Raw genomic sequence first — 144179 nt, forward strand, 5'->3', positions numbered from 1 at the left:
GGGCGGCTTGGATTCCGGCAGTACCTGCCCAGTAAAAGGTCCAGGTACGGGATCAAGCTGTATAAACTTTGTGAGAGTACCTCAGGGTACACTCACAAGTTTAGAGTTTATGAAGGGAAGGACTCCCGGATTGAACCCCCTGAATGCCCCCCTGTTCTGGGAGTGAGTGGGAAAATTGTGTGGGACTTGGTGCACCCACTGCTGGATAAAGGTTATCACCTGTACGTGGATAACTTTTCTACAAGTATCCCGCTCTTCAAGTCCCTCTCTGCGCGACATACCGCAGCTTGCGGTACTGTCCGCAAAAATCAGAAAGGACTCCCAAAGACGCTAATTGGGCAGCTGCTCAGAAGGGGTGAGAGCAGAGCCCAATGTAGCGACCACCTGTTGGTGGTCAAGTACAAGGACAAGAGGGATGTCCTTCTCTTGACCACCATACATGGTGATGGCAGCACCCTCAGCACTGTAAGAGGTTCCACTACACAGGTCGCCAAACCAGACTGTGTAGTGGGGTACAACAAGTACATGGGGGGAGTTGATCTCTCCGATCAAGTCCTCCAGCCGTACAGTGCTTTGAGAAAGGCCAAGGTATGGTATAAGAAGCTGGCCGTGCACATTGTTCAGATGGCAATGCACAACGCTTTCCTTCTGTCAAAATGTGCAGGCCAGACTTCTGTGTCATACCTTCACTTCCAGGAGACAGTTATCAAGGCCCTGATATTTGGCAGTGGTGGCGGAGCGGGCCCCACTACTTCTGGAACTGAAGGACCTCGAATTGTACCGGGCCAGCATTTCCCGGGGCAGATGCCTCACAGTGGAAAAAAAGGTAAGTCACAAAAGAAGTGCCGAGTGTGTTACCGAAGGGGAATACGCAAGGACACCATTTACCAATGTGACACCTGCCCCGACAAACCTGGCCTCTGCATGAAAGACTGCTTCAAAAGGTACCATACTTCCATGGACTATTGAATTAATTTCTGACGTATGACAACCTGACGAACACTACACAGCTGACGTAGTGTTCGTCAGGTTGTCATACTTCAGTTGTGTAGTGTTTCTCAGGTTGTCCTACACAACTGGCGTATAACACTACATTATAAAATTGACAAATCAGGTATCCGTTCCAAAAAGGGGGCACTTGTTGGGCATTTCCACTGTTTAGGCACATCAGGGGCTCTGAGAACGTGACATGACGCCAGCAGACCATTCCATCAAAGTCTGCTTTCCAAAGCGTCACTCCTTCCCTTCCGAGCCCTGACATGCGCCCAAACAGTAGTTTTCTCCAACACATGGGGTATCAGCGTACTCAGGAGAAATTGCACAACAACTTTTGGGGTCCAATTTCTCCTAGTACCCTCGTGAAAATAAAAATATTGCGGCTAAAAGAGCGTTTTTGTGGAAAAAAAATGATTTTTTTTTTTTCACGGCTCTACGTCATAAACCTTTGTAAAACACTTGAGGGTTCAAAGTGCTCACCACACATCTAGATAAGTTCCCTGAGGGGTTTAGTTTCCAAAATGGGGTCACTTATGGGGGAGCTCCAATGTTTAGGCACACAGGGGCTCTCCAAACGTGACATGGTGTCCGCTAACAAATTGGAACCATGTCGCGTTTGGAGAGCCCCTGTGTGCCTAAACATTGGAGCTCCCCCACAAGTGACCCCATTTTGGAAACTAGACCCCCCAAGGCACCTATCTAGATGCATAGTGAGCACTTGGAACCCCCCCAGGTGCTTCACAAATTAATCCGTAAAAATAAGTGTTTTTTTTTTCCACTTTTTCATTTTTACAAATCAATTTGTGAAGCACCTGGGGGTTCCAAGTGCTCACTATGCATCTAGATAGGTGCCTTGGGGGGTCTAGTTTCTAAAATGGGGTCACTTGTGGGGGAGCTCCAATGTTTGGGCACACAGGGGCTCTCCAAACGCAACATGGCGTCCGCTAATTATTCAAGCAAATTTTACAATCAAAAAGTCAAATGGCGCTCCTTCACTTCCGAGCCCTGCCGTGCGCCCAAACAGTGGTTTTTCCCCACATATGGGGTATCTACGTGCCCAGGGGAAATTGCACAACAAATTTTGGGGTCTATTTTTTCTTGTTACCCCTGCGAAAATAAAAAAAATTTGGTCTAAAGTAACATTTTTGTGAAAAAAGTTAAATGTTCATTTTTTTCTTCCACATTCCAAAAATTCCTGTGAAGCACTTGAAGGGTTAATAAAGTTCTTGAATGTGGTTTTGAGCACCTTGAGGGGTTCAGTTTTTAGAATGGTGTCACTTTTGGGTATTTTCTGTCATAAAGACCTCTCAAAGTGACTTCAAATGTGATGTGGTCCCTAAAAAAATGGTTTTGTAAATTTTGTTGGAAAAATGAGAAATCGCTGGTCAACTTTTTTAAGCTCCCGAACAAAAAAAAATTTTGGTTCCAAAATTGTGCTGATGTAAAGTAGACATGTGGGAAATGTTATTTATTAACGCTTTTGTGTGACATATCTCTCTGATTTAAGGGCATAAAAATTCAAATTTTTAAAATTGCTAAATTTTCTAAATTTTCGCCAAATTTCCTTTTTTTTCACAAATAAACGCAAGTGATATATATTAGAAATTTTACCACAATCATGAAGTACAATGTCACGAAAAAACAGTCTCAGAATTAGGGGGATCAGTTGAAGCGTTCCAGAGTAATTACCTCATAAAGTGACAGTGGTCAGAATTGTAAAAATTGGCCTGGTCATTAACGTGCAAACCACCCTCGGGGGTAAAGGGGTTAAAGGCATAGTAATCTTAGTATGTGTAAACTTTTGACTATGCAGTAAGTAATAAAAATGCCTTAAAACATTCTCTCTCTCTCATTATTCTGGCATTTGGCAAATATTAAAAATGATGGTAATCCTAGTTGACCTAAAACAGGAAAGGTTTATTCTGATTTTCATGTCAGATATTGAGAAAAACATGTATATGTGTCTTTTTATATAGTGTATGTAAACTTCTGGTTTCAACTGTATGTCGAGATTTATGGTATAAAAAAATAAAATAGTGCTTTTATTTTACTTCTGGAAGTGCCGCTCTTTTCACTTTTCCATTGTTGCTGAGCCATACCAGCTGGAGTCATGGCGCCTACTGGTTTTCCTCCCATGGATTACCAATTCACAAAGCGTGGTAAGCACTGATTTCTTTTTTATACTTTTTCACTGTGTAATTTCTCATTACTACACACAATTTATGGTTTGATTTCTTTGCCTGTGTGGATTGGATGGGTTGTTACCGACATCTTTTGAGAATTTCATGCCAATAGCACCTCTCAATATATATTTACATAAAAAATTGGTGATGTGTTCAGTACTTATTTCACCTGCTGTAGCTGAATCAAGAATTGTATGGTGTTCTGGATTAAATTATGATATTCAAGAGAACAGTTTCCTTTATATCCTTAAAATCTAGATATTTCTGATAGAGATCAATGTAGATCCATTCAAGAAATTCACAACTTGCATTGATAGATACTCCTGCATCAGCTGAAAACATAGGTCCTGATTAATCATGGTCTTGGCGCCTTTTTTTCTGGCATAAAAGGTGTTATAAGGCTCACTCATACATCAGTGATTTTTCTCACAAACAAAAACACTGATTTTCATCAGTGTTTCCTTAGTGTTCGTTTTTACTGGCAACTTCATCATCAGTTTTTTTTCCTATGCAAAAAAAAAAAACTGATCAAATAGAAAAATACAGCACATACAGTGCTCAGCATAAATAAGCTGGCTTTCTTGCGACCTGTGGGTAAGCTCCGACCCTTTCTTTTTTTTTCTGGGCACTGCCCTCTTTGCCCTGCATGAACTTTTGCAATGAGCAGTGCTCTTGTGGACACTCAGGCTGATTCCCCTAACGCCTGGCCTCATTCTAAGGTTCAACCTCGAAACACACCACTGTTTGTCCTCACCTCGTGACCTCACTGCACGCCACTGCCCCACCATTGGCCTCCCTCAGCTGAGCAAAGTCACCCTACAGGACTAGGTAGGATGTTTGTCTGCCAAGGGACCGACACTAGTGGTGCCACAGCAGCAGCTGTCTCTCATTCATGGCACTGGCTATTTATTTTGTCTTTATCACCCTGCCTTCTGTCTCCCATCATGTCTGAACTCGGGGATCGTGCTCACCACCCTGCCCTTGTTACCCATTACACCTGTGCCTCATGTAAGAGCAAATCCATTGGGCCAATCCGTAGAAAGCTGTAATGCTTGTACCCAGCCGCTTCCTCCAGCGACGCTCATTTAGGAACTCCCTGCGGCCTGCATCGAGAGCTTACCCCCTTCCTGAATGTGCTGTAGCTCTGTCTGTCGCAGGGTGTGTAACCTAGTTGTCAATGTCTTTGGTTTCTATCATGGAGCATCTAACGATTTCCTCAGCCACCCCTGGTACTCTGACCTCTTCCTAGGGTGAGTTATACCCATCAACAGAGTCATTACAGCCAGCAGCCCACAGGTGAACCTTCAATCCAGATGCTTCTCTGACCACTTTCCAGAGTGAGTCAGATCCACCAGCTGAGGCCTCACAGTCAGAGCGAACCTCCCTGCAGCCCAAATGTTACTCTGATCACCTCCCAGTGTGAGTCAGAACCACCAGATGAAACCTCACAGCTGGATGAATCCTGCAGGTGCCCTGCAACTCAGATGCTACTCTGACCACCTCCCAGAGTGAGTCAGACCTTCCAAATAAGACCCCGCATATTCCACCGGTGACCCCTCAACTCAGAGGCTATTTTGACCACCTCAAATAGCAGGTAGGTGGTGCATCGCAGAATTGATCCACATGGCATTGACCTCTTCCCTGGATGAGTCATACACACTGAGAGTTCTATCAAGACTGCACAATCTAATTGCACTCTGACCACTTCCCTCACCTCAGTAAGTCAAACCACCAACAGAGGCCTCGCTAAAGGTCATGTCGTGCAGGTGATCCAGACAGTGCAAGGTGGTACCTTATTGCGCTCTGACCAAATTCCACAATGGGTCAGACCAGTAATCGAAGTTTGCTCAGTAGAGTGTATCATTTAAATGAAACACCGTACCCGACCATTCTCGTGAGTCAGAACTAGCAGTCCTCTCAGCAGTGCATATTTTGAGAGCAGCCATGTCTGTGCCCTCTCTGTAGGGTAGGATTGTTGTAACGGTCAAGACAATATTCTGACCAATTCTCAAGGGGTCGGATCATCAAGTTTCTTTCTCAGTGTGACTGATACTTCGTGGTGCTCTGCCCACTCTCTCCCAGAGGGGTCGTATTATCAGGCAAAGTTCTTTCCAAGGACAAATCTTTGCAAGTGAAACTAACTGTGCTCAAGCATAGGCGAGCTACATGGTACTCTGACCTCTTCCCAGGGTATTTCAGATTGAGCAGAGACCTTCCAGCCTCGTGTATCACTCAAGTGAACAAGTCTGTACACTAACCACTCCTTGGGTCAGTCAGACCACCAGGCTGAAACTACTCAGTAGGAGGTAGCAGGTAACCAATGCTGATCAGACTTTGACCACCTTCCAGGACTGGTGGCTCTTCACAGGTGAGTGTGTCAAGCTGACGCCTTCAGTATTTAATATTTCACAGGTGACCTAGGCAGTAACTCTGATAATTTTTCTCAGTGAGTTGGTACAAAAAGCGAGGCCTTAGTAGGGCTTTATCCAAAAAAAAAAAGAAAAGCCTTCGTCACAAAATAAGGAACAGTTCTTGATACGTGTGTATTTATTAAACCGACCAGTGAATGACAGACAATATGCCCAAAGTTTTGGCCTATACGGACTTAATCAAGGATATCTATCTGCATCTGTCGGTACTCAGGTGAGAATGGCATGTATAGACGCACTGTGCAGTCTATCTATATAAACCATTCCACCTGAGTACTGACAGATACTGATATCCTTGATAAAAGCCGGATAGGCCGAAATGTTAAACATATTGTCTGTCATTCACTTGTCATTTTAATAAATTTACGCTTATGAAGAATTTTTCCTTATTTTCTGCCAAAGGTATTTCTTTATTGGATGCATACTATTTTTCCTTTTGAGCACTACAACTGTTGACAAACGGCTGTGCGGGTTTCCTTGCATATATTTTCATACCTTAGTAGGGCTGATCACGCATCAATTCAGCCAGTACTGTGACCACTGTCCAGGGTCAGTGAGAACATCTAGCAGAGACCACTTTGTAGGTCATTTTGCACACTTAGACCAGATGCAACTCTGGCCTCTTCCTAGGTAAGTCAGACCAACTCAGACCCCTCAGTAGGGCTTATTTCACAGGCAAATCAGACAGGTATCTGACCACTTGTTTGAGTGAGTCAGGCCTACCAACACAGACCTCTGTTTAACGAAGTTGTAAGAATTCTGAAGTCCTTCCAGCCAGAAACGTTTCCTTTGTAAGAGTCCTGTCCGCTTATCCCTCAAGCAGTTCAGGTACCTTTCTCCGGGGTGGGTGCACACCGTGGATGTAGCAAGTTATCTGTACCATAAGCTCAGGTGTATATTTCATTATACTTTCATCTAATTCGCATATATTATGTACCTGCGTCTACAATCTTTCTTGCATTCATTGCAGGTTCCCTCCCTACATAGGGATTATAGTTAGATATAATTAGTTACTATTTCTTGTTGGCACTTGCACTTTCATCATGTGTGGACAGAGTTTGGTCCCTTATTGCTAATCATATTCCTTAGACAAGGTGTTAAATATTAATTATGGATATTCATTTTATTCTTAATTCTGAGTTCTGTACTATACATAAGATTGCATCAGCCATGCGCTATTTGTGTGTGTATTTTTAGTTCACTACCATATGCGGAATGACAGGTGCTATAAAAGCCCATGTTAGAGACAGGGGGTGCTCTTGCCATTCCACAGGACACAGGACGAGGGTCTGTGTGTAAACCAGCTGCTGATGTAGGCCCAGGAAACACGTTCTTTACCCGGACACATGGTGTCATCCGGACACACGTGCTGGACACAGACAGACGCAATCTACCATCCAGAACCCCAGGAAAAGATGGGTGAATCTCAACAATTAAGCTAATTATGGACAAATGGACAATCACTTTGTAACTAATTATTGTATGTACCTTCTGCAATAATTCTTTTCAATGGACAACCCGAGAATAAAGATACATTTTTTTTATAAGAATATCTTGATATTGATACTTTGAGAAGTCCTCGATAGATAGAAAATTATACAGAAAGAAGTATTATTTTACACAAGGGTTAATTCTTTGTTACTCTCACTTTGCGATATTTAGTGTTTACATGAGACTTTATTGTCCATCTCTGTAATTAATTATTCAGGACACTTCTAAAATAATAATTTTTATTTCTATAGCGCCAACATAATCTGCAGCACTTTACATTTTAGAGGGGACTTGTACAGACAATAAAAGACATTACAGAATAACAATAATCACATAAATCAACAGATACCAGGAGAGAGGGCCCTGCTCGCAAGCTTATAATATATCCGAGATCCTATCCCAATATGTAGTAGGTAGCTTACAATCTATGACAGTATTATCTTGCTTATTTTTTTGCATTAGCACTTTAAGATCTATCTGGCCATTTCTCCTATAAAGCCATATTTTGATGATAATTCTTTTTACATAGGTACTTCTGTATATGCCATTTTTTATTGCATTATTTTTAGATTTGTTATGTATTACTTTTTCATGGTGTGCGCCCCATGTAACTCGTTTGCATGTCCATTGCTGGCAATATTTATTGACTAATAAAATCAAATGTTTTTTTAAAAAAATATCAATATGACCACATCTCTGCTTTGTTCTCTCTGTGTTCCCTAATCAAAACTTTTTACCGAGGGTCTTGTCATTACTTCTAGTCCAACACATACGCACTAATAGATTTATCTTTTCACTGCAAATATGCATATACCCATGGGTAGAAGTTATCTATATGTGTATAAGAGCATATATGTGTGTGTGTTTGTCTTTAAATATCCTTTCTAATCATTCAACCATTTGAGGTGCAGACGTGCCAGCGCATGAGAGTGGCGTCAGCTGCCAGCTCCTGATTGACTGGCAGCTCCTATTGCAGTGCAGGAAGTGGGTCCTGCATGGCAATAGATTTCAACTAAATGTGCGTCCACGTTCAGTTACTGACCCGGCAGAATCCTGCTTCTGGGGCCTGGTGAGCAGAAGCAAAAAGAGGGGGCCCTCCTCCTTGTTTCTGTTCGCTGGGCCCCATATGCCAGTAAGGGCAATACGTCTGACGCTGGCCCTGGGCGTATACTCCCGAAAATGATGCATGACAGAGTACATGTTTGCTCTGCTGGCTCCATTATAGTCTATAGCCCAGTCAGTGCATACTTCCGAATCTCGTTTTGCGGGTAGGGAGGGGGGTCCGGCCGCAAGCCCCGATGGGACCCATGACAGAAAAGCATAATGTGAAAGCACCCTAGGGCGCTTTGTCTCTCATCTCCTATAAAGGTTCTTATATGATCTGACATGGTAAGAGCTGAGCTGCTCTCACAGCTCTGTTCAGACGTTCAAATGCATTTTTTGTTGTCCCTGTATTCCCCTGCTGAGGTCTGACCACCTTCAGAGCAGCCATTGCTAAATTGCTAACTGGTTTTGATTTGATATTGCAGAAGATCGGCAAAGCAGGGCGTCACTAGCTGGGCTCAGCTCACTCCACCTGAGCCGTAGAAGCCTCCTGGGAAGTATGCCTCCTGGTTCTTCTACTCTTAGTCGTCTGTCTCATCTTTGCATAGTTCTTACCTTTGTGTCTTCACAAGCCTTGTCAGAAGGGTACTGCAAGTGACTGTAGCTCGGGTAGTAACTTGATTGGTTGCTATTCTTTCTTTTGCAATGTTATTCGTTTTTCCACCCCAAAATTACTTTGTCCCATGGTTCCCTGTATCCTCCAAGGAGGTATCCTATTTTTGTTACCATAAAATCTCTTTCTCATAGCCTTCATTGGGGGACGCATCACTCTCCTTTGTTTGGGTAGTCTTTGTTTTGCTTCTCCTACTACTTTTGCAGTAACAGAATAGCTAGAAAACGGCAAGTGTTGCCTGTTATGAAGGAGCCCATTTTTTTCTCAAGATGTATTTTTAGTGTCAGCCTCCAGTTGGCAGCAGACTTTACTCATGGCTTCCTGTGTATCCCAATGAAGGCTGCAAGAATGAGATTTTATGGTGAGTACCAAAAATACTGTTATTTTTCTAAACGTCTTTGCTACAGAAATTGACATGCTGCAGGTGAGTTTGGGTAAGTGGCCATGATCAGGAGCCGCTGCGGGTTTGCTTGTTTATGCAGCATCAAACTCGCAGCATCCAGATGTTACAGCGTAGTGGATGGCATTTCTAGAAATCCCATGTCCACTATGCGTGCACCTGAGGCTGCGGATCACCCGCGGACACTGACATGCAGCGCGTCGTTCAGGACCGCAGCATGTCAAATTCACTTGCAGAGTCGCTAGTCTCTGCAACAGAAATTTGACCACTAGAATGTATTGAATGCGGTAAATCCGCATGGTTCAGTGAACACATGCGGATTTACCTGCATTCAATAGAACGCAGCGTTTTGGACACAGAAAAAATAAGCTGCGTCCAAAGCACTGCTACGTCTGGATTGTGGGCACTTAGCCTAAAATTTATAAAAAAAAATAGTGTGGGCTCCCCATCATTTTCATAACCAGCAGAGGGAAAGCCAACCACTTGGGGCTGATATTACTAGCCGGGAAAGGGGCCATTAGCCAAAACTGTTGCCTGGCTATTAATAACAGCCCACAGCTGTTTGCTTAGCCTTTACTGGCTAGATTACAGGGGGACCCCAGAAAAAAATTAACATAGGGTCCCCCTATAAATTTTAACAAGCAAAGACTAAACACACAGCTGCGGGCTGATATTAGTAGCCAGGGAAGGGGCCATGGATCCTGGTCCCCTCCAAGGCTAATAGTATCAACCCTCAGCGGCGCTTAGCCTCCTCTCTTCCCACTTGCCCTGGTGCTGTGGCAAGTGGGATAATAGGGTTCATGTCAGCCTTGGATTGGCAGCTGACATGAAGCCCAGGTTAGTAATGGAGGGTGTCTATAAGACACCCCCATTACTAACCCTGTAGTAAGGTTTTTGAAATAAATACAGGCCAGAATAAAGCCTTTTATTTAAATAAAATTCCACACAGTTTTAGTAATTTTTAAAAAAATAAACAATGTATACTCACCTAACGCCTAATCCCCAAAGCCCTAGTCTCCTGCAAGAAGCCAAAAATAAAAAACAACAATATCCCTCATCTGTCCGCTGTCATGACGTAATCTACAGTGTCCCATGACGATCCGGGTCACTTCTACAGCAGCCACATCAGCAATCATTGATGTGACTGTTGTAGAAGACAGCACTGTATACACTGACAGGAGTATAATCACCCCTGTCAGTGTAAATCACTGAGCTGCAGGACTGAGGTCAGTTGAGTTCAAACCGCTGAAGATCAGCTGAGAGCTCCAGTGCCCTAACTTACTGCATCAGTGTTACGTGGGAAAATGCTCAAGCAGCACCGAAACCGTAAATGAGGGCATCGGAGCTCTCAGCTGATTTTCCGCTGATGAACTCCAGTGACCTCAGTGCCGGCAACGCAGCACTATACACTGCCGGGAGCGATCGTTCTCCTGTCAGTGTATTGCCGGCTGCTGGGTGATGGGATCGCTGTGAGACACTTGGAGTACGGCAGACAGGTGAATATAAGGCGTTCTTTATTTTATTTTAACTTTTTTCTTTTTTTTTTTTTACACTGCGCACAGGCACCGGCTGAAGAGACTACTTCTCCCCTCAGCCGCGCCTGCTCTCGCTATTGTCAGCGGGAGCGGCAATCGGATGATGGAAGGAGTAGTCTCCTGCGGAAAATTCTCTGTGCGTTTTTGCCGCGTTTTTGACTCATTGACGTGAATTGAGTCAGTCAAATACGAAGCAAATCAGCAAATATTTTTATACCTGCGGATTTGACTGACTCAATTAAAGTCAATGGGTGAAAAACACTGCAGAAACGCACAAAGAATTGACATGCTGCACATTTAAACTCAATGACAATCCTGACCGGAAAATTCCTGATCATTTGCACAGCACTTCAGGATTGTCATTGCATTCGCTGTCAAAAGGATTGCCTAGCAAGTTTGGCCCATTAACATACGGAAAAAACGCAGCGAAAATGCACCAAAAACATACAGTGTGCACACAGCTTAAAAAATCTGAATTTTTTTTTTTTCAACAGTTGAACTGTAGTGTACGACTTTTTGCTCTAAAAAGGACAAAATACAAGAAAAGAATTGTTTGATTTCATACAAAATATATCAAACTGCATGCGTATTTTTAAGTATTTGGCACAAAACTGAGAAAAGAATACCACAAAGCAAAGAAAGAAGTCTCTTAAAAAAAATTGACTCCTTAATCTTGAAAATCCAAAAGCTAGTATTCCAAATGCAAAATAGGTCAAAAATGAAAACCACTAAAAACACGGATACAGTTTAGCTTTAACTGTAAGCTGTATTCATGGTTTTTGTGCTCCATCTGGGATGTCAACAGTAAATGTGCAGAAGAATCAACAATGGAAAAAAGTGATGCTTATGTTTTGATCAATGCATGTATTTGGAGTTTTAAAAATAATCAATTTACTTGTATAAGATTGTTAGCATCAATTAGCCTCTGTCTCATCAGGTTTTCATATTTTGTCAGGAATAAAAGCTTTGCCTCCTACGGGAATCTACTTAGTCAGGGAACGAAATGTAATGCCATCCAGTAAGTTAAGCTACTGATTTCTGCTCTTTACACTCTACTGAAACTGTCCTCACTAAAGTCTCTAATGATCTACTAACAGCTAAATCTAATGGTCACTACTCCTGCTGATTCTCCTGGATCCTTCCAGGATTTGACACTGTGGATCACCAGCTCCTCCTCACTATGCTCTGCTCCATCGGGCTCAAGGACACCATTCTCTGTTGGTTCTCCTCCTACCTCTCTGACCACTCCTTCATTTTATTTTTTCCTGGCTCCTCTTCCTCTCCTTTTCCCCTTACTGCTGGGGTTCCTCAAGGTTCAGTCCTAGGTCCCCTACTCTTCTCCTTGTATACTGCCCCTATTGGACAAACAATTAGTATATTCGGTTTTCAGTACCATCTCTATGCCGATGACACCCAATTATACACTTCTTCTCCTGACATCACGTCTGCATTATTACAAAATACCAGCGATTGTCTTTTCGCAGCCTCTAATATCATGTCTTCCCTCTATCTTAAACTGAACATGTCAAAAACTGAACTTCTTGTGTTTCTTCCCTCCACTAACCTACCTATGCCTGATATTTCCATTTCCGTGTGTGGCTCCACCATTACTCCCCAGCAACAAGCCCGCTGTCTTGAGGTCATACTTGATTCAGAGCTTTCATTCACTCCCTACTTCCGATCACTCGCTAACTCATGCCATCTACAGCTCAAAAACATCTCTATAATTCGACCTTTTCTTACCTTTGACTCTGCAAACACTCTCACTGTTGCTCTTATTCATTCTCGTCTGAACTATTGCAACTCTCTACTAAACGGTCTCCCTGTTACCAAGCTCTCCCCTGTCCAATCCTGAATGCAGCAGCCAGGAACATATCCCTCGCCAACCGCTACACCGACGCCTCTACCCATCTGCTACAGAGTTCAATATAAATTCATCACTCTCACCCACAAAGCGCTCTATGGTTCAGCATCCCCCTACATCTCCTCCCTAGTCTCAGTCTACCACCCTACCCATGCCCTCCGTTCTGCTAATGACCTAAGATTAACATCCTCAATAATCCAAACCTCCCACTCCCATCTCCAAGACTTCTCGCGTGTTGCGCCAATATCCACAGTTTTAAGCGTGGATTAAAAACACATTTCTTTAGATTGGCCTATCGCCTCACCACACTTATCTAATTATCCCTGTTTTTCCCATTCAAAATTTACTTCCAAATTAGGACCCTCGTATCATCTGTTCACACACCCCCATGCACTTAGTAGCCCCCTGTGTCTGTACTTGTACACATACTGGTTGGCGACTGGTTCATTCAGCATTATGTGAATACCCTATTTATTACATTGATGGTTGACCACACAATACAAGCCATTGTTACCATCCACCTTTTGTGTCTTCCCTATTTGCTCATAGATTGTAAGCTTGCGAGCAGGGCCCTCACTCCTCTTGCTATGTATTGATCTATGTGATTATTGTTATTCTGTAATGTCTTTTATTGTCTGTACAATTCCCCTCTTAAATGTAAAGTGCTGCGGAATTTGTTGGCGCTATAGAAATAAAAATTATTATTATTACCAAATATCGGAATAATTTTGGATAGCGCCAAAATAAAGTTGCCCGAACTTCTAATTTACACTTGAAAACTTGGTCAGCGTATAGAAAAAATGTGTGAAACCTTCAAAGTTATTAATGGCATCCTTCTAATTATTTCTTTCCATTCCTCTTCTGGAATCGCTCCAACTCCCTGAACCTTGTGTCCTTACACTTTAACTTAAAGCGAATTTGTCTACTATGCAAGAAGATTATGCCCGATGAGCGTTTCGCCTAAGCTTTTCTCTTGTCAAAGCTTAGGGAAACGCGCATTGGGCACAACGTTCCAACATAGGGGTTTGTACATATCATGATGCACTGAATCTACTTTATGTCTGGACTTCTGGATATATTTCTCCATCATTAGCTTAACTCTACCTTATACACAATAGGTAATGTCTCTTTATGAATGACCTATTATTCTGTACTTTACTTTATATAACATATAGGGGCATGAGTACTTAACCATTATTAGTCAGATTACTACATATAATTTAATACATTTGTATTTATAATTGTTTATTTTGTATTTTTATTTATTTATACTTACCTATTTATTTTCGTACCACCCACTTTAACAATTTGTTTACATATCCAGATCCATTTTTATGTAATTAAATTGGCATCTTATAAGGTTATTTTATCAGAACTTGATTGCTTAATTTTGATATGATACTTGATACATTCATATTTATGGTAACCCCTATATCATGCAGTTTAATCTTGGAGTAATCCCATTCCCTTAAATTATTTTATCAGTTCCTTTGATTGTGAAAATAAAAGAGAGAGAGAGAGAGAGAGAGAGAGAGAATACTTTATTGCATGTCATATATATATATATATATAGGTTTCCAGAACCATGGATATGCAACGTTGGTGTCCTCAATGGATCTATTAGCGGCAGGCTCCCCTCTGCTGCCGATAGCTCTATCCCTAAACTCTGCATAGGGAGAAAGTTGTCAAACCATGGATGGGTGAGGAGGCCGGCACTAATAAATACTGGGGACTCTATAGGGCATGCACATTATTAAGGGAACTCCAGTATTTCATCTGATAAAGATTTCTACTACTGGTAGAAAGCATGTAACAAGGATCTGTCACCAGCCTCACGTACAGCAACATAAAACATGGTGACCGATCGGTTCATGTTAAGGTTTATGTGTCTGCTGCATAATAATGATCTACACTTCCTAGATTCACATTTCTACTTTAGTCCTAATTAGAGTTGAGCGAGTATGTTCTATTAACCCTTTCGCTGAGTATGCTCGGGCCGAGCTCCGAGTATTTATAGCTGCTCGGTGATATGGTTAAATCGCTCCCGTGTGCATGATTTGCGACTGTTTGACAGTTTTAATACATGTGAGGAATGTCTATTTCTTACACATTCCTCACATGTAATAAAGCTGCCAAACAGTTGCAAATCATGCACACGGGAGCGATTTAACCATATCACCGAGCAGCTATAAATACTCGGAGCTCGGCCCAAGCATACTCAGCGAAAGGGTTAATAGAACATACTCGCTCAACACTAGTCCTAATCTTTCCCCATCCATCCTTCTGAAATCAAAACAAACCTTATGGCTTTAAAGATGCTTTGAAAACCATTTTTTATGGAAAATGTTATGTCTTATCCTGCTTTGGAGACTGGTGTCTTCAGCTTTATTTCCCTCATTTTACATACAAGTTGCTTTTCCAAAATCTGCACCCAATACTACTTATTATGTAAAGTGTATAGAAAATACCTCATATGCAAAATCGCTAATATCAGAATATTTTATTATATTATCTCCTTGTTCCTGTTTTTCGACATCTAATATATAAAATGATATTTATCTACCAAAGCATCTTGTAAGTATTCAGTAGATACAGTTATTTATGTACAATAGTAGCTATAAAATAGATGTATGCTTATGATATGTAAGGGATGTAGACCAGACCAACATCCCGAATACATCTTGTTATGTCTGTATTAGGCAAGAAGAGACATACTGTGATTCATGTATTGGTATTCTAACATATTGTCTTCATGGAGTAATATCCTGCATCTCCAGATATCTGTATCCACTTGATTTTAAGAGGCCAAAGACACTGGATAACTTGTGAGTCTGGTGACCAAAAGACTGGGCCAAGGTTCCAATCCAGTTTCCACTATTGTCATGTCAACTCAATGATTCAATCTATCTTGAAACCCAAAGAAGAGCTAAACAATTACGGTAACCTTTTCAGACATGGACACTTGGTGTACGAGCAGTAAGGGTGCATCCAGTGCCGGCTCTCTGATGATCGTCTGAACATGATGGAGTTAGAAGGTGAGGTCGTATGGGTCATTAAGCTCTGCTGCTGGATTTGGCTTTCGGACGGTAGCTGAAACTGACATTAAATCGCATATTTGCAAAGACTTATAGGCATTCAGTCTCCCAGTAGCTTGCTGGAGATCCATGTGCTTTGGATTCGCCATTTTTATTCTGTTGAAAGAAACAGATTTTCATTAAAAAAAGAAAACTTGCCCAGAAACCAACAGTGAGCCATGTGGATGTGGTATAGCTCGTTAACATATGTAGCCAGTGCTGTCTTTCACTTTATTATTCAGACAGACCTGTAGATTAATTAAGATATTTTTTTTTTTTACCAAAGGTGGTCGACCTTTGGTGTGAAAAGAAATGTAAATACATGCATTGGGGCTAAAATTCATCTTTGCAATTGTGTTTCATTAAAAATCTTGTACCGCTTGCCCTCTACAACCTCTGTGCTGTACTGTGTATTGCTGGCTGCAGAATGGGATAACAGGGTCGGCCATATTATCTTTACTTTAACAGGTGTGTTGAAGACATGATTTTGTGGCACATACTATAATATAGATATGACAGGTTCTCCTCCTGCTCTTATTAGTGCAGCTTTCCTCACGGATGGCACAGCCCTCCTGTCCATACAATGGCAGCTGGTGGAGGAGCAGTGACCAGACCTGTCCATCATCCTCCTGCAATTGTAAAACACCTCACAGGGCAAAACTGCTTTTCTATTGAAGGAGGCTGAGGGACAGGTCTGGTCAGGTTCTCCTCCACCAGCTGCCATTGTATGGACAAGAGAGCTGTGTCGTCTGTGAGGAAAGCTGCATTATAAAGAGCAGAAGAGAACCTGTCGTATTTATATTATAGTAAGTGCCACAAAATCATATCCCAGATACATTGGTTAAAGTAAAGATAAAGTGACCAACCCCTTTAATGTGTACACAGACCTCTCCTGTAAATCTGAAAATCCACCTAAAGCCCATAGACCTGTCAAGGAGTCTATAAGCCTGCAACTCTGCTGAGACATAACATTACGCTTCACCCAAAGCCAGATATCAATCAGAGAATCCAAATATTACATTATACCCACTGACAAATTTACCTCTGCTTCTATAAAATAATAAACTGGGAAGTTTGGTGAATGACTAATGAGACGCTGCCATTGTCTGTACATAAAGAGTTAAGTATATTGGCCAACTACTGCTCATATTGTGGGATGGGGAGCCCCACTCCTGCATAGTGGCCTACCGGGGGATGCACCTCTTCTCCTATCGGCTAGTCCAAGTCTGAGCGTGGTCATCTGAACTCATAGACTGCACTGACTTTTGTGTTAGAAGATATCAATGTCAGAAGATTCATTTTTGACAAATTTTCCATCGCCATTGCTTAAGCCAATGACCAGTTAGATATGTTACACTTTACCTGTTTTTGGAGTTGATGGAAATTCTTTCTTTTAGCTCCTCTGCTATATCTGTATCACATATCAGAATAGAATAGGCCTCCACCTAGAAGACAAACACCTATGACCAAGACCGCTTCTTCTGTCACCTGCTTTCCTGCTTGCTACTTTAGCCTGTTCTTATCATTTAAATGAGGAATGACCCCTTAAAAACAATCTACCGTCTCTGGGAGCCATGCACAGGGATTACTGGTTACCAGAGCATCCATGTGAATCCTGAACATATGAAGATAGTGAGATCAGTGCCACAGTCATGCGACAATATATATATACTTTCTATATCACTTATTAGCCAATTAGATAGGCCTTAGTGCCCAATCTTGCCACAGCTCCCACAGCATCTACCATGTGCCCTCTGTAATACTGGTTTGGCAGACAAGCCTTAGGACAAACATTGTGTTGGTCCCATAGAAACCTATGTTTATTTGGGGCACGATAAAGAAAGAGAAAACAGAGGGAAATGTGGTATAAGCAGGAATCATGCACCGGGGCATAGGCACAGGTGGAATACATTGTAGTATGGGGATATCACACTGTTCTGTAAGTAACGAGGATATTGTTAGTTCAGGTTCCTTAGAGAAGTAAAACAGGAGAGGAAAAAAGTTCAAAAACATTTTTGAGGAAAAGTAAAATAACAACTACCACTTCTTACCATAAAATAGATATTTTCATGGTAAACATTAAACTGTACTGTAAACGGTAACAAAAAAGCAAAGTATCAAAAGGTTTTTTTATTGCCTCCTTCCCTAGTAAAAATGTTACCAATATGTAATATGTACTGGCCACTTTTTCGGGTCCATAATCAAGAGTACAAAATCAAGACTACACAACTCTATTTATGAAAAATACGCTATGACCTTGCAAGGCTGCTATGCATTCTAAGGGGTTAAAATTTTGACAAATGGACCCCACAGAGCAAAGAGCTGCTCATGTGAAGATGGTCTCACTCAGGTCGGACCTGGCCTTCTTCAAGTATCTGCTGTGGTGAGATGCACTGACCTCCGGGATCTTGTCTGCCGGTTTCTTTTCTTCCTCTGCAGCCTGGCTACATCCGCACACATCTTGTGATGGTTGTTTATTGACCCCGGATTCTTCTTTCTTTGATTCAATCTTGCTGAGACCCAAGGGTTTACTTTGTCCAAATGTTCCTAGAAATACACTCCATTATCTAGTTTATGAAATCAACTCCCATATATTCAAAAGCTCCAAAAACATTGGGATGTTTATCTAGATAAATTTGCCATATTTCTGGTCTAATTTGCTCCAAAACCTGTCTTTCATGACATTTATTATTTGTTTTAGACAATTTTTATGACTTGTCTGACAAGGGGGCGTATCCTCACTGAAAAAGGTCATAGCCTAATACGCGACACTGTGCAGCAACATTGAGGATGCAGAAATCTGGAGCGAACTAAGCCAACTAACAGATGGTGTAAACGTAGAGAATAAACTACAGCATTTTAAGACAGTCTAGTCTAAGTTTGCACAGTCTAAGAAAAATATATTTTTGACAGATGTTTTGCAATGTTTTCAGGGCAATTTTCTGTCATTTCTAAATTCACGAAAAGCAGAGATAAAATTGTCACTTGAACATGACATAAAAGTTTACGATCTGTTTCTAAGAAAATAACTTATAAAGAACGACCACTGTGACCTCACTCTCTGTTGTCACTTGCATTAATGTCCCCCACAAGAAAGCAGGAAAATGGAAATATCTCAGTAATTAATCATTGCCAATCGTTGGCTACTTCCCTAACTTCTGATATACAAACGTATGCAGTAGTGACACAGACAGAAGAGGGCCCCATTGCAAGGACAGTATATGGGCCCTTTACAGTCCAATAGCTCAATCATTATGCCAAATTCCACCTGCTTTGGAGGTAGCAGTGGGCCCCCTTACCTCCCAGGCCCCTGTATGTAACGTACGGCCAATTTTACAGTTTTGTTAGGAACATATATTTCCAATCTGTATATACATGCATGCAGTCATCAAATACCTAGTAATTCCCCCTGTATAGTCCATAGCTTCACCGTGCCGTCCTGGGATGACGTCACAATCACTTTGTGCTTCTCCACAGGGATCACTCTGTTCACATCATATAAATACAGTTAAGCTTTCGAATTAATATTAATATGTTAGCCTTTTATACCATACATTGAACTACAGGCAGATAAAACAGGTCTCTACCTTGTAATATCGCTCATATGCGCTTTCCAGCAGTGCAGTACTGTTGGGACAAATGCCGGCATATTACAGTAAAAACCTGATAATATATGTGATTACATTTATTAATTTATACATTAAGTTGCAATAAGACCACTCACGGACAGGTGTCTGCTCCTCTGGTGTACCCAGTGCATACTGGGATATATTCCAGACATAGACGTAGAATAGCTGGTCAGCTGCACATAGTAGGGAGCCATCTTCACTGACAGCCATGGCATTTACCATACACTGGTATTGTGACTGCAATGGCAAAATCATCAGCTCATATTTAGTTATTTAGAAGCAGTAGCGCTAAAAGACTCATGTCATTGTATATACCGTATAATGTATTATGTTGTAAGTCCTACCAGCATAGCTTATACAGTATCAGTAAATTAGAGTGCGCACGTATTAAAGGGTTTGTCCAGGTTTATCATGAAAGTCTGCGGTCACTCTGTGACTGTGGACTTGTTAGGTCTCACATCACACTCACTGTTCGCTGTGAGGATTCTCCGGTGCAGCGAGACTGAGCGGTCATGTGACCTCAAGTATGAGATATGCATATTCCCGGCCACATTCCAACTAGACGTGCGCAGCCTCAATCAATTCAATTGTATTTAGCAAGGACACACGTCTAGTAGGAATGTGGCCAGAAGTATGCATGTCACATACTTGTGGTCACATCACCGCTCAGTCTCGCCACTGGCACCAGAGAATCCTCACACCGCGCTGAGTTATGTGAGGATTTATATAGAATGACTGCAGACTTTTGCGAAAAACCTGGACAATCCCTTTAATGGTGCAACTGTAATTGTGAGCAATTTAAAGAATAATCAAAGAATTGCTTCCCTCATCAAATACAATAAATGAATGCCACATGGAGCCATTACCTGCATGTAATTGTTTAACAAGCTGTTCCCTTGCTGAAGTAAGTTATAGCTTAAAAGGAATCTGTTATCCGAAAATGAATTAGTCTACAAATCAGTTTTATATATATCTTTTTTTAAATCACTATTATTCCATCTAATCTACAGAAACGTGTCATGGACTATGCTCTACTGATTACATGCAAGCATTCCTCAGATTCAATTTATTACCCCAGGCGGACCCTCCAAGTTTCATTTTTTTCAGTGCAGGTTAGATAATAATGTTATCATTACCAATTATGCACAGTACTGTGGAAAAAATTCTGCAAAGCAAGAACACTTTAAAAAAATAGAAGTGTTAATAGCAAAATGAATGAACAAAAGAGAAATCTACATAATACAAATAAATGAAATCAATATCTGGTTTGACCACAATTTGCCTTCATAACCGAATCAATTCACACTTGAATTCAATTTTTGAAGGAACTCAGCAGATAGTTCTCCAAGATGTTAGGTTGTTCCAATCTACAGATTTGTGGATGTGCAAATCCTTTTGCCTCTTCAAGTATCCCACATAGACTCGATGTTGAGATCAGGACTCTGTGGAGGCCATATGATCACTTCCAGGACTCCTTGTTGTTCTTTACTCTTAAGATAGTTCTTAATAATATTGGCTTTATGTTTGCAGTCGTTGTCCTGCTGCAGAATACATTCGAAGCCAATCAGACGTCTGCATGATGGATATGTATCTGCCTGTATTTATCAGTATTGAGGACACAATTATTCCTAACAAAATCCCCAACACCATTTGCTGAAGTGCAGTCGCAAAGTTTCAATGAACCTCCAACATGCTTCACTGCTGCCTGAAGACACTCATTGTACCGCTCTCCAGGCCTTCAGAGAATAATGTGCCTTCTCTTACAGCTAAATAGTTCACATTTGGATTCATCTTTCTAGAGCACCTGTTGCCATTTTTCTGCACCTCAGTTCCTATGATTTTTGCATTGTTGAGACGCTTGGCCTTGTGTTCATGTTGAAGGTAGTGACTGCCATTCTTCCATGAAAAAACACTTCTGGCCAGATTTCTCTGAACATTTAATGGGTGTAACTGGGTCCCACTTGTTGCTGGCCAGTTCAGCCTCAGTGTTGCCCATTTCTTGGTGTCCTCAATGCTGAGAAATACAGGCAGATACTTATCCATCATGCAATACCATCAGGGAGGTGGCTGGCTCCAAATTTACTCTGCAGCAGGACAAGACTCCAAACATCCAGCCAATGTCATTGAGAACTATCTTCAGCATAAAGTAAAATAAGGAGCCCTGAAAATTTATTTAGCTCCCATAGACCCTGATCTCAACATCACCGAGGCTGTCTGTTATTACATGACGGTACAAAAGGTGTTGCGTGAGTATACATTCACAGAAGATCTGTGGTTAGTTTTCCAAGATGTTTGGAATAATCTCACTACCAAGTTCGTTCAAAAACTGTGGGCAAGTGTACCTGGAAAAATTGCTGCTTTGATGATGTTTTAAAGGCAGTCACTTTGCATTTTGTTAATTGATAAGCTATTAACACTTTTATTTTGAAAGCATTCTAACAGTGCAGCATTTTTTCACATTTGCCTAAAATATTTGAATAGTACTGTAGTTATTGGTAACTCCTGTGCTTCTTTAGTCCCTGTTCAGATTCCATTTATGAAGAATATCCAGGGAGTTTGTTTTTTGGGCACTCAGAACCCCAGATGGAGCCATAGATTGCAGTGACACAAGTAGAGTTCCAATAGACTGTTTTTTTTTGAGGCAACATCTGTGTCTTCCGGCAAGTACACAAATGGCACACAATCAGAAAAAAGGCATTTGAACTCCATTGGCTCCCCTCCGAAACCAGTTTTTTTGGAAAGCAGGTAGAATCCCCCCAGCCACGATGCACTGCATAAGGGCAGTGTGAATAGAGCCTTAGGCTGCACATATATAAGCCCACATTTTGTTATGTGAATATTGGAATATTCCCTCCCCTTGTGAAGTTTACATTCAGATTTGGAAATGGATATGGATATGTATATGTACATGCTGCTATTATTATCATCCATTATTATCCCCCCCCCCCCCTTATATTGTAAAAAAAATCCCTCAATAAAAAGAATTTAAATAGAAAAAAAATAAATATATATAATATAGTACAGACCAAAAGTTTGGACACATCTTCTCATTTAAAGATTTTTCTGTATTTTCATGACTATGAAAATTGTACATTCACACTGAAGGCATCAAAACTATGAATTAACACGTGGAATTATATACTTAACAAAAAAGTGTGAAACAACTGAAAATATGTCTTATATTCTAGGTTCTTCAAAGTAGCCACCTTTTGCTTTGATGACTGCTTTGCACACTCTTGGCATTCTCTTGATGAGCTTCAAGAGGTAGTCACCGGAAATGGTTTTCACTTCACAGGTGTGCCCTGTCAGGTTTAATAAGTGGGATTTCTTGCCTTATAAATGGGGTTGGGTCCATCAGTTGTGTTGTGCAAAAGTCTGGTGGATACACAGCTGATAGTCCTACTGAATAGACTGTTAGCTGATTTTTTCTTGCCATAATACAAATTCTAAGTAAAGAAAATCGAGTGGCCATCATTACTTTAAGAAATGAAGGTCAGTCAGTGCGAAAAATTGGGCAAACTTTGAAAGTGTCCCCAACTGCAGTTGCAAAAACCATCAAGCGCTACAAAGAAACTGGCTCACATGAGGACCGCCCCAGGAAAGGAAGACCAAGAGTCACCTCTGCTTCTGAGGATAAGTTTATCCGAGTCACCGGCCTCAGAAATCGCAGGTTAACAGCAGCTCAGATTAGAGACCAGGTCAATGCCACACAGAGTTCTAGTAGCAGACACATCTCTACAACAACTGTTAAGAGGAGACTTTGTGCAGCTGGCCTTCATGGTAAAATAGCTTCTAGGAAACTACTGCTAAGGACATGCAACAAGCAGAAGAGACTTGTTTGGGCTAAAGAACACAAGGCATGGACATTAGACCAGTGGAAATCTGTGCTTTGGTCTGATGAGTCCAAATTTGAGATCTTTGGTTCCAACCACCGTGTCTTTGTGCGACGCAGAAAAGGTGAACGGATGGACTCTACATGCCTGGTTCCCACCGTGAAGCATGGAGGAGGAGGTGTGATGGTGTGGGGGTGCTTTGCTGGTGACACTGTTGGGAATTTATTCAAAATTGAAGGCATACTGAACCAGCATGGCTACCACAGCATCTTGCAGTGGCATGCTATTCCATCCGGTTTGCGTTTAGTTGGACCATCATTTATTTTTCAACAGGACAATGACCCCAAACACACCTCCAGGCTGTGTAAGGGCTATTTGACCAAGGAGGAGAGTGTTTGGGTGCTACGCCAGATGACCTGGCCTCCACAGTCACCAGACCTGAACCCAATCGAGATGGTTTGGGGTGAGCTGGACCGCAGAGTGAAGGCAAAAGGGCCAACAAGTGCTAAGCATCTCTGGGAACGCCTTCAAGATTGTTGGAAGACCATTTCCGGTGACTACCTCTTGAAGCTCATCAAGAGAATGCCAAGAGTGTGCAAAGCAGTCATCAAAGAAAAAGGTGGCTACTTTGAAGAACCTAGAATAGAAGACATATTTTCAGTTGTTTCACACTTTTTTGCTAAGTATATAATTCCACATGTGTTAATTCATAGTTTTGATGCCTTCAGTGTGAATGTACAATTTTCATAGTCATGAAAATACAGAAAAATCTTTAAATGAGAAAGTGTGTCCAAACTTTTGGTCTGTACTATATATATATATATATATATATATATATATATATATAATATATAGGAATATTAGGCATGTGAACTGAAGAGTTTAAATATTTCATTTATTTTTTCATTTTTTGAACTATAAACTTTATATAATGAGCAGTAACTTTACTTCTCTTCATACTCATACTTAAAGTAGAAATGTAATGTATAACAAGTGATGACAGTGTAAACCACCTCAGCTACAATACTCACACCTTCAAACTTTGCAAACACTTTGCCTCCACCAACAATATTCCAGAAAGTAATGTAGCCTAAAAATTAGGATGAAATATAGATATTGGGAATAATTATTATTTAGATTGACATTTTTGAGTCTCATGCCCATGAATAGTCTTGGTGATGTAGCACAGCTACAACTTACCTCTAGGTCCACTTGTTATTAAAACCGCAGAATCTTTTTTTCGATCAAACCTTGAGCAAATAAAAACTGCTTTATTTATGGCTGAATTACCTAAAAAAAAGAAAGTAAATACATTTATGTAAAATATTATTTTATAAACTGTTTAAAGGTTATGGAAGGTAAATATATGTTCTTACTAGAAATTTTCTTGTTGTTTAAAAAAAGAAAGTAAAGTAGGTAAAAAGGCCCAAAACATCATAATTCTGTATTCAGTATTCTGCTATGGAGATACCTATTTCAATGTCCACTTCTTCTCCAAAAGAGGGGTTAAGGTGACAGAGGGGCTCCCCAGCTTCAAGGCTCCACACAAAAACTTCACCATTGCAATTGGACAGAGCAACTATATTAGAAAATGAAGTGAGACAGCCACCATTTTCTTTATGTTCATTTATCTTTAAATAAAAGAAAAAAATGATATGAATATATAATTATTTTGTACTATAGTGGTGGCAAAAAGATTGTGATCTACTAGTAGATCTTAAAATTGGGATAATTAGATATAGATGGTAGACTATCCGGAAAAAGAAAAACATTCCGACAATTTGAAGATGTGCAAAATCTTCATAATTATTAGTATTTGTAAGGGGGAAAACCGGTGTGTAAGTACTTTCAGAGCACGGGATCCGGAACTGCCGGGGGCCGTGCCTCTGTTTGCAGGGGGAAGACAGACTGCGAGCACAGGAGTCAGGTGACTGGGAAGCTGGGGGCGTGTCCAGAGTGAGAGCTGGGAGGTCAGGTGACCGAGAGACTGGTGACGTGGGTAGAGAGAGGGAGAGACTAAGACATTTGCGTGGGAAAGCGGAGCTGGGTCCTGCTGAGCAGAGCAGTGTGAGAGGGTCCAGGCTCCTGGCTCCAGGACTGGGAGCAAGAGCCGAGTGCAGTGGACCGGAGGAGTCAAGCCGACTAGAGAAGAGACGCAGGGTCGGTGGAGCCGGGCACGTGAGGTGCCGTGTTATGGACTAGGGGCTCAGCGGGTAAAACCGGAGACCGCCCACTGCCGCCAGAAGACGGAGAATTGTTTGGGCGGGGAAGCCTGAAGAAATCAACACCCACCCCAGCTGACAACTGCCTTGTGGAGGAAAAGAGTCAGCTGAGTGTAAAAACTGTCGTTTACAACCGTTTCGACTCTGCTATATCTAGTTAAACTGTGAACTGTCAGTTAAAGACTGTTACCTGCTACTTTCCTCATTTTCCCCTGATACTCCCTGCGTGGAGATTTACCCTATTATAAACTTCCCCTGTTTATTAACCCTGTATTGGCTGCTCTGTGTTTCTGTGTCGCTGCATCTAAAGAACCCGTGTTACATTTAGCGTAGTTGGCAGGATGCAGTCGTTAGACACAGACACTGCAGAGCAGTCCCTCCTGGGAGCCCCTAAATCTAGCTTGCCGCTGGGGGCCATGCTCAGCAATCTCCCAAAGTTCACCGGGGACAATATGATGCTGTGGGACTAGATTGAGAGAGTTAGGAGTATGTTACATATGCATCCGATGACCCCAGCTATGCAAGCCAAAATAGCCTTACTGGCCCTGGACGGCGAGGCACGACAATCCGTGATGTACCGCCCTCCCCATGACTGGGATACTGTAGAAAAAGTGGTGCGGATACTGGAGGAGATGCATGGGGATCCCACCAATGTAGGAGAGCTGAGGATACGGCTGTTTCACCAAGTGCAGCAGGAGGGGGAGACTGTGACGCAGTATGTTAATGCCTTACAGAGGGTGCATGCCTATATCACTAGAAAAGACGACATGGGGAATTTGGGAATGAGCCCCCCTGACGTGATCTTAAGGGACCAGTTTGTGGCAGGCCTCAGGGATGTGCAGCTGAAGCAGACCTTGCGGGAGCGCCTACGCGCCAACCCACGTATGACTTTTCTAGAAGTGGGGGAGGAGGCACGTGTGAGAGAGCAGGAGATGGGGGTGATGGCCCTGGCAGGGATGGTCCGGAGTAACGAGGTAACCACCCCGCCTGCAGCTGAACCGGAATGGGCTCGAGAGATGCGAAAGGAGATACAGGAGATGCGGGATGAATGGTCCAGTCTCAAGAAGACCCCTGCCCCGACACCAGAGATACCCAGATTGATTGCTCCAGTTATGGAAAGAATTGAATTCAGGACCCCCCCTGCAGGAGAGTTCCGTAGGGGAGTGAGGCAACCCTACACAGACAGAGACACGACCTGCTGGAAGTGTAGAGGCGCAGAACATTACTCCAGGGGCTGTGATAGCCGAGGGTGGCCCCTGTCGCGGCAGCCATTAAACTAGCGGGCTCCGTGTTTGGGGGACACAGCCCGGAGCCCGAGGAAGGGGAAAGAAAAAGAGGAAGTCCCAAGGACCTGGTTTCCACAGGCCCGACTGTCTGGGCCGAAATAAGCGGTCGGGCTGTTCACTGCCTGATTGACACGGGATCCCAGGTGACTACGATGACAGAAGCCTACTTCCAACAGCGATTTCTAGAGATAGCGTGGCCTGAATGGGGACCAGTAATTAGACTCACGGCAGCTAATCAGTTACCCATCCCGGTCGCAGGGGTGGTGTGGATGAAGATCCGAGTGTATGGAAAAGATGTGGGGAAAAAAAGTAGTCGTCCTGGTCGCAGGGGGAACCGGAAGTGGACCCCCGGTGACCCTCGGAATGAATGTGCTGAAAGAGATCGGGCAAATCCTGATTAGTGAGCCGAAGGAGATTCCTCTAGACCAGTGGGACCCGCGAACCCCCCAAAGGAGGGTCTTTCAACAACTAATCCGAGCTGCCCAGGCTCAGGAGACATCGAGTGAAGGGAAGATCCTGGGGAAAATAATAGTACCAGCAGCTACGGTGATCACCTTACCGCCCGGACAAACTGTACTCACGTTATCCGCACGGGCCTGCACACCTCTTGAGGGGTCAAAGTTCAGATAAAACCAACATCGATGGACAAAGTACCCCCCCGGACTCTTGGTGGCTCGGACACTGGCCACCGTTCGGGGTGGCAATGTTATAGTGCGGTGTGTTAATCTGGGCGAAGATGATCTCACACTCCCTCCCAGGGCGGAAATAGCCCAGATTCTGGGAATGCCAGAGAAGTTGGTGCGACCTGATATGGTACAGCTGTCTGCTGTACGAGGAGACCCCTGGACTCTGGCGGTCACCGTGCCGCCGGAATTCCACCGGGCTAGTGCGAAGGGGGGATGAAGAATCCTAGAACGAATGCGGGCTGAATTGACGGGACTTAAACCTCGACAGGTGCAGCAGTTTGAAGAGGTGCTGGAGCGGTACCAGTAAGTCTTTGCTCGCCATGAGGATGATTTTGGTTGCACCGAAGCCAGTACCCACGAGATTCCCATGGGGAGCGCTGCCCCAGTGCGGGAGAGATACCGGCAGATACCTCCCCAGATGTATAAAGAGGTTAAGGAGATGCTAGCCCATATGTTACAGAATTGTGTGAGACGGGAGAGTCAGAGTCCGTGGGCAACCCCGATTGTCCTGGTCCGGAACAAAGATGGGACCCTGCGGTTCTGTGTGGACTATAGACGACTGAATGCCTGTACAGTACGGCACTCTTACCCACTACCCCGAATCGAAGAGTCCCTGTCGGCCTTAGGGAAGGCAAGATACTTCTCCTCCTTGGATCTGGCCAGTGGGTACTGGCAGGTGCCCGTGGCCGAACATGACCGTGCGAAGACGGCGTTCATATTACCCATGGGACTGTTCGATTTCAATCGGATGCCCTTCGGCCTGACTAACACCCCCGGGACGTTCCAGCGTCTGATGGAGAGGTGCGTGGGCGATTTAAACTTCGAGGCGACACTGATTTACCTTGATGACATAATTGTCTATGCCGCCACCTTCGAGGAGCACCTCCAGCGACTGGAGCAAGTACTGAGTCGCCTACAGAGTCATGGCCTAAAGGTAAAGCCCCAGAGATGCCACCTGTTTCGCAAACAGATCAAATATCTCGGTCATACTGTGTCCGGTGAAGGAGTCAGGCCCACCCAGGAAAAGGTGGCCGCCGTACAGGAGTGGTTTACCCCGAAGACAGTGAAGGACGTTCGGGCCTTCCTGGGACTTGCCGGGTACTACCGAAGATTCGTGAAGAGCTTCACCCGCATAGCCAACCCATTGCTGGAGCTACTTAAGGGAGTGCCGGCGGGCTCCAAGAATCAGGCGATTCGGTGGGGAAGCAGCCAGGAAAAGGCCTTCCGTGCCCTAAAAATGGCCCTGACCGTGGCCCCAATACTTGCCTATGCGGATTTCTCTCAACCCTTCATACTCCACACTGTCCACACTGATGGGAGCCTACATGGTCTGGGAGCCGTGTTATCCCAAGTACAGGAGGGGAAAGAGCGCGTGATTGCGTACGCCAGCCGCTCCCTTCATGACTAGGAGAGGAACCCGGATAATTATAGCTCTTTCAAATTAGAGTTGCTGGCTCTGGTTTGGGCAATGACCGAGAAGTTTGCAGAGTATTTGTCCCGCTCCGAAGTACTGGTGAGAACAGATAACAACCCGCTGGCCCACCTGGAGAATGCGAAATTGGGGGCCCTGGAGCAGCGGTGGGTGGCCCCCATGGCCAGGTACCGGTATAAGATCGCCTACCGGCCTAAGGCAGAGAATACTCACGCTGACGCCCTCTCCAGAGTGACATATGAACGGCCTGATCATGACTGCGATGAAGATTTGGAGGCGGATGAGACCCCTAGCTTCCGAAGTTTTGTGGGACCGCTGGCCGCGGCGCAAGGACAGATCGGAGAGACGTCGGAAGAACAAGTGCTAGGGCGGCCAAGAGATGACTGGATCCGACTTCAACAGACTGACAGAGAAGTTGCTCAATTACGTCAACGGGTGGCTTTGCGGCAAGTCCCTAGTCGAGAAGAGAGGAGTACCCTGTCCCCGGGAGCACTGAAGATGCTGGGACAATAGGAGAGACTGTGTTTGCGAGATGGGCTGCTGTACTGACGGGTGCAGCTACTGCGAGAGTTCGGGACCACCTGGCAAGTGGTGATCCCAGAGAAGTTGGTCGGAGTAGTGGCTAAGGAGGCTCTTGAACGAGGGGCTCACTTCGGACCACAGAAGACGTTTCAGTGGTTGCAGAGGCTGGTGTATCATCCCCGACTGCGAGCAACAATAGAAGACACTTGTCGAAGATGTCGGAGCTGTGAGCTGGTTAAGCCCCCGGAGCAGCGGGTCCCCATACAAACTATTGTGACTTCTGCCCCCTTAGAGGTGTTGATGATCGACTATTTGACTGTTGGATCGGCGCATCTCGGGTATGAACATTGCCTGGTAATGACAGACCACTTCACAAAGTTTGCGGTAGTGACCCCGACCAGAGACCAGACCGCCGAGTCCGCTGCGCAGGCCATCTGCCAAGACTTCATTCGGGTGTACGGCTGCCCAAAGAGGATTCATTCCAATCAAGGCGCCTGCTTCCAAGGCCGGGTGATGGAAGAGCTGCACCTGTTGTACAAGATTGAGAAGTCACAGACTACTCCTTACCACCCTCAAGGAAATGGGGCCTGTGAACACTTTAATCGGACACTGATCCAAATGCTCCGCACATTGGAGGAAGATCGGAAGGTACGGTGGCCTGAGTTTGTGGCCGAGCTGGTGTGGGTCTACAACAACCGAGTGAATAGTACGACGGGGTTCACTCCTTATACCTTGCTGTTCGGGCGAAAGGGGCAAGAGATTACCGAGTTAGAGCTGGACCCCGAGGAGGACTACCCACGGATGGGGGTGTCTTCCTGGGTCCGGGAACATCGGCATCAACTGCAGACCCTCCGACGGTTTCTACAACAAAAGTTTCAGGAGCTCAAACATCATGAGACATTGCCTCTTCGAGGGACAGCTCTGAGGCCCGGGGAGCAGGTGATGGGTCGGGACAGGCGGCCCCGGGGCGGTGGGAATGGACCCCGCACCGAGTGAAGTGCAGGATTGGCGCTGGAGGACCTGTGTATGAAGTTCAACCCGAGGGGGCTGAAGGAGCCCCTACCAGAGTGGTTCATCGTAGTATGCTGCGACCCTGTCTGTCTAAAGATGACGAGGATGGAGAAGAATCACCTACTTCTAGAGAGGGTCCTGTCACAGTTGCCCCAAGCCACGATGTGGACGAAGAAGAGCTGTTGATTCTACTTCCGAGCCCCAGCACTCGATTACCTGCAGTCCCCAGTGCAGGCAGCGAGGGAACAATATCGGATGAAGCCACCGGGCAGGCGGAGATTGGAAATCCGAGTGACCCAGCACCCCCCATCGGTCAGACTGAGTTACTCCGGTCAGAACGGACATCAGCAGGAGTGCCTCCTCAACGTTACGAACCAGATCAATTCATATGGTACCTTATCGTCCAGGAAGTCCAAGAATGTGAACGTTTGATGAAGGAACTCTCGCCCGTGGAATGGCGAGTTAAAGGAGAGCGGGAGTATAAGGGGGAAGACCGGGGTGTAAGTACTTTCAGAGCACGGGATCCGGAACTGCCAGGGGCGTGCCTCTGGTTGCAGGGGGAAGACAGACTGCAAGCACAGGAGTCAGGTGACTGGGAAGCTGGGGGCGTGTCCAGAGTGAGAGCTGGGAGGTCAGGTGACCGAGAGACTGGTGACGTGGGTAGAGAGAGGGAGAGACTAAGACATTTGCGCGGGAAAGCGGAGCTGGGTCCTGCTGAGCAGAGCAGTGTGAGAGGGTCCAGGCTCCTGGCTCCAGGACTGGGAGCAAGAGCCAAGTGCAGTGGACCGGAGGAGTCAAGCCGACTAGAGAAGAGATGCAGGGTCGGAGGAGCCGGGCACGTGAGGTGCCGTGTTATGGACTAGGGGCTCAGCGGGTAAAACCGGAGACCGCCCGCTGCCGCCAGAAGATGGAGCATTGTTTGGGCGGGGAAGCCTGAAGAAATCAACACCGGTCCCAGCTGGCAACTGCCTTGTGGAGGAAAAGAGTCAGCTGAGTGTAAAAACTGTCGTTTACAACCGGTTCGACTCTGCTATATCTAGTTAAACTGTGAACTGTCAGTTAGACTTTTACCTGCTACTTTCCTCGTTTTCCCCCATATTTTCCCCTGATACTCCCAGCGTGGAGATTTACCCTGTTATTATAAACTTCCCCTGTTTATTAACCCTGTATTGGCTGCTCTGTGTTTGTGTCGCTGCATCTAAAGTACCCGTGTTACATATTAGTAATGGATAACAGTCCCAAATTATAGGTGCTATCTTGGGGGGGGGGGGTTATTAATACAGTAACTACAAATAAAGCGTTATAATCTTTTTTAACATCTTCGGAGTGCCGGATTCTTTTTTTTACCTTTGATTTATGGAGTGGTATCCTATCCAGGCACCCACTCACACGGAGTGACGTAATACCAATCTGCCAGTGAAATATGGCAGATGTTCATCAGAAAGGTGTTGGGTTGGAGAGAAGGGGAAAGCGGGAGCTCCAGTGTCTCCACCAGGAAAGTAGTGGATCGATCCTGGTGTGTCACGCACTCTTTGAGAGAAATCCAGCAAGGAAAGTGTGTGTGCCACAGTGTGTGATTGTATGTGTGTGTGTGCATGTATATCACAGTATATATGTGTTTTTCTATGCACAAATGCATGTACTCTACAAAATCCTGCATGCATACGCTCCTGTATGCAGCAGAGCCCTATGTGTGCCTGTCTGTAATTATCTGGTGGAATACATGTAGATTCCATAAAAATGGGTTCCATAATGAAATGAAAAGTCTGAAATTCCTGCTGTAACATAAATATATCATTGCAGCCATTTGGTAAATTCTAAAAAGTTCATTTTTTTTCTCATTAAAGTACACTCTGCTCCCCATCTTGACTGAAAAAAAAACAGAAATGTAGAAATTTTTGCAAATTTATTAAAAAAGAAAAACTGAAATATCACATGGTCATAAGTATTCAGACCCTTTGCTCAGACACTTATATTTAAGTTACATGCTGTCCATTTCCTTGTGATCCTCCTTGAGATGGTTCTAATCCTTCATTGGAGTCCAGCTGTGTTTAATTAAACTGATAGGACTTGATTTGGAAAGGCACACACCTGTCTATATAAGACCTCACAGCTCACAGTGCATGTCAGACCAAATGAGAATCATTAGCTCAAAGGAACTTCCCAAGGAGCTCAGAGACAGAATTGTGGCAAGGCACAGATCTGGCCAAGGTTATAAAAGAATTTCTGCATTACTCAAGGTTCTTAAGAGCACAGTGGCCTCCATAATCCTTAAATGGAAGAAGTTTGGGACCATCAGAAGTCTTCCTAGACCTGACCGTCCAGCCAAACTGAGTAATCGTGGGAAAAGAGCCTTGATGAGAGAGGTAAAGAAGAACCCCAAGATCAAAGTGGCTGAGCTCCAGAGATGCAGTAGGGAGGTGGGAGAAAGTTCCACAAAGTCAACTATCACTGCAGCCCTCCACCAGTAGGGCCTTTATGGCAGAGTGGCCCGACGGAAGCCTCTCCTCAGTACAAGACATATGAAAGACTGCATAGAGTTTGCTCAAAAACACATGAAGGACTGCCAAACTATGAGATATAAGATTCTCTGGTCTGATGAGACGAAAATAGAACTTTTTGGTGATAATTCTAAGCCATATGTGTGGAGAAAACCAGGCACTGGTCATAACCTGCCCAATACATTACCAACAGTGAAACATGGTGGTGGCAGCATCATGCTATGGGGGTGTTTCTACAGCTGCAGGGACAGGACGACTGGTTGCAATTGAAGGAAACATGAATGTGGCCAAGTACAGAGATATCCTGGATGATAATCTCTTCCAGAGTGCTCTGGACCTCAGACTTGGCCGAAGGTTCACCTTCCAACAAGACAATGACACTAAGCACACAGCTAAAATAACAAAGGAGTGGCTTCAGAACAACTCTGTGACCATTCTTGACTGGCCTAACCAGAGCCCTGACCTCAACCCAATTGAGCATCTCTGGAGTGACCTGAAAATGGCAGTCCACCAACATTCACCATCCAACCTGACGGAACTGGAGAGGATCTGCAATGAAGAATGGCAGAGGATCCCTAAATCCAGGTGTGAAAACCTTGTTGCATTATTCCCAAGAAGACTCATGGCTGTACTAGCTCAAAAGGGTGCTTCTACTCAATACCGAGCAAAGGGTCTGAATACTTATGACCATGTGATATTTCAGTTTTTTCTTTTTTAATAAATTTGCAAAAATTTCTATATTTCTGTTTTTGTTCAGTCAAGATGGGGTGCAGAGTGTACTTTAATGAGAAAAAAAATTAACTTTTTAGAATTTACCAAATGGCTGCAATAAAACAAAGAGTGAAAAGTTTAAAGGGGTCTGAATACTTTCCGTACCTAATGTAAGTGTGACTTAATATGATGGTTTTCCAATGTGGATCTTCAACACCCTATTTTCCAAATGTAGCAAAAAAAAACACAATTCACATGGAATTCAGGGTGGGCTGTGTATCTGGAAATTTTCATTTCAGTGGGATTTTTATTATGGATTTCTCCCTTTGCAATACATACGCAAAAGTCACAGTAAATCCGCTGCAAAATCCATGACAAAATCTACATGTATGCAGTTTGTGTCTCACATTCATCTTTGATCCACTGTGGAAACTTATAGCCAAAAATGGCCTTGGCGCTAACTCTCCGGTTGTAAAGAAAACTTGCAACTTACCATATTATTGCTCCAGGCCACCTGTGGCAGCGCATGGTCGGCATCATCCTGCTTTTGGCATAAAAAAAATAGAAATATAAGATACATCTAGCAGATAGGATTCAGAGCAGAGTCCCTGCCAAGTAAATGTTCAAATGTCACAACACTGATCCAAAAGGTACAAGGCGTAGAAAAGTGCGATGAACAGAACTGGCTGGTAATATCATCATGAACAAACATGAACATAAAAGATTCTGAAGTTTCTCTGTATTGGAAACATCTCAGATGAAGCGATAAAGCAGGGAGCTTATCCACTTTAGGCAATCATGGTTTATTAGGGTTTGTGCGCGCAACATCTTTTTCATGTGGGTCTACTCCGAAACCCGCCTAAAAAAGTGCTTAAACAAATGCTAAAAAAATATGAACATATGCACAGCAAGGTCAAAACTACTTGCTGTGCACATGTTCAGTCTTTTTGAGCTTTTTTCAACCAGTTCAGGCTTCAAAGCCACAAATTGGTCAAAGGAGGTGACCTGGTCATTCTTCAAGGGGCTTATGCTTGGAAACTGCTAACTACTGTATTCACAATGTAAAAACAAAACAAAACGCAGACTTGGAAAAAAAGATGGCAAAAAAAATGATTCAGGAAAAACACCTCTGGTGTTTTTCTAAAGTGTCTTCTGCATCTAAAACTCAGCAGGTAAATCAGCATCTAAAAGACATCGTGTGCACATACCCTTACGCTGGTTTCCTGACGATAAACTCAGTTTCTCACTCTCTATAATCTGTTGAGAAGGGTTCAATTACCGTGCAGCACCCCAGGAGGGGAGAGTAAGCATTTCTCCAGTCCATGTAAGGGCAGTTCATGTAATATATTTTACTATTGGGGAAATATGGCTACCTTCTTCCAAAAACCGTGCCACACCTGTCCCCATTATGTGTGTTGTATTTTAGCTTAGTTCTTCTCACTTCAGTGAATACAAGACACAACCTATAAACAGGTGGCTCTGTGGAAGAACCTAAATATGCTTTGTTATTAATTTATTTATGTTTTTAATTATGGCCAAACCCTTACTACCATTCTGTAGAAAAATACATTGCACAATATATGTACCGTATGGTAAAAATGACTTTATTGTCTCTTTAATTTCAGCTGATGCATGCTGCCCGATGTGTAGGCAGCATGTCTCAGGCACTGGCTGCATGATTTCAGCCATATATGTTCAACTTTGAAACCCTGCGGCATTTAAGAGAAAAACATAGTTTAATATACGTCAGGGACCAAACTGCATGGGGGACTAGTCAGACAGGTGGGTCCCCGGCGACTTCTTCCCTCCTGCTGGCCTGAGTGACAGTCTCTCCCTACAAACGTGTATAGGATTTCAGAGTTGAACCTATTGAAATCCTGCAGCCAGTGCCTGATATCTGCTGCCTGTAGATTGGGTACCATGTATCAGCGTCAGGTTCCCTTTAAAGTCAACTACATCAGTTCTACGATGATGCAAATAATATATCTGATCTATATTCTCAGAATGAGTAATTTGTAAACTTCAATGTTTCTTCTAACTTACCGGAAAAATTCTGATCTGCCCACTATAAGAGACGGATACTATATACCTTTAAACATAATAAAATGTGATGGTTAGTTCATTTCTACAATGGACAGAGACTCCACACCAATGCAAACAATACGTACTGATCAGTGTTATATTCTGCATAGGTGACGTCACTGATTCCATCTCTTGAGCCTGTAATAAATACAAAGCAATCACTGGGAAGTATGTTGTTAGATACCTATGACATCAAGGTGGAAATAAATTTTCCCTTCAGCAACCAACCTGCACTGCCCTGCATAAGGGTCCTTATAGGGGTGAGAGCATTTGAGGTGTAGTCCCACAGCTTTAAACTTCCATCTTTACCACCCGATACCAATCTGTAAAACACATAGACGTTATCAGATGTACAGTGGTGTGAAAAAGTGTTTACCCCCTTCCTGATTTCTTATTCTTTTGCATGTCTGTCACACTTAAATGTTTCAGATCACAACACAAATTTAAATATTAGACAAAGATAACACAAATAAACACAACATGCAGTTTTCAAATGAAGGTCTTTATTATTAAGGGAAAAAGAAATCCAAACCTAAAGGGTTGTGTGAAAAAGTAACTGCACCCCCCTCCTCCCATAAAACATAAATTAACTGTGGTTTATTACTTTTTTGGGAAGCTGAGTTATATTTCCCTAGTCACACATGGGCCTGATTACTGCCACACCTATTCTCAATCAAGAAATCACTTAAATAGGACATGGCTAACAAAGTGAAGTAGACCAAAAGATCTTCAAAACCAAGACATCATGGTGTGATCCAAAGAAATTCAGGAACAAATGAGAAATAAAGTAATTGAGATCTATCTGTCTGGAAAAGGGTATAAAGCCATTTCTAAAGCTTTGGGACTCCAGCGAACCACAGTCAGAGCCATTATCCACAAATGGCGAAAACATGGAACAGTGGTGAACCTTTCCAGGAGTGGCCGGACAACCAAAATTACCCCGACGACTCATTCAAGAAGTCACAAAAGACCCCACAACAACATCTAAACAACTGCAGGCCTCACTTGTCTCCGTTAAGGTCAGTGTTCATGACTCCACCATAAGAAAGAGACTGGGCAAAAATGGCATGCATGGCAGAGTATCAAGATGAAAACCACTGCTGAGCAAAAAGAATATAAAGGTTTGTCTCAGAATTGCCAGAAAACATCTTGATGATCACCAAGATTTTTGGGAGAATACTCTGAGGACTGACGAGACAAAAGTTTAACTTTTTGTAAGGTGTATGTCCCTTTACATCTGGTGCAGAAGTAACACAGCATTTTAGAAAAGGAACATCATACCAACAGTAAAATATGGTGGTGGTAGAGTGGTGGTCTGGGGCGGTTTTGCTACTTCAGGACCTGGAAGACTTGCTGTGGTAAATGGAATCATGAATTCTGTGTCTACCAAAAAATCCTGAAGGAGAGTGTTGGGCTATCTGTTTGACCTCAAGCTAAAGCGCACTTGGGTTATGCAGCAGGACAATGATCCAAAACACATCAAGAAGTCCACCTCTGAATGCCTTAAGAAAAACAAAATTAAGAATTTGGAGTGACCTAGTCAAAGTCCTGACCTTAATCCAATTGAGATGCTGTGGAATGATCTTAAAAAGGCGGTTCATTCTTGGAAACCCTCCAATGTGGCTGAATTACAACAATTTTGCAAACATGAGTGGGCCAAAATTCCTCCAGAGCATTATAAAAGACTCATTGCCAGTTATCGCAAACACTTGATTGCAGTTGTTGTTGCTAAGGGTGGACCAACCAGTTATTAGGTTCAGGGGGCAATCACTTTTTCACACAGGGCCCTGTAGGTTTGGAAATCTTTTCCCTTTAATAATAAAAACCTTCATTTAAAAACTGCATTTTTGTTTTTAGTTGTGTTATTTTTGTCTAATATTTAAATTTGTTTTGTGATCTGAGACATTTAAGTGTGACAAACATGCAAAAGAATAAGAAATCAGGAAGGGGGCAAACACTTTTTCACACCACTGTATAAGACACGTAGTAAATACTGAAAAATAATCACATAAAAGATGAGTACTGTAAATTCTGTACATCTGTAGAGACTGTAGTTAGAGAGAAAACATTATTATATTGTATTATATTGCCATAAACTGTAACTGTGGTTTCAGGAGATCTTGCAGCAGAATCTCTGTGTGTGTTCCTTCTCCATAGAATCTTGGGAGCACCAACTGTCTTCTATCTTAGTAATGGGAAAAATATGTCTTTACTGTTTACATATTTTATCCATGAATTGAAAGAGATGGATGAATCAGTCTTTGGTAATAAAACAAGTCCGGAGTAGGGTCCATAATTTGTGATATCCATATGCAATGATAAGGTATATGGAAAGGGTCTTGTCCTGGTGACACAAATCCTTTAAAGTAACTCCTCAAATACTTTTCTCTAAAGTCGAAACAGGTGATTTCCACTGAGCAGATGACTTCTAATGATTGTCCTATCATAATTACAGATTTACCCGACGATTTGTTGTAAATTAAGAATACAAATTAGAATTAGGTCGGTGTAATTAGAATAATGCGACAGCAGGGAAATTATTACTAAAGTCTTCAGGTCTGGGACATTGGAAAATGCTGTTGGGTGTTAGGGGTCAATTAGATCTTGGGTAAAGTGGTTAAATCCTATGTGGCTCAGTGAGCGTCATGGGATAACAATTCACTTGTCACAGATTAATGTATTATTGGTAGAAGGCTTTGCTTTGTGCGAAAATAAACCCACTTGTGGCCAATTTGATCTCTTCTCATATCACCTCCATAGTATAAACATGATCAGCCATCAATGCAAAGAGAACGACTATTTGGACTAACTTGCCTAGTGAGCAGTGTCTTTACCACACTGATATTACCGCCACACACCGTCGTTCCCATGGGCATAAATAGTTCTTATTTTAAAAAGCCAATAGCTGTAATATAATAGCATTATATTTCTTTGTTTCTTCATCTCTGGAGAAAAATTTAACTGAAGATTCTCTGATGATACAAACTCCTATTTATCTCAGTGAGGGATTAAAAGCTTAGGAGTGACGGTTAGCTGCTCTGCGGAGGATATCCACTAATTAACCCAGCAAGCGAGCATGTGTATAATTACAGGTTGCAGGTTACATAACATGCCAACGGACAAAGGGGATGTTGCCATGCAAGCACCTAGATGATTGCCAACCATTATGTATCACAAAGACAAACTGTGTGCATCCAAACACATTGGGAAATCATTATATAAAAAATGGGCAAGCTTGTCACGTATAATTAACACTTTAATTTATAGCATATTACTCTGAAGATGGCTAGACAGTCAAAACATTAATTTAGCCAATCTTATGATTGCACAAAAAGAAAATGGTCATTATTAATATTCCATGTCTGAGCGGTCACACTGACTCTTCACTCTATTGATGATGTGTGGATTTAGTAGAAAGGAGAATTTACCCATGGAGAGAATGTGCACCCAATATATACACCTAAACATTTAAATTGCAACACCAAGAAAAGGAAAAGTAGCAGAATTGTGAAGATGACATGATCGATAGACATGTTAATGATATGCAAATTATGAAAAAATGGAAACTACATTTTTATTTGGTCTCTAACTATCACTGTATCCAAAACAAAAGAGATTATCACTGAAGAGGATAGACCTCCATCCCAGCATCCAGTCTGCATCTGGTGACCTCATGGGCAACACCATGAGGAGACCATCATTAGGGAACATCACACCGTTCCTACTCCCGGCATTAAGGTGTGGGATGGTATAATGTACGGTAGCTGGACCCCTCTAGTTTTCACTGCAGGTACACTAACAGCTCAGCATTACATTGATTGGTTGTTGAACCAGTGGTACAGCCATTTGTCAAAGTGTCCCAGGAGCTCTCTTTCAACACGACAACCAGACCACATGTAGCTCATGCTACTGTGAGCAGCCTGCTTTGTCTAATCATGCTACCATGGCCTGCAGTATGTCCTGACTTGTCTCCCATTGAGCACATCTGTGATGTCATTGGTTGGAAATTACAGGGAGCTGCCAGCAGCGGATCTTGATGATTAGCATGTCCAAGTGCATTCAGTGTGATAGAACTTTCCACAGATGACTATTAATATGCTAAGGTGTGTAATTTTGTGTATTTCTGTGTATGGCGCTCATAATCAATGCTGAATAAACCAAGATGTGTTGAAAATGTTGTTTCCATTTCTTCATAATTTTCATATTATTAACATGTCTATCAATCCTCTGATTTCTAGAATTCCATGAATTTTGCTTCTTAGTATTCACAGCAGACAGCGTACAAATTCCAAGCAATGATTTTAAAACGTAGCTTATTCTGCCACATACATAAGCAACAATGTTTTGACTTGTAATAGGTCTTTATCAAGTACTAAATACAGACCTAAATAATTACTAAATAAAGACTTATTATAGGTCGAAACGTTGTTGGTCATGTTTGTGGCAGAATAAACTATGTTTTAAAATCATAGTCTGGAATTTGGACACTGTCTAACGTGAATGCATTGTATCGTTTTCAAGTGGACTCCTTGGAGTTTTGGACTTTACGTCCCCTTGGAGAGTGCTGGCAGCTGTCTGTTTCTCTATGATGTTTTCCTTCTGAGGGCTCGCTCATATGATTGTATAACTCGGACGAGTGTATCTGATGTTTTATCGGATAGCACTCAGCCCAACGTTATACTATGGGGTAGTACAGATCAGCAATTATTTCTTTTCTCATAACAATTCAGCATGAGAAAAAAATTGAGGCACGCTGCGAGTGCCTCCAGAATTCAGATCACGTGCATCCATTCAAGTCTATAGGGGCGTGTGAAATATCGGACTGAACTCGGATGAAATCCGAGTGCAGTCCGACATTCGCAAACTCAGACCATGGACATAATCAGATCACACTAAGATGACACTGAGCTAAAACTTTGAAAGAGTAGAGTGTCATAATCGATCCAATTCTCTCGCAGAGAGAAACATTGCTTGTGTGACCCAGGCCTTAGTGTTACAATTTCAATGTTGATGCGTTATATACTAAATATGTATCTACACTTGTTATGTATTGTGCACTGATCTTGAATTACATCCTGTAGCATAACCCAAAGCTATAAAGGCAGTAGAGCTTAGCTACACTCCTACGATGGGCTGGTACAGTTATGAGCATCTTATATGGCGCTGTGATCAGCCATGCCCAAATGGATGTTTGTTCCCTATAATTGCCCAGTGTATAGCAATGAAATAACAAAACACTCATTTGTTGTTGGATCGCCTGTTTTATGTAGGGTGAAAAATTATCGTTGTTCAGCCACACATCCACAACAATAATATAAAGTGCAATTGTAATACAAAAGAGATGGCACCAGCATATAACGACTCCGAGAACAGCAAGTGGCCACATACTGTATAATGGGATCATCAGACTGACAATCTTCAGGGTAATTCACAATGTATTTAGCACTTTACCTGGCCTGATTGCCTCTTCTTCCACTGTAAATATTGTCAATAATGTAAGTGTATGGTGAGAAAATAGAATAAACATTCCAATGATGTGCTGGAAGAAGGAAAATTGGTCAATGGCCAGAATGTGATGTGTTGATGAGATTCTGGTATCATGAAAACTACGCCTTGTGGGGCTTTACTGGTATGGAAAGCTTGTTTAAAAGAAAACAACTGAAAAACCGTTAAGAAGATCATGGGTTCCCAAGGCTCATTGATGGCTGTGGACAGTGAATGCGAGCCTGTCTCATCTGATCCCTCAGAACAACTATTGTGGCACAAAAAAGTTAAAGGGGTATTCCCATCTCCAAGATCCTTTCCCAATATGTAGTAGGTGTAATTATAATAATATTAGCAAATATCTCCAATTAGAAATGTAGTATAGCTTTTCTGATTAGCTATGTCTCTTTCCTCATGTGCAGGCATTGCAGGACCTTCGGTATCCATGGTTACGACCACTAGCAACTAGCTAACTAACTGTCACTTTATCAGTGGTCATAACCATGGATACCTAAGGTCCTGCAATGCCTGCACATGAGGAAAGAGACATAGCAAATCAAAAATACTATACTACATTTCTAATTGTAGGTATCAGCTAATATTATTATTATTACACCTACTACATATTGGAATAGGATCTTGGACATGGGAATACCACTTTAATTTTGGCTACAACAGTGTCAGGACACGCAGTGAGTCACAGCTGGCTGCTAAGGGTCCTCATAGTCACAGGCCACTGATTTCCCATACTAACCTTTGTTCATTAAAGAAGCACTCCTCCCATCAACATTTTTATCTTCTTAATATATTGCAGTAGTCATATTATATAGCACTGTGTACTTACAATTGCTCATTTTGGCCTTTCTACCCAGCTAAACGTGATTAAAAATAGACTAACTGAATCCTTCTAAACTCTATGTAGAATCAGGAGGTCAATTTTCCCTGTATGAGTAATAAGCCACTGCAAAAGTCCCTGGCAGGGGAGGAGGAAGCAGCTGGGTCAGGAGTTGAAGAAGGGAATGATAAATGCAGGGACAAAAGACTTCCTGTTCCTACAGAGAACAGAGAAAAGAGAAGAATTTACTGGGCAGAAAGGCAAAATGAGTAATTTTAAGTACACAGTGCTTTATTATATGATGATTGCAATACATTAAGAGAATAAAAACTTTGATGGGAGTGCTTCTTTAAAGAGAATCTGTCACCCCCCTGGGACCTATCAGATGGCTAATATGGGCATACAGGTGATAGAAATGTAAATCTATACTTACCTGTATATCCAATATTAGCGGTCTTGTGGCTGTGAAATTGCTTTTTATAAAATCCTTTTTCCTAGGCTTGGCGTACGGGAGACGCAAGAAATGCCTGCTTATATGCTTAATTTAAATATTCCCCCCTCCCCTGCCCACCCCTGCACGTCACAGGGCCCTGTGATGTGCAGTCTAGGGCTGCACATCCCGCGCATGCGCAATGTGCCTATAGCTTAAGGCGCATTTTTTTTCTCCCTGCCCTATTTTACTGCTCTGCTCTAGTGCACAGGTGTGAGGAGTCACTGTGACTTCCGCTCCAGTGACCTCCGGCGTGTGCAACAATGAGGTTTGGTCCCCACTTCCTCCCGGCATCCTGCTATCCACGGGATGTGCAGCCCTAGACTGCATGTCACAGGGCCTAAGGCTGTGTGTCCACAATGCAGATTTAATGCATTTCTGCCGTGGAAACGCATTAAAATCGCTTGTTAAGATGTCTGCCATGTTTCCCAATGATAATCCGCATGTGCTGTGCACATGCTGCGGAAATTTCTGCTGCGGATTATCATTGCGGAAAAATCCACAGCTCTACCAATTTGGGCCCGATTTTGCGGTGAAATCGCGCCCATTGGCTTGCATTGAACCGCATAACATACGTATTATGCGGTACAATGTGCGGATGTTACCCGGGTTGGGAGAAGAGGAGACTCTCATCCAACCTGCAAGTTAAAAAATTATAAAGTAAAAAATTAAAAAAAATATTCATACTCACCTCTCCGGTGGCCCCCGGTCTCCTCCCGGCGGCGATCCTCTCTGTGACCATCAGCTGACTAAATGACGTCAACGCAGGTCCTGCCAGTACACCGCGGGCCACCGAGGAGAGAGGATCACTGCTGGGAGGAGACCGGGGGCCGCTGGAGAGGTGAGTATAAGGTTTTTTTTTCTTTTTACTTTTTAATTTTTATTTACACTGGATGCACGATTTGAAGCAGAAATCTCCTCATAAGTTGGTCACATAATATAAAGCCATGCCAGTTGCATGTATTTATATTGTGTGATCAACTTGTCAAGCCCTTTTCCAAGTGATGTTTTCGCTTGGAAAACCGCTTGAAAAAAAAAAGCATGCATAAACGCATGTAAAAACGCATGTAAAAACGCTGAAAAAATGCATGTAAAATCCGCATGCGTTTTTTCTGCCAAGGAGATGCAGAAATGCTCAGGAAATTTCTGCTTCAGATCAGCATCGGGGGCACATACCCTCATGGAGTGCATGCCTTGAGAATCTTTAGTTATTTTAGTGATACAAGGGGGTTATCAACATAATATTATGTAATTGATCTGTGTGTAGGCAATCTGATTTATCTATAGGCAACTAGATGGTTAAGAAAATAAAGGAAGAAGAAAAACATCCTTATAAATAAAAACTTATTAAAAAGGTTACATACCTATTTCCATCAATGTTCAGAGCCATGCATGTGATGGCAGAGTGACCATGAGCAGCTCGCACTTCACCCAAGAGCTGCCCTGTCAAGAGATCCCATGTCCTCATTACCTACATCAAAGGCACACAAATAGTTTCCCTGTTTATGGGATATAATTCATTTAAATTCTAAAATGTTTTAATATCTTTTAAGAAAGGTCAAATTCTGTTTCAAAATAGAAAAAATAAGCCATAATGAATAAGTGGCACAAATATATGCAATATCTTCATTTTAAAAGGTCCGCTTGGTACAATCTCTTTTGTTATAAGGTTACCATGAAAATGTCTCATCTCTGGTGATCTGCAGGAGAGCCTTGAGTTTAACCCCTTCATGACATATGACTTATATTTACATCATATGTCGAGTCCCTGACTTTGGTGCAGGCTCACATATTGAGCCCGCTTCTTTCCTGACACATGACGGCTGATTTAATCAGCTATCATGTGCCTTTAACAGGCACGGGCGGAGGGGTGCTCCTCCCACGGGTGTTAATCGGTGTTAAATCCCGCTATCAATCTCTGACAGTGGCATTTAACACGCGCCAGTCGGAAGCGTGTCATTCATCCCTCTCATTGGTGGCACTGTCATGTGATCACAGGGCACCGATGGGTTGTCATGACAGCCGGGGGTCTGCTCGTGGCCGGCGTTCCTAGGAGATCATGATATCTTCGACACATAACAGGGCTGAAGCACTGCTATGTATAGCATGGATGATCGCAGCTTCAAGTCTCCTAAACACAGTAAAAAGTGAAGGTTTTAAAAATATGAAAAATATAAAAAAGTACAAAAGTTCAAATCACCCTCCTTTTGCCTCATTCAAAATAAAACAATAAAAAAATACACATATTTGGTATTGCTGCATTCATAAAAGTCCGATCTATCGAAATATAAAGTAAATTAATATGATCAGTTAATGGCGTAGAGAGAAAAGAAATCAAAACGCCAGAATTACGTTTTACGGCCGCCGCAACATTGCAATAAAATGTTATAAGAGGCAATCAAAACATTGTATCTACCCCAAATTGTTATAAGTAAAAACATCAGGTAAGGGCGCAAAATAACAAGTCCTCATACGGCCATATTGATAGAAAAATAAAAAAGTAATGGCTCCGGGAAGAAGGGGCGCAAAAGACAAAAACGGAAAATGGCCTGGGGGTGAAGGCGTTAATGTCCCTGCAACACCACCAAGGGTCAAACGAAGCAATACATACTGTCCGACTTATTCATGGCACTTATAAAAAGGGTAACTTAGGAACTCCTTTAAATTGGTCCTTTTTATCCATCATGAGCATTTATGTTAATACCTTAAAATGTAAACATAAAATATAGGATTACAATAAATGTGTCCAGCTTTTATCAAACCCCATAAATACTTCAGCAGGAATACTTACTGATCCTTCAGAGCAACTAATTATCTGCTGAAACAGCTGGTTATACAGACATCTGGTGACCGGCTCACTATGGGAGACAGACGGCGGTCCATGGAGAATGCCACTGTAACATACAAGAAAAGAAACGACCTTACTGACTGTGACATGGTGTATAGATTACATTTGTACTGAGTGACCGGAATCATGCAGTGATCATATAGAACAGTAATATACAATGGATATAAAACGTCTACACACCCCTGTTACAATGGCAGATTTTTGGCATGTAAAATAATCAATCTAAGGGAGCAGTCAGTCAGCCGTATTACTCGCGTGAGGATCGCTTTGTAAACTTCGGACTGGTCGGCAGCTTCCTGACCTGAGCGCGACAGCATATATTTCTATGCAGCTGACACACTCAGGTCAGGAGAGCCGACGGCCAGTCCAAGGATTGCAATGCGATTCCTGCGTAAGTAATACGGTCGACTGACTGTATCCTAAGAAGAAGAATTTCAGACCTTTTTCCATTTTTAATATCACCTATAATCCGTACAAATAGATTGATAAATAAACTGAATTATTTTGAGGGGGAAAAATAAAAATAAAATAATGTGGTTGCATAAGTATGAACATCCTCTTATAATTGGGGATTTGGTTGCATTCCGTATTAGCCAATCACATTTAAACGCACGTTAAATAGTAGTCAGTACACAGTTTCCATTATTTGAAGTGATTCTGATTAAACCCATATAAAGTTTAGCTGTTCCAGTAGGATTTTCCTGATATTTTCTTAGTTGTATTTTACAGCAAAAGCCATGATCCATAAACAGCTTACAACGCAGCAAAGGGATCTCATTGTTGAAAGTTATCAGGTGTAGGGATTTCATGCTTTCTGGAAGATATATAGATAATGCTGTCTGGAACAAACATGTGAAGTTTTACTGATTTTATAAAACTCCCATGGGATCTAAACAAAACAGACTCTTATGAGCATAAAGGTGTAACATAAAATAAACAGCTCATGCACCAGCAAAATATAGGCTCACTGGCTTAGATTACAGTCCCGCTCTCACAGCCTTTGGCAGAGACTGATCAGCACTCTGTCGTTTCCTCCTCCCACACACGATCCCAATATGATTCCACTCAGCTGCCTTAAATAGGAGCTGCAAAGCCTGGACTGGAGCTATGGGCACGACCATACCCACTCAAACTCTTCTGATCACTCCTAAAACCTGCACTCAAAATCTGGTCCCATTAAAAAACTTTCCAGCAAGCTACTATTGTTGGTGCCTTCAATTCCAGGACTTACATCCCTGATGCTAGCCACCTCGGTGACACACATCTCCTGCCGAGGACATTACCACCTGCTCCTTTACACAGGGTAACAGTAAAAAACACATTTCCAATACATAAGATTGAAAATTTGGAACACTGTGAAGATGGTCATCAAGAGCCGGCTTAAATTTGGCACAACAGTGACATTACCTAGAACTGGATGTCTTTCAAACAAAATGAAAATCTGTCCAGTAGGCTGACAAGAGGCCTCCAGTAACATTAAAGGAGCTGCAGGAATTTCTGGCAAGTACTTGTTGTGAGTACAAGATGTGATAACAATTTCCCGTATTCTTCACATCTGGCCTTGGGGTAGGATGGCAAGATGGAAGCCTTTTCTTACAAAATAAAACATCCAAGCGGGACTATGTTTTGCCAAAATCGACATCAAGTCTGCCAAAAGCATGTGGGAAATCGTGTCATGGTCTCATGAGACCAAGGTTGAACATTTTGGCCATAATTCCAAAAGGTATGTTTGGTGCAAAGCCAATATTGCACATCACCAAAGGAATAGCATAGCCACACAGTAGCATGGTGGAGGCAGCATTATCCTTTGGAGCTGTATTTCGGCAGCTGGAACTGGGGCTTTAGTCATGGTGGAGGCAATTATGAACAGTTCCAAACATCAGTCAATTTGCAACAAAACCTTCAAGCCTCTGCTAAAAAGCTGAAGATGAAGATGAATTTCACCTTTACAAACGACAATGACCTTAAGCATACTTCAGAACATGCAAAAGAATGGACTCACTAGAAGAAGAGCAAGGTTTTTAAATGGCCCAGCCAGAGCCCAGACCTAAATCCAAGTGAGAATCTGAAGAGGGCTGCACAAAGGAGACACCCTCGCAATCTGACAGATTTGGAGAGCTACTACATGGAAGAAAGTTCAAAGACTGAAAATTCTAGATGCATCTTGCTGCCAAAAAGACTAAATGTTGTCATAAAATCAAAGGGTACTTCAAAAAAATATTAGTTTAAGGTTGTGCATATTTATGCAACCTGTTATGATCTGCTACAAGAACTAAGGAAAGATAGGAAAACTGTCCCTACAATAGGACTAAGCTGATTCCCTACGATGCAGCGGGCAACCTGTTCCTTGTGAACAGACCCGCCTTCGTCCTCAGCTAGTCTGAACGCAGACCTATAGATATAAGGGAGGGGTCCCTAAAAGTACTAAGGACTGGGATAAAATTGGACACCTCCTAGCAGAAGTTGTAGCAGAGCAAAAAGACAAACAGAGAAAAATACTTAGAGGTCCAAGGACCAAGCAAACTATAGAGATAAGTACAAAGCACCTGGCTAGATTAAGAGTCAAAGTAACACTGAACTCCAGCAAAGCCAGAAGGGCGGAGCTGGAATAAATAGGCAGCAGGTCACGTGACCACAAAATAAAAAAAAACTAACAGGAGGGTTCTAGCAGTACCCCCTCTTCTATGAGGATCCTCCGGATCCTCCAGGCCCAGGCCTATCAGGAAACCTCCTGTGAAACGCTCTGATAAGTCTAGGAGCAGAGACATCATCTGCCCTTACCCAGGAGTTATCCTCAGGACCGAAACCTTTCCAAGCAACGAGATACTGCAATCTCCCTCTATGCCTTCTGGAATTCAGGATACGAGAAATTTCATATTCACCGTCTTCCACCAACGGAGGAACTGTGACAGTGGCATCCCTATCTGATACATCAGCTTTTTTCAACAAGGAAACATGAAACACCGGATTAATCTTCCAGGAGGAGGGAGCCTCCAACCTAACAGCAGACTGGTTAACCACCTGAAGCACCTTAAATGGTCCCACAAACTTCGGACCCAATTTTTGTCTTTGAGGACAACCAAACCATGTCACCAACAGCAAACAAAACCTCTTGACATTTCCTGTTAAAATACTTCTTAGACTTTGTTAGCCTCTTGAAGGTTACAACGTACATCAGTCCAAACTCTCTCCAAATCACCGGAAAAATTCTCCTCCTCCGGCACAGCCGACACCAATTTGGAGAACGAACCAAACGACGGATGTCTCCCAGTACAACAAAAAAAAGAAGAACACCCAGCAGAAGAGGATGTATGGTTGTTAAGAGCAAATTCAGCAAGTGGCAGAAACTCAGACCACCCCTCTTGAATGTCTGCCACAAAACAACCCAAAAACTGCTCAACATCCTGGTTCTTTCTTTCTGTCTGTCCATTAGACTCAGGATGATACCCAGATGAAAATGACAAATGGACTCCCAACCTGTCACAAAAGGCATGCCAAAAACGAGCCACAAACTGAGGTCTCCTATCAGAAACAATGTCGGTGGGAACGCCATGGAGTCTGACAATTTCCTAGACAAAAGCCTTAGCGAGTGTCTTAGCGCAGGGTAGTTTAATGAAAGGAACCAAGTGACACATCTTGCTAAAACGGTCCACGACCACCCAGATGACAGTGAAGCCCTCGGACACAGGAAGGTCAGTAATAAAATCCATTGCAAGATGCGTCCAAGGTGCACAAGGAACCTCCAGAGGGCAAAGCAACCCCGCAGCAGGAGAACTGCATACAAGAAGAGACTTGTTTGGGCCAAGCAACACAAGGACTGGACATTGCATCAGTGGAAATCTGTCCTGTGATTCGATGAGTCAAAATTTGAGATTTGTGGTACCAACTGCCAGGTTTTTGTGAGATGAATAAAAGGTGAGTGGGTGGTTTCTACATGTGAAGTAGGGAGGAAGAGTGTGATGGTGTGGGGGTATTTTGTTGGTGACAATAGTGATGATTTATTCCAATTTCAAGACACACTTGCCCAGCATTGCTACCACAGCATTATGCAATGACAGGCAATTGCACCTTTGTGGGACCATCTTTTGTGTTGCAATAGAACAATGACCCAAAACACACCTACTGGCTATGTAAGAGTTATGTGACCAAGAAGGAGTTCTACCTCAGGTGAAATGGCCTCCACAATCACCAAATCTCAACTCAATTGAAAGGATAACTGATCCTTTTGGAAAAAAAAAGATAAGTGACAGTGCTATCTGTATATTGCAGAATGATACGATGGGGGGATACATACGCTTCTTGTAGCTGCAGTGCAGAAAGGTAATCTGTTGCTATGTAAAGGGCTCGGAGATGATGTGAAAAGTAACCTGCAGCAATGTCTCCTCTGATCTGGCTTGCTTTAGATATTACATTGATCAGACAAGTGTGATTTTCTGTGTCCCATACCTGTTAATAGAAAGTCAGGATTACATATGTTATTCATAGAGATTTTCTTTTACTGTTAATAAATAAACACATTAACCGTGAACCAAGACCATGTTATATCAACTACATAAAATGTACAACGTAACAGGAAAAAAAATTACCATCACACTGCAATCCGTAGACACAGAGTAAATTTTAGTGTTCTCATCTCCAATGTTTAGGTAGGTAATAGGTGAGGAGTGTCCACGCAGTAACCCAGTGGGCCAACTGTAAGACATTGGGGGGACACAAAGGAAACATCAATAACATCAATAGAACTTAAAAAGTGGAGAGACAGAAGTGTAAAACTTGGACTCCATGCATAAAGTTCTAGGATTCCCCTAAAGTCAGGGCATTGATGTCTAACACATGATTTCATGTAATATAATATTATTAGTAGTATAATCATAAATGTAACCCCTTTCCCACCACCATCCTCATTTTTTTCTTCTCTCTTTCTTCCTTATTGTAAAGTTTCTTCATTTAGTGGTTTTCCTAATTATAAATTATTTATTATTGTAAAGCACAACCATAGATATTTTTCTCATATTTTTGATTTTTAGCCTACTTTGAGCCTTTAACAAAATTTGAAATGAAAATAAAAAAAAAGTGATTTAACCTAAAAAAACGATAACCCCACCCAGCATGTACAAGTCAGCTTGTCTCATTTAGCCCTTTACCAATTATAGCAGACCTTACACTTCCATCCTATCAGTAAATGACATGATAATTCTGTCTATTGTAACGTCCACTCATTTGTGGCAACATTTTCTCTACATAGTCTCATTCAAATACTGTAATTTACAACTGCTTGGCTTTGAAAAAAACTTAGAAAAGGATCTAGGGTGGTTATTTAAAGTTGTATTCCTATCTTTAAAATAATTTCAATCTTTGGATATGCCACCACTTAATGATCAGTTGTAGTCCAGTCTCTGGAGCTCCCAAGATCGTGATGATGAAGACACTGCAGTACTGGTGTAGCCAGGGGCGGAACTATAATAGGTGCACCTGGGCCTAGGAGCCTAGGGGGCCCAAATGGTCCCAAAACGCTGTTCTGCAGAAAGCTGCATTTGACCCTATTCTCTTTAATGGTGCTGCACTGTTGTACCACGCACAGCAGGTGTCTATGTGTGGCTGTGCAGGGAAAATCAATGAAGGGAACGCATCGATATACCAATGTTGTGGTCTTGTCATTCTCTGGTCAAATCACCACCAGTCGTAAGGTGATGGCAAATATTAGTAATATGAGAATGGAAACCTCAGCACCAAGGAAGATACATGAAAAGCCCACAGCCTGCACATTGTTGCATTTGTTGCAGCTCTTGCTAGACACAGATGTCCTTGACAAAGATCGCTTTCGGGTGAAACATTGGACTCCTTGCCGGATCAAAATAAATTACACTTGCCGCCAGACCTACAGTGTTCATCTATTTTTTTTGGTGCTGAGGTTCCCACTGTCATTAGTCAAGACCTTCCTCAGGAACAAAAAAATTAACGGCAGTGCTGCCGGTCTCCTTCCTTCTATCATATCCTAGCAACATGGCATCACGACATAGGATAGGAATACCCCTTAAGTACAGCACCACAGACCCCCAAATCAATAGATGATAAAAGCTCATTTGCAATGGGAATAGATGTACAGTTCCACATTTAGTGCTGGGGGACGTATTTCACATACAGTACAGACCAAAAGTTTGGACACACCTTCTCATTTAAAGATTTTTCTGTATTTTCATGACTATGAAAATTGTACATTCACACTGAAGGCATCAAAACTATGAATTAACACATGTGGAATTATATACTTAACAAAAAAGTGTGAAACAACTGAAAATATGTCTTATATTCTAGGTTCTTCAAAGTAGCCACCTTTTGCTTTGATGACTGCTTTGCACACTCTTGGCATTCTCTTGATGAGCTTCAAGAGGTAGTCACCGGAAATGGTCTTCCAACAATCTTGAAGGAGTTCCCAGAGATGCTTAGCACTTGTTGGCCCTTTTGCCTTCACTCTGCGGTCCAGCTCACCCCAAACCATCTCGATTGGGTTCAGGTCTGGTGACTGTGGAGGCCAGGTCATCATATTTTCAGTTGTTTCACACTTTTTTAAGTATATAATTCCACATGTGTTAATTCATAGTTTTGATGCCTTCAGTGTGAATGTACAATTTTCAGTCATGAAAATACAGAAAAATCTTTAAACGAGGAGGTGTGTCCAAACTTTTGGTCTGTACTGTACACATTGTATAAGCAAATGAAACAACAATATTGAACACACAGTGAGAGCTGCAAAGCTGTCCAGTTTTCCTATATATTACAGACATGTAAAGGAAATGATGAGATCTATATATCAGGTGAATGTGACCGCGGTTCAGAACAGCAGATACCTACCTAGGTACATATGGATTCCATATACGAACAACCCTGTCTAGTCCTCCAGTTATCAGGATGTTGGCTTCTTTTGAGAAATCAAAGGTTTTGACACCTCGTTTGACCCTAAACAGGGATTCATCACTCATATTCCTCTTGGGTGGAACATTTCCAGACAAAATAGACCTCTTGCTTTTCATGCTGCCAGATTCCATAAGGTCTTTAAGGTGCTTCTGTAAATTTTTGGTCCCTTCTACGCAACCTGTCCCAAAACCCACAACAAATAGTACAATATTTCAACCATAAAATAAATAACAAAAAAATGAAAAACAATTACTGTAACTATCCACTGTAAAACCAGTTAAAGCATAAAAACTAGTTGTGACAAATGGGATCAGCTACATATTTACAATGAATGAATTCAATGTATACATTTAGCTTTTTTACTTATGCTTGAAACATTTTGACAGATACAGTTGAAACCAGAACTTTACAAACCGTATATAAAAAGACACATATTCATGGTTTTCTCAATATCTGACATGAAATCAGAATAAACCTTTCCTGTTTTAAGTCAATTAGGATTACCATAATTTTTAATAGTTGCAAAATGCCAGAATAATGAGAGAGAGAGAATGTTTTAAGGCATTTTTATTACTTACTTCAAAGTCAAAAGTTTACATACACTAAGATTAGAATGCCTTTAAACAATTCTAGACTGCCCATATGATGATGTCATGTGTTTGGAAGCTTCTGATAGTTTTTTTTTGCAACATCTGAGTTAATTAGAGACACACCTGTGGATGTATTTTAATGCACACCTGAAACACAATGCTTCTTTGTGTAACATCATGGGAAAGTCTAAAGAAATTAGCCAAGATATCAGGAAAAGAATTGTGGACTTGCACAAGTCTGGCTCATCCTTGGGTACAATTTCAAGATACCTAAAGGTGCCTTGCTCATCAGTACAAACAATTATACGCAAATACAAACAAGATGGTAATGTCCAACCATCATACCGTTCAGGAAGGAGACGGGTTCTGTGTCCCAGAGATGAACGTACTTTGGTCCGCCATGTGCATATCAACCCAAGGACAAAAGCAAAAGACCTTGTGAAGATGATGGCGGAAACTGGTAAGATTGTGTCAATATCCACAGTGAAACGCATACTGTATCAACATGGACTGAAAGGCCACTCTGCCAGGAAGAAGCCATTACTCCAAAAGAAACATAAAAACGCCAGATTAATGTTTGCAAATGCACACAGGAACAAAGACCTTATGTTTGGAGACATGTCCTGTGGTCTGATGAAACTAAAATTGAACTTTTTGGGCATAATGACCATTGTTACGTTTGGAGGAAAAAGGAAGAAGCATGAAAGCTTAAGAGCACCATCCCAACTGTGAAACACGGGGGTGGCAGCATCATGTTGTGGCCTTGTTTTGCTGCAGGAGGGACTGGTGCACTTCACAAAATAGATGGCATCATGAGAAAAGAAGATTATGTGGCAATACTGAAGCAACATCTCAAGACATCAGCCAGGAAGTCAAAACTTGGGCAGAAATTAGTCTTCCAAATGGACAATGACCCGAAGTATACTGCCAAAATGGTAACAAAGTGGCTTAAGGATAACAAAGTCAATGTTTTGGAGTGGCCATCACAAAGCCCTGATCTCAATCCTATTTAAAATTTATGGGCAAAGCTGAAAAGGCGGGTGCGAGCAAGGTGACCTACAATCCTGGATCAGTTACATCAGTTTTGTCAGGAGGAATAGGCCCAATTCCGACCAACTATTGTGAGAAGTTGGTGGAAGGATATCCCAAACGTTTGACCCAAGTCATTCAGTTTAAGGGCAATGGTACCAAATACTAATGAAATGTATGTAAACTTTTGACTTTGCAGTAAGTAATAAAAATGCCTTAAAACATTCTCTCTCTCTCATTATTCTGGTATTTTGACAGATATGGCCGACATAGATAGATAGATAGATAGATAGATAGATAGATAGATAGATAGATAGATAGATAGATAGATAGATAGATAGATAGATAGAATCAAGAAAGGCTCTGTGGAGCTCAAATGTTGCCTGTGGCACATATGGCTTATTTAAAGTTTCACTGGACTTTTGATAGGTTGCCATTTTTGAGTGCCACCTGCTTTCTTTATTTTTTACATAGGTAGATAGATAGGTAGATAGATAGATAAATTTCCCTATCCCCGACATGTATAGTCACCATATAAAATATCCTCCTTATGCTGCTGCTGACTCTAGTTTGTACCTGATTTCTCCTTCTCAAAAATGGCCCTGCAGAGTGTTGGGGAACCCTGTGAACCATACCTTCCCTGGCTTCCTCTGTTGCTGGATGGATGGACATAGTACTGTCATCATTGGCATTGGTCGATCTCACATCAAAGGAATGGGATGTGAGGCATGGATCAGACTGTCCATAGCGCTCTCAATGCCTCTCAATTTTTTATGGTCATTTTGGAGAAGGAGAAAATGGAGTAACTATATGACAGACTGATGGCGTGGAAGCATAGCAGGGGACATACACAGTGAATATGTATTAGAAATGTATAGTCATATTTAATGTCGGGGGTGGAGGGATGCACAAACTTTTTTGTTCTAAGGGCCACATTGCCTGACTGAAGCAAACTTGTGGGCAACAATAAAGAATCATAAGCACCCAAACATAAACATCTAATAGGTGCTGCTTCCCTTTTTAAGACTCCCACTTAGCAAATAGAGGTCCTTTTCTCTCTTGTTCACAATACACAAAGGATGATATCATAGATTCAGCTTTCTCCATAATAATTGATGTGAGATGCTGACAGCTGAGCTTTTCCTTTCTCCCATAAATGATAATCATTATGGCAGCGCTCATGTACGGCCACTTCTTTACTTCATCTACTCCTTACTTAGATGAAGACATTGTCCCAGACATCGTCACACATTGCAACTTAATAGTTACCCATCCTTCCAGTGTTATCTGACACTCCTCTTCTCTCTAACATGGAAAATGCACATGAGCAGCCACCACATAGTATCATGCATATCTGTGACCAGATAGATGAGCACTGCACATAAGAGACATCGGGGGCAGTAGGTTGTGCTGCTCTGCTTAACGTGATCCCTTGTATAACATCCACCTACCTATTATAAGCGCTGAGTAATCATCATTGGAGCTTGAAATGATTGATTCAATTGACTGAACATATCTGATCTGCGGATAAAGAAGAAATATAGCAGTACGCATAGTACGGCTAATTCTATTAACATGTGATTTGTAAATTTCCTCCTATGCTTGAAAACATTGTAGCCATAGCTAATATTGAGCTGGGTACCAAGAGCCCAAAAGATTATTCTGAGGATCTATCATGCATACAAGACTTGTAATAGTCCACCTTTAAGTTCATTGGTAATATTAATATAAATCAAGTTAGGCCTCATTTTCACGTTTACAAAAAAACAGTATTTTCGTCATCAGTGTTTTGGATCTGAGTTTCATCAGTGTTTGGTCCATGTATGAGTTTTTACCATCAGTGTTTCATCAGTGATTATCACATTAGGATACATAAATTAGAAAGCTTCTCCTATCCTTTACAATGTTAATCATGGACAGCACAGACTATACACTGATGCCATCCGTGTGTTCATGATTTTCAGGACATGTCTCCGTGATGTTTGCACAGTCACACGGTCCGTGAAAAAAACCAAAGACATGTCAACAGCCCCATAGACTGAAGATCACGGATAGAACACATATGTGAAAAACAGATGTCTGAATGAGGCCATAAAGGGATAGGGAAGTGAAAGCATGTCTGACTTTGCCAAATGGCTGAATCTTTTGGTGGGCCAGTCTGACCCTGGGTGATTTTGGAGTCTCTTTAGAGTGGATTCCAACACAAAAAAAGTTATTTTAATATTGTACAAGTTGGTTAAATTAGAAACACCCATAAGTTTAGATTGCAGTTGGTAACGAATGTCCTATTTTTGCCTCTCAGCATCTAGTACAGATATTGATAATTCCTCAAATACCATTGTCTCACCTAGAAAAGCTATCACTTTGGAAGCGAGGCGGATGAGGAGAAACTGAGGCAAGTAAAAAGGTAGTTTGTGCAACTCACCCTGACTCCTCTATTCATTTTACACGCATACTATATTCTAATAAAAGAACGTCGTTGTCTCAGGAGAACGCAGCTCATCACTAATAGTTCCAGCCGTGGGTCTGATTACTTTTGTAGGGGACTGGTATCACAAACAGGACACTTTCCAAAGAGCGGACAACCCTTTCATATGGGGGCTTTCTAATAAAAGAAACTGGATTATACTGACAGATAAATGATCTTACCTGTGTAACCCAATCGTTATGCACCTTCCAACGTATATATTTCATGTGCTTCAGCTCTGTAATGTGATCTATTGCAATACTGGGAATTTCATCCACAACCTGACATTTTGTCCAGTTCCTGTTTTATTTTACAAAAATAAATTATACAAAGTTAATTAATACCTAAACTCATCATCAAGTGCCTTAAAGGGGTTGTCCAGGACTTTAATATTGATAGCCTATCCTTAAGCACTACCCTCCTAAGAAGCTGGGAGATGAACTCAAGTACTTGAGTACGGCCACTACTGAGTGTACGGATCTGTGGTGTTCTAGCTCCGCACACTGCTTACTTCTGGACGATGCGGGACCTGCTAACAGTGGATTGGTAGGGGTGCCGGGTGTTGGACCCCCACAAGTCTGATATTGATGACAGTCATTATCAAATTCCTGGAGAATCCTTAATGAAAGTCATCAGAAACAAACAAAATAGCCTCACACGGTACATTTTTCCTACTTACCTGAGAGTTTCTGCCATGTTTGACACTATAATAATGTTGATGCAGCCCTATAACACAAAAGTTATTCACGTTAAAACATACTGGAGACTAATAAGTAAACTGCATTGTGAATTACCTTTCCACATATTAAATATTCATTATAAATTAAATAAAATATAATTCCCACTTTTATTCAGCATCATTTATTGATATATAAAAACTCAGAATAATGACTTACTTGCTCATCACCAAAGTAAATGATACACTCGTCTGCATCACGAAGACTGAAATAAAAGAACATTTAAAAAAATGGTTGTAATTGGGAAGGTTACCTAATCGTGTATGTGACGGTAGATAGAATTGACAATTTGGTGCATAACTGGTGCTGGGCAATTGGTGCCACCTAAGGAGAGGTTATAATCATGCCCAGATCTAAACATCACAATAATAGCAACTCACAGCGGGTACATTAGCAGAATGGCAAATCTAAGTATATTGCAAGGTTTATTTTTGTATTGTATAAATGAAATGAAGGTAAGTTTATTAGTAACATTTACAACTTTCTGCTGTTTGCACTCAACCAATCAAATAAGAACAATTTAAATGTCTCAACATAATAAATATAACAAACGGTTTATCCAAATTCAAGACAAAATGCCACTTTATTTACTTTTTCCAGTTCAGAATTATTCAAACCTTGCATTACAAGTGTCCTTAGTACTTGGTAGAGCAATTTAGGTTTTTTAATCAGATCATTTTTATTAAAAAAAATTACACAATAACGTTTTTAAAAGAAATATCAGTAGAACAAAGGGATATTCAATGTTACATGGTATCATTATATATTATTGTTATACATAAAATACAATAAAGTTGTCATTATCTTCCAAGGATTAGATTTATTTACATTCAAACAAACTAATACAACCCTCCCCCCCAGCACCACACCGCTTCATTCCAGTGATAGAGCAACTTTGGCTGCTGTGACCTGCTACAAATGTGATGCATAGTCAGACATCAGCCCCTGGCAGTGTTCCTGAGGACTCTCTGCCCATTCCTTGTGGGCAATGGCCTCCAGTTCACTTATATTCTTGGGTTTGTATTCTGCAACCACTTTCTTCAAATTCCACTAATGATTGTCTACGGAGTTCAAGTCCGGTGACTGTTTGAAGTTCAATGACGTCCAAGCTTAAGTTTACTCACAGATGTTTTCTCCTGAGATTTCCTGATAATTGATTGAACCATCTTGCCTCCACACAGTGCAGGTGTCAGAGGAAGCAAAGCAGCCCCAGAACATTACTTAGCCATCGCCATGTTTTGCTATAAGCAGGGTGTTCTTACGTCTGTAGCAGGTCATAACAGTCAAAGGTGCTCTACTAAGTACAAAAGACACTTGTCACGATCGAGTAAATACTTCTGAGACAGCAGCAGTCCTTAAAAATGGCATTTTGTGTTGAATTTAGAGAAACCACATGTTATATTAGTTGTGTTGGGCTATTTAATTTACTCTTGTCTGATTGGTTTATTGTAAACAGCACAAAGTTTGTAAATTTTGTTGATAAACTTAATTTGCAATAGGAATTGAATAATTTTGCAACTATATGTTCATACAGGAAAATTGGTAAAATTCTCAAACCTGAACAATGCAAATGCATCCAATAACCTTGGTCTATAAGTAATGATTATGGCCTCAAATGATCCAGACCGGTATTTTGTAAGCCAGCATAGATAAAGGGTGAGCTGAATTAGGATGCACCAAATTCATTAAGATGCAGGCGCCTCTAGATAAAATTAGCGCATCTTTCAGCTGTCATGTGCCACTGTAGAAAGCGTACTCCAGGCCTCGATTGGAGTACACTCCTGCCTCAATTGATCCACATTTTGACATAAATTATGCTCGGTCATACCCTGTCCTTATTAAATACTGCCCACTTTTCAAAAAAGTTTCCGAAGATGGTGCAAAAACACCAAAAGTCACAAAATTGTTGCAAAACTACAAGCTCCACAAAGGTTTTGCGACTTTTTAACAAAGTTTAAAGGGGTTGTCCAGGCATGTGATTGCAGACTTTTGAATCTTAACAGCACACGAACTGAACGCTGTCAGGATTCTCCAATCCCGGTGGAGAGAGCAGGCGGTCTCAGTTATAGGAAGTTTCGCAATTTGCCCCCAGCAGTTCGCCCCCAGGTACATTTCGCCCCCGCACATTTCGCCGCCGCACATTTCGCCCCCGGACGTTTCGTGGGGCGAAACATCCGGGGGCTTACTGGGAGCGATATGTGCAGGGGTGAAATGTGCGGGGTCAAAACATCCTTGGGGCCAAATGCTGTGGACGAAATGTACCCGGGGGCGAAATGTACCCGGGGGCGAATTGCTGGGGGCAAACTGCTGGGGGCAAACTGCTGGGGGCGAACTGCTGGGGGCGAAACATCCAATTCCCGAATTGAATTAAGCAAGGCCTTTCACACCTACTCTGAATATGGCTGGAAGTATGCAAATTGACCACTCACTCTCGCCGACGGCACAAGAAGATCCTGATAGCGTGTTGTGAGGATTCAAAAATTGAGTGATTGTAGACTTTCATCACAAGCCTGAACAACCCCTTTAAGGGTACGTGCACACACAGAGTATTTGCAGCTGATTTTTCGACAATACAAACCAGAGTTTGAGCAGAGAAGGAAAAACGCTGAATAAATTATGTGATTTTGACAATTTTTTACTTGCTGCATTTTTTCCCCATTCATTTGAATGGGTGAAAAATTCTGTAAAAATCCTGAAAGAAATAACATGCTGCAGATTTGAAAAACTGCTTTGGGGGTTGAAATCTGTAAGGAGAAAATAAGCAGCATTGAGACTTCAGAAATCTGGTTCATTTTCCTGGTGCCATAAAATGTTGATTTCTCTTTACCGTGAAAAAAATGCAGTATATGGACAAGCACTTATGCTAGAAGTCTAATGAAAATGTGTCATGAATCAAAGTCTAAGTGTTTCTTTTTCTTTTGCCAGTTTTATATCATATGCAGAATACAGAAATAAAGCTTTGTTTCTTACTTCTCTATCATGTTTAAGTCGCATAATATCTAATCAGTATAGTGGTACGCAAAGGTAAATTTGTTACTTAATATCAGAAACAATAACACTATGTCACTTAAGGAGTATGCCAATGTAAAGTAGAGGTTACCTGTAACCCAAGTGCAGAGGCATTGTCTCAAAACCAACGATTTGACAATATGGTTCAAAGTTGGAAAGCTCATACAGGCGAATCTCTCTGTCACTGCAAATAGAAATGCACAGCAGTAATTTAATGGATACCAAACCTCCTAACATTTCAGATGGCTTCTTGTAGGCACTTAAAGAGAACCTGTCAGCACGATTTTGTAATGTAAAGTAAAGACATGGCTGTAATGGTGCTGTAATAGAGATTACATTGATACCATTGGTGAAGAAATCCGCTTTGTGTTTCTTCTTTAATCAGCATTTGAAGTTTTCTGCTAATTAGATTTCGGTGCACAGGGGCCGGACTGTACACTGGGTCTTCTCCTCCCTTTTTGTGATTCTCCAGCCTCTCCGCCTGCTTCTGGTCTTTGAATGACCGACCTCCTCTGAAATCTCAGCAGTGACCTGTCATTCAAAGACCGGAGGCAGGCGAAGGGCTGGGGAATCGCAAACAAGGAGGAGAAGACCCAGTGTACAGTCCGGCCCCTGTGCACCAAAATCTAATGAGCAGAAAACTTCAAATGCTGATTAAAGAAGAACAACAAAGCGGATTTCTTCACCAAAGGTATCAATGTAATCTGTATTACAGCACCATTACAGCCATGTCTTTACTTTACATTACAAAATTGTGCTGACAGGTTCTCTTTAGATGGTTCTTCTGGGGCTAAAAAATTTAGTGGGACCAACATATAAAAATAATAAACTTGTAACATGACAACATTCTTACCAAGTGCCGACAATTAATTTGTTATACTGAGGCATCAGTGTAGAATCAGAAATCCATTTAATTTTCTTGTTTGGTTGTTTCTGCTCATCCTGTAAAACATATGTTAAGCCTCTAAACTTATATACATAGAGGTACCAAACAATGAATGTGAAGATATTCTGATAGAGAACATATGAGAAGGCAGTCAATTCTCAGTATATGTAAAATTCAATAACGCAGCATAAATAGCGGCTAGAATGGCTGATGTTCTGTTGAATTAGTAATGTCACAGTCACTGACTCCGGAGTAGAGTAAAACTAGATATAGGCTTCAGGATATGCTTCTCATACAACTATAATTAGGGAACACTTCCTATAAGGACTTGTGCACACGTTGCAGGTTTGACACTTTTGTTTCTGCACAGATTTTTCACCAAACCTGAAGGATTTCCAGAATCCAGCAAAGTGAATGAGAATCCTGAAGTCTGATGCACACGTTGCTTATTTGTGACTTACAGATTTGGTGCAGATTTAAATCTTCAGCATGTCAGTTCTTTCCGTGTTTTTGCTGCAGATTTCACTCATGCTAATGAGTGGGGAAAATCTGCATGAAAAACATGGCAAAAATGTGTGTTTTTACCACTGTGTTTTTCCTGCTAAGAGATGCAGAAATGGTGCAGACATTTCCACACCAAATATTAAATGTGTGCACATGCCCTAAGGCTATGTTCACACATCATGTTTTTTTCAGCATTTTTTGATGCGTTTTTGTTATGCAAATTTTCAGCTGCGTTTTACAGTACCAGCAAAGTCTATGAGATTCCAGAAATCTCATGCACACATCATGTTTTTTTTATCAGGATTTTGTGCTTTGCATGTTTTTTTCTTTGCAAAATAGAACATGTCACTTCTTTCAGCAATTTTTTCAGCGTTTTTACACCCATTGGAAGTAATGGGTGGTGAAAAAAACGCTGAAAAACGTAGGAGTCCGGTTTTTCAGCCCTTTTTTTTTGCCAAAACCAGAATGAGTTTTTTTTTCCACTGAACTTTATGTACATGCATAAAAGAGACAAAAGGACAGTAAAAAAAAATGCACCAAAAAACAAGCAAAAAAGCAGCAAAAATCCTGAACAAAACTCCTGGCAAGAGAGCAGGTGTTGCTGCAGAAAAAAAATGCAGCAAAAATGCAATGTGTGAACATAGCCTTCGGGTATGTGCCCACGATGCAGATTTGAAGCAGAAATTTCCTGAGCATTTCTGCATCTCCTTGGCAGAAAAAACGCATGCGGATTTTACATGCGTTTTTTCAGCGTTTTTATATGCGTTTGTGCATGCGTTTTAGAGGACATTTCTACTATCAAATGCTGCATCTAAAGTAAAAAAAAGAATTAAAAAAGTAAAAAGAAATAAAAAATCTTATATTCACCTCTCCGGCGGCCCCTCTCCTCAGCGTCCCGCGGTGTACTGGCAGGAACTGCGGTGACGTCATTTAGTCAGCTGATGGTCACGCAACCGCTGACATCAGCGGTCAGGTGATGGTTGCGTGACCATCAGCTGACTAAATGACGTCACCGCAGGTCCTGCCAGTACACCGCGGGACGCCGAGGAGAGGGGACGCGGCCGGGAGGAGACCGGGGGCCTCTGGAGAGGTGAATATGAATAATTTTTTTTTATTTTTTACTTGCAGGTACGATGGTACCCAGGTTGGAGGAGAGTCTCCTCTTCTCCAGACCCAGGTACCATCCGCGCATTGAACCGCATAACATCCACATGTATACATACGGATATTATGCGGTTCAATGCAAGTCAATGGACGCAATTTTGCCACAAAATCGTGCACAAATTGGTTGTTCCGCAATGATAATCCGCAGCGGAAATTTCCGCAGCATGTGCACAGCACATACGGATTATCATTGGGATACATCCCTGTCCTCTTAACAAGTGATTTTAATGTGTTTCCGCCGTGGAAACGCATTCAATCCACATCGTGGGCACGCAGCCTATCAGTTTCTTTTTGGCAAAAAGAAATGGCGGCATTAAATTCATGAAGAGCTACAGATTTGCAGTAATGATGGAGCCTCCTAGCACAGCACTTTATGAACATGAGAACAGACCTAAAGAGATTAAATATACAGTATCGTATATACTCGAGTATAAGCTGAGTTTTTCAGCATATTTTTTGTGCTGAAAAAGCCCCCCTCGGCTTATACTCGGTTATATACTCAAGTATATAGATATATACAGTTGAAACCAGAAGTTTACATACACTATATGTAAAATAAAACATTGTTTAAAAACAGGTCGGGAAATGTTTTACTTCAAAGAAAAAATCAGCTGTGATCCTCTGCTGTAATATATGTATTCTCTTTTTATCTTCCCCCCTGCCCAGGAGCTGTGGTATGATCAGACCATGTCCCTGTACGGTCAGACACAGCCATTACACAGTACACAGCAGGGGCACATTTATAAGATTATCTCAGCACAGGAACATTTTATTTAAATATATTCAATAATAAGTTATTATTATTCCAAGATCTATTGATTAAAATTAACTTTTGTTCGTGGGAAAACCCCTTAAGGGTGAACATATAAAACCCCACCCAGAATGTGATAGGGCAGACCAAAACGGGGAAATGGAAAACACCTGGAGAGGAGCTAACCAAATAAAGAGAAAATAAAGACAACAGAAACCATCAGCATCTGGACACGGAAGGAGACACAGACACGGGTACCGACCACGCTGCAACAGATCACCGGATGGAATCCCCAAGCTGAGCCATGACAGCTGGCTGTCAGTCAGTTCTGGGGTCGTGACTGATTGCTCTGGGCACGCCTGCATGACTGAAAGCAGGCAGCTACCAGGACAATAAAAGTTAATTTTCTCCTAGGAACGGTGCTTGCAGAATGGCAGGCCTGGCACCTTCATAACACTATTAACATGCAGATTAACCCTATATTTGCAAGTTAATAGCATTATTGGACATAACAGGTTCCCTTAAGTGTTGAAAGTCATCACATATCCTCAATATCCCTCATAGAAAGGTAGATTCTCTTTGAAATCCAATTCATCTAAGTTTTAGGTTTTAGTTTTCCTTTCCAATAATTAAGATAGAGGTCATCCTTAGTGACTAACTAACATTACCAGTATGCAGCGACTTTTCTTCAACTTCAGATCTGGTGTCCAGACTGAGACTACACCATCTTGTCCTACAGTCAGAAGTGTATTATCTGGCATTGGAGAGATCTGGATAAATGGTTCCCTATGTGGATTACTGTCTGTGACTATGGCAGGAAGGTGGAAGGACACTCTGTGATTATCTTGCGGCTGGACATTACGCTGTAGTGGCATTTGTTCTTCCATCTGTAACACCTGTAATAATACATGACATAAATCCATATAAACACAATGCATAACTTAATCCGCGATATCAAGTAATGTCCCTTATGCCAACTAAAGTAATCCTGCGGATGACTTCAGCATTAAAGACATACATTTTTCTGATCCTTGTTTAATTCTGTGGCTGGCATTACCCATTCAAAACACAGACTGGAGTTAACAGTTGTAGACTCTTCTTTACATTGGTGCAGTTTCAAGAAATTACATGACTATGTGTTGCATGCGCCTGGTGCTAGATGCATTTTGTGAATTCTGCACATAAACTCTGTGATATAACATAGCCCACTGCATACTGGTCTCAAAACAGATGACCAGCAGTCAGGCAGGGTCCAGATGGCGCATTGAAAAGAGGGCCAGACATGTCTAACTGGCTCTGTTTGAAGCTTTTTGCTTGTTCGCATTGTGAACAGGTACCAAGCGGACTCATATTATTCTGATGCGTAAAATGGACTAGAATAGTACATGCTGCAATTTTTTCCACATGGACCATCGGCCTGAATGGAAAATTGTCCATGTGGCCGTGTCAGTATTTTAAGCGTGCATAAAAGTGGCCAGTTTTGTGAACCTCTGAAAAGAAGGAAACCGCTAGACAGAGGCCAGATGGAGTCCAGAATAGCTCTGCTGCCTCTTATAGTGAATGGATCCCTCAGGGATTTCATCTGAATCATGTCATTCGGTGATTTAGATGAAAACCCCAATATAAGTACTCAGCATAAAGCGTAGGATAAATGTGATTCAAAATGTTATGTAAAATGTTCCCAATAAAAGCTTTAACTCAATCCACAACAAAAGCAAGTCCCCACTCAGGTCCATCATCTGTTAACGGAAATATAGGGGGCTTCCATGTTACTAGTAGTACAAAGGATTTGGAAAAGCGTAATGACTAATGACTCCTCACTTCCCAAAAGAAATCAAGCAAATCCAAATGCCCCCCCTCCCTTCTGAACCCTACAGTGTGTCTAAACCACATTTAGCACCCACATGAAACCAGGCCACATTTCAGCATTGGACAGGGCTTGGAGCAGTATTTCTAGCTTAAACTTTGATCAGTAAAAGGTAGAGGAGTGACAGATGTATGTCTGGTGCTCTAGAGCTTTGCCAAATTCAGACAACACACATGAAGGAGACCCAACTTGGAGACCAGACATTTCCAAGAATTATGGGCAGATACCACTAAAGTGGCATCAATTTTTATTTATTTATTTTACTCACTTATATATCGCCATTAATTCCACAGCGCTTTACAGAGATTATCAATTTCCCCAGAGTAGAAATAGTATAATGGGGCTCTGACACCCCTTCCACTACAGGCAACCCACCAGATGGAGACCCAACTTGGAGTCTCCACATTTCAAAAAATTGTTAGTAACATCAGCAGCAGTAGCAACAGCAGGGACAGAAGTCACAACAAAGGTGTCACAGACTGCAATAACGCGAGATCAATGCAGCACACTAATAACTACACCATCGCCTAGTCTGCCCAGTCTGTGACTGGGGTGCAAAAGTCATTGGAGATCCATGACTTGTTCGTCTTGATGAAAGTTGAGCGGTCCACACTACACTCTGCTGGTGCACGGGCTGGTCTGAGAAATGAGTGAAGCGACTCAAAGAAATTGTATCTGCCATTTACACTGCTGCTGCTGTTAATGTTTTTGCATTGACGACTCAATGTTCCCAGGGTTGGAAGTCTATAACTGCGATGTACACTGTGTGCGTCACTGCTGTCTTGGCGTAAACCACTCTCAAGATTGTTTTCAAGCATGTCTTGATACTCCAGCATGGTCGCATCCTTTTCCAGGGGGAAAAGCATCTAGCAAAATTTACTCTTATACCGTGGATCGAACAGAGTGGCAACCCAGTAATCAGCACTATTTCTGATCCTAAAAATACGGGCAACAATCATGTTGCAGATAGTGCAGCAAGAAGTCGCTCATGGGACAGTCTCTTCCATGAGGTCCAAGACCATAGTGTGTTGGTGGCGGTATAAAACTCAAGCTTGCTTCCTCCGTCCCCTCAGGCCAACCACGGACAACAATGAGGGGATCATTATCTTGTTCATCTCCTAACTGTTGTGCACCCATCATCTCTTCCTCCTCGTCCTCCTCCATTTGTTCCTTAGATTCTCCACCTTCAGTTTGTCTGGTATCATGAGCCCCCCGTGATCACTGTAATCCACCCTTCCATGGAAACCACCTGCGCGACCATCCTTCCACATCATCATCTACTTCCTCCTCTTCCCCTGGAACCACCACCTCCTCACGCAGACTATACAAAGTGTGCTCCAGCATGTCCCGATGAACCTCGGGTTGCGAATGGCGGAAGTGAGCACACAGCGACTGAGGTTTCTGCAGCAGCGCATTCAGGCCGGGATAGTGGTGGAGAAATTGCTGTACCACCAGGTTGAGGATGTGAGCCATGCAAAGCAAGTATGTGAGGTTGCCCTGGAGTAGGGCCGCCACCTGGTTCGCACCGTTATCGCACATGGCCTTCCCTGGCTCCAGGTTCAGTGGAGACAGCCATTGCTCAAACTCGGCATGGATAGCTGTCCACAACTCGAGTTGTATGACTGTGACCTCCAAGGCATATTAATTTAAAACTCTGCCTGATTGCAGTGAGCCGTGGCTGCGCAGTACGGAGGTGGGGGAGATTCTCTCTGCACTGTTGGAATGCGTGTCTCATTAAGGCAGAGGTTGAGGGCACAGGTGGAGGTTGTTGAGGAGGTGGAGAAGGCAGAAGCAGTGGAGGAAGTGTTAGATACAGAGGTTTGTCCCGCAAGCCTTGGGGATTCCAAGACTTGGTGTCTAGTGGTTTAGTTCTCCATTCCCTGGTGTGTAGTGGTTTAGTTCTTCAACCCTATGTGTTTAGTAGTTTAGTTCTCCAACCCCTGTTGTCTATTAATTTAGTTCTCCATCTTCTGGTGTGTAGTGGCTTAGTTCTCCAACCCTAGGTGTTTAGTAGTTTAGTTCTCCATCCCCTGTTGTCTAGTAGTTTGGTTCTCCATCTTCTGGTGGGCAGTGGTTTAGTTTTCCATCCCCACGTGCCCTGCAAGCCTTGGGGATTCCAAGACTAGTGGAGAAGTCCATTCAGCGCCTGCCCCCACAGACACCTGAGTCACCCAGTGCCCAGTCAGCGAGATTTAATGTCTCTGGCATGCTTACTTGTCTAGGTGTCAGTGGTGAAATACACCCTGTCAGACATAGATTTTTCAAGTAACGGGTGATGTTGTTTGCAACATGCTGGTGTAGCGCAGGCACATCTTTCTTAGAGAAGTAATGGCAACTGGGCAACTGGTACTGGGGGACTGCAACGGCCATCAGCTTTCAGAAACCGTCTATATCCACCAAACGGAAAGGCAGCATTTCCGTGGCCAACAGATTGGAGATGGTGAAGTTCAAGCTCTTTACTTTGGCAAGTGTAAACGAGGAAACAATCTTTTACGTGACCACAACTGCGGGACCGAAAGCTGGCTGCTGTGCTGAGAGAAGGTGGAGTAGGGGGAACATGACAAACTGCTGGATTGTGAGAGAGATGCAAGCAGAGATGTTATGGTGAATTGAGAAAGATGTGGTGTGCTCAGTGTCTGAGATCTGTCAAAAACAGCAGGCATGTCCACTTCCGTAACAGTTGACGGGCTCTCACTCACTCCGACTGTAGCGGGTAAAAAAGTGGAGGTTCTGCGGCCGGAGACCTGTGTGAGAACACTTGCCATGGTCACGGAGGAGGAAGAAGCAGCAGTTGTGGTTGATGGGGCGGCCGGTGGTTGGCGAGGCCTGCTAGTCTGCGTTTTAGCGCAGTGAGATTCCCAGTCTAACGCATGTTGATCGCGCATGTGCCAGTTGATGCATGTAGTAGTCAAATTATTGCAATTATTGCTTCTACTCAGTAGTTTTTAACAAAATTGGCAGATAACGTGAGTTGTGTCATCCTTTGCGGTCTCTAAAAAGACCCAGGCTAGGCAACCCTTGCCGGACCTGCGAACTGCAGACTCGCGACCGCTGCTGGCCATAGCTCATCTCTAGTCATCTTGTCTGAGCTGAATGCTTACACCGGGGTTTCCGTGTAAATACCTGAAATATGTGATTCAGATGGAACCCCCGACTGAAGATTCCCTATAATGAGGACACTGTGGACACTGTCTAACCTATGATCCAGCAGTGTCTATCTTTTTAGGCCTGCATAAAACTGCCGTCGGCCATAGTTTTGTGCACTTCTGAAAAGAAAAAAACAGCTGAACAGAGGCCAGATGGAGTCCAGAGTAACTCTGTGTAAAGGGAAGTGTCCTAGGTTGTACATGTATATATGTATCTGTATGCTAGCCATGCTTGCAGATAAGTGTACATGTATATATTGGCCCCCATCTCCTTATGTGTTTCAGTCTGTTTGCTGCTGTTGGGGGCAGGATCAACAAACTGTCCAGCCATGTACTTGCGAGTATGGCTGGACATGTACAAAGACCTTAGCCAGTGGGCGGGGAATACCACCTCATTTCCTGTGCAGGACTAAAAAACCCCAGAGCACTCATGTGCTGCCCTTTTTGCTTTTTGGACTGAGTTGGAGACATGGAGAGATGGACCTAACACATGGCTGAGTATCTCTCTTCCCCTGTAACTCTTTACTTACTAACCCTACATACATTGTACTAACCTTACTATCCTTGTATCTATACACAATATATATAGGGAAAGTTAGTATAATTGGGTGGGCTGATATTGCATGAGTGATTAGGAAACATGGGTGGAAAATAGGTAATTGGGAATTGTATATTGTTATTATTATTGTGTACTGTGTTAATGGGATAAATAGTAGTATATTAACTGTAGACTTTTGTGTAATAAATACCTTTTATTAGCACACGGTTTTGTCTCAGTTGGTGTATAGTATAAGGCACAGATAACGTTAGTGGATATTAATTATTAATAATCAAGTTTGATGTTAATAGTTAATATTGGACCTCAATAGAGGAGTAGGAGAGTTCCCCCATTAATTACTGATATTTTTGGAGGGAAACTCTCGTCCTTTAACAATGGCGAGCCAGGCCCAACTGTTGTGATTTGGTTTTCGTGTTTCACTCTGTGAAAACCTGTGTCCGTGTGCTGATCAGGCCGGAGGGACGTGGACAGAGATAGCATTGATACACGGTGAAGTGTTGTGCTATTCTGTGCGTTCGGTGCCCTGATAGTTCGGATGAGCGACGCAGCTCTTCAGCCTGAGTGATACACAGTACAAAATCCACAACAGAAGAACCCAATCTTTTGTTTTGTTCTGATTTTTTTTTAACGTTTTTCTGTTTGCTTTACAATCTTTGAGCATTTGGGGTGATCTATACCAAGGCATTCTTCCAAAGAGGCATAGTCGTTCTCAAGGGAAAGTCCAGCTGGTCAGGAAAAGGCGTTCCGGAGGTAAAAGGACCTTTTTCAAGCAGCACAGAAGGGACAAGGAGGATGACCGTGATGACTCCAGGAAGAGTGAGTATGGATTTATCCACCCTGAAATGCTTGGCAAAACACAGTAAATTTAACCCAGTGCACCCCAGTACACCCAAATCTGCAGAATTGCTGTGGTCTGCTCTATTGGATCAAGCATGTGCTCATGATAGCATGTGTATAGACAGACGGTCTGTTTTGAATAAAACAAGCAAACGGCTCCACATGCTAGCAAAACTGATTTGTGTATATGAGGACTCATTGTGTAAGGAAGATCCCCCAAAGTTTCACTGCCAGTGTTGTGTAACAAATTTGCAGAGAGTTTGTGCCTTACAGACACAACTGGCAGAGAATGGTAAATGTGATATGGATAGAGATAAGCAGATCTGCATGCTTGAATTGCAACTGCTTGAGATGAAAAATCATTGTCTTGATATTGAGGCACAGCTGTCTCGGTCTGGGGCTGAGATCAAAGCTTTTAAGGACAAGGCAGCAGCTAGTGATGCCATAATCAATCAGTTGAGTGTTGATCTTGATACTAGATCCCAACTGATTACAAATTTTCAAAATATCATCAATGATTTTTCAAACATGGTGCCGGCCTTCTCTTTGTCTCTGAGACCAAGGCGAGATTCTCTACCAATTGTGCCCTGTGCAGGGCAAAAAGGGGGGAGTGATGGATCTAATATTTCATCAAATTTTGATCCAATCAATAAATGTAACGACAAGTGTAAATTAATGAGAAAATGCAAACGTAAAATTGTTAAAAGTGCATCCCTAGTGATGGAACAGTTTAAAATATCCAGACAAAAGGAAGTATGTTCTGTTAGGGGCCCTACATCAAGCATGGCATCCATTAGATGTTATACCTGTGATGGCTCAGGTCATATTGCCAGGTACTGCAAATTGTCAGGTACAAGGAGAGAGAGGAAATATTGCTCTGTTAAGTGTTTTAAATGTGGTCACTTTGGGCACATTGCAAGGAATTGTCATTGGAGAATTAATTGTGAGAAGTCCAGCATGGAGAACAGACATTTACAGAGACAAAATAGTATTTTCTCTCAGTCTCATGTGCCCCACCATGTGCAGATGTGTCAAAATGGCCGACTGCAAGCAAGGGATGAAAGGGTAAATTTTGCTCCCTAGTATGCCTTGATTTAAACTCAATTAGCAGAGTTTCTAACAGACCTGTACTGTTCTATATGTATACAGTTGTTTTGTCTTATTAGTTTATTTTACTGTTCTGTAATTTACTCGGTTTGTTCTTTTACAGTTTAAATATATCGTTAGACCTGTGAGGCTCAGACAGGTGGCAGAAAGGCTTTATAGGGGTCTCAATGTGTATGCAATGTATAACAGGATTTGTTAGTATGCTGGTTGTTTTCTGTTTTCTATCGGACCCCCTGTCAAGTCTCCAGTTTTTCCATAGAATTAAGGTTAAGAGTAGCACAGATCGCAGGAATGTGTATTTTATTTTTTTTGGTTTTCATTTTGTAATAGAGCCACATGCGTGGATGAGCTGGTTTTGCTGCATGGACTAAGATAGGTAGAAAGGTGCGGACAGGTATACATTGTGCACCTAGGCCTTGAAGTTCAGGCGGATAATTTGTTAATGGTTTGCTTTTTTTGTTTTCTGTGCATTTTGGATTGAATAAAGGGTGTATTACGTGAGCTAAGACAGGCAGAGAAGCATGGACAGGTAACGGACGTACACGATGGAGTGTCGTGTTATACTGTGTGCTTAGACCTTGAAGTTTGGACGGATAACCTGGTTTTGTTTAAATCTTGATGCAGGATACAACTTAAAACAGTGAACCTTAGTTTGAACATATTTCCTTTGATAATAGAGCCATATCCACGAGTGAGCTGGTTTTTCGGCATGGACTAAGATAGGTGTGGTGTGGATAGGTATATATTGTACACCTAGGCCTTGAAGTTCCAGCTGGTTGTGGTTGCCTACATATCTTAATAGGTAGTATGTGGCAACGGGGAGTACCGAACCCAGGGATGGGCAGTTTCATGATGAGGCATGAGGCTGGCAAACTGGGATGTTACTCCAGAAATCCTGAATTAGTTCAAGCCAACTATACACGATGAGCCTTTGTCTCTGTGTAGTCTGTTTGAAGCTATGTATAGGAGAATAAGTAGCTGCGAGGGCTGTGTGTTACTCTTTTGTATTGTGAAAAACTGGAAGGGGTGTCTGAATAGGAAACAGAGGCAATTGACTAGGAGCATACTAAAGAAAAATTGCATTCATTTTGTGGGGTTCAAGAGAGTCAAGGCATTGCCTATGCAATAGGAACTTGCTAGGCAGCTCAAGAGAGGTTAACAGGGGGAGGTCACCCTGAAGGAACGGGAGTTTGATGGGACAGGGAAGATCAAAATAAGGGAGGTTATCCAGTGCCAGGATGTTGAATAACTGCACCGGGAGAACTCCCAGGAGCGTATTGTTCCCTTAATCCCATTTTAGGTATCGATGTAGCAGAGCATAGTGCTGAAGAACACCTATCACTCCTGAGAGAAGTCTTGACCTTCACCCAGATACCCCTGAGAGATGCCAGAAGACCCCTCTTGTGTTTGTCACAGAGCTGAAACATCTCCACTTTGATTTTAGCCATGAGGAGACTGTAATAAAGCCCCAAATCTGCCTCTTCCTGTCATTGCCTCCTGGTCGCGATCTTATATATTGGACTGTTTCTGATTTGCAGGAGGATCAAAAGACTGTCTGCCCAACTGCACAGAAGTCAGGCTGAGCACCATGAGCTCAGCCAGAGAGGGGGGTTAAGGACATAAGACAAACACAGTCCTTTACCCCGAATCCAATATATATTGTGTATATATATAATTTAATGTAAATTTATGAGTTTTACTGTATACTGAAATTCCATATGTGTGCATATAGACACTTTAGGTGTAAGTGCAGAACTACCTGTGCATGGACATACTCAGTCCACATTAAGTGTGTTCATGTGACGGTGTTCATGCATTTGCAGACGGTAGTGAACTCCAATTGCACATGGGTCAATGATCTGCATGTGTTTTATGGATCAGTTAGAATACATGCTATTTTAGCTCAAGTCTCTATATGCATTCAAACCAAAAGCTTATTTTGGAATGGAATTGTAATGTGTGTTCTGTGTGAATGGGGGAATAGAGTTAGGTTTCTCTAGGGACAGGTCCCCTCACTTTATAAGGTATTTGCCACTTCAACCCTAGCTATTGTGAAGTTCGTAAGGGATGGATTGAATGTCTGTTAGTATCAGACGGTGTTTCTTCCCGCAGTCAACTTAGGTATTGTGACATCAATCCCTACTCGAGAAACTCTGACCTGCCTAGTAAAGATCTGCGTATCTATCCATGGAAGAAACTCATCAACGATCTTCAATCAAGACTACAGGAAAATTGCCTGACGAAAGTCGTGCCTGAGGGATGTCGTGCCTCTGCTGAAAGATCACGATTGACCGTACCCCAAAAAGAAGGAGGTGCTCAAAGAAACCACGTGGTGAGGCCCAACTACACACTGTGACACCCAGCAGTCTCATCACGCCAGGAGAACTCATAACCCTGCAGAAGCAAGCTGCGGGAGAGGACTAGAAAGACTGGCAGGGTGAGGGGTGTACACAGGATAGTGACTCGGGCCAACCTATACACTGAGGGTAAAGCCATTCCAGAGTCTGACCAGCAAGACGACTTTGGGGTAGGCAGATACCTGAAGACTGGCAACGACAGGACCACAGCAAAAAGACTTTAACAACAAAAAGACTTTGATTAAAGATCCAAGAAAGAAGCAGAGTGTATTCTGTGGAGGGATGCGTTGGATTACGGTGAAAGGCAGGGAAGAGTTGATGGCCGTAATGGCTGATGTCTAGGTACCTAAGTGCAGTATTATACTTCATTTCATCCTGAACTGTCACAACTTATAAATGGGGCTTGAGTAGGCAAATATATCCCAGTACAACACTTCCCTCAAATTTCATTGTCGTGTTCTCGACAACAGGGGGATTGTAAAGGGAAGTGTCCTAGGTTGTACATGTATATATGTATCTGTATGCTAGCCATGCTTGCAGATAAGTGTACATGTATATATTGGCCCCCATCTCCTTATGTGTTTCAGTCTGTTTGCTGCTGTTGGGGGCAGGATCAACAAACTGTCCAGCCATGTACTTGCGAGTATGGCTGGACATGTACAAAGACCTTAGCCAGTGGGCGGGGAATACCACCTCATTTCCTGTGCAGGACTAAAAAACCCCAGAGCACTCATGTGCTGCCCTTTTTGCTTTTTGGACTGAGTTGGAGACATGGAGAGATGGACCTAACACATGGCTGAGTATCTCTCTTCCCCTGTAACTCTTTACTTACTAACCCTACATACATTGTACTAACCTTACTATCCTTGTATCTATACACAATATATATAGGGAAAGTTAGTATAATTGGGTGGGCTGATATTGCATGAGTGATTAGGAAACATGGGTGGAAAATAGGTAATTGGGAATTGTATATTGTTATTATTATTGTGTACTGTGTTAATGGGATAAATAGTAGTATATTAACTGCAGACTTTTGTGTAATAAATACCTTTTATTAGCACACGGTTTTGTCTCAGTTGGTGTATAGTATAAGGCACAGATAACGTTAGTGGATATTAATTATTAATAATCAAGTTTGATGTTAATAGTTAATATCGGACCTCAATAGAGGAGTAGGAGAGTTCCCCCATTAATTACTGATATTTTTGGAGGGAAACTCTCGTCCTTTAACACTCTGCTAACTCATTATAGTGAATGGATTCCTCGGGGATTTCATCTGAATCACTTAATTCGGAGATTTAGATGGAAACCCTAAAGTAAGTGCTCAGCATAGAGCACTGTAAATGTAAATCTAATCCCAAACGTTATGTAAAATGTTCTCAACAAAAGCTTCAACTCAATCCACAAAAAAAGCCCCCACTCAGGTCCGTCGTCTGTTAACAGAAATATAGGGGGCTTCCATGTTACTGATAGTATAAAAGCTCTGGAAAAGCGCTATTGCTCCTCGATCCCCAAAAGAAATTCAACTAATTCTGCACTCCCAAATCCAAATGTTCTCACCACAAGTCTAGATAAATTCCTTGATGGGTCTAGTTTCCAAAATGGGGTCACTTGTCGGGGGTTTCCACTGTTTAGGCACATTAGAGGCTCTTCAAATGCGACATGACACCCGCAGACCAGCGTTCCAAAGTCTGCGTTCCAAAACGTCACTCCTTCCTTTCTGAGCTCCGCCTTGTGTGCAAACAGTGGTTTTCTCCCACCTATGAGGTATCGGTGTACTCAGGAGAAAATACACAACAAATTGTATAGTGCAATTTCTCCTGTTACCCTTATGAAAATAAAAAAAATGGGACTAAAACAATTTTTTTGTGGGAAAAATGTGATTTTTTATTTTAACAGCTCAGCGTTGTAAATTTCTGTGAAGCACCTGGGGGCTCAAGGTGCTCACCACACATCTAGATACATTCCTTGAGAGATCTAGTTTACAAAATGGTGTCACTTGTGGGGGCTTCCACTGTTTAGGCATATCTGGGCTCTCCAAATGGGACATGGCATCCGCTAATGATTCCAGTAAATTTTACTTTGAAAAAGTCGAATGGCACTCCTTCCCTTCCGGTCCCTGCCGTGTGCCCAAACAGTACTTTTCCTCCACATATTAGGTATCAGTGTACTCAGGAGAAATTGCACAAAAAATTATATGGTGCAATTTCTCCTGTTACTCTTATGAAAATGCAAACTTTGGGGCTAAAAGAACATTTTTAAGGGAAAAATTATATTTTTTTATTTTCACGTCTCAATGTTATAAACTTCTGTGAAGCACCTGGGGGTTCAAGGTGCTCACCACACATCTAGATAAGCTCCCTGAGGGGTCTAGTTTCCAAAATGGTGTCACTTGTGGGCAGTTTCCATTGTTTAGGCACATCAAGGGCTCTCCGAACGAGACATGGCATCTGCTAATTATTCCAGCAAATTTTACATTTAAAAAGTTAAATGGAGCTCCTTCCCTTCCGAGCTCTGCCGTGCGCCCAGACAGTGTTTTTTCCCCATATATGGGGTATTGGCATGCTCTGGAGAAGTTGCCTAACAAATTTTGGGGACCATTTTTTCCTATTACTCTTGCAAAAATTAAAAAATCTAAATGTTCATTTTTTTTCCGCATTCCAAAAACGTCTGTGAAGCACCCGAAGGGTTAATAAACTTCTTGACTGTGGTTTAGAGCACCTTGAGGGGTGCAGTTTTTAAGAATGGTGTCACTTTTGGGTATTTTCTGTCATATAGACCCCTCAAAGTCACTTCAAATGTGAAGTGGTCCCTAGAAAAAATGGTTTTGTAAATTTTGTTGGAAAAATTTGAAGTTGCTGATTAACTTTTAACAATTATAACTTCCTAACAAAAAAATATGTTTCAAAAATTTTATTTTTTAACTATTTTGTGTGACATAAGTCTCTGATTTAAGGGCATAAAAATTAAAACATTGAAAATTGCTAAAAAAAAATGTTTTTAAATAAACACAAGTCAAATCAAAGAAATTTTACCACTATGATGAAGTACAATATGTCACGAAAAAAAACAATCTCGGAATCAGTGGGATCCGTTGAAGCATTCCAGAGTTATTACCTCATAAAGTGACACTGGTCAGAATTGTAAAATTTGGCCTGGTCATGAAGGTGCAAACAGGCTTGGGAGGTAAAGGAGTTAAAGAAGGAACCCTCACACTCTGTTAACCATCTAGATTCTGTAGTTAATATTGACATCAGCATGTAAAGTGTTAAACAGTCATGGTCGGTGCCAACACCAATCATGACTGATGCAGTAGATTGTCAGCTAGAGTGTACAGCCGACAGCTGCTGGATTTTGACCCATCAGGGGATGCTATTCTCTTATATCTCAGGTCAGTTTTAAGTCACATTGGTGGTCACTTGGTGGTTAATAAACAGTAAATTACAAAAGTGCTTGGATATACAATCAGTATCTGACAATATCCATCTATGAAGATGGGAAGAACCCTTTAAAGGGGTTGTCCACTACTAGGACAACCCCTGTTCATACCCCACACTTGGCCCCGATAAAATAAAAAAGCTTATTCTCGCCTCCTGTGCTGTGTTTTTCATTTTGTATGTTTTTCTTCTACCTCTTGCTAAGATCTGTTTCATGTTTGATAAAAAATGACATACGGAAGGATGGATCTGTGAATGTAGTGTGAATACAGCTATACAATGACTGTGAACATTAGCCGTGTATCCTTCTCTTCCTTGGGCAGTAAACATGTACTGTATGCTTGGCATTGTTATTTTTATTGAAGACTTTGCTAATTAGACATAGTAAGATATAGTCCAATTCTGAGCACTAAATATTTGGCTCCAATACAAAGCATGTTATAGATAAGTGTCTGAAAGCAGCTTACACAAGAAGTTAACCCTGACTAAATGCCTTAGATCATATAGAAGTTATAATGGAGAATACTCTACTTCACGATCTTTCCTTCGCTTCATTGTATTATGCTGTGTTTAAATACATTGACAAGGCAAAATGGCTTGTTGGTGCCTCTTTGGCTCTCAGCATGCCTGATGTAGCCACCCTACCAATGCCCCTGTCTCCCCTCCATTCGCCAGGTAAAAGTCATACATGCATTTTTGGCTAAAAATCATTTTTGTAATTGGGTTTCTAAATTTTGATCTGTTTAGGATTTATAACTGTATAGGATTTATAACTGTATAGGATTTATTGGTTTAAGAGCTGATAGTTGGCTCTAGAATGAGTTAACTGTGAATTATCCATTGGAATTACTCTGCTGGTAGGGATTGTAACTAATTTTTGTTCTTCTTCTGAAATCCTTTAAACTGATGCATGGCCACATGAATATTCAGCTCATCTTTGATGTGGTCATAAATCAGCTTGGAAGAGTTCAGAAAAAGAGCAGTAAGAGTTGGCTCATTGATTCACAGTTTACTCATTTTACAGTCAGCTATGTATAGGAAAACATAGAGGATGTAAAAGCCAAACTGCTCAATGTGTTTAAAGGATCCCAATTGCCAAATTGATTTTTACTAATTGCAAAATAGATTTTTACCCCAAAATTAATGTATTTTAGGAAATGACATGCCACCAAAAATGTCCATTTCTTTTGAGCCAAACTTTATTGACTTTGTCAAGTAGTACAACTGAACTAGAGCAATTTACAATGATGAATGGAATTGGTAATATACACATATCAGAAGACATGACAAATTAACGTACTTAGTGGTCACAAAATCTTACTTTTGAAAGAGACTTGATATAATAGCAGTACTTACTATCAGAGGTTACAGCAGAGAACTGCTTTGGACAAGTGTGCAGTATGGTGCCAGCAGCAGGTCTGCGCTGAAAAGCTGGTGTAGTTAGCCATGTAGAGGTTACTATGGTGACATAATTTAGAAACATTCTATGACATTGGGTAAGAAGAGGTAGAACAATAGTGAATGCAAATACCTTTCTCTACAGATCGCTGACCTTTTAAGTGCCAGATAGGTTAACGTAGTCTCTTTAAACAGAAGGCATAAACATCATTGCTCCTTTGCACGTCCATTCTGCACTAACAGCTCAATGTCTAACAAAGTGTGAGGAAACTAAAACGTGATCAGAATAATGAATGATCAGGAGTTTACTAAAGCTTCCAAATCCAAAAGGGTTCGCAAAAGTTCTTGAAAAAAATTCTAGTGCACTAGTAATCAGGGTTACCAACCTGATTTCAATCTTCCTTAAACAACTGGACCACAATTCACAGAATGGTCCAAAATATCCATTTCTCCAAAAGTGTTTCAGGAGCAGCTTTTCAACACGACAACGTCAGGCTGCATGTTCCTCGTGCTACTGTGAGCAGCCTGTGTAGTCTAAACGTGCTACCATGGCATGCAGTGCCTCCACACTTTTCTCCCTTTGAGCACATCTAATACATCATCTGTTGGCAATTGCAAAGGGGGCTCCCAAAAGTGGGTTTTGATGACTTGTTTTCCCAAATGCTTTCAGTGTGGCAGATCATTCCTCAGACAACCATTAATAACCTCATTGATAGCAGCCAATGTGTGTAAGTGCGGGAATTTCTGCACATCCCACTTGTACTCGATATCTTACAAATCGAGATATGATAGTGTATACTGTAGAGCAGTGGTCCCCAACTTTTCTGATCTTGAGAGCCACATTCAGCTCTGAGAGAGGGTCGCGAGCCACATCCAGCTTCCGCCCCCTCACAGTAGTGGTAAGCAAAGCCCCCCATTACGGGTATTATGATAACACAAAACTTTTCCACAGAAATCACCCCGAAGCAGAACACCAAAATCCAGGGGTTCCCCCAATACCTCCATTCATCCTACCAAAGACCAAAAAAGAGTCAATATATCTTTAAAAAATTGATAAAAATAAAATTTAATTTTATTCGATCAACATATACAAAACACTAAAAAAAAGGCCATGCTAACTAGCATTGCCATAACAGGAATTTTTTTTTACATACAAATGCATAGATTGAGGTTAACAGAATGAGCTCAAAGTAATACAGGGAGACAGAGCCTGGATGTATGGGCCGTAAAGAGAAAGGTAACAATGTATGGTCATAGCACCACACATATATCTTTGTATAAACAAAAGAAATGGCTTATATCACATATATCACTGATTAAGACTGCAAGAAGGGTTCCGCTTATTTTTGCTCTCAGTTCACGTTCTGAGAGATTGTGGAAGGTGAGCACTTTACATCTATTTACCTGATGTTGGTGATGTGTGGTGCCATTGTTGCTGTGGTCTTGTGCCTGTAGGGCAGCGCAGCATGGGTGCTGTGGGGCACCAGGTCGCCTGCCCTGCTGGTGCACTGTCACTGTGATGGTGGGTTGCGCACAGCACCGCACCTTTCAGGCTAGGGACCCACTGGGAGGTTCACTGTGACGTGGTAGTGGGCTTCATACAGTCTGATCAGAATGTTAAACTAAGAACCTCATGTTCAGTTTGTAAATTTTTGCCAAGAGGCATTAGATCAAAGTATGAATATTGGGATGTGCAGTCCATGTCTTTTTTCTACAATTATGGCAAGCCAGAATCTCTTTGACAAGATTCTACACAGGCCATGTGCACCAAACTGCATCAAGTATCAGTGGTTGCTATGGATGATATCAGTTTTGTTTGACCAAACTGGGGCTAGCTCAGTGGTGTCTGAAGTAGTCATGGGCTACACTGTTTAGTTAGTGCCTGGACAAGGCTAGGGATTCATGTTTATGATTTTGTTCTTTTGGTGCTGTGCAACCTGTGGGAAGCAATAAAAACTGCACGTGTTTGGACCAAAACTGCATTGTCTGTGTGAATGCTACTAAGACCTAATGTTTACCAGAGTGAGTGAATCCCTAAAATGGATGGAGAATGGGGGCCTAAAGTTCCAGAAAGCACAGGCGATTGCAGTATAAAAATTGAATGTCCTGGGTAAAGGCAGCTTACAGTATTGCGAACACAGTCTGAAAGCATGGAAGAGCTTGTTAAGCAATTAGTCCAGGTGCAGCAACAGCACCACCAGACCCAACAGGAAACCAAGCAGCATGAGCAGCATTTACAGCAAGTTCAGCAGCAGAAGATGGCTCTCCTGGCAGAAACTCTCTGGGCCAGGGAGATGGCATCACCCGCCAGCCAAAGTGAAGGTATCCGGGTGAGGCGAACAGTACAGGAAGCCTTACAGAAGATAACTCTGGAGGTCAACATCATTGGGTTGAGCTCCTGTCCTGGGCCGAGTTCTCCTATAACAACCATGAGAATGAATCTTCTTCCAAATCCCCGTTCTTTGTGGTCTATGGTCAACACCCCCGGATTCCATTTTCCGTCTCCACTTCTGTGGACAATCCTGCTGTGAAGTCTCTGGTCAGCGAATTTTCTACTATTTGGGAAAACACTAGATCCACACTTATTCTGTCCTCTGAGCGGATGAAGAAACATGCCGATAAGAGACATCTGGATCCACCCCAATTCCGTCCGGGAGACAAGGTCTGACTCTCCTCCAAACATGTTCGTCTCAAAATACCATCGTATAAGTTGGGTCCGCGGTTCATCGGTCCGTTTGAGGTTCTCAAGCAAATCAATCCCATGGCTTACAAGCTAAAACTCCCGGCCACCTTACGGATTCCCAACTCCTTCCACGTATCTCTTCTCAAACCAGTTGTTCTTAATTCTTTTTATGATGATCCAGGTACCACTCCAGCTCCAGTCTCCGCTGAGGACATCTATGAGGTAGAGAACATTTTGGCCACCAAAAGGGTAAAAGGAAAAACCTTTTTCTGGTGGATTGGAAGGGGTTTGGCCCGGAGGAGAGGTCTTGGGAACCCAGGGAGAACATCCATGCCCCTCTTCTTCTTAAAGAATTTCTTGCTGGCATAAAAAAGAGGGTGCGTAAAAGGGGGGTACTGTAGCATCGACGTCTCTGCCCCCTGCCAGGCAGAGACGCCGTCCCCCCTACCGCCGCGGTCCTGCTCCAGCGTCTTCTGGCCTCCCTGCTGCAGCACGCAGCTTCCCTGGCACTGTGCTTAGGGTGCAAGCGCTCCCGCCCTCTTAAAGGGGCCACGTGCGCCGTCCTAAAAAGCCCCCGACCAATGGCCGGAGGACTTTCTCTTTAAAAGGCACCTCCTCCAATATGGAGGTGCCCGTGCAAGGTTGTTGCTCTGTTATACTTACTTTGCTTCAGCCCTCAGGTCCTCTGCAAGTCAGTCCTGTCCGCCAGTCTGTTCTTCAGTCCAGTCCGCCAGTCTGACTACTTTCCAGCCCGACAGTCTGCCTACAGTCCAGTCCGCCAGTCTGTCCATGGGCTCTGCCCACCTGCTTACCTGAAAGCACCTGCCTGTTACCTTTCCGTGCCTGCCAGCCGGCTTACCTGGAAACACCTGCCTGTCACCAGCCGTGCCCGCCCGCCTGCTTACCTGGAAGCACCTGCCTGTTACCTGCCGTGCCCGCTTGCCTGCTTACCTGGAAGCACCTGCCTTTACCTGCCGTGCCCGCTTGCCTGCTTACCTGGAAGCACCTGCCTGTTACCTGTTGTGCCCGCCAGCTTGCCTACCCGGAGCACCTGCCTGGCTATCAGCTGAATCAGCCTGCCTGACTACCTGGACCACCCGTCATCCTGCCTGCTGTGCTCTTCCACTGTACCGGTCAGTTCCTGCCTTCTGACCCGTGGGAGTCACCTGCTCTCATACAAGGTCGGTCCCAGAGTGGCACCTGGTCCCTCTGCTCGGTCCCTCCCTTGTTCACGGAGTCAACTGAGCCAACGTGCGACCTTGGTCAGGCCGAGTAGATACTTAGTCACGCCCCTCTGGTCCCTCCTTGCACCGCAGCACAGAGGTTCCACCACCCGGATCCGTAACAAATGGGATACGCTAAAAGTGCGGTTACTGAGTGTGAAGGATGACTCTGGAGAGATCGCACATATGCCACTGCTGCTACCAATATGTGAAGGACCGCACCTCGCAGCCCCACCTCACGTCACTAATATGTCGAGGGGTCACGGGGTACGGTCTCCCCACTTTCACCAACGTGACCCTCTGTTCCCCTTGGGGATACATAAGGTCACCTTGGCAGTTTTAGAGTATGTGCACACGTTCCGGAATTGAAGCAGAAATTTCCTGAGCGTTTTTGCCTCTCCCTGGCAGGAAAAAATGCATGCGGATTTACATGCGTTCTAGACGCGTTTTTACATGTGTTTTTTGTAGCGTTTTTGAGCATCAATGAATGATTTTTGGAGCTAAATAAAGTTATTTGGTGGGACATTGCTTAAGCCCTTTGATTGCCATCAGAACTGGGGTGAGTATATTGGTTCATTTAAATGATTAAAGAATGAGTCTGTTGTATTTCAAATAAAGTGTTTACACTGTGTCTGGGTTTCTTTACTTTGTTTGATCATGAAAAGGTCTGATTGACACCTTGACATCACCAAACAAGAGAGCTGGGTGTCAGCTAGTCCCATTCACCCAATCTTCATTAGCATTGCTGTTCATGTAATTTATGCGACTGCTGTGAGCTGTTTTTTTTTGTAGGTGCCATTAGGTGATTACCGGTGTCTGCTGACTGCTGCTGGCACTGATCAGCTGATGGTCGCGTGATAAGTGACGTCACTGCAGGTCCTGGCAGTAAACTGCAAGGCGCGAGCCTGCACTCCACAGTGTACCGCGGGCCGCTGTGGAGTGAACATCGCCGACAGGTGAGTATAAAGGTTTAAAAAACCTATAATAAACCGCCACGGAAACGCATTAAAACCGCATCGTGTGCACTCAGCCTTACACAGACACCCCGTCCACACAGGCACAGAGGCACGAAGAGTGGGTGGCCCACGCAGCCGCTGGCATGGCACAACACTCGCTCACAACCCTGACAGGCTGAGAGAATCCTTTCACTAGCACCAGTGAAACAGGCTTGCCAGCCCAGTAGGACTGCCACTAGTTTCTCGTTAGATATAAGCCGATCCATTCAGGGGATTATATTGGGCCAGAAAGCAGCCCTGGGAGCATGTGAAGTTAAACCAAGAACACGGACGTGTGGATTCGTAGATCAAGATAAAAAAGCAGCCCAAGGTTAAATTGGATATTTAATCGCCTTAAGGGCACACTAGACAAAACACTATATACACAATGGATATACATATACAATAGTCAGATATGCAAATACAGGTGGTAGAACAAAAAGTATAAGCAAATTAAACAAGTCAGTTACTGGCGTGATGTTCGGGCTTGGTGCTGGCAACCACATGGGAGTTTCCAGTTTCTTCCATATGCGGGACAGTGCAAGAAACACTGGCTCTGATCGGCGGTAGCGATGACAGCTGTGACCGGCGGTAAAAAGCTTACCGCTAGTCACAGACGTCAGTTGATGAGAGACTACTACTTCCATCAGCCTATTCCTGTTGTCGCTGATAACAGTGAGATCAGGCGCCGCTGATGGGAGTAGTCATCAGCCGGTGCCTGTACTCCAAGTAAAAAAAAAAAAAAGGTGAAATTAATAAATAAATATTGAAATAAAAAATAGTTATACTCACCTTACATGTTCGGTACAGACCCTGAACTTTAAGATTCAGGTTCGCCCATTTCTACTGACAGGTCTAAATTTTTCTAAAACACTTCTGCGTTTCATAGAAAATACAGTTTAAAGATCTAGTCTTGTGCCATTCCAGGTGATTGACTTGTTTCTTGCTAAGTACACACATGGGAGACATCTGTCAATCACCAGGTTGCCAGACTAGTTTGTTTTCTGCCTATGGTCTGCGGCCGTATTTTCATACTATATCTTCTTTGAAAAACATTAAAATATGACAGTTCTCAGTGGCTGATACCTTTGAGGACTCTCAATTTTTAATATTTTTCTATCTACATTCCTGTATTGAAATGTTTGAAAGTTTCAGAGAAAAACATACCTGGCTGCAATCATTCATCCAGGCTCCGATTCATGCTACCTGTGCTTTAGGCAGTGTAAAGTGACAGTTCCCTAAATGTTTTGTTTGAAAGGGCGATGTGTTGTGGGGGGAGGGATAGAATAGGGACTGGGTCCCTTCTTTGGTTGGGTTGTTTTATTTGTTTTACTGTTGTGTTACAAAAAAAGTTTTAACAATAAAAAATATTTGATTTAAAAAAAAAAAAAAAGTGACAGTTCCCTTTAATTGTATTTTGTTAATTGATAAAAAAATAAACTAAGCAAGTGGACAAAAGAGAAAACTAAATCAAAATCAATATTTGGTGTGACCAGCCTTTGTCTTCAAAACAGCATAAATTTTTCTAGATACATATCATCACTTTCAGAACTCCTTGTTCTTTTTTACTGAAGATAGTTCTTAATGACACTCGCTGTATGTTGTCCTACGGAATAACTTTGAAGCCAATGAGACGTCTCCCTGATGGTATTTCATAATAGATAAATATCTGCCTGTATTTATTAACATGGAAGTCACAATACTGATGAAATCCCCAACTTTATTTGCTGAAATGCAGCCCCAAACTATCAAGGAACCTTCACTATGCTTCATTGTTGCCTCCAGTCCTTCTACAAACAAACAGCCTTCAGTTATAGCCAAACATTTCATGTTTTGACTCATCTAATGAAATTTTTCTATAAGTCCTATGATTTTGTGCATAGCTGAGTCGCTTGGCTTTGTTTGTTGTCGAAGGCATGGCTTTTTGGATATAATTCTTCTATGAAGACCACTTCTGGACAGATTTTTACATACAGTAGATGGGTTTAGCTGAGTCCCACTGGTTTCTTCTGGTTCTGAGCTGATGGCACTGCTGGACATCTTCCGATTTAGAATGGAAGCATGATATCTTTCATCTGCTGCACTAATTTTCCTTGGCTGACCACTGCATCTACAGTACTCAAAGTTGTCCATTTCTTAGTGTTATTTATAAAAGCTTGAACAGCATATCTTGAAACCAGAGAAACCTTGCTGATACAGTATAACTACCTTGTGTTTTGTCACTGATCAGTCTTGCCCTGGTACGAGGGGCGTTCATTAAAGATTTCCTCTGACCCACTTCTATTTATCACAGGACGCTGAAACTTCAGGTGTAATGATATAAGTCTCTATAGGTTACGTGCCTATTTGCAACTCAGAACTGATAACGGTCTTGATTTTACAGGTGCTGAAGTGGTGTTAGGTTTGATAATGGACCCAGTGAAATACAGAGCAGTCATCAAGTTCCTTTACTTGAAAGGCCGCACATCAAAGGAGACGTTCAATGAGATGAAAGACGTTTATGGTGATCATTCCTCATCATATGATGTAGTCAAGAACTGGCATCATCAATCAAAATGTGGTCGGATTTCGGTGCAAACAGCTCCAATTCCTGGGCGACCCCACTCTGCTATTGATGAACACACCATCCAGCAAGTGGAGGTCGCCATTTTGGAAAATCGCCGTGTAACCATCCGCCACCTAGCCCAAAATGTCAAGATTAGTGTGGGGTCCATGGAAAAAATCATCCAAGACCATCTTCACATGCATAATGTGTCCGCCTGCTGGGTTCCCCGGCTGCTCACACCTTTTCAGAAGTAGGAACGAGTCGAATGCTCTCAGGCTCTATTGACAATGTGCCATGGAAACCAGGAGGACTTTTTCAACAGACTGATCACACAGGATGAAAGCTGGGTCCATCATTATAATCCTCAGACTAAAGTCCAGTTGATGCAATGAAAACATCATGACTCACCGCCTCCAAAGAAGGCATGAGCCCAACTCTCGGCAGGCAAGATCATGCTCACAGTATTTTGGGACCAGCACGAAGTAGTATTGATGGATTTCCTAGCAAAGGGTACCATGATCACTGGGGCATACTATGCTTCACTGCTGCGGAAATTGCGGGAGGCCATCAAAACCAAGAGACGTGGCATGCTCACCAAAGATGTCAGCCTTCTGCAAGACAATACACCAGTTCACAACTCACATGTTGCCCAAATGGAAGCATGCTCCTGTGGCTTTGAAATTCTACCGCATCCCCCTTATTCACCTGAGCTCGCACCATCGGACTTCCACCTCTTTCTAAAAATTAAGTTATTTTTGCAGGGCAAGCATTTTCCAGATGATGAGACTCTGATTTCCGAAGTCACAACGTGGCTTTTGGAGCAAGCTGTCGACTTCTAGAAGCGAGGTATTTACAGTTGCTTAAAGAGATGGGAGAAGTGTGTGGGTGGCACTTATGTTGAGAAGGACTAATAACTGTGCCAAGTTTCATTGCTCTCAGTCCACAGGAAGTGGGTCAGGGGAAATCTTTAATGAACGCCCCTCATATACAGTGGGGAAAAAAAAGTATTTAGTCAGCCACCAATTGCGCAAGTTCTCCCACTTAAAAAGATGAGAGAGGTCTGTAATTGACATCATAGGTAAACCTCAACTATGATAGACAAAATGAGAAAACAAATCCTGAAAATCACATTGTCTGATTTGGGAAGAATTTTTTTTTAAATTTTGGTGGAAAATAAGTATTTGGTCAATTACAAAAGTTAATCTCAATACTTTGTTATATATCCTTTGTTGGCAATGACAGAGGTCAAACGTTTTCTGTAAGTCTTCACAAGCTTGGCACACACTGTTGCTGGTATGTTGGCCCATTCCTCCATGCAGATCTCCTCTAGAGCAGTGATGTTTTGGGGCTGTCGCTGGGCAACACGGACTTTCAACTCCTTCCAAAGGTTTTCTATAGGGTTTATATCTGGAGACTGGTTAGGCCACTCCAGGACCTTGAAATGCTTCTTACGAAGCCACTTCTTCGTTGCCCTGGCGGTGTGCTTGGGATCATTGTCATGCTCAAAGACCCAGCCATGTTTCATCTTCAATGCACTTGCTGATGAAAGGTTTGCACTCAAAATCTCATGATACATGGTCCCATTCATTCTTTCATGTACACGCATCAGTCATCTTAGTCCCTTGGCAGAGAAACAGCCCCAAAGCATGATGTTGCCACCCCTATGCTTCACTGTAGGTATGGTGTTCTTTGGATGCAACTCAGCATTCTTTCTCCTCCAAACACGACGAGTTGTGTTTCTACCAAACAGTTCTACGTTGGTTATACACTGCTCAAAAAAAATAAAGGGGACACTCAAATAACACATCCGAGATCTGAATGAATGAAATATTCTCATTGAATACTTTGTACAGAACAAAGTTGAATGTGCTGACAACAAAATCACACAAAAATCATCAATGGAAATCAAATGTATTAACCAATGGAGGCCTGGATTTGGAGTCACTCCCAAAATTAAAGTGGAAAAACACACTAAAGGCTGATCCAACTTTGATGTAATGTCCTTAAAACAAGTCAAAATGAGGCTCAGTATTGTGTGTGGCCTCCACGTGCCTGTATGACCTCCCTACAACTCCTGGGCATGATCCTGATGAGGTTGTGAGGTTGCGGATGGTCTCCTGTGGGATCTCCTCCCAGACCTGAACTAAAGCATCCGCCAACTCCTGGATAGTCTGTGGTGGATGGAGCGAGACATGATGTCCCAGATGTGCTCAATTGGATTCAGGTCTGGGGAACGGATGGGCCAGTCCATAGCTTCAATGCCTTCATCTTGCAGGAACTGCTGACACACTCCAGCCACATGAGGTCTGGCATTGTCCTGCATTAGGAGGAACCCAGGGCCAACCACACCAGCATATGGTCTCACAAGGGGTCTGAGGAGCTCATCTTGGAACCTAATGGCAGCCAGGCTACCTCTGGTGAGCACATGGAGGGCTGTGCGGACCTCCAAAGAAATGCCACCGCACACCATTACTGACCCACTGCCAAACCGGTCATGCTGAAGGATGTTGCAGGCAGCAGATTGCTCTCCACGGCGTCTCCAGACTCTGTCACGTGTCACATGTGCTCAGTGTGAACCTGCTTTCATCTGTGAAGAGCACAGGGCGCCAGTGGCGACTTTGCCAATCCTGGTGTTCTGTGGCAAATGGCAAGCGTCCTGCACGGTGTTGGGCTGTGACCACAGCCCCCATCTGTGGACGTCGGGCCCTCATACCACCCTCATGGAGTCGGTTTCTAACAGTTTGTGCAGACACATGCACATTTGTGGCCTGCTGGAGGTCATTTTGCAGGGCTCTGGCAGTGCTCCTCCTGTTCCTCCTTGCACAAAGGCGGAGGTAGCGGTCCTGCTGCTGGGTTGTTGCCCTCCTAAGGCCCCCTCCACATCTTCTGGTGTACTGGCCTGTCCCCTGGTAGCGCCTCCAGCCTCTGGACACTACGCTGGCAGACAGAGCAAACCTTCTTGCCACAGCTTACATTGATGTGCCATCCTGCATGAGCTCCACTACCTGAGCAACTTCTGTGGGTTGCAGAGTCCGTCTCATGGCTACCACAACTGTGAAAGCACAACCAACATTCAAAAGTGACCAAAACATCAGCCAGAAAGCATTGGTACTGAGATGTGGTCTGTGGTCCCCACCTGCAGAACCACTCCTTTATTGAGTGTGTCTTGATAATTGCCAATAATTTCCATCTATTGTCTATTCCATTTGCACAACAGAATGTGAAATTGATTGTCAATCAGTGTTGCTTTCTAAGTGGACAGTTTGATTTCACAGAAGTTTGATTTACTTGGAGTTATATTCTGTTTAAGTGTTCCCTTTTTTTTTTGAGCAGTGTATATATATCTGACCATATGACATTCTTCCAATACTCTTCTGGATCATCCAAATGCTCTCTAGCAAACTTCAGATGAGCCCGGACATGTAATGGCTTAAGCAGAGGGTCACGTCTGGCACTGCAGGATCTGAGTCCCTGACGGCGTAGTGTGTTACTGATGGTAGCCTGTGTAACGTTGGTTCCAGCTCTCTGCAGGTCATTCACTAGGTCCCCTCGTGTGGTTCTGGGATTTTTGCTCACCGTTCTTGAGATCATTGTGACCCCATGGGGTGAGATCTTGTGTGGAGCCCCAGATCGAGGGAGATTATCAGTGGTCTCGTATGTCTTCCATTTTCTAATTATTGCTCCCACAGTTTAATTCTTCACACCAAGCTGCTTGCCTATTGCAGATTCAGTCTTCCCAGCCGGGTTCAGGGCTACAATTTTGTTTCTGGTGTCCTTCGACAGCTCTTTGGTCTTCACCATAGTGGAGTTTGGAGTGTGACTGTTTGAGGTTGCGGACAGGTGTCTTTTATACTGATAACAAGTTCAAACAGGTGCCAGTACTACAGGTAATGAGTGGAGGACAGAGGAGCCTCTTTAAGAAGAAGTTACAGGTCTGTGAGAGACAGAAATCTTGTTTGTAACTGACCAAATACTTATTTTCCACCAAAATTTGAAAAAAAAATGTCCAAATCAGACAATGCGATTTTCAGGATTTGTTTTCTCATTTTGTCTCTCATAGTTGAGGTATACCTATGATGTCAATTACAGGCCTCTCTCATCTTTTTAAGTGGGAGAACTTGCACAATTGGTGGCTGACTAAATACTTTTTTTCCCCGCTGTATGACCTGTGACATGAAACAGCCTTCCACAAACTCACCTTTTAGATGAGTTTGGCTGTTCCTCACACAATTTTAAGCATTTAACACAGCTACAGTGGTGTGAAAAAGTGTTTGGCCCCCTTCCTGATTTCTTATTCTTTTGCTTGTTGTCACACTTAAATGTTTCAGATCACAAAACAAATTTAAATATTAGACAAAGATAACACAAGTAAAGACAAAATGCAGTTTTTAAATGAAGGTCTTTATTATTAAGAGAAAAAGGGATCCAAATCTACAGGGCCCTGTGTGAAAAAGTGATTGCCCCCTAAACTGAATAACTGGTTGGGCAACCCTTAGCAGCCACAACTGGCAATGAGTGTTTTACAATGATCTGGAGGAATTTTGGCCCATTCATCTTTGCAACATTGTTGTAATTCAGCCACATTGGAGGGTTTCCGAGAATGAACCGCCTTTTTAAGGTCATGTAACAGCATCTCAATCGAATTAAGGTCAGGACTTTGACTAGGCCACTCCAAGGGTTTAATTTTGTTTTTCTTAAGGCATTCAGAGGTGGACTTGCTGGTGTGTTTTGGATCATTGTCCTGCTGCATAACCCAAGTGCGCTTCAGCTTGAGGTCACAAAGAGATGGCTGGACATTTTCCTTCAGGAATTTTTGGTAGACAGCAGAATTCATGGTTCCATTTACCACAGCAAGTCTTCTAGGTCCTGAAGTAGCAAAACAGCCCCAGACCATCACACTACCACCACCATATTTTACTGTTGGTATGATGTTCCTTTTCTGAAATGCTATGTTATTTCTACGCCAGATGTAATGGGACATTCACCTACCAAAACGTTAAACTTTTGTCTCGTCAATCCACAGTATTCTCCCAAAAGTCTTGTCGATCATCAAGATGTTTTCTGGCAAAACTAAGACGAGCCTTTATATTCTTTTTGCCCAGCAGTGGTTTTCATCTTGGAACTCTGCCATGCATGCCACTTTTGCCCAGTTTCTTTCTTATCGTGCAATCATGAACACTGACCTTAACTGAGGCACCAGCGAGTCACTGTTGCTTCAGTAGCAGTGAGTCGCCGGCACCTGCACAGAAGAATGATGAAGCCACTGCCCATAGAAGGAATAGGTAAGTATAATCTCACAATTGCAGGGCGCAGAGGTGGGATCCTGTGGCCAGAAATGCATGTCACAGGGCAGTGTGATGCTGATGGGAGGGGGGTGCATCTCACGCCCCGGAGCCTGAAAGAAATCATTAGCATACACGAATAAGATGATTTCTGCACATCAAGACTGCAGACATGGGCATACAGGTATGATTACTTTAACCATTCTATTAACTATATGCCCATATTAATAGGTAAAAATGTCCCAGGGGGTGACAGATTCCCTTTAAACATTCTACCATCCTAACAAAATAAAAGGATATGTGACAAATGGTGCTGATATAATAAAAATTATTTATTAACTATTTTGTGTGGTATAGGTATCTGGATTCAAAATATAAACAAAGTTTGAAAATTGCTCATTTAAAAAAAAACCTGTCTGATATTTTCATAAATAAAAGCAAAACGTATACATTTAAATTTACCACTATTATAAAGTATAATTTTTTATAAGGAAAAAAAACCAATCTCAAAAGTACTAAAATATGTTGAATCATTCCAGAGTTATTGCCATGTAAAGTGACGTGGAAAACACCAAGGTTACTTACCGGTAGCCGGTTTTTCCTGAACCCATGACAGCACACCTTGAGAGAGGGATCCGCCCCACCAAGGACAGGAAACTGTCTGAAATAAAAGGGCGGTACCTCTCCCTCGCTTCAGTTGTTTGCAGAGCATTGAGAGGACCTCCCAAAGAGGTTAGGCATATAACCAACACCTACAATATATATATATATATATATATATATACATATATATATATATATATATATATATATACAGTACAGACCAAAAGTTTGGACACACCTTCTCATTTAAAGATTTTTCTGTATTTTCATGACTTTGAAAATTGTACATTCACACTGAAGGCATCAAAACTATGAATTAACACATGTGGAATTATATACTTAACAAAAAAGTGTGAAACAACTGAAAATATGTCATATTCTAGGTTCTTCAAAGTAGCCACCTTTTGCATTGATGACTACTTTGCACACTCTTGGCATTCTATTTATGAGCTTCAAGAGGTAGTCACCGCAAATGGTTTTCACTTCACAGGTGTGTTCTGTCAGGTTTAATAAGTGGGATTTCTTGCCTTATAAATGGGGTTGGGACCATCAGTTGTGTTGTGCAGAAGTCAGGTGGATATACAGCTGATAGTCCTACTGAATAGACTGTTAGAATTTGTATTATGGCAAGAAAAAAGGAGCTAAGTAAAGAAAAACGAGTGGCCATCATTACTTTAAGAAATGAAGGTCAGTCAGTCCGAAAAATTAGGCAAACTTCGAATGTGTCCCCAAGTGCAGTTGCAAAAACCATCAAGGGCTACAAAGAAACTGGCTCACATGAGGACCGCCCCAGGAAAGGAAGACCAAGAGTCACCTCTGCTTCTGAGGATAAGTTTATCCGAGTCACCAGCCTCAGAAATCGCAGGTTAACAGCAGCTCAGATTAGAGACCAGGTCAATGCCACACAGAGTTCTAGCAGAAGACACATCTCTACAACAACTGTTAAGATGAGACTTTGTGCTGCAGGCCTTCATGGTAAAATAGCTGCTAGGAAACCACTGCTAAGGACAGGCAACAAGCAGAAGAGACTTGTTTGGGCTAAAGAACACAAGGAATGGACATTAGACCAGTGGAAATCTGTGCTTTGGTCTGATGAGTCCAAATTTGAGACCTTTGGTTCCAACCACCGTGTCTTTGTGCGACGCAGAAAAGGTGAACGGATGGACTCTACATGCCTGGTTCCCACCGTGAAGCATGGAGGAGGAGGCGTGATGGTGTGGGGGTGCTTTGCTGGTGACACTGTTGGGGATTTATTCAAAATTGAAGGCATACTGAACCAGCATGGCTACCACAGCATCTTGCAGAGGCATGCTATTCCATCTGGTTTGCGTTTAGTTGGACCATAATTTATTTTTCAACAGGACAATGACCCCAAACACACCTCCAGGCTGTGTAAGGGCTATTTGACCAAGCAGGAGAGTGATGGGGTGCTACACCAGATGACCTGGCCTCCACAGTCACCAGACCTGAACCCGATCGAGATGGTTTGGGGTGAGCTGGACCACAGAGTGAAGGCAAAAGGGCCAACAAGTGCTAAGCATCTCTGGGAACTCCTTCAAGATTGTTGGAAGACCATTTCTGATGACTACCTCTTGAAGCTCATCAAGAGAATGCCAAGAGTGTGCAAAGCAGTCATCAAACCAAAAGGTGGCTACTTTGAAGAACCTAGAATATAAGACATATTTTCAGTTGTTTCACACTTTTTTGTTATGTATATAATTCCACATGTGTTAATTCATAGTTTTGATGCCTTCAGTGTGAATGTACAATTTTCATAGTCATGAAAATACAGAAAAATCTTTAAATCAGAAGGTGTGTCCAAACTTTTGGTCTGTACTGTATATATATATACACCCAAAACAGTGCACACCAGGGTGTGAGAAACAGAAAAATAGGGGGGGGGGGGACTACGGGTGCTGTCATGGGTTCAGGAAAAACCGGCTACCGGTAAGTAACCTTGGTGTTTTCCCCTCACCCATGACAGCACACCTTGAGAGAATTTTGGAGAATTATGAGCACCCTAGGGAGGGACCACCACCTGAAGTACCCTTCTCCCAAAGGTGAGGTCAGAGGAGGACAGATCCAACCGATAGTGTTTAAAGAAGGTGGATGGTGTAGACCAAGTAGCAGCTCTACATATCTGATCAATTGAGACGTCTGCCCTTTCCGCCCAGGAGGTTGCGACGGCTCTGGTGGAATGAGCCCTGACATTGTCCGGGGCCAGAACTCCTGTGGACGTTTATGCTAAACAAATGGCCTCCCTAAGCCACCTAGAAATGGTACCCTTGGACACCCCGTGACCCTTCCTATTCCCCTGAAAGGCCAGGAACAAGGAATGGTCCTTCTTCCATACACTAGTCATGTTAATGTACTGTAGAAGGGATCTTCTAACATCTAGGTTATGGAATCTAACTTCTCCTGGGTTTTTAGGATTGCTGCAAAACGAGGGTAGTACAATCTCCTGGTTACAGTGAAATCTAGATACCACTTTGGGAAGGTATGCTGGATCTGGACGCAAGGTGACCCTATCATCATAAATTTGTGTGTAGGGAGGATTAACCGAAAGGGCCTGCAGGTCACCCACCCTACGAGCAGACGTTAAGGCCACTAAGAGGATGGTCTTAAGGGTGAGGATCTTTGGAGAGACATCCTGTAGAGGTTCGAACGGGTCACTGGTAAGTGCGTTCAAGACCAAATTCAGGTCCCAGGAAGGAACTCTTAGGGACCGAACCGGTCTGGCTCTGGCACAGGACTTGATAAACCTCGAGACCCACCTGTTCCCAGCCAAGTTACAATTAAAGAGCGCCCCCAATGCCGACACCTGAACTTTAAGAGTCCCCGCGGCTAGACCTAGGTCATGTCCCTTTTGCAGAAACTCCAGGATTCCCCTAATTGGAGGCTTGTCTGATAATGGGGCATCTATAAATTCTAGGAATTTACTCCAGACTCGGTTATAAATCTTAGTCGTTATTTGTTTCCTACTACCCAGCAAGGTAGAGACTAACCCTGGTGAAAACCCCTTGTTACTCAGTAGTGACCTCTCAAATTCCACGCCGCAAGATGGAAACCTCTGGCTTGGGCGTGGAATACTGGTCCCTGAATGAGAAGGTCCAGTCTCTCTGGTAGAACCCAGGGATCTGAAACCGACATTAGTCGAAGCAGGGAGAACCAAGGCCTCTTGGGCTAAAAAGGGGCTATAAGAATTACCCTTGCACCTTCCTCCCGAATCTTCCTCACCACTGCTGGAATCATTACTAATGGGGGAAAGGCATAGGCCTTCCTGAACTTCCAAGGGATCTGGAGGGCATCCACGGCATGGGGATTTTCTGCTGGATTTAAGGAACAGAATCTGTCTACCTCAAGAGCGAACAGGTCTATGTCTGGCTGTCCCCATAACTGGACAATCTGTTGGAAGACCCTCGGGTTTAAGCTCCATTCCCCTTGTCTTAGGGTATGGCGGCTGAGAAAATCTGCTTTTACGTTTTCCACCCCCTTTATGTGAAGGGCACTGAGGGATGGGAGGTGTCGTTCTGCCAGATGAAGGATTCTGTCTGCCACAGCCATCAGAGAGCGTGATCTTGTTCCCCACTGGTGATTCATATAGGCTACTGATGTCCGGTTGTTGGACCTGACCTGGACGTGGTGACCCTGAATGTGAGGAAGGAAGCCTATCAGGGATCTCTCTACTGCCCAAAGCTCTTTTGTGTTTGAGGATGCCCCCATCTCTTGGTATGTCCAGTGATTGAGAGCTCTGCCAGATGACCCCCCCATCCGGAACTGCTCGCATCGGTCGTAATCACCCGATCTACATGTCTGGACCACTGTACGCCTGAGGTCAGATTTCCCCAGTCTGTCCACCATGAAAGGGAATCCACAGCTTCTGGGGCGAGAGAGAACTTGCTTTCTAAATGCCCGTTGAAGGACCTCTGCGCTTACAGGACCTCCCATTGAAGAAGTCTCATATGCCCCTGAGCCCATTTGACTGCTGGGAGACAGGCCGTCATAGAGCCCAGGAGGGACATTGCCTCTCTCAGGGACATCACTGGAGATCGCATGGCTTTCAAGACTAAAATGATCAATTTGCGAACCTTGTCTTCTGGGAGGAAGCATGCTTGGAGATGAGAGTCCAGGATTAGACCTAGGAAGATCTGAGTCCTTGAGGGGGTTAGTTTTGACTTTTGGGAATTTACCAACCACCCTAGCTGATGCAACACCGCAGTGACTTCTAGAAGTTGACTGGAGCAGTGGACTTCTGATTTCCCTACTATTAAGAAGTCGTCTAAATAGGGCATGATCACTACGTTCTTGATTCGTAGAAAGGCTATTAGTTTTGTGAATATTCTCGGGGCTATGGAGACGCCGAAGGGTAGGGCGGCAAACTGAAAATGCCTCAGCTCTTTCTGAATGAACAAGGCTACTCTCAAGATACTTCTGGTAGTCTGGATGAATTGGGACGTGATAATATGCGTCCTTCAGGTCTATTACCGCCATAAAGCAATTGTGGTGCAAGAGCTTCACTGCCGAGCTCACTGACTACATCTTGAAAGTCTGGTTTTCTATTAACTGGTTCAGACTCCTGAGGTTGATGATGGTCCTTAAGGACCCGTTGTTTTTTTTTTTTATCATGAACAAAGGGGAATAGATTCCCTTCTCTCTTTGTGGTATCGGCACTTCGAGAAGGACCCGTTTTCTTACTAGCCCTAATATTTCTGCTTCCAGTGTTATTAGTTCTTCCTGGACCTTCCTTTTGGGGGTAACCACAAAGGTCCGACAAGGGATCTGGCTGAACCATATCTTCAGGCCACCACTCACAATGTTCAGAATCCAGGGGTTTGCTGTAATTGCTTTCCAAGCTGGAAAAAAGTGGGAAAGCCTCCCCCCTACCTACGGCTTGGCGTCATTGGGAGGACTTTTTTGTATTTGAGGACGGTCCTCCAAACATATAGCCCGACTCCTTTTTGGACTTGGTCTCCCATCTTCTCCTGTCTCCTGGAGGGCGAGTCCGATTAAATTTTCTCCTCCGAAAACCAAACTTTTTTGAGTCCCCTGAAAATCCTGGGAACCGTTTGTTCCTATCGCCCGCCTTTTCTAAAAGGTCTTCCAACTTCTGGCCAAACAGGAGTCTACCGTCACACGGGAGGGAACACAATTTATGCTTGGACTGTAGGTCGCCTGGGCAACTTTTGAGCCACAAGGCCCGTCTGGCAGCATTAGATAGACTCGCTGATCTAGCTGAAAGCCTGACAGAGTCTGCTGAACAGTCCGCCAGGAAGGCCGATGCTGCCTGCATTAGGGGTAGATTTGAAAGGATTCTATCCCTAGAGACCTTTTTATCCTTAAGTTGGTCCTCCAACTGTTGGAGCCACACCATTAGGGATCTTGCCACACAGGTGCCAGCTACCGCTGGCTTCAGGCCTCCTGCTGCAGCTTCCCAAGTATGACGCAGAAAGGAGTCAGCCTTTTTATCAAGGGCATCTTTTAGGACGCCTGAGTCCTCCAAGGGCAGGGAAGATTTTTTGGACGACGTGGCTACAGTCCCGTCAATTTTGGGAATCTTATCCCAAGGCTCAGAGTCCTTCTCTTCGAAGGGGTACCTTCTTTTAGAGAAGGAGGGTAAGGCCCCTGATCTTTCTGGTCTCTTCCACTCTAGGTCAATGAGGCCCTGAATTTTAATGTTTACCGGAAAGGAGCGTCTCTTTTTTTCCCCAAGACCCGCAAACATAACGTCTTCCCGGGATCTGGATGCTTTCTCCTCCCCCAGACCCATGGTTGATCTGACGGCTCTAACCAGTCTGTCCGTACTCTCAATGGGGAAACAGAGTCTACCGTTATCCGATGAGGAAGAGGATGATGAATCACTCAGCCACAGATCCTCGGACTGGGAGGAATCAGAGTTGGAGGAGACATCTCTATGGGATCTTTTCTTCCCTCTAAGCAACCCTTTCAGGGACCCCTGAACCTCTGCGTGGACTATAGATTTCAAATTAGATGCGAAATCCAGGGAATTTTCCACTATAGTTTTAGCAACGCAGTTCGGGCAAAGCGGCTTTTGCCAATCTATGGGAAGGGAAGTTTGGCATAGGGCACACATTCTGTGCTTTTGCTTGGCGCTACTCTTCTTAGGTTCCTATAAAAGGAAGCACATAAGAGACTTCCCATTACTAAAAGGTGACATTCACGAAGATCACTCACCCCCGGAAGTCACAAACGGGTACCGGATTCGGAGGCTGTAGCGGAACCGATGATTCCTTTCTGGATGGTCCAGAGGCGCTTGACACCTTGCTCCTGCGGCTGCCACTGCGATTGCTCGAGCGGCTGTCAGTGTGAGAGGCATCCCCCTGCTTCTTCCGTTGCTAAGGGGGGGGGGTTAGCTGCTGCTCTTGGCTATCCTGGTCAGCCATGCTTCAGAAGCGTACCACGCTTCCAGGATAACCCCCCCTCCTAAAATAGGGCCATCCAGAACCTCCTCCGGTTCATGGGCCCTCCCCCCTTCCCAGGCCGGAGCTCCATCGAAAAACACTGGCCTGGAACGCTTCACAGGGCGCCGCCATCTTGGATCGGGCGCCGCCCTCTGACGTCACCTGGCACGCCTCTCCCAGCGTGCCCCGCGCCGTGACGTCAGGCGTGTCATACCCGGAAGTTACTGCGCGGCCCACAGAAGCGGCAGGGGGAGGGCGGCGCAGCGGTCTACGGGAGGACGGAGCCTGCCTCACCGCGTGCGCCCGCTCGGACGCAGGACCCCTGGGGTGCTGCGGACGGTGCTTCTGGAGACTGGAACCCGGTGCACAGGCCAGTGCCTGCTCTTCCACACCGGAACAGCCCCAGGTAAGTCTTCTTTCTTCCAGACAGGTTCCCCATCAAGGACAGGAAACCAACTGAAGCAAGGGAGAGGTACCGCCCTTTTATTTCAGACGGTTTCCTGTCCTTGGTGGGGCGGATCCCTCTCTCAAGGTGTGCTGTCATGGGTGAGGGGAAAAATTTGGCTTGGTCATTAAGGGGTTAATAATGTATGCAGTTTGTATTGTGAAACCTGGTAAAACATCAGCTTTAAGGAAGAGCTGGATTGGAGTCTTGTCTTTACTATTGTAACATACCTGGCGGCGTCCTTGCATAGTGGTCCATCTCCCACTGTGCAAGAGCACACACTTGATCTCCAGTCCAGTCTGCTAGCCTGGCTTCCCTCCATGCTGTCTGCTTGCCTCTGTTTCTGCTGCTTAAGGGCGGCGCCCGATCACTTCCTGTTTCTTGTACCGGCTGCAGGCACACCCCTGATGCGTCCTCAGCGTATTGCTGTCTGTCACCTGGTATTTAACCCAGCTCCTCCCAAGAAACCCTGCCTGAGCATTGTGTTCTGTCAGTTGGCTTCTGTCACTGACGTGCCAGGTCCTGTCTATGTTTCCTGTCTTGCGGTATCAGTTCCCGTGTCTGAACTGTGTCCTGTCTGAACTATCTTCTAGTCTGTTGTCTTCTGCCTATCCTGGAGGCTGTATTTCCAGGCCAGTGTGAACACGCTCCTAGCCTGTTCTTTTCGCCTTCTAGGGGCCGCATACCTAGACCCGTTCCTGTATCTTGCCTGTTCCTGTCTGAACACGCTCCTAGCCTGTTCGTTCCGCCTTCTAGGGGCCGCATACCTAGACCCGCTCCTGTATCTTGCTGCTGTGTCTGTTCTTGTCTGAATACTCTCCTAGCCTGTTACCTGTTTTTCTCTATGTCCGTACCTTCCCTTTTCTTGCAGAATCTGATCCCGTACCTAACTCCTACTCGTTGTCCCTGTACTCCCGTTTGTGAGTTTGTGGCCCACTCGCTACTTCATTGCAAGTATCCTGTGTGTACCTGGTTCTGCCTTTCCCTTCCAGTCTGTTCCGTGTGAACAGAACCCTGTCCCCTCTGCTCTCCCTTTGCTCACTGCTCCGGCAGTCTCACTCTGCTATGACCCTTTGCTCGCTGCTCCGGCAGTCTCGCTCTGCTCTGACTCTTTGCTCGCTGCTCCGGCAGTCTTGCTCTGCTCTGACCCTTTGCTCGCTGCTCCGGCAGTCTCGCTCTGCTCTGACCCTTTGCTCGCTGCTCCGGCAGTCTCGCTCTGCTCTGACCCTTTGCTCGCTGCTTCGGCAGTCTCGCTCTGCTCTGACCCTTTGCTCGCTGCTCCGGCAGTCTCGCTCTGCTCTCCCTTTGCTCGCTGCTCCGGCAGTCTCGCTCTGCTCTGACCCTTTGCTCGCTGCACTGGCAGTCTCGCTCTGCTCCGACCCTTTGCTTGCTGCTTCGGCAGTCTCGTCCTGCTCCTCTCTCGCTCACCGCTCCAGGCGGCCTTTTCCTGCTCTTCTCTCGCTCACCGCTCCTGGCGGTCTCGTCTTGTTCGGCTCTTGCTCGCCGCTCTGGGCGGCCTCACTCTGCTGTTTGTCCACCGCGTCTGCGGTTCTGTTCCTGAGTCTCAGTCTGTGCTGGGTCCTATCCACTCGGTGCTCCAACCTGTCGTACCTGCCAGTATCTCCCTGCCTGCATACCAGTCGTGCTTACCAGCATCCGCCAGTCTGTATACCAGCCGTGTCTGCCTATACCCAGCAGTCTGTGTGCCAGCCTAACCTGCCTGTTCCTGTATTACCCTGTGTGGGTCAACAGCCGTGTCCGGGGTCTGTCCTGGAGTAGCACCTGGTCCCTCTGCTCGGTTCCTCCTTGGTGCACTGGCGTCGTATGCCGTCGTGCACCCTGGTCGGATCGGGTGGATACTTAGTTACGCCCCTCCAGGCATTCACTCTCCGGCACGGTCCAGTGGAATCACTACATATATACGCACACGCCCCTCAGCCCGGGCGTGTGCATTACAACTATGAGGACCGGTCCACACCCTTACTGTGGAAGCACGAGACTGTTTAAAATGTCTTTGTATACTGGAGACAGAACTTGCACAGAACTTGTCACATCCAGAGGCAGATAATCAGAAACATAACGCTGTATGAAAGATAGCTTGACAGGCCTCTCCCTATAGTTGTTTTTATGGGCCTAGGGCTTCAAAAATTGGCAAACCAGCTCCATTAGCTTAGTCCATCGCTTTGTGGCTGAGCAGTTGCTACTTTGAAACACTACCACTTCACAGTATTTGCATCTACAGTTGACACAGCAGATGTGAAACTTCACAAACTGGTGACAAATTGGCAACCTATAACAACAGTGTCGCTTGACTTTTTGCTCAGTATGACCCAAACTACTACCAATATTTGTAAATGGATATTGCATGGCTCTGTGCAGTATGGGGCTCACCATGAACTCAATAAATAGGAGGAACATCACATCGCGTATATGGTACAGCAAAAATAGCAGCACTCCAAAAGTGAGATGTTGAAAAAATGTAAGGTAAACAAGGTCAGCTCACCACTCCAATCCTGCAAGAACATGGAACGCCATACTGATCCTCTTGTGTGCAATATAATAGAAAGAAATTCAGTTTCAGCTGCCAGATACAATTCAAAAACTTTATTTGAAAAAGCTAAAATAGTATGGCACTAGTGCAGAACATCTTTATGAAATCTCAAATAAGAATACTCACCGCAATGTTTCGTCGGCGGCTAAACATTTTATTACATGTCACCAACGTAATGCGGTTTCTTTTCAAGCCTTTGGCATTGAGAAGGTTAACCAACCTTTCAGTGGAGGAGATATGAGAAGACGCCTCCATACTCGTGAGGCTTTCTGGATATAAAAAGTAGGAATGAGATTCCCTGCTGGTTTGAAAAGATGGAATGAGATCATGTTCCATTATTAACCCCTTTCTGGCCAAAGGAATACTAATACGTATCTGCGCCCTGGAACTTATACGTATTAGTACACCCTGAGGCTGTGCGAGCGTGATCGCCGCCGAGTGTCAGCTATTTGTTACAGTTGACACCCAGTACTATGTGCAAGGAGCGGTGCCGCACCGCTCCGGGCACATTAATCCCTGAAATGCTGCGATCAAAGTCATTGCAGCATTGCGGGAGCAGGGGGGGGAGGTAAGCCCCAATACTTACCTCCTCTCCAGCGTCCCGCGGTGTCTGAGCCGGGTCCCAGATGTTGTCATGGTGGCCTGATGTCATCATGACAACATCCAGCTCATCAGGAGGCAAGACATTACTTTGGTCATGCGCAGTGCATGACCAAAGTAACTTCTCCCTGTGCAGCGCTGACAGCCTGTATAGCACAGGTATGGTGCTGCATTCCTATGCTATACAGCCGATCAGAATGTAAAAAGTGAAAGTCCCATAGTGGGACAATGTGTAAAAGTAAGAGAAGTGTCAGAAAGTGAAAAAAAAAAAATTGTAAAAATATTTTAACCCCTTAACCCCCGAGGGTGGTTTGCACGTTAATGACCAGGCCAATTTTTAAAATTCTGACCACTGTCATTTTATGAGGTAATTACTCTGGAACGCTTCAACGGATCCACCTGATTCTGAGACTGTTTTTTCGTGACATATTGTATTTCATGATTGTGGTAAAATTTCTTCGATATCACTTGCGTTTATTTGTGAAAAAAACGGAAATTTGGCGAAAACTTTGCAATTTTCAAAATTTGAATTTTTATGCCATTAAATCAAAGAGATATGTCACACAAAATAGTTAATAAATAACATTTCCCACATGTCTACTTTACATCAGCACAATTTTGGAACCAAATTTTTTTTTGTTAGGGAGCTAAAAGGGTTAAAAGTTGACCAGCGATTTCTCATTTTTCCAACAAAATTTACAAAACCATTTTTTTAGGGACCACGTCACATTTGAAGTCACTTTGAGAGGTCTTTATGACAGAAAATACCCAAAAGTGACACCATTCTAAAAACTGCACCCCTCAAGGTGCTCAAAACCACATTCAAGAACTTTATTAACCCTTCAGGTGCGTCACAGGAATTTTTGGAATGTGGAAGAAAAAAATGAACATTTAACTTTTTTCACAAAAATTTTACTTTAGACCCAATTTTTTTTATTTTCACAGGGGTAACAAGAAAAAATGGACCCCAAAATTTGTTGTGCAATTTCCCCTGGGCACGCAGATACCCCATATGTGGGGAAAAAACACTGTTTGGGCGCACGGCAGGGCTCAGAAGGGAAGGAGCGCCATTTGACTTTTTGATTGTAAAATTTGCTTGAATAATTAGCAGACGCCATGTTGAGTTTGGAGAGTAATATGGTGTCCGCTAACAAATTGAATGGAAAATCGGCTCAAATTGTTAGAGGACACCATGTTGCGTTTGGAGAGCCCCTGTGTGGCCAAACATTGGAGCTCCCCCACAAGTGACCCCATTTTGGAAACTAGACCCCCCAAGGCACCTATCTAGATGCATAGTGAGCACTTGGAACCCCCAGGTGCTTCACAAATTGATTCGTAAAAATGAAAAAGTGGAAAAAAAAATACTTTTCCATTTTTACGAATCAATTTGTGAAGCACCTAGGGGTTCCAAGTGCTCACTATGCATCTAGATAGGTGCCTTGGGGGGTCTAGTTTCCAAAATGGGGTCACTTGTGGGGGAGCTCCAATGTTTAGGCATGCAGGGGCTCTCCAAACGCAACATGGCGTCCGCTAACAATTTGAGCCGATTTTCCATTCAATTTGTTAGCGGACACCATATCGCGTTTGGAGAGCCCCTGATGTGCCTAAACAGTGGAGCTCCCCCACAAGTGACCCCATTTTGGAAACTATACCCCTCAAGGATTTTATTAAGGTGTATAGTGAACATTTTGAACCCAGAGGTATGACACAGAATTTGATATCATTAGGTCATCATATTGAATAAGTTGTCATTAGTCTTGAGCAAGTGCTCGCTACTTGAGTTTGCATCGGGTACTCAGGTATGCACCATGTACTGCGTGTGCTCGAGTGACATGCTCGAGTCCCTGCCCCGCATGTTTCACGGTTATTAGACACCCAAAAAAAAAACATGCGGGGATCGCTCGTGCATGGCAGGCAATCCCCGCAAAGTTTTTTTGGCCGCGAAGCATATGGGGCGGAGACTCGAGCATGTCACTCAAATACCCACGATACTCAATGGATACCCGAGCACCCGATGCAAACTCAAGTAGCGAGCACTTGCGCTCAACACTAGTCGCCATATCGTCATCTTTTTTTCTTACTTTTGAAAAAAATCCCAACCCCATCACAACCCTAACCCCAAACCCAGCCCTAACCCTAGCCCAACCCTAACCCTAGCCCTAACCCTAGCCCTAACCCTAACCCGAGAGTTTATTTTTTACGCCGTTCCTCGTGCGGTATAAGTGATTAGACGACTTTATTCTTTGGGTCGGTGCGATTACAGTGATACCAGAATCATATGGGGTTTTTATGACTGACAGCTGTCACACACTAAAAGACGCATTTTTTGTAAAATCTCGTTTTTGCATCGCCATATTTTGAGAGCTATAATTTTTCCAGATTTTGGCAGACAGTCATGTGACGGCTTGTTTTTTGCGGGATGAGTTGACGTTGTTATTGGTGCCATTTTCAGGCACGTGACATTGTTTGATCGCTTTCTATTCCGATTTTTGGGAGGCAGAATAAACAAAAACCAACAATTCAGGAATTGTTTTTTTTTTATTCTGTTCCGCGTGTGGTAAAAGTGATAAGGCAGCTTTATTCTTTGGGTCAGTACGTTTACAGCGGTACCACATTTATATCGTTTTTCTATGTTTTGCACTTTTACATAATAAAAGCAATTTTATAGAAAAAATTATTTTTTAGCATAGCTTTATTCTGAGAGCTATAACTTTTTTATTTTTCAGCTGATGGAGCTGTATGGCGGCTTGTTTTTTTGCGGGACGAGATGACGTTTTCAGCGGTACCATTTTTATTTATATTCGTCTTTTTGATCGCGTCTTATTCCATTTTTTGTTTGGCGGTATGATGATAAAGCATTGTTTTTTGATTCGTTTTTTTTTTTTTTTTTTTTACCGTGTTCACTGAAGGGGTTAACTAGTGGGACAGTTTTATAGGTCAGGTTGTTCCGGACGCGGCGATACCAAATATGTGTACTTTTATTGTTTTCTTTTGATAATATTTATTGATGGGTACATTTTAATTTTCTTTTTGGTGGATTATTATTTTTTTTTTTTTTTATATTTTTACAAAAAAATGTATTTATTTTTTTCACTTTCTGACAGTTTTTACACTTTTTTACTCTGTCCCACTCTGGGACTTTCACTTTTTTTTATTCTGATTGCCTGCATGGCACAGGAATGCAGCACCATCCCTGTGTCATGCAGGCTGTCAGCGCTGGACAGGGAGAAGATAGTTTGGAGATGCACTGCGCATGTCCAAACAATCTTCCTGTTGTCTGGTGACCCAGATGTTGTCATGACGACATCGGGTTGTCATGGCAACATCCTGGAAGCCACGGCAGACAGCGCTGGAGGCCGGAAGAGGGGGCGAGTATCTGCGATCACCTCCCCTTGCCACCGCAATGCTGCGATCGACTTCGATCGCAGCATTGCGGGGGTTTATGTGCTGGGAGCGGTGCGAGACCGCTCCCTGCACATAGTACCGGATGTCAGCTGTGACAATCAGCTGACACCCGGCTGCGATCGAGCCCGCACAGCCTGTGTACGCGCGCGATCGCGATGATGTACTAATACGGGTCTGGCTCTTAAGTCCCAGGGCACAGACGCGTATTAGTACGTCTAATGTTGTTAAGGGGTTAAAAAAATGAAAAAAATAATTCCAAAAAAATAAAAATATACTGTACCCATAAATACATATTATTAAAAAAAACAATAAAAGTACACATATTTGGCCAATTGCCTTCGGATAAAAGTCTAAGGGGGTCAGATCGGGAGACCTTGGTGGCCATTCAACTGGCCCACGACGACCAATCCACTTTCGAGGAAACTGTTCATGTAGGAATGCTCGGACCTGACACCCATAATGTGGTGGTGCACCATCTTGTTGGAAAAACTCAGGGAACGTGCCATCTTCAGTGTATAAAGAGGGCAACACATTATTATGTAGCAATTTCAGATATCCAGTGGCATTGAGGTTTCCATTGATGAAGAATGGCCCCACTATCTTTGTACCTCATATACCACATAATACCATCAAGATACGAGATGTGCAGCATCTGAAACAACGGATAATGAAAGCCTGTGCTAGCATTTCTTCTGCGGTGTTGCTATCAGTGTGTCAAGAGCGGGAGAAGAGAGTTGCATTGACAATCCAACACAATGGGCAGCACTTTGAACACATTTTATAAGTGGTCATAAACTTGTAAAAAACTCATAAAAGAATAAAGTTATTTTAAAATCAAGCACACCATTGCTTTTCTTATGAAATTCTCAATAAGTTTGATGTGTCACATGACCCTCTTCCCATTGAAAAAAATAAAGTTGGATCCAAAATGTCCGACTACAAAATGGCCACCATGGTCACCACCTGGAAAAGTTTTCACCCTCCCATATACTAATGTGCCACAAACAGGAAGTAGATATCACCAACCATTCCCATTTAATTTAGGTGTATCCATATAAATGGCCCACCCTGTAGATTTGACTCTGCGACATGTCAATTCTTTCAGTGCTTTTCACAAAGTCTAAAGACTGAAAAAAAAATGTATCAAAAAGGCACACAAAAAACACACTTTTTTTATGCAGCGGTTTTCCTGACAAGAGACATGTTTTTGATGTAGAAATGTCTGCAACAAATAAAGTGCACCTGACAATGGATACATGGTGGCCGATCCACAGGCAGCACATATCAGGCACTGGATGTATGATGTCAGCCTTATATGTGTAACTCTGAAATCCTGCAGCGTTTCAGAGAAAAACAGTGTAAAGCAGACGGTACCGGGCTGCACGAGAGACTAGTCAGACAGGCGGCTCCCCGCCCACTGCCCTGGAGACAGTGGCGTACCGGCAGGCCACGCGACTGCATGGGGCCCGTGAGCCGGTGGGGAGCCCAGTGTCAGCGCCTGCATCGGACCGCCCCCCCCTGCATTCAACTGTATCGGCAGACAGATGCCAATACAATTGAAAGCAATGATGGAGGAGGGAGCGTCATGTGACACTCTCTCTCCCATCATTCCCCCTCTCGGGGGGCACGGTGCCATCACTTCATCACACCACGCTGTGTCAGACAGTGGAGTTGCAGAGACACGCTGCGGAGAGCATTTATTTATTTTAAAATCAGTGCGTACGTGGCGCTCATAATACTGGAGGACTGTGCATGCATTATACCATATGGGGGGCAGCATTATACCCTGTGGAGGACCATGGAGAGAACATTATGCTATATGGAGGACCATGGGGAGCGCAATAAAAATGGGGTCATCATACTTGGCTGGGGGAGTTGAGGTGGGCACAGTAGGGCCATTATACTGTGCATGTGAAGGCTAATGTGGAGGAATTCACCATGGGGGTATCATACTGTGTTTGGTGGGCACTTTTGTTGGCATCATACTTTATGAGGTCAATGAAAGCAGAATCTAGGACTTCAGCAAGAGGAAAATTACTATGTGAAGGCTGGACAGTTGTGAGATATGCTTTTCTGTGACCCCAAAAAATATATATATTTTATTTGTGCGGGGTGCATTAGAACTTCTGCTATGAGGCCCCATGATTTCTATGTGCGCCCCTGCTTGGAAACACAGGTCTCTCTCTGCCTACACACATGCAAGGAGAATCCTGTCAGCCCAGGGCAGCTGGTGGAGAAACCACTAAGGAACCCTGTCCCACCAGGCTCCGTCCCTGGCGTTTTTTTCTCTTAGGATAAGTTCACACATTGCATTTTTTTTTCTGCAGCAAAACCTGATTTCTTGGCAGGAAAGAAGCTACTTCAAAAACGCAGGGTTTGGTGCGTTTTTGATGTGTTTTTCAGGATCCCAAAGTTCAGCTTTGCTTCCACCACAGAAGTATGAACACAGGTCACCCATGCACGACATACATGTAACCATATTAACCAGAATTACAAATGCAACAGTGGGGTGAGGTGAATTGTTCAGGAATAGTTTAGACATTGGCAGTGCATTGAGTTTGTAGGACACTATTTACTTTAATAGTATGGTCAGCCATTGAGATGCTCAGAGATTGTTCAATTTCACACCTCACTGGGCCACAGGTATTGTTCAATCTCACACCTAGCTCAGCCAATGTTTATGCCTCTACATATCACTAATTTAATTACACTGTCCTAATACAAACTGCCATCTCAAGTGACCAAGACAAGATGGCAAAATGAAAAATAAAGGTGTTTCACATACTGCTGTACTCGCTAATAGTCACTAAAAATGCAGCAAAACCTGATAGCCATGTTCACACTAGGCATTTTTTCATTACCCATTACTTCCAATGGGTGAAAAACGCTAAAAGTAGTGACATGCTCTATTCTGCAAAAAAACACGTAAAAGCACAAAATCCTGATTAAAAAAAAAACAAGCTGTGTGAATGAGCTTTCTAGAATCTCATAGACTTCGCTGGTGCTGTAAAATGCAGCTGAAAATTTGCTGTAAAAAAAACCAAGCTGTGACCACAGCCTTGCAGCGCCTGATACGGAGGTCGCCATGTACCCTGTAACTGCACACTCTACCATGAGAGAGCCCCCTGCACCGCGCAGGTCCTCAGCCATTACACAGCAGTCAGACGCCATATACTGCTCACATCACGGGCGTGTAAGAACCGTCCGTGCAGCCCCCGGCACACTACAGGAGCCGTCCTGACACCCGGCGCAGTACGCCGCACACCGCATCTTATGAGCACTCTCAGCACTGGCAGCCGCGGAAATCAAACTTTATTGACAATAGACACGGAGCTCCTCACAACCTCGGGCAGCGCTGGCGCTTCCTCTGACGTCACCTCCGTCGCATCACGTGACTATAACGGGCGGAATTTTCAAACAACAACTTTCAGTCGCGGGAATGAACCCGAGAGCCGCAGCCTTCCCCGCCGACACCCCCCCGGTCACCGCCACAGCCCCGGGTCCTGCCGTGAGCCAGCGAGGATGAGCCATGGCGAGCAGCATAGGCGGGAGGATAGAGGTAGGCGCTGCCAGGGCTCCGTGGCTCCCCGGTTGCTATGGTGGCAGGGAGCTGTAGTTACTATGGCGTCCCCGGGGGCTGGCATGTTGTGCAGCTGTTGTCATGTTGTGCTGCTGTCAGTTGGGACAGCGGGAACAGCACCGGGATGTAGTGAGTCCTCGTCACTAGTGTCTGCACACTGCTGCTGGCAACATGCTGGAGAGGGTCCTCACCTTCCTCTTCCCCAACCTCACCTCCAGGGAGCAGTCCCCAGAGGGAGACCGTGACCAGCAGGACGGAGGGGGCTGCAAACCTCTGCTCCAGGGGGAGAACAACATCGAGGTAATGGGGGCGCCCCCGATATACTGGGATTGGGCTGCAGATCTGGGGGCTCCCCCTGTAAACTGGGATTGGGCTGCAGATCTGGGGGCTCCCCTTGTAAACTGGGATCGGGCTGCAGATCTGGGGGCTCCCCCTGTACACTGGGATCGTGCTGCAGATCTTGGGACTCCCCCCTATACACTGGGATTGGGCTGCAGATCTAGGGGCTCCCCTATATACTGGGATTGGGCTGCAGATCTGGGTGCTCCCCCTATATACTGGGATTGGGCTGCAGATCTGGGGGCTCCCCCTATATACTGGGATTGGGCTGCAGATCTGGGGGCTCCCCCTGTAAACTGGGATCGGGCTGCAGATCTGGGGGCTCCCCCTGTACACTGGGATCGTGCTGCAGATCTTGGGACTCCCCCCTATACACTGGGATTGGGCTGCAGATCTAGGGGCTCCCCTATATACTGGGATTGGGCTGCAGATCTGGGGGCTCCCCCTATATACTGGGATTGGGCTGCAGATCTGGGGGCTCCCCCTATATACTGGGATTGGGCTGCAGATCTGGGGGCTCCCCCTATATACTGGGATTGGGCTGCAGATCTGGGGGCTCCCCCTATATACTGGGATTGGGCTGCAGATCTGGGGGCTCCCCCTATATACTGGGATTGGGCTGCAGATTTGGGGGCTCCCCCTATATACTGGGATTGGGCTGCAGATTTGGGGGCTCCCCCTATATACTGGGATTGGGCTGCAGATCTGGGGGCTCCCCCTATATACTGGGATTGGGCTGCAGATCTGGGGGCTCCCCCTATATACTGGGATTGGGCTGCAGATCTGGGGGCTCCCCCTATATACTGGGATTGGGCTGCAGATCTGGGGGCTCCCCCTATATACTGGGATTGGGCTGCAGATCTGGGGGCTCCCCCTATATACTGGGATTGGGCTGCAGATCTGGGGGCTCCCCCTATATACTGGGATTGGGCTGCAGATCTGGGGGCTCCCCCTATATACTGGGATTGGGCTGCAGATCTGGGGGCTCCCCCTATATACTGGGATTGGGCTGCAGATCTGGGGGCTCCCCCTATATACTGGGATTGGGCTGCAGATCTGGGGGCTCCCCCTATATACTGGGATTGGGCTGCAGATCTGGGGGCTCCCGCTATATACTGGGATCGGGCTGCTGATTTGTGGGCTCCCCCTGTACACTGGGATCGGGCTGCTGATTTGTGGGCTCCCCCTGTACACTGGGATCGGGCTGCAGATTTGTGGGCTCCCCCTGTACACTGGGATCGGGCTGCAGATTTGTGGGCTCCCTCTGTACACTGGGATCGGGCTGCAGATCTGGGGGCTCCCCCTGTACACTGGGATCGGGCTGCTGATCTGGGGGCTCCCCCTGTACACTGGGATCGGGCTGCTGATCTGGGGGCTCCCCCTGTACACTGGGATCGGGCTGCAGATCTGGGGGCTCCTCCTGTACACTGGGATCGGTGATCATCGACCTGCCATAACAGTAGGAAACCCTGGAAACTCATGCTGTCATGGCAGCAGATCCTTGTAAATCCTCTCCCGTCTGATCGTGTGTACCATCGGGTACCTATAGCCCCTTCACTGCGTGATTAATCCTTTTTATCTTTTTATTCTCAAGGACTTCAAGGTCCTCAACCTCCTGGGAAAAGGCTCCTTTGCCTGCGTTTACAGGGCGCAGTCCATAAATACTGGCATCGAGGTTGCAATCAAAATGGTAAGTCCCATGTAAATTTGTTAATATTGCATGCATTTTGCGTTTGGCACTCCTTTATTATATCAGCCTAATCTAATTTGTGCCTAACATTTAATTTGATGTCTTTTTTTTTTTTCCCTACCTTAGATAGACAAAAAGGCCATGCAGAGGGTTGGCATGGTGCAGAGGGTGCGAAATGAGGTGGAGATCCACTGCCAGCTCAAACATCCGTCTATCTTGGAGGTATGAGAGTTTATGACGTGGAGCCATCGTGATTTTACAAACTTTTATTTTAGAAAACTTCATCCACATTTTCTTTCCCCGTTTTTAGCTTTACAACTATTTTGAGGACAGCAATTATGTTTACCTGATACTAGAGATGTGTCACAATGGAGAGATGAACAGATATTTAAAGAACAGAAAGAAGCCATTTAATGAGAAAGAAGGTGAGTGTACAGTGGGCTTCATAGATGCTGAATTGTATTATACACCTATAGGGCAGAGCCCCATTTAGGCTCAGTCCACATCTGCGTTGGAGGTGCCGCTGTAAATCTGTGCTGCTCTTTTTGTTTTGGTAAAATGGGGCCCTGCTGGTGTGTGGCATTCAGGGGCACAGCGCTACACTTATATTTCAGAAATACCAAGCACAGATGTCAACCGAGTCCTGTAAAAGACTTAATTTTGGAAAGTCTTGTTCGTGTACATTAAGAAATGTTATTATTTGCAAATTCATAGTAGACTTTTCCTATTCAAATTTCTCCTGCTACATGTTATTTAAAAAAAATATGAGCAGGTAAACATCAGACTATAGTATGCGTGGGGGCATGGACTACAGAGAGTTGTAAATCAAGCATATAAGTACTTATTCATTTATTACATTTTTTTTTTTTCTGTGCTCGGGCTCCACACTGTCTTTATGGTCACTGTGCTTCTATGTAATGAAACTAGTGACGAGGTTGTGATAAGAATTCTTCCCATATGAAAGAGGTTAGCCCACAAAACCATCTTTACCCTTTCCTCAGGATTATGTTTGATTACTGGATGCATCACCAATTACCAGAACTCTGGTTCCGACCTCTGCTGCAGAGGAGGTAGACTTAGCGCTGTTGCTTTATTCACGGTCTATGGCAGTGATAGAGCCAAGGACAGCACTCCACTGGCTCCGTCAGTCCCATAGACATCAATATAGAGCAGTACCCTAAGTCTAGTTATTGATGGTGCCCCCAGTGATCCTACAGTTATCACCTGTCCTGTGGATCTTGATTTGTGAGTTGCGGTAATGTTTGATATTACTACAACTAGTATACGCAGTGGAAGCCCTGGCTTTATGCATTCCTTACATGGTGTCGTCGTCTTCTTCCACAGCACGTCATTTCATTGAGCAGATAGTAAAGGGGATGCTGTATCTACATTCTCATGGTATCCTGCACCGGGATCTCACCCTTTCCAACCTCCTTCTCTCAAGTGACATGAACATTAAGATTGCAGACTTTGGACTGGCAGCTCAGTTGAAATTGCCCAATGAGAAGCACTTCACAATGTGCGGCACACCGAACTACATTGCTCCTGAAATAGCCACCCGGAGCGCTCATGGCCTTGAATCCGATGTGTGGTCCTTGGGTTGCATGGTGTATACTTTTCTTGTGGGAAGACCTCCTTTTGACACCGATACTGTGAAGAACACTTTAAATAAGATAGTTTTGGCCGACTATGAAATGCCCAATTTTGTATCAAGGGAGGCTAAGGAACTCATTTTTCAGTTGCTGCGCAAAAACCCTGCAGATCGGTTAAGTCTCTCATCTGTGCTGGACCACCCATTCATGACTGGGTATTCTTCTTCCACCTGCGATGATATGGGAGCTGTTGAAGACTCCATTGACAGCGGCCATGCTACCATTTCTACAGGATTTACTGGTTCTTCTGAGGTTAGTGTTAGTGGGCGCTTACAGGAGAAAAGGATTTTATCAGGACCTTCACTTCCCAGCAAACTGAATGTCTTTCAATTCAAGGATAGACAACCAAATGATGTCTTGATGATGGATGGTGGAAGCTTTCACAATTGTCAGAGAGAGGAAAATGACTCTTCTGACAAGAGGGGCAGAAAGGCAGTTGCCAGTGAAGACAGGCCACATTCTCGCTACCTCCGGAGGGCTCATTCTTCTGACAGGACAGGGGCTTCTCGTAGCCAAACACACAGTAAAGCAAACAGCTATGTGGACAGATGTCACTCTGTGGAGACATTGAATAAAGCAGGTCAGCTGAGCGGGTACCGGACCTCCACATCCTCTCCTGCCAACAGTTATGGTGACATCCCCCAGATGTTTACAGAAAAAGCTGCCCACGGCTCTTTGGATAGACTTACCTCTCCCCCGGTGAAGGAGAAGGCTCCGTAAGTAAAGTCTATTTAATTTTTTTTTATTCATATTCATCTATGAAAGAAATACTAATCTACAGCTTTTCATAAGTTTATACATAGTACAATTACAATAGAAGTCATATTTCTAAGTTGGCTGAAGCCTTCTCCTTTCATGTCTCATTGGACAAGAGAAGGTATTTTTTGTACAATAATCACTCTAAATACAGTTGTTTCAGGCAGGATTACACAAGTTTAATAGGGTCAAATCTTGGTACTCGTATTGGAGCCAAGTGGTTTGTTTTGTGACCTAAATGAGCAGCATTGAAGGGAACCTCTTAGCAGGTTTTGTACACCCAAACTGATATAATCTGAGTTTAGGGCGCTGTAATGCCAAATAAATCCATGCCTTTCCTTTATAAATCATTGATTCCATTGCTGAGAATCCATAATTCCAATTTTTATACTAATGAGCCGAAGTTCAGGGGGCTTGGCCCTACACCTACATCTCTCCAGCCCCAATTAGTCTTTCTCCGCCCTCCCTGGCCTACGGTCACTGATTGACAGGTCACTCTTCTCTGTGACATGCTTCCCTGTCTTTCGGAAGGAGTAAAAAGATGGGCATGACCCTGCAGATACAGGTGATAAAAGCCTACTGTACATGGAGCCTCTTATGATGCCAGCTGCTGAGCTTGTATTGGGCCCTACACAGTATGTGGCGGTGTCTGCAGGTGGTGGCGTCCCCAGTGGGCATCTCCTGCAGATGGCTGATGCCGCCCGGGGGGTTTCAGTAATGCTCCCGGTGTGTTCATGGTATAAAATCACATCTCATTTAGATTTCCAGTTTCATGAAGGCAACATGACTGTATGGTGCTCCGCAGGTGTGGAAAGGTAAATTATCCAGGAGAATATTTAGGATTCTTTTCCACTCTCATTGCCTGTTGTATTTTCTTTCTGTCTCTAAACAGAAAATATAACTGTTTTACTGTAATAGAGGAGAAATGATAATGTGCATGAAGCGTTGTAATGTTTAGTGTGTCCCTGGAGTTCCATTTTGCTTCTTGTCAGAGGTCTTGTGGCTAATCTGTCTCACACCAAGAAACGAAACTATTGCGTGTGCTTCCAGTGTTCAGTGTGTCTTAGTTTCCAAAGTCTTGAGTCTTTCTTCTCTTGGCATAGATGCTATTTCACCATAGAGTAAATTGGCGATGGAGGACACAGCAGAACTTTTTCTCTAGAATGGTGGGGATCTGGTCAGAACATGAAGCATATTTATATTGCCTTTAAAACATTTACTTTTTATTGAATATCATTAAAATTCACCAACGAAAAAAACCCAGTTGTGTAACTAAATGGATAGCAGTTTCCCTTGTTGAAATAAAGGAAAACCACTCTGACCTCAATGTGTCCCTAGTCCGTACCTAAAGCTGGTCCTGCCTGCCAGCGGAGGTTGGCACCCTTGGTCACGAGAATGGCGCCCCTGCTCCTCGGTGGCTGTCCCTTCTGTCCCTGTTATGAGTCTACTGCTGATATACGAATAGAGATGAAAAACAGATAGTATACATTTCCCTCAAGTCTATACTACAGTTAAGACTTCTTGACATATGTTGTTCCTTGGTATTATTTTTGCTTATTTTTTGCTTTGATTATAGCAGTTTAGGTAGTCCTCTCCTTCCATCTTGATAGTGTGGAAGTAACAGGGTGGAAGAATGGCGTATACAAATTATAAACCTCCCTCTTTTTTCTATCATATTTTTGACGACAGAACATGAAGCATACCCTCAACGCTATACATAGAGATCACCCAAAATCAATATTAGACGCTTATTTGATCACCTCTCCTGTCCATTTAATAAAAGTAACATGACCAGTTTGAAACTTGTTTAGTTGAGCCACCTGGTCTACAGGTTCTGCATGGCATCATGATGGGCGCTGCTGTGTGATAGTGACTTGGTGTTCCTGAGGTCCTGATTTCAAGCACAGAGAACATTAGTCTGTACATTAGACACATGGACCTTATATTGTAACATGACTCTTTTCTTCATTTTTAACATTGCTTTTTTTATTTTTGTTTTAAGGTCTGAATTTTTCTGTCCTCCAAAACTCTCAGGTGTCCGGTGTGATGAAAGGGGCCAAGCTGAAACCGTGCAGCAATGGTTTGGAGCCATGCAATTAAATGGTATGTGTCCATTGTGGAATCTTGGTTGATTGCTCTCAGTGGGAGAAACTAAATAAGAACTTGTAGTTAGGATTCCTTTCCAGTGTGGTATGATTCAGAATTTGCTGAATAAACAGGTTTTAACCCTGAGTTGGAAAGCTACTATCCTCAGTTACTGTGTCTTGTCCTGTAAAGTTTTTACCACTAAAGTGCCTGCAGTATATACAAAGTGCATGTTTCACTATTAGGTGCAGGAAAATAATTAGGTATCCCCCAGCTTGTGATGCGACTTGGTGAAACATTTCAATTCCTATAAGGGGCTTTCTTATCATATTACATGCTGGCATTGTGCTAAAATGAGACACTTCTTGAAGAAGAATCAATTTTTATTCTAATGTTATAGCATACCTTATACAATGCCATGAAAACTTAAAAGTAATCTGTCAGCAGGTTTTTGCTACCTCATCTGAGTGCAGCCTGATGTAGGCTAAGAAACCCTGAATCCAACGATGTATCTCTGTTTACTGGGTGCAGCAGTTTAACCAAAATCAGAGTTTTTAGATTTAGCAATGAAGCATGGCTGAGAAAGCTAACCCCACCCACACCAGACTCTGTATATGCAATGTCTGTACACAGTGAGGTGCCTATCACAGGACGGGGCGTGTCCGACTAGCATGCAGGTGCTGTTGTGTCCCAGCAATGATAATCACAAGGTGATAAAACAATCATTGCAAGCAAACAAAACCACTGAGCTTGATGAGAGCTGCATCACTGGAATCTGTGTTTTAACCCCTACAGCATACAGTCTTCAGATTACATGGCAAAAACCTGCTGCCAGATTCCCTTTAAGCTGGGAATACTGCTTTATCTCCTTCCCATTTGAGACAATTTTTGCGCTCATGTTTTTTACTTTCCCTTCTTCCACGGACCATAGCTTTTATTTTTATGTCGTTTAACATGGGTTTGTTTTTTGTGAGAGAAGTTGTAGATTTAATGACCCCATGCAACCTGTCATATAACGTACCAAATAAACGGGTGGAGGGTTCTGCAATTCTGCTGTTGTCGTTTCGGTTTTACAGTGTTAAGAGTGTGATAACATGGCAATATGATGCTGTCGGTCAGTACAGAAGCAAACTTGTGTAGTGTGCTGTTTTTGTTTTTTTCATGTAGGTTGGGGTGATGTGTTATTTCCCTTACCAAGCCATACATATATGGCGTGATGATGAATCCGGGCACAGGAGTTATGCCCATCCCCTCCGTGGCAGGAGCCAGCTGCTATATACAGGGTGGGTGGCCGGGCGAGGGCTTATATTTTGTGCCCTGAGCTGATGTTTTTATTGATACCGTTTTGGGGTAGATACAATGTTTTGATCGCCTTTTATTGTGTTTAATTGGAATGTTGTGGCGGCCAAAAAAAATTAATTCTGGCATTTCGTTTTTTTTTTTTCTTGTTACGCTGTTTACCGCTCGGATTAATTTATATTTTGATCAATACTAAATGTGTTGTGTTTTTTTTTTTTTGTTTGTTTTGTTTTCAGTAGTGCAAAAATGGGGGTTGATTTGAACTTTTGTGTTTTTTTTTTTTTTCATATTTAAAACTTTCTTTTTTATTTTACTTCTAATTAATAGTCTCTTTAGGAGACTTGAAGCTGCGATTAACCGATCACTTGTGGTATAGCAGAAATCACGATCTCCTATGAATGCCAGCCACGGGCCAGCATTCACAGGAGTATATAATGACAAGCACGTGGGTCAACAGCAGAACCCCGGCTGTCACGGCAATCCATCGGCGCCCCACAATCACGTCACAGGCACACCAATGGGAACGTGGAATGACGCGCGCCCCTGTCAGTGAACGTTAAATCCTGCTGTCAGAGATTGACAGTGGGATTTAACAAGTTAACAGCTGCGGGCAGATCACTTCTCCACCCACGGCTGTAAAAGGCACATGACAGCTGATTAAATTATCCGTCGTGTCAGAAAGGTGCGGGGTCAGCAAGCAAGCCCTCATCAAAGTCAGGGACACGGCATGTGACATATATTTACGTCGTGAAGGGGTGACAGAGAGAGAGAGAGTTCTCCCTCTAAGTCTATCGGCACCTGTGCAGCACAATCGCAGGGTGCTGATGGGCTGCTATGGCATCCAGAAGCCTACCAATGGCCTCCGTTTCTCTCATGTACCTCATTCTATCATTTGCCAATTATATAATTCAGATGGCACTCGCTGTGTATGGATTGGGCTCAGCACCTGAGCATGCTCCATACACCTCACATGTCATGTAAATCACTTTGGGAGGGGGTTAGAAAACACATTTAACCGTTATGTAGTGTACTGTTGTGTACTGTTACTCTTCCCTGGCCTCCTCTCCTTATCTTAGTAGGCCATGCTGTTAATATTTGCTTTTACAAATCTTTGGGTCATAGACTAAAGGCTACGGTCAGTATCTGTAAGCCAAAACCAGGAGTGGGTGATAAATACAGAAGTGGTGACGAGTTTCTATTATACTTTACCTCTGATTGTTCCTCCTGGTTTTGGCTTACAGATACTGATGTAAAATATTGACCAAATACTGAACATGTGAATGTGGCCTTAACTACCCTATTCCCAAAACCCTTCTCCTGGTATATTTGGTCGTGCTCCATCTACTTCTGTCTCAGTATTGTGTCTCAGAACATCCTTAACCGCTTCCCGACCGCCCACTGTATATAAACTTTGGCGCTGCCTGGGCTCTGTGCAGTGCCGACGTTTATAAACGGTCGGTGGTCCCGCAGCGCTCAGGACCCCCAGGATCCTGTAAGCGCTGCTGGTGCGGTGCAGAGCGACAGCTCTGACAGGGGACATCATCGGGACCTGATTGGATCAGGTCCCAATGATGTTAACCCTTTGCTATCTTCTAGATGCCGCGATCTATAGCGATCGCGGCATTTAGAAGATAGTGAGAGGAGAGGGGGTCGTCCACTTACCTCTCCGACGGCCCCCTGATGTCTGAGAGGACCTGGCGTTGTCATGGCAGCCGGAGATTACATGACCGCCTCCGGGTCTGACATGTACAGTGTCCTGCAGTCTAGCAGGAGATAATGACAGTTCTACACTGTCAGCAGAGCTCTCATGCAATGCAATACATGTCTATTGCATTGCATGAGAACAGTGATTAGAAAAATAAAAATTAATGTCCCATACAGGGACTAAGTAAAAATGTAAAAAAAAAAAAGTCTAAAAAATGTTTTTAAACTGTTAAAAAATAAAATCACAAAATAAATAAATAAAATATTAAACCAATAAATCAATATATTTATGCAAAAACAAAAAAAGTACACATATTTGGTGTCGCCTTGTCCGAAACAACCCAATCTATAAAACTGTCATACTAATTAACTTCTTCTGTGCACACCGTAAAAAAAAACGGAGCAAAAAGCTATGCTTTTTCATCATATCGCCAAACAAAAAGTGTAATAAATGCGATCAAAAAGCAAAATGGAAATACAAATGGTACCGCTGAAAACGTCATCTTGTTCCGCAAAAAAAAAAAAGCCGCTATACAGCTCCATCAGCTGAAAAATAAAAAAGTTATAGCTCTCAGAATAAAGCGATGTAAAAAAAAATATACGGTAAGTGTAGTATCGCTGTAAACGTACTGACCCGAAGAATAATGCTGCCTGATCACTTTTACCACACGCAGAATGGCATAAAAAAAATCTCAAAAAACAATTCCTGAATTGTTGATTTTTGTTCATTTTACCTCCCAAAAAACGGAATAGAAAGCGATCAAACAATGTCACGTACCCAAAAATGGTACCAATAAAAATGTCAACTCGTCCCACAAAAAACAAGCCCTCACATGACTCTGTTGGCCGAAATATGGAAAAATTATAGCTGTCAAGATATGGCGATGCAAAAAACAGATTTTGCAAGATAAAGCGTTTTTTAGTGTGTGACAGCTGTCAGTCATAAAAACCCGATATGAATCTGGTATAGCTGTAATCGCACCGACCCGAAGAATAAAGTAATCTCATCACTTATACCACACGAGGAACGGCGTAAAAAATAAATAAAACCAATTCTTCACCTGCTAGTGATTTGTTTGTTATGTCTCCCAAAGATCGCAGTAAGGCTCTGCTCACGTTTATCCTGTGCTCTGCGCTGAGCACTTACACCAGAGTTTCCGTGTAAATTTCTGAAATACGGGATTCAGACGGAACCCATGACGGAAGATTCCCTGTAATGAGGCCGATATAGCCACTGTGGGTGCCGTTGGCCACAATTTTGTGCACTTCTGAAAAAAAGGACACCGCTAAACAGAGGCCAGACGGAGTCCAGAGTAACTCTGCTGCCTCTTTATAGTGAATGGATCCTGCAGGGGTTTCATCTGAATTACATCACTTGGAAATTTAGATGGAAACCCCGATGTAAGTGCTCAGCGTAGAGCGCCGGATAAATGTTATGTAAAATGTTCCCAATAAAAGCTTCAACTCAGTCCTCAAAAAAAGCTAGTCCCCATTCAGGTCCGTCATCTGTTAAAAATATAAGGGACTTCCAAGTTACTGGTAGCAGAAAGGCTCTGGAAAAGCGAAATGGCCCTTGCCCCCCAAAAGAAATTCAGAAAATTTTGTTCTCCCAAATCCAAATGCCTCCCTCCCTTCTGAGCCCCACAATGTGCCTAAACTACATTTAGGGTCCACATGTTTGGCATTCCTGTAGCGATGAGAGCTTGACTAATTTACCGGTGCATGTCTCCAGAAGCATGATCTGGGCACAACGTACTGGTCACTACAGCGTACTGGTCACTTCAATAGCAGTTTGAAATTTTCACTCAGAAACATCCACTGCTGCTTGTTTCTGGAAAAGACCCATGGAGTCAAAATTGTCATTACACCTGTAGGTAAATTCCCAAAGGGCTTAATTTCCAAAATGGGGTCACTTGAGGGGGGATTCTGCTCTTCTAGCACTTAGGGGCTATGTATATGGAATCCGCAAACTATTCTGCAATAATTTGTTCTCCAAGAGTCAAATAGCGCTCCATCCCTCCCGGGATGCGGTACGGTACAGCCACATATGGGGTATTGCCACGTTTAGAAGAAATTGTGTGATGCATTTCGGCACCATTTTTACCCATTGCCCTGTGTGAAAATGTAAAATCTGAGGCTAAAACATTTTTTTGTGGTAAAAATATAATTATGTTTTCTTCACTGCCCAATGGTATAAATTTAAAAATTAAAAAATGCTCACTACTTCCCTAGATGAATTCCTTGAGAGGTGTAGTTTACAAAATGGGGTCACTTGTGGGGGTTTCTGCTGTTTTCGCATGTCAGCGACTCTTCAAATGTGACATGGTATCTGCAACCTATCCCAGCCAACATAGCGCTCCTTTCTCTTCCGAACCCTGCCGTACACCAAAGCAGTGGTTTTCTCCCACATATGGGGTATCGGCGTACTCAGGAGAAATTGCACAACAAATTTCATGGTGCAATTTATCCTATTACCCTTATGATAATGCAAAATTAGGGGATGAAAAACATTTTTGTGGGAAAAATGTGAAAAATTTATTTTTACAGCTCAATATTATAAACTTCTGTGAAGCACCTTGGGGTTCAAGGTGCTCACCACACATCTAGATAAGTTCCCTGAGGGGTCTAGTTTCCAAAATGATTTAACTTGTGGGGGGTTTCCACTGTTTAGGCACATCAGGGGCTCTCCAAACGCAACATGGCGTCCGCTAATTATTCAAGCAAATTTTAGATTCAAACAGTGGTTTTCCCCCACATATGGGGTATCGGCATACTCAGGAGAAATTGCACTACAAATTGTGTCATCCATTTTTTCCTGTTACCCCTGTGAAAATAAAAAAAATTGGGTTTAAAGTAACATTTTTGTGAAAAAAAGTTAAATGTTCATTGTTTTCTTCCACGTTCCAAAAATTCCTGTGAAGCACCTGAAGGGTTAATAAAGTTCTTGAATGTGGTTTTGAGCACCTTGAGGGGTGCAGTTTTTAGAATGGTGTCACTTTTGGGTATTTTCTGTCATAAAGGCCCCTCAAAGTCACTTCAAATAAGATGTGGTCCCTAAAAAAATGTTTTTGGAAAAATTAGAAATCGCTGGTCAAATTTTAACCCTTACAGTTTCCTAACAAAAAAAAATTTGGGTTCCAAAATTGTGCTGATGTAAAGTAGACATGTGGGAAATGTTATTTATTAACTATTTTGTGTGACATAGCTCTCTGATTTAAGGGCATAAAAATTCAAAGTTTGAAAATTGCAAAATTTTCGCCAAATTTCCGATTTTTTTTTTTTTCCACAAATAAACACAAGTGATATCGAAGAAATTTTACCACTATCATGAAGTACAAGATGTCACAAAAAACAATCTCAGAATCAGGGGGATCTGTTGAAGCTTATTACCTCATAAAGTGACAGTGGTCAGAATTGAAAAAATTGGCCTGGTCACGAAGGCGAAAACAGGCTCTGGTGCGAAGTGGTTAAAAATGTTTTGGCTAAAAGTCTGCCCCAAGCATAGCCAGAGGTGGACTTGCCTTTGTGTTTGGGCCGACATACCCAGCTCAACTTCAGGTCCCTGTGATATGAAGCCCTTGGTTCAGGTCTGGAGGCCGTCGGTGGTGTGAATGCACCCTTAGGTTACGTTCACATCTGTGTTGGTGGCTCTGTTAGTTTAAAAAGAAAACTTGGCCAGTGTTTCTGGACTAAATCATACAGTTTTTTTCTTTTTAGGTCAAATGCAAAAATCCCAAGATGTGAGCAATATAAGTAACTCCGCAGCAAATCCTTATGGCCACGCAGCCACACAGCAGGAAGCTCTCCTGTACAACTGGAACGATGTGAAGAAAAAAGTCACCGACTCTTCCCTATGTGGGGTACAAAAAGGAATGAAGAAATTTCCGGTATTGGAAGAAAATCCACACAATATTAAGTCAAAGATGCCTCAACAAGCTGCGAGCTATCACTCCCTGAGGAGCATCATTTCTCCACTTAATTCAGAAAGATTGAAACCAATCAGGCAGAAAACCAAGAATGCTGTGGTATGTGTCCTTATCTGATACTCTTGCATGTTAGGTATGTGGTGTGGGGACTTGGATCCCTCTCTACCAGCTCATTTCTGTGATCCATGAATCTTCTTTGGCAGGTGAGCATTTTGGATACCGGAGAAGTTTGCATGGAATTTTTGAAAGAACAAAACTCTCAGGAACGAGTAAGAGAAGTCCTCCGCATATCCTGTGATGGAATTTTGGTAGGTGTAGTCTGTATATTTAAATACCCATGGGACAATACCTATTACCCTATGGTGAAATAGAATACCAAGTTATCATTAATATTAAAAGGATGTTCCAGGTTCAGAATAATAATCAACTACACTTCTGCTCTGTGTATAGAGTAACAGCTATGCTAGGGATTTTAAGGTTGCTCCATTGAAATGACTGGGTACGGCCTGTACTGCAATACCCAGCTCAGCCATTAGCACATAGGTAGCAAGCAAGTAAAAAGCAGAAGAGGCTGCAGTGCTCCGAGTGCTGCGGTCCATTCATACAGCAGAGTGGGGGCTGATTGGGATGAGTCTTATTTTTTTTTAAGTTTTAAGGGGAGAGTGTTGACCCAATCTGACAGTATAAACTAGGCACATGGCCTTATAATTGAGATGGCCACTATTTAAATTACACCTTTAGGCTGTGTGCCCACGATGCTTTTTTTTAAGCGTTTCCGCAGCGGCAATTCCGCTGCAGAAACGCTTAAAAAACGCTTGGTAGAAGGTCTGCCATGTTCCCCAATGATAATCGGCAGCACTACCAATTATTTTGTGGAAGCTCTGCGTTTTTGCCGCCATTGACTTGCATTGGAACGCATGGAATCTGCATCACTGCATCTGTACATGCGGTTTGGAGAAGACGAGACTCTCCTCTGGACCCGAGTACCATAGAACCTGTGGTGTCCTTGTCTCTGCTTGCCAGCAGATCGCGGTGAACTCAAGGACCTGCCATGACGTCATTTAGTCATGTGACGGGTCACGCAACCGCTGACGTCGGCAGGTCCTTCAGTGTACCGTGAGCTGCTGGCAAGCCGAGACTCATTGAATTAAGACACCGGGGGCCATCAGAAGATAAGTATGATATTTATTTTTTATATTTTACCATTCTTTCGGTCACACTATATAAATCCATGCCGGTTGCATGGATTTATATAGTGTGACCAAGTTGACAAGCACTTTCCAAGTGATGCTAAAAGCGCTTGACAACCCGCATGCGGAAATGCATGTGAAGAACGCTTCACATCCACTTGTCCCTGGCAGGAAAAACGCATGTACAATCCGCATGTGGAAATGCATGTGAAGAACGCTTCACATCCGCATGTCCCTGGCAGGAAAACGCATGTACAATCCGCATGTACAATCCGCGTGCGGTTTTTCTGCCAGGGAGATGCAGAAACGCTCAGGAAAAAATCCAGAGCATTTCTGCATCGTGGGCACATAGCCTTAGTGTTGTAATCACTGCAGAAACTGAAGTTTAAAGGGAATCTTTCAGGGACATTTGCCCAAGGCTAGCTGAGGTAGTTCAGGATAATGCAATATAAAACATTTCCATGGATAACTGTTTCACCTTTATTTAGTCCCCTATATATGCAAATTAGGCTCACAAGCCCGCTGATGGGCATATCTGTGCACTTTCAATCCTCGGCTTCACTTCTTTCTCCTTGTTGGTGCCACCCTGTGCTACTTGATTGGCAGTGGGAAGCAGAGGTGACGTCTAACAGCAAAGCCTTTGTTGGCTGCCAATCAGGTAGTGGAGAGTGGCACTGGTGGGGGAAGCAGAGAGGAGCACAGGACCGCAAGTGTGCTGATCCGCCCACCGGTGGACTTGAGTCTAATTTGCCTATAGATAAAATAGGAATTTCTGCACCACCGTGCACCATATAGTGTCAACATGGGTATGCACTGAAATATTCTGCACTGCATTATCCAGCACCTCCTCTTCTAGTTTAGAGCAAATATTGTTAACTTGTTCCTTTTAATCGAGTATGCTGATTGGGATTCTTGGTGTTTCTGTGGCTCAGGGCACTGTTCTGCTCACTGGTTTTTCATGCCCCACCACTTTCTGTAACTGACTTTACTTTCTTTTCTCAGGTTTATATCTATCTTCCAAATGAAGGCAAGGGGTTTCCTTTGGTCGATCGTCCTCCATCTCCGCCTGAAAACATGTTAAGTTATACATTTGACAGTTTGCCAGGTAATAGACCTCTCTGGTATTATCTCTAAACCACTTTTAAACCTGTCACCAGTTGTATACTTTACAAACCATGCCCATCACCGTTAAAAGCATGTAAACAGGTTTCCTACAATCCTTTTATACCCTCATAGGTGCCCCAGCACCCCTCCAAAAAGAGTGTTTTTAATCTTGCCTTGCACTGCATGCAAATTGCATGGTCTGGTCCAATGGGCTACTCCAGATTTTGATCAGCGTTGCCCTAGTCCCTTCAAACGCCGCCTCTTCTATCTTGATGGAAGTGGATGACGTGTCCTACGTCATCCACACAGAGCTAAAAGTCTCGCGCCTGCTCAGTGGAATGAGAGACCTGTGTGACCTGTGACACTTGTGTGAATACCCTAGGAGATGTCTTCCACTTTGATGAAGATGGATGAGGCGGCATCTGAAAGGATTGGGGCAGCGCTGAGCGCATTCTGGATTCACCCATCAGACCGGACCGTGCAATTTGTATGCAGCTTGGGACATCAATAATACACTTTTTCAGAGGTACAGTCATATGAAAAAGTTTGGGCACCCCTATTAATCTTAAGCTTAATGTTTTATAAAAATTGGTGTTTTTGCGATGGCAGGAAGTGGTTAATGTAGACACAGTCTTTGGATAAAGCATAAAGTAGGAGCCGTGATCTTCATCAGTTAGGCTATGTGCCCACGATGCAGAAATGCTCTGGATTTTTCATGAGCGTTTCTGCATCTCCCTGGCAGAAAAAAAACACATGCGGATTGTACATGTGGATTGTGCATGCGTTTTTTCAGCCAGGGACAAGTGTTTGTGAAGCGTTTTGATCATGCGATTTCGCATGCGGGTTGACAAGCGCTTTCTAAGCTATTTTAGCATCACTTGGAAAGTGCTTGACAACTTGTTCACACTATAAATGACGTCATGGCAGGTCCTTTTAGACCATCGCGAGCTGCCGGGGAGCCAGGACGCATCGCTATGGAGACTCACGAAGGTGAGTATAATGTTTTTTTTTTGTTTTTTTTTACAGGTACTATGGTACCTGGGTCCGGAGGAGAGTCTCCTCTTCTCCAAACCCGGGTACCATCCGCACATTGAATCGCTTACTATCCGCATGTGCACATGTAGTCATGCGGATATTAAGCGAGTCAATTCAAGTCAATGGCGGCGAAAACGCTGCGATTACGTAAAATAATTGGTAGTGCTGTGGATTTTTCCGCAATGATAATCCGCAGCGGAAATTTCCGCAGCATGTGCACAGCACATGCAGATTATCATTGGGGAACATGGCAGGCCTTCTACCAAGCGTTTTTTAAGTGTTTCTGCTGCAGAATTGCCGCTGCGGAAACGCTTAAAAAACGCATAGTGGGCACACAGCCTTACTTATTGTCGTAATATAAGAGAAATGATTTCTAGAAAATGAAAGATCCCATCTGATTAAAATGTGCAAACTGATCCATGTCCCAAATCACTCACCGAAGGATTGGTGTTAGACATCTGGGGAGGGGAGGTGGAGCTGACGAATGCCCGATTAGGAGGGTTTTGATCCTTGTGTCCATAAACAGACTCCCCAGAAGGTACAGTTTGTGCTGGAGGTTTGGGGGAGTCAGTGCATATTGGTCTCCTGTATTTAAAAAACAAAACAAAAAAAACCAGTAAATCATGATTATTCCGGATCTTAAAAGTCAGTTTGTAAACACTCAACATACAAAACAAAATAAAGACATATGGTCTGTCACCAGCAGTAATGGTGCTTTCACACTGCGTTTCGGCACCAGTTCTTTGGTCCCGTTGGGTCATACAACCGAACTCCCCGCAAAACGGGATTTGGGCGCATGCGCCGACAGGGCCATAGACTGCAATGGTGCCCACAGAGTGAACGTGAGCTCTACCGTGCATCATTTTCGGGAGTGTACGCCTACTGGAGGCAGACACCCAGACTACTACATCCGAGTGTCCGCCTATTGCACGTCGAAAAAGGACTAGCTGATCCAACGTTATTAAGAGTTCTGCTCTCCTATGCCAAAAATCAGTGGCCACATGTAAAGAATAATTCCACTATGAAGCTTCCACCATCATCAGTTCTCACACATTAAATGGGGGTTGTTACCACTTAAGGAGGACCTGTCACTAGGTCAAGAGTCCAGTTATTGATCTAACTGTATTCCCGCTGCTCCCCCGAGTACTTCAGGGTTTTTCTTTTCAAAATACACCATACAGTTGCATGGGACATTTAATTTAGGCCTAATTTTTAGGGGTCTTTTTGTTTCAAGGGGGCGTGGCTCACTGGTTAAATATGCAAGCAGCCTAAAGGTACACCCCCAGAGAATCCTATGAGCAGTGCCTCCTAGCAAAGACCATAGAAATCCATACTAAACACAAAGGCCTATATGTGGAACCATATGGCTGCTTTAAAAAAAAAAAGTAGAATACTCAGAGGAACAGCAGGAATAAAATAAAATGAAATGAGGTTTTTTGTACTAACACAAAATGTGCAATCTGCATTCAAACAAAATTTGACAGGTGCATAAGTATGGGCACCCTTATCATTTTCTTGTTTTAAATACTCCTACCTACTTTTTACTGACTTACTAAAGCACTTTTTTTTGGTTTTGTAACCTCATTGAGCTTTGAACTTCATAGCCAGGTGTATGCAATCATGAGAAAAGCTACTTAAAGTGGCCACTTGCAAGTTGTTCTCCTGTTTGAATCTCCTCTGAAGAGTGGCATCATGGGCTCCTCAAAACAACTGTCAAATGATCTGAAAACAAAGATTATTCAACATAGTTGTTCAGGGGAAGGATACAAAAAGCTGTCTCAGAGATTTAACCTGTCAGTTTCCACTGTGAGGAACATAGTAAGGAAATGGAAGAACACAGGGACAGTTCTTGTTAAGGCCAGAAGTGGCAGGCCAAGAAAAACATCAGAAAGGCAGAGAAGAAGAATGGTGAGATCAGTCAAGGACAATCCTCAGACCACCTCCAGAGAGCTTCAGCATCAACTTGCTGCAGATGGTGTCACTGTGCATCGGTCAACTATACAGCGCACTTTGCACAAGGAGAAGCTGTATGGGAGAGTGATGTGAAAGAAGCCGTTTCTGCAAGCACGCCTCAAACAGAGTCGGCTGAGGTATGCAAAAGCACATTTGGAGAAGCCAATTTCTTTTTGGAAGAAGGTCCTGTGGACTGATGAAACCAAGATTGAGTTGTTTGGTCATACAAAAAGGCGTTATGCATGGTGGCAAAAAAACACAGCATTCCAAGAGAAACACTTGCTACCCACAGTAAAATTTGGTGGAGGTTCCATCATGCTTTGGGGCTGTGTGGCCAATGCCGGCACTGGGAATCTTGTTAAAGTTGAGGGACGCATGGATTCCACTCAGTATCAGCAGATTCTTGACAATAATGTTCAAGAATCAGTGATAAAGTTGAAGTTACGCAGGGGATGGATCTTTCAGCAAGACAATGATCCAAAACACCGCTCCAAATCTACTCAGGCATTCATGCAGAGGAACAATTACAATGTTCTGGAATGGCCATCCCAGTCCCCAGACCTGAATATCATTGAACATCTGTGGGATCATTTGAAGAGGGCTGTCCATGCTCGGCGACCATCAAACTTAACTGAACTGGAATTGTTTTGTAAAGAGGAATGGTCAAAAATACCTTCATCCAGGATCCAGGAACTCATTAGAAGCTACAGGAAGCGACTAGAGGCTGTTATTTTTGCAAAAGGAGGATCTACTAAATATTAATGTCACTTTTCTGGTGAGGTGCCCATACTTATGCACCTGTCAAATTTTGTTTGAATGCAGATTGCACATTTTCTGTTAGTACAATAAACCTCATTTCAAGGCAGAAACATTACTGTGTCCAACAGTTATTACATATATCAAACTGAAATAGCTGCTGCAAAAACACCAATTTTTATAAAACATTAAGCTTAAGATTAATAGGGGTGCCCAAACTTTTTCATATGACTGTATGTAGGGGCACCTATGAGGGTATAAAGGGGTTGTAGGAACCCTGTTTACATGCTTTTAAATGTGATGGGTGTGGTTTATAAAGTATAAAACTGGTGACCACTTCCCTTTAACATTCTGCAGCATGATAATCAGAACAAATTCTTATAACCTAATGTAATCTTTATAATATACCATTTGTAGTACTGTTTGCTGTGCAAAATCAAAAATTGTATTGAAAAGTGGCACAAAAAAAACCTGTGCCATATCTGTGGTACTACAGCTCAAACCGGGCCTGTGGAGTCAGTCTGTGTTCGTTTTGGTGGAGGTGGAGTCGGTATAAAATGGACTGACTCCTAAAATATATAATAAATCGGGTTCAGTAGTACAATGCAGGATGTGCTGTAAATGTTTTCATAAGAATTTGGGAAACTTATGAAATGTCCTAATAAGTGTCTGTTCTGTTCCTGATCTAAGGATCTCGGCTTTTAGTTGTGATGACTCTGGGCTGCACTTTATGTACACGCTCAGTAGTGAGGCCGGGCTGTGGAGTCAGAGGTCAGGGAAACTGAGGAGTCTGAGGTTTTGCTTACTAACTCCACAGCCCTGGCTCAACGCTATAATTTTTGTGGAGCTGAACTTCAGTTCCAGACACAAACCATGGAAAAGTTTGGGGTGTCGCCATCATTTCCTAATCCTCAAAAGCCCCCAGAAAAGGTTGTCTTCGTCTGATCACTTCTGAGTTGGGGGTTAGGTACCTACCAGGATGTATGCATGACCATCGGGTATCATGAACGTGTCTTGGTTGAATGAATGCTACTGAAGCACCATACCTACAGATCGTGGTCGCGTCCCAGCAAGCATCAGCTCAACTCTTAAAGCTAAAGTAGTGGTGCCAGACATCTCTTTTAAATGTAACTGTTCTATGTTTTACTAAATTAATATTGATAATACTGTTTTTAATCCTATTTCTTAAATAAAAACAAAAAACAATATAATAATATAATAATCTTGATAGGCTGATGGTTTACTTATCATTACCAACATTATGTTTGTGTTTTATTCTTTTTCATATAGAAAAGTACTGGAAAAAATACCAGTATGCATCAAAGTTCATCCAACTGGTAAGGTCCAAAACCCCAAAAGTTACCTACTACACTAGATACGCAAAGTGTATGCTAATGGAGAACTACCCCAATGCTGACGTTGAGGTCTGCTTCTATGATGGTAAGTCCGACGTTCCAACACATACGTCAGATCAGAGGAGTAATATATCTCCTTATTTAATATCCCAGCTTAGTCTTCTCTTGTAAAATTTCAGAATAAATTGCAGTTTATACTAGATTCACTGGATTCTGAAATGCTGAATTAAAGGAATTTCATAATAATGTACAGGGTGATTCACTCTCTACCTAATTCAGAAAAATTACTGTTCTAAAAAAGAGGCGGTCGACCTTACTGAAATTTGGACTGTACATACTTTGGTTCATGAGCAGTGAGAGTGCAATGAACCTCAGTGATGAGAACCATCCTCGCGCTGAGTGATCTCGCTGACTTGTTGCCTCGCCGGTCGTCTCCACTACAAGGTATACTTGCTGGTCGCCTTTCCGCGCTTCAGTAATTCGTGTGGTGCTCTCATTTCACTCTTGCCAAATTCCTTCTTCGTTTGTTAACAATGTACAGATACAGTTTGGAGGAGCATGTTTTCTTTGTGGAAACTTATTGCAATGCAGAGTCCTTAAAGAGGTGAAAAAGTGAGCAAAGAAGTTGGTGAAATTGGTGAAAAATCTGGAACATACAGGAACATTATTAGATTGTCAGGAGGGAGAATGTCCGAAAATGTGTGAGGAAAGAATTCATGAAGTGAAACAGCGACTTCTGGCATCTCAATGTAAATCATTATACAGGCTTTCCCAGGAGACAGGCATGTCTTATTACACATTTCAACAAGCGGCCAAGACGGGTCTGGTTTGCTGTACTGAGTCGCTGTTGTTCAGGAATTGAAATGGCCCGATCGAGAGAAAAGACTCCGTTCTTGCCGGATTTTTTCCTTTTGGGCCATTTGATAGGTCGGGTGTACAGTAACGAGCCACGAACATTACAGACACTGCGTGAGAACATACAGCAAGAAATCCAGGCTATGATCCCAGACATCCTGCGGAATACATTCAACAATACGGAACGGAACGTGCAGACGTGCTTGGACGTGGGCGTTTAAACTGCTTTAAAACATCAGTTTCTCATGAATCAAGGTATGTACAATTCAAATTTCAGAATGACAGATCATCTCTTTTAGACGTTACAGCAAGTTTTCCGGGTAAAGTAGCGAGTGAATCACCCTGTGTAATGCTATAAAGAATGAGTGTTTATTCCCATTTTAAGCGATTCCATCAAAAGTTCATCGCTGTGTATTAGGCTATGTGCCCACGATGCTGAATTGATGCATATTTTTCCTGAGCGTTTCTGCCTCTTCCTGGCTGAAAAAACGCATGTGGATTTTACATGTGTTTTTTCTGCCAGGGAGAAGCTTTTAAGCGTTTTTGCATGCATTTTCGCATGTGTTTTTTCTAGCACTTTTCCAAGCGATTTTTGAGCATCACTTGGAAAAGTGATTGACAAGTTGGTCACACAATATAAATCCATGCAACTGGCATGGATTTATATTGTGTGACTAACTTATGCGGTTTTAAATGCAGCATCAATAGTAAAAAATAAAAAAACATTATACTTACCTCTCCAGTGGTGTCCTCTGCGTCCCGCGGTGTTCTGAAAGGACCTGCAGTGACGTCATTTAGTCAGCTGACAGGTCACGCGACAGCCGACATCAGCGGTCGCGTGACCATCACATGACTAAATGACGTCACTGCTGGTCCTTTCAGAACACCGCGGAACGCCGGGGACAGAGGACACCACCAGAGAGGAGACTGCGGGTCGCAGGAGAGGTAAGTATAATGTGTGTTTGTTGTTTTTTCGTTTGTTTTTTTAACGTTTTTAATTCTTTTTTTACTAATGGTACCTGGGTCTGGAGGAGAGTCTCCACTTCTCCAGACCCGGGTACCATACGCGCATTGAACCGCATAACATCCACATGCATACATGTATACATGCGGATGTTATGCGGTTCAATGCTAGTCAATGGCAGTGATTTTGCTGCGATTACGCACAATAACTGGTTGTGCTGCGGATTTTTCCACAATGATAATCCGCAGCGGAAATTTCCAGTTAAATGGCGCTGTCAATCTCCCGACAGCGGCATTTAACTGCACCGCGTCGGAAGTGCGGCATTAGCCCCGCACATCGGTGACCCCGTCACATGATCACGGGTCACCGATGGGTTGGCATGACAACCCGGGGTCTGTAGCAGACCGCTGTGGTTGTCATGTCTCGCTTGCTATGAGCGCCACCCAGTGGTCGGCGCTCATAGTAAGTGAGCATTTCTACTGCATACATCGCCTGTATGCAGTAGAAGCAATCAGAAAACTGCTGCTTCTAGTCTCCTATAGAGACTATTGAAGCATGCAGAAAGTGTAAAAAAAAAATGTTTTTAAAAAATATATAAAAGTTTAAACTTTTGCCCCATTCAAAATAAAATATAAAAAACCACATATTTGGTATCGCCGCGCACAGAATCGCCCGATCTATCAAAATAAAAAAATAATTAATCCAATCGGTAAACGGTGTAACGAGAAAAAAAATTCTAAACGCCAGAATTACGTTTTTTTGGTCGTCGCAACATTGCAATAAAGTGCAATAACGGGCGATCAAAACATCACATCTGTCCCAAAATGATATCAATAAAAACGTCAGCTCGACGAGCAAAAAATAAGCCCTCACCCGGTCCCAGATCCCAAAAAATGGAGACGCTACAGGTCTCGGAAAATGGCTCCTTTTTTTTTTTTTAAGCAAACTTTGGATTTTTTTTCGCCACTTAAATAAAAAACAACCTATACATGTTTGGTGTCTACAAACTCGTAATGACCTGGAGAATCATAATGGCAGGTCAGTTTTAGCATTCAGTGAACGTGGTAAAAAAAAATTAAAAAACAACAACCGTGGAATTGCATTTTTTTTTTTATTTCGCCGCACTTGGAATTTTTTTTCCTGTTTTTCACTACACGATACGGTAAAACCAGTGATGACGTTTAAAGTACAACTTGTCCTGCAAAAAATAAGCCCTCACATGGCCATAGTGACCGAAAAATAACAAGGCTATGGCTCTGGGAAGAAGGGGAGCAAAAAATGAAAACGCAAAAACGGAGAAACGCAAGGTGGTTAAGGGGTTAAAGAATCGTGTAGCATATGCAAATATAGAGAAAATAACCAGCTCACCCATCCACTGAGTGCATAGATATGTTAATGGCAATCCAAAAGATGGCAGGCGATTCAGCACTTCGGGAAAAAAGCAAGCTTTTATTTGAAATACTAAAACATATCCAACATGGGAAGATCAGAGACAGAGGAAAAAACATCCCACAAAAGGCTGTTGTGGTTGACATGTTTGGAAGTGATCTTCTCTGTTTCAGAGCTCCCCTGTGGTCTCCTCTCTGAGCATTCGGTGGGTGGAGGTGTGCTTACCAGCAGAAAGTTTTTTGAATCATGTTAACCTCAGAACAAAGTGAAATTCTATCAGTAACAATATCACTTTGAAACACATCAACCATAACAGCCCTTTGTGGGATGTTTTTCCTCTGTCTCTGATATTCCCATGTCAGATATGTTTTAATATTTCAAATAAAAGCTTGTTTTTTCCGAAGTTCTGGCTCGCCTGCACATCTTTTGGATTGCTTAGATTACAGATGGGCATTCCTCACTTAGAGCCTTTTAAATATCGAGTACATATGTCTTAAGTATAAAAATGACATTGTAGCCAAACTGACAGTAAAAATGTATACATTATTTTATTGCATTTTTAGGAGCAAAAATTCACAAGACTGTTGACCTTACTCGAGTAATAGAGAAGTCTGGAAAGTCCTACACCCTGAAAGATGGGAGCAGAGCGAATGGCTTAAGTGATGAAATAAAATGTTATGTGGATCATGCCAATGAGGTAACAACTATTCTCAAACATTTCATGTACTAAACCGATCCTTAGGAGCCTCTGGATGGCGTGTGCTATTGTCTGGTATACAGCTTTGTTTGTCGTATATGCCATGTAGCCCTTAAACCTGAGCGGAACAAAACCTGAGATGTTTCAGTCACTTCGTGCACTCACATAATTGTAAAGTCTCCTAGAAGTGTACAGTACACATTATACGGTAACTGTGATTCCTCAAGGCCACATGGTCAAGTGGGGGGCACACTGATCGGTGGGGCCTGTTCACCCATTGCTTTGCCTTTATATAGGGCGTGAAGAATCGGCTGCCACATCAGATCCTACTTTTATTATTTGCCTGAATCCTTTTACTAGGTACCAATCACTTAGAGGTGGTTATTCTCGGCTGTGATTGTCTATTACAGAGCCATCAGGTTTGTGTCTCTTTGGAATCTGCTATCAACATAGAAGAAAAAAAAGGCGACAATATCTCCTTGTTTCCAATCACCTTCGGGAGGTAAGATTTACTATTTTGCATGTACTAATGCTTTTATATACATTTCTTGGATTAAGTCTGAGGGCCCCATACACAATAGACAGCTGTGGGCTGCCCTCTCTGGCAGCTATCTCCCCCCATCTTCTCAAAGCTCTTCAGTATTCACGGACTGAGCCACGATCAGACATTTCTGGCAGTGGTATATAGTCAAGAACAAAGGATCGATATACCATACAGTATGGTAAGATCGAATGGGCCAAAAGTCTTCTTTGGCAGATTGGACCCGGTCTTGTAATACTACATCCTACAGGAGCTACTGTGGTGTGTAGCTGTATTCTTTGGAAACTCTATAGATGTTTGATAGATGTGGGTCCTATACCTGTCTCTAGAATGGAGCTCTCCAACCCCCATCTCATGGCTTATAGGAGTTGGTAAGACATCCGAACACGGTTTGCTTTGTTGTATTCAGACCTTTTGTAGAAGGGAAAGGAGAAATGTGGGGCCCACCTCAAAGATTTGCACCTATAACCTATACAACCTTAATGGCACATCCACCAGATCACCGTCAATGTAGAAGATAACAATAACCCCTTAAAGTTATGCATTAAAATGTGAGCCTAAGCCACATGGAGCTATTATTGTAAAGAAAACTTGTCACCAGGACAAAAGTGTCCAATCAAGTTTTACTTTTATTTTATTCCTGCTGTTCCTCTGAGTATTCTACTTTTTTTTTTAAAGCAGCCATATGGTTCCACATATAGGCCTTTGTGTTTAGTATGGATTTCTATGGTCTTTGCTAGGAGGCACTGCTCATAGGATTCTCTGGGGGTGTATCTTTAGGCTGCTTGCATATTTAACCAGTGAGCCACGCCCCCTTGAAACAAAAAGACCCCTAAAAATTAGGCCTAAATTAAATGTCCCGTGCAACTGTATGGTGTATTTTGAAAAGAAAAACCCTGAAGTACTCGGGGGAGCAGCGGGAATACAGTTAGATCAATAACTGGACTCTTGACCTAGTGACAGGTCCTCCTTAAGCGGTAACAACCCCCATTTAATGTGTGAGAACTGATGATGGTGGAAGCTTCATAGTGGAATTATTCTTTACATGTGGCCACTGATTTTTGGCATAGGAGAGCAGAACTCTTAATAACGTTGGATCAGCTAGTGATTTTTCAACGTGCAATAGGCGGACACTCGGATGTAGTAGTCTGGGTGTCTGCCTCCAGTAGGCGTACACTCCCGAAAATGATGCACGGTAGAGCTCACGTTCACTCTGTGGGCACCATTGCAGTCTATGGCCCTGTCGGCGCATGCGCCCAAATCCCGTTTTGCGGGGAGTTCGGTTGTATGACCCAACGGGACCAACGAACTGGTGCCGAAATGCAGTGTGAAAGCACCATTACTGCTGGTGACAGACCATATGTCTTTATTTTGTTTTGTATGTTGAGTGTTTACAAACTGACTTTTAAGATCCGGAATAATCATGATTTACTGTTTTTTTTTTTTGTTTTGTTTTTTAAATACAGGAGACCAATATGCACTGACTCCCCCAAACCTCCAGCACAAACTGTACCTTCTGGGGAGTCTGTTTATGGACACAAGGATCAAAACCCTCCTAATCGGGCATTCGTCAGCTCCACCTCCCCTCCCCAGATGTCTAACACCAATCCTTCGGTGAGTGATTTGGGACATGGATCAGTTTGCACATTTTAATCAGATGGGATCTTTCATTTTCTAGAAATTATTTCTCTTATATTACGACAATAAGTAAGGCTGTGTGCCCACTATGCGTTTTTTAAGCGTTTCCGCAGCGGCAATTCTGCAGCAGAAACACTTAAAAAACGCTTGGTAGAAGGCCTGCCATGTTCCCCAATGATAATCTGCATGTGCTGTGCACATGCTGCGGAAATTTCCGCTGCGGATTATCATTGCGGAAAAATCCACAGCACTACCAATTATTTTACGTAATCGCAGCGTTTTCGCCGCCATTGACTTGCGTTGACTCGCTTACCTGTAAAAAAAAAAAAAAAAAAAAAAACATTATACTCACCTTCGTGAGTCTCCATAGCGATGCGTCCTGGCTCCCCGGCAGCTCGCGATGGTCTAAAAGGACCTGCCATGACGTCATTTATAGTGTGAACAAGTTGTCAAGCACTTTCCAAGTGATGCTAAAATAGCTTAGAAAGCGCTTGTCAACCCGCATGCGAAATCGCATGACCAAAACACTTCACATCCGCTTGTCCCTGGCTGAAAAAACGCATGCACAATCCACATGTACAATCCGCATGTGTTTTTTTTCTGCCAGGGAGATGCAGAAACGCTCAGGAAAAATCCAGAGCATTTCTGCATCGTGGGCACATAGCCTAACTGATGAAGATCACGGCTCCTACTTTATGCTTTATCCAAAGACTGTGTCTACATTAACCACTTCCTGCCATCGCCAATATTTGTTTTCCTTTTTCCAAGTTCCATAACTTTTTAGTTTTCCATCAACATAGCCATATTAGGGCTTGTTTTTTGCGGGATGAGTTGTGACATTGAATGACACCACCATTCGTTTTACCATTCAATGTGCAGTGAAAATTTGAAAAACAATTCTGTAATTGTTTTTTGGGTTTTGTTTTAAAAGGCATTCATGCTGTAAAAATGACCTGCAATATAATTTTTCGAGTCAGTGTAATTACAGCAATAGCAAACTTGTATAGTGCTTTTGTTTTTTTCCCCCATTTATGTAATGAAAACCTTGTAAATTATTATTTTTTTCACAAAATTTCCAAATGTCCTGCTTTTTTTTCCCCCCCGAGACCTGTAACGTTTTCATGGCCGATGGATCAGAGTGAGAGCTTGCTTTGATACCGTTTTGGGGTAGATGTGACGTTTTTGATCACCTATTGCATTTTTATTTTTCTGCAATGTTGAAGCAACAAAAATAAGGAATAGAATTCTGTGGTTTTAATTTTCTCTTTACATCGTTTACCGATCGCTTTAATTAACTTTGTTTTAATGGAGTGTACATTTAAGGATGCTGCAATACCACTTTTTTATTTATTTATTTATTTTTTTATATATATATATATATATACGATAGCGCCAAAGTACTTTTATTTTAAGTTGTTTTTTTTGTTTTTTTAAATGCAAACAATTTTTTTTACTGCACCTTTTAGTCCCCTTAGGGGATTTGAGCCTGCTGGTCTTCACAACAGCACCATCATGGCAGGTATGGGGGACTATAGCAGGACCCCTGCCTTCCATGGATACCCATCAGAACCCCATGATTGTGGCGTTCTTTCCCTCCGGAGCATGCGCTTTAAATACCACTGTCCAAGAGTAGCAGTGCTGTTTGAAGGGGTTAAAAGCAACTGGTAGAGCTCTATTCCACTTGATGCTGTTGGAGGTAGAGGATGGTTGTGTACAGGGCTGTGAAGTGGGTAAGCCAAACCTCCGACTCCTCAATTTCCATGACTCCGACTCCATGACTCGGACTCCCTCATACATGGCTCACGTTTAAGTGATAAATTTACTGTAGCACAGATTCATCTCCGCTGAAAGTCTAGACCCTTAGATCAGGAATAGGACAGACATTTATAGCACATTTCATAACTTTCCCAAATTCGTATGAAAAAATATTCCCCACAAACTGCATTGGACGACTGTACCCACTTTATTATATATTTTAGGAGTTGGTCCATTTTATCACGACTCCGACTCCACAGCCCTGGTTGTGTAACAGCCATTATCTGTTGGGAATGATGCAGGCTCTGCTACTGAGCCTGCATCAAAGTTGGGACCCAACCCACCATTATGTTATATTTTGGAGAGAGTTAGTGTCCTGAATAAAGCTACAAAACCATTCTTATAATTTTTCCATCTTTGTATCAAACACCACACTTTTAATCATTGACCATATTTCCATGCTGATACTGTGTTTGTGACTTGGCTATGTTGATATTTTTTATATACTGAAACGGTAGCTCTTGTTTCCTGTATAGATTCTTTCCTACGAGGGGTCTGTGTTTTCGGCTCAAAGTGCTCCTTCCCCCAAAGCGTCAAAAAGTCACACTCCAGATCCTGGCCAAGTCTTGAAGTCCGTTTTTGTTAAAAATGTTGGCTGGGCATCCCAAGTAAGTAGATGTTTTGTTGCATTGCACGGTATTTGTAATGTTGCTATGTTAGTGTTAGCACAGAGTAACAATTAAAGTAATAATAGAATTGGGACTGTTAATAGGGGGTTGAAACACCAAACTTGCTAACTTGTTTAGTCCTTTTCAATCCCTCCCATTTTCTTCTTCTTACCAGCTGAACACCGGGGCTGTATGGGTGCAGTTCAATGATGGCTCCCAGTTGGTTGTCCAGCCTGGAGTTTCATCCATTATATACACAGCACCAAATGGACAAGTAACCAGGTGAGGAGAAAAGCTTCTAAACACTTAGACTGGAACAATGTCATCAATGGATATAACCCAAAGTATTATTTTCATCCATCCTCTGAAGATAAGAATTTGTCATTATTGTACTCTCAATATTTAATTGATCAGAGATAATAAAATAATAATGTCTATAAACCCATTGTAATATATTTTGGCCTATAACACAACATTTTCTTTTGCAGACATGGAGAAAACGACAAACTTCCAGAATACATCAAAAATAAATTACAGTGTCTCTCGTCCATCTTGATGCTCTTTGCAAATTCCTCAAGCCACTCATGACTCTGAACTCTGTGTGCTATCCGATAAGTGCCTTCTACCGCCAATACATGGCCATTGGTCTTAAGTCTTCTTCTTATCAGGTGTTTTTTTTCTATTTCTTTTTAATAATGGCTTTATATTGTGGCGTAAGATGTACATACGTGTGAGAGAGCCACCGTGATCATGAATAATACCATTGTAGAACTGTCTATATGTAAATGTTGTATGTCTTGTAATATGAAAAGTATTTTTTTATTCTTGTTAACTTATATATTGTAACCATCATAATGAAATCTTCCTGCAGAATTTGATATAATAAATGCAGTGACCAGACTTTTAACAGATTTTCTTTCCATTAAATAGTTCTATAGCATTAAAGCAAACTAAGCACTACATGTCCAGTGAAAATCCTCCAGTATTTTGCAGTTAAAATAAGAGTGATTTATGTCATCGTCACTGTGCTCTGAGGCTACACTTCCACGATCAGTATTTGGTGCATTTTTGATGTTGCAGACTTTTCGTGTGTTTATATTGTCCTTTTTTTATTTATTTTTTCAGATGCATTTTTTGTCACTATCTGGTATTTTATATTTTAAACTGCTTTGTTTTGGGCACTTCCTGTTACTTTTGATGATGTTTTATTGATAGACATGACCTATTACATCCTCTGCAGAAAAGCACTAAATACACAAATGAGTTTTTTTTACCTGCAGACTTTCCTCATCTCACTCAAGTCGATGGGGAAAATTTGCAAATAAAACTGATATTGACAGCAAGAAAAATTGACATGTAAATTTTAAAAACACACACCAGTGTAAAAAAAATAAAGAAAAGTGGGCATAAGATTTCTATAAATCCCATACATTTTGCTGGAACTCTAATACGCTGTGTTTTTTTTTTGCTCAGTGAAAATACGCAACACAAAAAATGCACCAAATATTTGTCTTTTGAACTGGACCTGAGAGGTTGGTTATTCCTTACACGACTGTCTGTTTGCAGTCAGTGAATCATTCCAGCTCTCAGCAAAGAAACAGATACAGTTGTATCTAGTCTAGGTTAAAGGGTATATGTCAGCAGGTTTTTGCTATCTCATTTGAGAGCAGCCTGATGTAGACAATGAATCCTGAATCCAACGATGTATTACTTAGATTACTGGATGCCGCTGTTCTGACACAGAGCTTTTAGATTTAGCAGTGCAGCAGAGCTGAGGAAGCTAACCCCGCCCACACCAGGCTCCTTATTTTCAATGTCCATAGACAGTGAGGTGCTTATCACAGGAGGGGGTGTGTCGGACAAGCATACACACTCTGTTGTGTCCCAGCAATGATAAACTTGTGGTGCTAAAACAATCATTACAACAAACCCACGGTGCTTGATGAGAAAGGCATCGCTGAAATCTGTGTTTTAACCCCTACAGCATGCTGTCTTCATATTACATAGCAAAAACCTGCTGATAGACTCCCTTTAAATACAGCAGCAACACATCTCTGGTTATTTGCTACAATGTATCAGTCTGAACTCTGCATTAATAGAAGATTGTATCAAATCTAGGCAATCGTATCCACTTTTCTGCTGAGAACTGGACGAAGTCTGACTTTAAAGGATTGTTGCGTACTTTAATATTGCTCAAAAAAGACACGTCCATCAACTTCAACCCAGGGATGGAAAATTATTAAAGTGCACCTGTCAGCAGGATTGTGCTCAGTAAACCACATACACTGTCAGGTGGGCGCCGTTATACTGAGTAAAATGATACCTTTGTTGATGAAATCCGTCCTGTGGTTCTTTTATAATCTTAATTTTCATTTCTGCCATAATGATATGCTCGTGCTCTGGTGCCCTCATTATCCTATCTCTGCCTTGTGACAAGTCACTGTGCTTTCAGTCACCTACCTACTATTTTACATACTGACTGTGTAATTTCTGTGTCACATTGAAATTTACATGCAGCAAAATGGCCGCCGCCTCCCGTGCATTCGCAGTAGCATGTCTCGTTTGCCAAGAGATGCTACTGCGCGGGTGCTATTTTGCTTTTGGAAAAAGCATTTGGGTGCAGCAATATGGCGCCACGCATGAGCAGTAGCATCTCTCAGCAACTGAGAAATGCTACTGCGCGGGCGGCGGCAGCAGCCATATTGCTGCAGGCAAATTTATTTTTCCTCCAGCAACATGGCGCTTAGCTACTGCGGACACCATTTTTCTAGCGGAAAAAGAAATTTGCCTACAGCAATATGGCCCGCGCCGCCCACGCTTGCAAATGAGAGATGTTACTGCGCATGCGCTGGCGGCCGCGGCCATTTTGGGGAATGTAAATTTCAGTGTGACACAAATTTACAAAGTCAGTATTTAAAATACAGGTCACTAAAAAGCCCAGTAACCTGTCACAAGGCAGAGAGAGGAATACATGAATAAATAATGAGAGCACGAGCATATCATTATGGCAGAACTGAAAAAAAAAAAAAGATTACAGAAGAACCACTGGACGGATTTCATCAACAAAGGTATCATTTTACTCAGTATAACGGCACCCACCTGACAGCAGGATTGTGCTTAGCAAGCCACATACACTGACAGGTGCTCTTTAAGATGACTGGTATATGTACAGCCACAATGCATGATCAACTCTCCCCCAAAGAAGTACATTTTTCCCAGCCGATCCCAATTTTCGATCTACTGGACTAAATATTCAGAAAACAAGTTTACACATTTACATTAGCATTTGTTACTTTCTTCCACAAAAAAATAAGCATCTAAGCCTTTTGTGAAACAATCAGCAGTTCCTGCTGTGACCTAGTCCTGATGTAGGCCACTTCACAGGTTAAAAGTTCTCATGGTAAAGAAGACTTGTCTCCTCTAGAGATTTAATCTTTATCTCTAGGTGGAGGGAATTCCCTCTTGTCTTTTGAGGAAGTTTTGCATGAAACCACTTTTGACCATACTTTTTGTATGGGTAATTTATGTTCTTGTACAAATGAATCATGTCCCTGGCTTAAACGTCTCCTCTCAAGACTAAATACATTTTAAAAGGAAATGAAGATACTTAGCACATAATTTGGCCAATTTACGAGCTAAGTACCTTCATTTTTATAAGTACATTTTATATAGCAGTAATGCAGTTCAATTGTCATATGTTTAATGTTTGCATACATCTTGGCTCTGGCAAAGGGCTGTTGTATTTTTGTTATGTAGTCATGGCAACTTTGCTCATGTTCACACTTGCTTTATTCTGTTTTGAGGTGCCGGTCAGATTTTTGTATGTGCAATAGTTACCTTCTAGGAGTAAAGGTAACTCCCTACATCCTATCCACCTCTCTCCCAGCCCATTTATTTTGATATAGCAGTTAGCTGCTCAGCTCTTGACAAGCTGCTGTTATAAATCTTACAAAATCACCAACCCCGCTGTCAGCTGCTTCCAGAGCAGTTCTCATAAACACTGCTCTCACTTTCCTGAGATGTGAGCTTTTTCAAAGGTGCTCTTAGCTCTATGTGAAAATATAGTGACAGCTGTGTAGATTCAGAACAAACCACTAATGGCTGAATGATAAAGCACAAGTTCTGCTGTATCATTCTGCTACTCACCAGAACCGTCACTTGAGGAGGAGTGCCCGTCCTCAGAAACCTGGAAGTAAGGATGCTGCAATGTTCTGAGCTGCTCAAGAAAATAACTTGAGAATACCTCTTTAAGATAAAAAAAAAAAAAATGCCACATCTCCCTATTCATAAGCAGTGTGAAAAATCCTCTCCTCTACCAGAAATATTGAACTTTTGCATAACCTTAAAATGAAAGATACCCAATATGGCATTAGATAATGTTCCTTGATGTTTCAGACGTGTCTACAGCTATTTGAGTCGTTTGACATATTGTACTTCATATTAGTGGTAAATTTTGGTTGATATGATTTGCATTCATTTATGAAAATATTGATAATTTGACAAAAAAAGTTGCAGTTTTATAAATTAATTTTTATGCCCTTAAGCCAGTTAGTTATACCACACAAAATAGTTAATAAACATTGTTTTTTTGTTTGGAAGTTAGAAGTGTTTAAAGTTTATCAGCAATTTCTCACTGTCAACAAAATTTACCAACCCCCCCCCCATCCCCAAGTGACCCCATTTTGAAAACTGCACTCCTCAAGTAACTTATCTAGAGGTGGGGTGGACATCTTGAACCCACGGGTGCTTCACAGAATTTTATACCTTTGGGCAATGAAGAAAAATAATTACATTTTTTACCACAAAAATGTAGTTTTATACCTGGATTTTACATTTTCACATTGAGAAAAGGGTAAAAATGGCACCAAAATTTGTCCCACAATTTCTGCTGAACGTGGCAATACCCCATATGTGGCTGTACAGTACTGAACAGCCGCACAATGAGACTCCGGAGGGAAGCAGAGCTATTTGACTTTTGGAGAACAAATTCTAATTATTGTAGAATAGTTTGTGGGCTCCATATATAGAGCCCTTAACTGACCCTATTTTGGAAATTACACCCAGCTGTGAATTTATCTATATGTGTAGTGACGATTTTGACTCAATGTGTGTTTTCCAGAATCTAGCAGCAGTGGATGTTGCTGACTGAAAATTGCAAATCTGCCATTGTAGTGCCCATATTATGCCCAACTCGTGCTTCTGGAGACATTGACCCATAAATTAAATTAAGCGTGCTCTCATCGCTACAGAAATGCCAAACATGTGGATGCTAAATGTGGTTTAGGCACACTGTGGGGCTCAGAGGGGAGAGGGGGATTTGGATTTGCAAGCACAGAATTCACTGCATTTCTTTTGGGAGGCGAGGAGACATAGCGCTTTTCCAGAGCCTTTGTACTACCAGTAACGTGGAAGACCCCTATACGTGCATTGGCAGACCTGAGTGGGGGACTTGCTTTTTTTTGTGGATTGAGTTGAAGCTTTTACCTAGCCCTGCACTACTAGATGCATTATGTAAAATAGGAGGCAGGTCAGTGAAGGCACAGTGAGCTGACATAAGAGCATACAGATGAATATGTAAGAGCACCAGATAGCGCGCCGCCCGAAGCACGAGCATATCATTATCTCCAAACTGAAAGTAAAGATTACACAAGAACCACTGGACGGATTTCATCAACCAAGGTATTAATCGGTGAAATGCCGCCCACCTGATTGTGCTCAGTAAACTACATACACTATCCTGCTGACAGGTGCGCTTTAAATAAGGGCCATAATTGATACCTGTTTTCACAGAATGAATGGCCTCACTAATTGAACTCCGCATTGCTATTAGAAAACTCCCCTTTCATTAAATGAGTCAATCGCACCCAATTGGCAGCATGCATGTTATGACCGTTGGTTGCCCATTACTCACCTATACTTAGTCATTAATTTTTTCCCATGTTGTTTAATTACTGTTTCTGGCAGAAAAGATCAAACACATTAGTGATGTTAGACTGCTATTATTTTGTACATAACTATATCTTAACCAAAAGCATAAGGCACCCATGTCAGGCACAACATATCACATGCTTTAATCATGAGCGAATACTCATCTCCTGAGGACTAATGTAAGTCAAAGGAGAATCAAGCCCAGGCTTCCATACATAATCAAATTTTTGAGGACAATGTCTATTTTTATATACCACCTCTCATAGGAAGCTGCAGTATTTACCAGCATGAAATCCACAGGGGTCTTCTTGCCATCCAAATCATTGAGATAGCTTTGCGAGCCAAACAATGTTTTCCTGAGAAGAGTGCAAGGGTAGTGAGGCCGTGTCTCCTCATCAAGGATTCCTAATAAACACACCTTTGAGCAGAGTGGTAGAGAAGATTGTATGACCACTTTCCAAAAGTCTGCAATAGGAGGGCAATACCACATCAGGTGTATAAAATCTGTCGCCTCTTCCCCACACCTATGGCAATCTGCAGTGGTG

The 144179-nt window shown here is 43.0% G+C and overlaps 2 protein-coding genes across 6 annotated transcripts; one reads left to right on the plus strand and one right to left on the minus strand.

Annotated features, from left to right (window-relative positions):
- Positions 1-14866: 14866 nt before the first annotated feature.
- Positions 14867-78542, minus strand: LOC141171977 (cilia- and flagella-associated protein 337-like). Of its 4 annotated transcripts, none has more exons than XM_073655736.1 (27): positions 78411-78542; positions 77983-78084; positions 63982-64209; positions 60862-60950; positions 60100-60192; positions 57159-57204; positions 56942-56988; positions 56445-56562; positions 55247-55316; positions 52114-52354; positions 49848-49953; positions 49556-49707; positions 45205-45307; positions 43778-43884; positions 35833-35927; positions 35691-35742; positions 35566-35611; positions 34016-34066; positions 24623-24782; positions 24352-24441; positions 24183-24241; positions 19414-19555; positions 19277-19316; positions 19086-19174; positions 18088-18236; positions 17052-17134; positions 14867-15806 (listed from the first exon to the last, which is right to left on the minus strand). In XM_073655736.1, the coding sequence occupies exons 3-27, from the start codon at positions 64198-64200 to the stop codon at positions 15644-15646; spliced, it is 2610 nt and encodes an 869-aa protein (XP_073511837.1). In that variant the 5' UTR covers positions 64201-64209; positions 77983-78084; positions 78411-78542; the 3' UTR covers positions 14867-15643. The 4 variants fall into 4 exon arrangements, with proteins under 4 accessions (XP_073511837.1, XP_073511852.1, XP_073511831.1 ...); XM_073655751.1 differs by lacking the exon at positions 78411-78542 and adding an exon at positions 78179-78329 and having other exon boundaries at positions 34016-34063; XM_073655730.1 differs by lacking the exon at positions 78411-78542 and adding an exon at positions 78179-78329.
- Positions 78543-108125: 29583 nt separating this feature from the next.
- PLK4 (polo like kinase 4) lies at positions 108126-138606 on the plus strand. 2 transcript variants are annotated; one of them, XM_073641543.1, is made up of 16 exons: positions 108126-108334; positions 110289-110384; positions 110511-110606; positions 110695-110809; positions 111729-112752; positions 114795-114895; positions 121598-121905; positions 122010-122114; positions 123999-124101; positions 129135-129284; positions 132971-133104; positions 133515-133606; positions 135112-135259; positions 137575-137706; positions 137882-137988; positions 138195-138606. In XM_073641543.1, the coding sequence occupies exons 1-16, from the start codon at positions 108305-108307 to the stop codon at positions 138292-138294; spliced, it is 2841 nt and encodes a 946-aa protein (XP_073497644.1). In that variant the 5' UTR covers positions 108126-108304; the 3' UTR covers positions 138295-138606. The 2 variants fall into 2 exon arrangements, with proteins under 2 accessions (XP_073497644.1, XP_073497636.1); XM_073641535.1 differs by lacking the exon at positions 108126-108334 and adding an exon at positions 108422-108655.
- The last annotated feature ends 5573 nt before the right edge of the window (positions 138607-144179 follow it).

This window comes from Phyllobates terribilis, unplaced genomic scaffold, assembly GCF_046119375.1.
Source record: "Phyllobates terribilis strain yellow unplaced genomic scaffold, ASM4611937v1 Scaffold_1__5_contigs__length_1240528914, whole genome shotgun sequence".
In the NCBI taxonomy this organism is placed as follows: domain Eukaryota; kingdom Metazoa; phylum Chordata; class Amphibia; order Anura; family Dendrobatidae; genus Phyllobates; species Phyllobates terribilis.

Coding starts and splice junctions, on each gene's coding strand:
- LOC141171977 (XM_073655736.1), bottom strand. CDS start 64,200: ATGGAAGAACAAATGCCACTACAGCGTAATGTCCAGCCGCAAGATAAT. Junction 52,355..55,246: donor TTACTCAGCGCTTATAATAG/GTAGGTGGATGT, acceptor GTTTTGGGACAG/GTTGCGTAGAAGGGACCAAA. Junction 17,135..18,087: donor CGGCAGACAAGATCCCGGAG/GTCAGTGCATCT, acceptor TTTGTCTTCTAG/GTGGAGGCCTATTCTATTCT.
- PLK4 (XM_073641535.1), top strand. CDS start 108,527: ATGCTGGAGAGGGTCCTCACCTTCCTCTTCCCCAACCTCACCTCCAGG. Junction 112,753..114,794: donor CCGGTGAAGGAGAAGGCTCC/GTAAGTAAAGTC, acceptor TTTTGTTTTAAG/GTCTGAATTTTTCTGTCCTC. Junction 135,260..137,574: donor TGTCTAACACCAATCCTTCG/GTGAGTGATTTG, acceptor TTTCCTGTATAG/ATTCTTTCCTACGAGGGGTC.